The sequence below is a fragment of the Xiphophorus couchianus genome, chromosome 5, assembly GCF_001444195.1.
Source record: "Xiphophorus couchianus chromosome 5, X_couchianus-1.0, whole genome shotgun sequence".
Taxonomy (NCBI): domain Eukaryota; kingdom Metazoa; phylum Chordata; class Actinopteri; order Cyprinodontiformes; family Poeciliidae; genus Xiphophorus; species Xiphophorus couchianus.
In genome coordinates, this window is record NC_040232.1 from 9440106 (window position 1) to 9548126 (window position 108021).

Consider the following 108021-nt stretch of genomic DNA (forward strand, 5'->3'; position numbering starts at 1 on the left):
TCTTGCTAACTTCATATTGAGTTTGGAGCTAACAATTTATCTGGCTAGCTTAATATTTAGCTTGGAGTTAACTGCTTAGCTGGCAAACTTAATATATAATTTGGGCTAACTATTTGGCATGCTAACTTAATATTTAGTTTGGGGCTAACTATTTTGCTGGCTAACTTAATATTTAGTTTGGGGCTAACTATTTAGCATGCTAATTTAATATTTAGTTTGGAGCTAACTATTTTGCTGGCTAATTTAATATTTAGTTTGGAGCTAACTATTTAGCATGCTAATTTAATATTTAGTTTGGGGCTAACTATTTAGTATGCTAATTTAATATTTAGTTTGGGGCTAACTATTTAGCATGCTAATTTAATATTTAGTTTGGGGCTAACTATTTAGCATGCTAATTTAATATTTAGTTTGGGGCTAACTATTTAGCATGCTAATTTAATATTTAGTTTGGAGATAACTATTTAGCTTGCTAACTTAATATTTAGTTTGAAGCTAGATATGTAATTTGTAGTAGTACAAACTGAATCATTGGCTTGACAATTAAATATTTAGTTTGGAACTGTGACATTTATAAATGACTGAATAACATGGTGAAAATATAATCAAAAAATGAATCCCCATTTGTTTTCTCTTACGACAGCCCAAATTATTGCTGTTATTGTTTTGACTGTTTAACTTTACCAGTGGTAGTAACTGGAAAACAACATATTAACTGCTTTCAGATTTGATGTCTCTACTGTTTTGATATAAATAGGTATTTACTATTAATGTTTCACCAGTTGGTCGTAGAGGAAGTGCTCTGGGGAAACTCATTTCCATTTCCCATTTTCAAGCCATTTGAACACTGTGAGTAGGAAAGGAAAGAGAAACCATTTAGACTATCCAGTCTGTTGTTTCATGGGATTTTAACTGCATTATCTTTACTGTTGAAGTGGAGCAATTGTTGAGGTTATTAGTTCCAATTATGCTCTTTTTTTCCACGGCAATTTAAATGTCACAGTCTGCTGTGAAAATGTTATTTGAATTTCGTTTTATTTCTTCTGGAATAGTAAATCAAGAGAAACTGTAGAGTATATAAAGACAAAAATGTAGATTTAAAGCGGAGAGATGGAAATAATCAGAGTTCCTAGAGCAGGGGTGTCATTTTTGTTTAGGGCCAAGTCAAGATCTTGAATGCTCTTAAAGGGCCGGTTCCAGAATTTATTGATAAAACTTGTTTACAAACTCTTAAAACATCAATGAATTTTTAAATCAAATAATATTATTAAACATCTTCTCAGTCTCCCCAGGATTTCGTGATTCTTTTTATGATTTTTCTTTTTTTGCAATAAAAATTAAAGTGCCTGTGGTACTAATTTAGAAATATTTGCGATATTTGCACCTATTTATTAAGGTAAATGCAACTTTTAATTACTCGCTGCATAGATCATGGATTGTATCAAAAAATGTATTTGGATCAAATGAAGGTGTTTAGTACAAGTAAGAAAGTTTTTGACAATTTGAGAAAATTCTGCAATAAACTCCCAATTATGTATAATGCAAAAAAGTGCGGGGATTTGTCGATTTTTGCATGAATTTCCACGATAATCCTCAAGAAACTGGAGGGATTGATTAAAATAATTTGGCAGTAAACAGATAAAAACTGCATTGATTTAATTGATGACATAATATGTTAGCAAACTTACTGTTTAGTCTCGAGGGCCACATAAAAAGTTATGGCGGGCCAGATTTGGCCCACGGGCCTTGAGTTTGACACTTGTCCTCAAGAGTCTGGAAATATGTTAGCATCTTTAAAGTTTATTTGCTGAATCACTGTCCACATCATTCATTCATCCACCCACCCCTTCATCCATATTTATATTTTCAGACTTTTTGCATCCATTCTGTCGTCTATGTTCAGTCATACTTCTACCAATCGATCAGTCTATTCATCTATATATTTGTTAATTTGCTCATCTAGCCAACCTTTTCGCCAGATAGTTATTCACATTTCCATAAAGCATTGAAACAGTATTTATAATTGCAAACCTTTGTCAGTGGAACCAATTTATTCCCTTTGAGTATCAAAAGTTTTTATTTTAAGTTTGTTTGTTTTGTTACCAATTCCCAAAGAAAACATTTTGTAAATCCAATTAGAATTTGACTATATTGGAATCATTTTCACCTCAATAAACACCTTTTCTATAAATTCCCATTTTTGTGAATGGCCGACGCTTTGCGGCAGGTTTAAGACCATCTGTCCAGTCATAATTGTTTTTACCCTAATTCCCAGCAGAGACAATAGGAAGCTACAGGAGATAAACGACCCAACGAGGAAAAGAGGAGACTCATTAGCTCCTTATTAATGCCAGATGCTGACGGGGTCATGTGGGAGATGTGGGACATCACCAGAGCAGATGCAAACTAGAGATTTGATCAAATGTCCATCCTAAACAGATTTCCTTGCTGTGCGGAGCTGAACTGAGTGGAGCATGATTCACAGATGGCTACTGATACAGAGCAGGTTGAAGTTGACCAATATAAAGGAAGTTGGGGGAGGCAGCTTGAGCATTTTTCATGCATTTGGAAATCACTTTATAAAATAAACCAAACAGAAATATTAAGTTGCAGGCCTCTTTTTTTATGGAACTCTTAAGTGGACTCCTAAGGCCCCTAATGGAGACTTTAAATACAGGAAGTAAACCGTCTGACAATAATGTAAATATTAACATTGAAGAAAGCCTTTAGTTTGTACATTTGTGAATGTGTGTGATTGCTAAAGTTCTCACTTTTCACACTGTTGGTAATTCTGAAATGACAAGCGAGACAAAAAAAAAAGCACTCAGAAAACCTTCTTCAACACCACAGCACGTCTGCATGTCACTGAGCTGTAAACAAATGCAGGAGAGTGTCCACATGTGCCCACTGTATACATTTACAAAGAACACTCCAGCAAAGTTAAACAAGACATTTAATAGAGAAAGAGAAAGGGGTGACCGTCCCCTGAACATGAGTAGACTGCAGTTGGAGAATATAACAGTCAGCAGGTCCATGGTCCCGTTAGGAGCTGGAGCTTCAAACACTAACAGCCCACTTCCTGTTTCACTGCATCATGATGTTTTATTTAAAGGAGCCACTTTTAAAGATGCTTCTTTCAGGTTTTACCAGAAAAAAAGCTCAGCATTTAGGAACATTTTTATAGAGAAACATCCATTTCTATTCTAGTTGTTTTAGTTTAATACGACATTAGCTTAGCAACAGTAGCTGTGTACCATTTATAGTGATAGTCTGGATTTTATTGAAGTGATGTTATCTGTTATTACTAGAGATGGTTTACTGAACGCAGACGGACGTTTTATCGCAATAAGTTTGAGGAAAAGTGAGACACAAAAGGTTTATAGTTAGTTAAACCAACCAACCAATCTTATTTTAGCTGGTTTTCAGCTGCAGACTAAGTTGGTATTTTAGGTAATCAATTTGATCTGAAATTGATTGATTTTAGACAAAATCTATCTTTTTTTTTCTAATTTATCTAGTTAATATTAGAGAAAATTAATCTAATTTCATCCAAGATTAATTAGATACAATTTTATAAATTTTATCCAATTACTTGTAGATACAATTAATTGCATAAATTAATTTAGCAAATTAAGTCAGATAAATAAATTTTTTTATGAGAAAAAATCTCTTGAAAAGGTTTTTGAAAATCTTTTCCAGGTGAAAAAACTTAAAAAATCAGTGCAGCCAGGATATGACTACCAGACTTGTATGGTAAATATAAGCCCAAAAACAAATATATAGAGGTGGGGAAAAGTTAATAGCTCCCTTTGAACATTGCCAGTCTGACTTTCTGCTCTATGATTCACAACAATGAAGCTATTTTTTTAAAAATTGGTTATTTCAACATTTTTCCATTAAATTTTAAATGTAAAAATATTGTTTCAAAGAAACGCAAGTGATGTTTTTTGCCTAGCAATGCTTTAGCCATGCTTAGTATGTTTTCTCTTTGAATTTTTATGTAGTTTGTGTCATTGCCACCTGCTGGTGGATCATTAGTGAATTACAGCGTTTCTGATTGGAATCCTACAGGCTATACTGACAGTTTTTGTTTTGCAAAATCTGAGGAGAAACATATCTGTTTTAAAAAGACACCAACTCTTGTTGGACTGAATATACAGTAGATGCTATTAAGTTGGTGGGGAAAAACTTTTGTTGCATGCAGCAAAACTGTGTGCATGGGAAGCCTCTCTTTACAGCTGCTACATGTTTTACATTGTATATTAGATAAGATGGTAAATTCAGAGAGAAAACTCCAATTGTTGCCTAGATTAGTACAGAAAATGCGTGGATTTACCTTGATGTGTGCGTTAATAGAACATTGATTAAATCTACTCCACTTCATCCCTACCCTGTTGTGTTGCTACCAAAAAGAAAGAACAAGACTTAAAGTTTTGTAGGTTACATGTCATCAAAAAACAGGATTGAATTGCAACATATAAAATTATTCATCTCACAATGCCAAATGTTATCAGATACTCTTGCCATTTAATTATAGCCTTCTTTGAGAAGATAAGTCTTCCAGAAAATAAAATATTATTTGAAAAGACAAGATTTGTACATCTGTTTTCATGTTTAACTACATGTGTTCTCATCTAAAGCTTAACAGACCTTGAGATACAGCTAAGACTGACCACCACAGAAATAAGTTAAATCGGAAAGCTTTCAGAGTTGCGTGCCTAAACACGTGGCAGTTCGTTAACAAGAAAGCACTCATGCTACACACAGAGTCATGGTTTCTATGATCTGAAGCAACAGGAGTTACCTGTAGAAGAACTGGATGATAGGTACTAAAAAAACATCCTTTTTCCCCCCGCTAAAACGCATGTACCAAAACACCACTTGCATGAGCTAAGGTGATGTCTAGTTATATCGCTTGGTATCTTGCTGACCTCTGCAGCGTAGCAACAAAAGCTCAGCACCAAAACGCAACCAAAGTGTGGAAGAATGTTGCATGGATTACTGCGTTAATCTGATCCATATCTGTGAAACCAAATTCTCAATCTTTCACACATGCAGCTGTTTATTTCTCCAACAAAAACTTCTATCATCTTCCTGATTTCTCACACTGCTGAGCTGGAGACCTGGAGCCAGCCCACGTCAGTGTAGGCCACCGTCACATGCCAGTACAGCGCCCCCATCAGTTTGGTCCACACCAACTGCACCTCTGCTGTGAAGAAGTCTGGGAAGTCTTCAGACAGCACCTCTAGGATCACTCCGCTCAGGATCTGGGTGGGACAAAGACAATGAACAGGTTAGGATACATTTATGGGTTATACAAAACATGTTTATTACATTTTTTCATAAAATTATTCTTAGATAATGAGATTTTACTGCTCAGTCATTTCTATTTTCATCTCCTTACAGAATAAGCTGCTTGAGGGCGTCTTGTCACTTTAAATCCAAATGAGCTCAACGAGTACACGCCCACATGAAAATGGCTACAATCAGATGTGCACATATACAACCGTACATCTTTGAAAAGCAGAAGTGGAGCCTTCTGCACAACCAACAACAAGGCAGCAAGTGATTTCTGCATGGTAAGTCAAGAAAAAAGCACCTGTCTTTTCCAGCAGCCATTGTACATCACCTACAACGGTAAAACCAGCTGCCCGAATGTGCAGGTGCTCCCCTGGGGTTGCTAAGTAACAGCGCAGTGATGACAAATGTGACTAAACAAATGGGAGGATTTCGAAACAGCTCGTTTTCCAGACACCATAAAACATGAACTTGCTGCCAAAAAATGGCTGGATGTTTTTTTAACATCTGTCTAACTGCTTCTATTGTAGAAACCCAAGTGGAATTACAAAAATGTGCAAAATTTGAATTTTGCATAATAGATCCCCTTATCATAGCCATACTTGATGCCTTGAAATGAGCCTCTGTCTCTTTAAGAAGCTCCTGCCTTGACGCTATCCATTGATGTTGTGTACAGCCGTTCTTAGGAGCATTGTAGTTTGTATGACAAGTTAAGCGGACTATCAATTCCACCAAGTGTTTGCACCAACTGCTGCTGCCACTAGTCTGATGGAGCTGAGCGGCTCCTAGGACGAGCTTTGGGAAAACATTCGGTGTTTTGTATTAGCAAGCATTTAGACACCGCAGAATGGTTGCCATGGGAGATTCAAGGATTTCTCAAACATGGATGAAAGAATTAAAGCAACACTCCAGGTATGACGATGATGAGAGAATAACATTATAAGATGATACAAAGCTATAAAAAAAAAAGTCGATTTTGCATAATCCTTCTCCTTTAAAAGTGAGGCTAACATCACATTCCCAAACCTTGTTAGGTTAATCTTTGATTCTGCAGTGGGTGTGTGCTGCTGTGATGGATGTTCTCACTCTGTTCACACACACATTCTGCCAAATAGAGAATATAAGAGAAACAGAAACTGCATCTTCTTCTACAATAAAAGCGTCAGGCTTCTGATCTGATTGCATCCACATTTAGATTTTGGAGCAATAGAAATCTCATCACAATACCTGAAAGACTCAATCAATAATTTTCTGGGAGTGATTTTTGTATGGATAATAGCAGCTATTTATGAACAGTTTGTACCATTGTTGTGTTTCTGATCATTATTCCTGGTCTGCCTGGACTGGGTTTTTTAACCATCGTACAGCATAAAGAAGCATCACTAAGCTTTGTTGAGTTATGAGCCATCTCAGATTTTTTTGTCATTTATTTACTAATTGCAATAGACAACCTTGAACAAATTTTAAAAAGCAGTAGAAGTGAAAAAGATGCTCTAATCGCAGCTGCATTCCTGATTGAGCTATAAACCGTAGATCTACTAATAAAAGAATATTTCGAAACTTATTTTGTACTTTTCTCCAGAGTTCTGCGTCTAGCAGGTATGCGGTACATTATTGTAATATTACCCCAACCATTTTCTCATAATTGCCCAATCTCTGATCAACTGGAGGCTTTCACATAACTCCGAAGCACCTTTTAAACTCTTTAAAGAACATTTAATACTGGAACAAACTTCTGTGAAGCGACTGGCAGCCTCGCTTCAGCTGACCTCCAAGATCATTTACTGTGCTGCAGTAATGCGGAGGAAAAAACCAGCCTGAATTAGGTACTTTTTTTTTTTGTTTTACCATTTTACAGCTAGAAACATACAGAGAAAAATGCACTTTTTCTTTAAAACTTATCACCCAAGGTTTTCCTCATAACTGCATCTAGAAAACCAGCACTGGCCTATTAAAGGTGACCTATTACACTTCCTTGAACAGGTTAGTTTATGTTTGTGGGCTTTATAAAACATGGTCTTTACAATTTTTGCACAAAATCATTCTCGGATAATTAGATTTCAGCCTGGTCAGTTCTGCCTATTTTGCCACATTCCCCAACTCAACGTTTACACTTACAAAATGGTTGCAAACAGATGCGCAATTATACACCCTAACAGCTTCGAAAAGCAGAATTAGAGCCTCCTGTACAACCAACAAGAACTCACCAAGTGTAAGTCAACAACAAGAACAGTTGTCTTTTCTAGCAGCCATTGTACAGCGAATAAAATCAACTGACCAAACGTTCTGCAGCTCCACTTGGGTTGCTAGGTGATGAGCGAGGCTCAGCTGGGGTTGCTAGGTAACGACACAGTTTCTGTTGATTGTTACTTAACAATCAGAAGGTTTTTGAAAGGGGTAATTCAAACATAAACTTCTTGCCAAAACACTGCTGGGTATTTTTTTTTCTTGCTCTCTTTTTAGAAGCTGTAGAATCCAAGTGGAAGCATAAAAACATGTAAAAAGTAAATTTTGCGTAATAAAAATAAGTACAAATCTGTAATCTAAAACTGAATGGAGGACAAGTAGGAAGGAAAAGACATTTAGCCATAAGACAGTAATAAAAAGGAAATGTTTTCTTTTTTTATCTCTACCTTAAAATATATGGGTTCCACTTTGTGTTTGATGGCGTGGGCCTTTCCCACCAGGGCCAGCACCGAGGAAACCTTCTCTGGGTCGTTGAGGTTCTCCACCACAGTGTTGATCGCGTTCATCACCCTGCAGGCATGCTGCCGCAGTTGGCTGCTCTGCTCCATCTCCTCAGGGTCCTCCATGTCTTGGAACTGGCTGAAATACTGCTTTGCAGATGGGAAGTTGACAAAAAACCTGAGAAAAAATAATATTTCATCATGGATAATGGGGGGCGGGGAGAGAATCTAAATAAATAGATTTACCTTTCATGTAAGAGCAAAAGCCTGGTCACACTTTTCCATTCACTCTCATGGAAAAACACCCCAAAACAAAATATCTTATCAAGCACTTTAGTGCAGTTTCTAGTGCAGATATCTTAATAAACTTAAAATAAGACAGAACTAACTTTCAAGTAACTGTTCAGTAGTATTTCTTATAACCATGTTGTAAGTAAAAAAACAAACTAGTACTTTTTGTCAATATTCAGTAACTATTGACTTAAAACTAGAGACCCATCGATCCGATATTAATACCTGTATTGGTCCCGGTATTGATAAAAATTCTAGATCAGGTAACGATGACAATGTGCCTGATCCATAAGGGTAAATCTATTCAGTTTAACTCTGTTTTGTGCTTTATTATTTATATTACGTCATATTTATTATGCTTTCTGAACCATTTGAAAGAAGGTTTGTTGCAGTTTATTTTTTTACATATTTAATTAAGGTAGTCAACCTGTTAATTTCAGTTTTTTTATTATTCATTTTACATTGGCTGCTGTTCTCATAATTGCATCGACTGAACAAATTAAAGTTGTGTTGTTTTTACATGTTTGACTAAGCTTGTGAAGCTACTGGTGTATTTAAGATTGTAGAGCTATAAAATAAAAATTTAATTCAGTACATTTATGTCTGTTTTTGTTTAAAAAAAACAACAAAAAAGAAGCGTTTTAAGTCAATTCAGCTCTGCTTTTCTGTATTGGATTGGTATTGGCAGAGACTAAACCTCAGATATTGGCATCGCCCTATACCAAACCTCAGGTATTGGCATCGCCTGATACTAAACCTCAGATATTGGTATCGCCCGATACCAAACCTCAGATATTGGCATCGCCCGATACCAAACTTCAAATATTGGTATCACCCGATACTAAACCTCAGATATCGGTATCGCCCGATACTAAACCTCAGATATCGGTAACGGAAGTGAAAAAAGTGTACTCAAAACAAGCTCCTATGTTTTGCTGAAATGTTACTTGTAGGTTAGTTTGTCTTATTTCAGGTATTTGCATGAGAAACTAGACCAAAAGAAGATGGCCAAATCAAAGCCCAAAGGTGTGAACATCTACGAAGCTCACACGGTAATAATCTTTGAGACGTGAGTTGGTCTAATGATTCTGCATGGAGGGAATAGTGGGAATAATGATGGCCGTGCTGATGGCAGGGTCTGTTGAACATAATCATTTGAAGCAACTCTGGACTCCAAAAGGCAAAGAGTGATTTTCTTCCCCCTCAATGTTTTTAAAACTCTAATTCTGAAAGACACAAATGCTTGAATTATAAATTAAAAGAACAACCCATAAAAGTATTGACTGAAGGAGCAAATTGCAGGAAGCTAAAAACTTTAATTATAATTAAATGCTACACAGTCCATAGAAGATAATTGTGAAGTGTCTAGCTGCTCTCTTCACCATAAATCGAAATCAGCGTTTCTCTCCTCTTATCTCGGAGTGCAGTTCAGTAACTTACATGAGTTTTCTTTTTTCTCTGCGAGTGAGTGCGTAATTTGGCTCTGCCCCATCGGTTCAGCAGGAAGTTCCCAACAGAGGCATTTAAAGTGCAGAAGCGCTGATGAGACGGCGTAGTTAAGATTGATAAGACGCTCGCAGCGTAATTGGATGCAGGTGTGCAGAAAGTGGCGTCTAATTTTTGTGGAGTTCCAGTGTGAGAATGCACCGAACAGAATGGCACCACCTATCCAGGATGTATTAGGGAGAAAATAATAATAATAAAGCTTGAAAGATGTTTGAGTTTTCACCACTGCTCAGAGATGAAGAAAAGAGTTTGGGAGTAAATCAATTTAAAAGTTGAGGAATAATGGCTGTTTTGTATGAATGTTGTGTCCGTACTTAGATAATTAACACCATTGGACTAATGAACACCAAGAATCAAAATCTCTCATCAGGCATCCATTCTTCCATTCTTACACCCTTGTCCCTAGTGGGGTCGGGAGGTGCTTGTGCCGATCTCCAGCTACGTTCCGGGCGAGAGGCGGGGTACACCCTGGACAGGTCGCCAGTCTGTCGCAGGGCAACACAGAGACAGACAACCATGCACACACACTCACTCACACCTAGAAAGAATTTAGAGAGACCAATTTACCTAACAGTCCTGATTTTGGACTGTGGGAGGAAGCCGGAGTACCCAGAGAGAACCCAATCATGCACAGGGAGAACATGCAAACTCCATGCAGAAAGACCTCGGGCCGGGAATCGAACCCAGGACCTTCTTATAGCTGCAATAATAACAATAAGACCCTGCTTGTAGGGCTGTAACAATTAATTGGATTAATCGTGATGAATTGATCATTGAAATAATCAGCTTATTTAGTAAAGATTAATAGCTAACTGGAGTATACAGACTTAAAAATGGCAATTTGCTCAAAGAACACACTCAGAGCTTTAAAGAAGCCAGAACTATATAAACATTTTGCATTTAAGATAAAAAAAACAAAACTTTTTTTTACAATGTACACTGTAAAACATTTGAAGGTGATTTAACTTAATTTAACAATTTAAACCAAATAATTATTTCACAATATGCAAGAAAAAAACTGCAGAGCCACATTTCTCTATTGTTTTACTCACATTATCAAGTTAAAATAACAACTTATTTTACTTTAGAATAATTAAAATTCTTGTTTCAAAATGTATGAACAAAATTTCTGATCTGATGATGAATTTTATTAAACATCACAATGAATTCAGCTCAGAAACATTTAGTGTGAACAGGACATTATCCTCAAGCTTTAAAACACAAGAGTCAGATCAATGTAACGCTCTTCCATCTCAGGATACAGAAACAAGCCGCTAAGCATTCTGGGAAATAGTTCCCACTCCTGTCTTTTTCTTCTTTCAGTTTTTTTAAGTGCTAACCTAAAAACTCCAGTTTATTAAACTCTTGGAGGTTTGACAAAATGAATAAAAAGTTAACACAACTTACACAACGTAAGTTTATCTTTCACAAACTCACATTTAGGTTCAAAATCTAAAACTGGATGAATTTATCTGACTTAAAGAGTAGAAGATAGTCGACACAACTCAAATGTTTTATAGTGTAGTAGCAGAGAGTTTTAGCTTCACTTGGTTCAAATTCTGGTTCAAAAATAACCAAAAGATTTGCCTTGCATTGTTTTGATTTTAAGTCAAACAGAAAGGGCTGCGTTTTTCACATGTTGATGTTAGAAATATGTTTTAGCTGCAGATGCATCCTCTGCTCTGTTCACTAAAGGAATGCTACAGTGTTGCATTTTAGGCAATAAAATGTTTACTTGCTCTACGGTTCACTTAATATATTAAATGTCCTGTTTTCATTTTTCTTTTGTGCTCCAATAAAAAAAAAAACACCTGGAAAGATGTGAAAAAAGCCTTAAAATACATTCACCTTTTATAGCAGTTCCATAATTAACATGCATTTTTAAGTCCTACAAATTATGCCCAAATTATTAGAAAACTTGAATAAATTCAATAAAATAATCCCAACATCTATAAAGCTAATTGTTGGAGATGTGCAGCACAAAGTGGCCTCTTAAAGCTATTAGGCCTCCATAGAAACCATTAAATGTTATCTACATGCCAACTGGTTGTTTGGGAGCCTTACCAGAAAAAAGCCTTTTTTCTTCTGTTCTACCGTCAGAACAACCATAAACATGTTGAGTTTGGTAAACGTTGCCAGCAGTGAGATGAGGCTATGTTCACACTGCCGGTATAATGTTGCAATTTATTTAGCTGGAATCCAATTTTTTGGTTGGTTGTTTACATTGGAGCTTAAATGCGGCCACTACTGGACACCAACGGAAACAATCTATGGCCCTGAAGCGACCCACATGTTCAGAGGAAGATGTGAGGGCGATGTTTATCAATTCTGAATCTTCAAAGTAGCAGAATTATTAATGATTGAATCAACAATGTCTACCATGCCTGTTTGTCTGATGCAGTACATTTAGTCTCCCTGCTTCCTGCCACCTGTTACACCTCAGTGATGTAAATTTTAGATAAATGTGACATGACTGGGATCAGGCTGCTTAACAAAAATCTGCATTTGATCATTAAATCTTGCAGAGGTCACATATCAGGGTATCTGCAGGTTTAATAAAGTCAAATTTAGGACTTTTTAAGACCTTTTAAATGCCAGCTTGAATTAAATTGAAGACCAAAAAGCTGTAGATACACAGGGTTGTTGTGGGAACTTGCACCATTACAGTCCAGCATGGCAAAAACAGAAATCTGGCTTTGTGCTAATGTGAGAGATAAAAAAGGAACTAGATAGCAAGGGTATACTAGTAGCTAGTTATTGATAGCCTCAACTGCAATTATGCTACAGAATGCTATGAAAACATTTGCATGTGATTCAAACATTTGACTGACAGAAAAAAAGAATCTATTTAAGGCCAGCTAACATCCATTAACTACATTCAAGACATTTTAAGGCCTTAATTTTCAGTATAAATTTAAGACTTCTTTAAGGGTACGCAAACACCCCTGCCATATATGTGCATTTTTCCACTTTTGCCAGGCTCTAGTGCAAAAACAAATGATAAATTTGTCAGGTATCTTGGATAAAAATATAAAGCTTATGACCTAATCAATACAGAAATGGTTAACCAGACACATCGTCAACCTTCTTCCATTTCCAGTTCAGTCCCTGTAGACTTAAATGCATAGGAACAGGTGATATGATCTTAACATTAATCATAATAGTTTGTTTTGTTTTATTCTGAAGATAATAAATTAGGCATTAAAAATGTACCAGTCTTTTTGTCTGAAACTCTTAGAGCATCTTTCTCTAAAGAAAATGTGCATTCTTCAACCAATTTCAACAATTCATATATCAAAACCGTCAACTTCGTTTGGAGACTTCTGCTATCTTTTGGTGATTTCAGCTTTTATATATTTAAAAAAATAATTCAAACTTTTATGGATATTTCAGCCCCATAAAAAAACACATTGAAATTCAGAATTCAGCTAAATTCAGCTAAATTCAGCTAAGTCTTTGTGCTCTTTGACCGCTTGCCACTTCTGCCTGCTTCTGCCTATAAACTCCATTCAACTTTTAAACAAATCAGAAGATGTCAAGCTATCTTCAAATGGTTCAGCCTTTTGATATCTCTTACAGTTATTCTAAAATCACAATTTAAGTCTTATGCAAATGTTTGGCCGTTTTCAGGTTTACAATGTAATCCAATGGCGGACAGAGTGCGCACTCTAGTAACTGACACCTTTTCAAACTTCTTAAACAAAATGCTGCTGTTCTTACATACTTCACTCTACAGAAATAATTTATGCATCAAAACGTAGCCACAGGTGTCTACTTTCAGGAAATAGGAGCGTCATTGGCGTAGGTTTGACGACTTTCTTTGCAACACTCCGTGAACGCAAGCATGTCACTCCTTCCCCCATTGGGCACCATATTAAATATAGGGTGCATTCAGACCAACCCAGGATTTAGAGTCCTGAATCAGACTCTTAATCCGTTTGTCTAGAAAGTCAGATTTTTTGGGGAAGTCAGAATGCAAATTTGAATTCCAAAATGGACTTAAAAAGCGAAGTCCGAACTGCCTTAAAACCTCGGTCTCGGTCCGGTTGAAGTGGACTCTAAAACGGTCTGAATGCAACCTGACTAGAGACCGTTCCAAAAGCAGGAAGTTAGCAACAGTGCAGGACATTCTGGTCAACATATTACTCTGCTCTGTGGGTCAACGAAGATGTGTCGATTGTCATGGCAACAGGTCTGCGTGCCGATACAGAAAGCGAAAAGGAGAAGCAGAATATAAATCGTTTAAAGTTGTTTTACTGTTAATCAGCTTAAAACCCATTGCTGTGGCGCTCTGCAGCTGCTGTAATTTTTAAACCTTAAATAATGGCAAAAATGGGACTAATTGCCTCGGTTGTTTGAACATTTAATCATCAAATAGGATGACATATTTCATATGTCCCTTATATAAAATATATGAGTCATGGTTTGTTACATTTTGATAAACCAATCAAATTAACAGCAGCAATTATGTAATTATTCACCAATATAAAAGAACAATCTTAGTCCTCTCTTGCATCTTGATAGAAACCAAACTGTTTATAGATTTATATCAAAAGAGAATACTTACATCAGCAATTTTCTCAGCTTTAATTTAAGCCATGTTTATAGAAATCGGGTAAGAAATAAAGGCGCTGCAATCATTTTGTGACAGATTCCTGCTCATCCCGCATTGGAACAGCCTGGTTTAGTGGACAGACTCACAGCTCAGTAACGGCACCTGCAGGAGCGTCACTAGCGTTAGCGGCTAACAGGCGATGTCCAAACCAGTAATGTATATGAATGAAGAAATCCTACAACCCCTCAAATCTGACACCATTCCGTTTTTGATTACTTTCTGTGAAGAAGGAAATTGCGTTGGTTAAGAGATGTGTCAATTCCTTCAGTAGATCTTGGTGCAGCGCCACCACAGGCGACGGGGAGGAACAGGTTTTCAGTTAGTTTTAGTCGTTTGACACAGAGCAGTGTGAATGCAAACTACAGTTCTGAAAATGTAACAAATGTTGCAATTTTAGTCCCCAATCAAACTGAATCTACCGGACTATCCAGTCTGAATGCACTTATCGTCAGCGCTAGCTCTCTCTTTAGCATCTTGTGCAGCGTTCATTCAGCAGATTAGCATTGAATGAATAATGGGAGGTCTGAAGGCAAAAAGAAGGTCCTCAATTCAACCCACTAGTCCAGCCTTTCAAAGCAATCCCACTTCCTTATGTGGCCTTAGGAGAATATTACTCAGCCTCTTTTGTTCCACCATATCTGGACTGTGTTTAAGGTCCTGCTGGCTCTTATAAAATACTTTATGTGCATATATAGGGAATTCCATTTGTGAACCACCCTGGTAGATGGAGCAGAGACATAAACAAGGTTGGAATGGTTGGACGTAAAAAATTTTAATTGATTTGAGCTTTAAAATGTTCACTGTTTACAACAGCTCAGCAAGCAGGGTGAGTTAATGCAGAGGTGTCACGGGAATTTCCACGATCTTTCTTTCAACACTCAGTGGGAAGCCGAGCTGACAAAGTGCAAAGTCTTTTGCAACAATCACAACATCACAAGTTTATAAATGAAACAAATAATTAAATCAAGTTTGGTAAAATTAATAAAACAATTATAAAATTTGCAGAAAATACCGAAAAATAAAAACATGAATAAAAAACAAGACAAGCTGCAGCAAATTCTGACTGGTGTTTTCTACTAACTTTTACTGTCACCATTTTGTGGACAAGAGGATTATGGAGTGCTGTAATTTTCTGACAGATGACATAAATTGCTTGTGTGTGTGTGTGTGGGGGGGGGGGTAAAAAACATTTCAAAGATAGTAAATAGATTCACAAAGATAAAGATATTATACCTATAATTCCAGTATGTTTTAGTTAGTTTTATAAATGCACAATATGGTTCTAGTTAATTGTGGTTTTTCCCCATTAATTACTGTTTTTATTAATTTCAGAAAATGTTTTCTCAATTTCAGTTTTTGTTCTGCTCACACCCTCTCCCTTTCTCTCTACCATTAATGCTCAGGCTAGCTAGCATGTCCACCGCTGACTGCGGATAAATGGTTTTCCTATAATGATGAGTTCTTTCTCCACCAACAGCGCGTATATGAGGTTGATTGAAAGCACTAAGACGCTCCTCCTGGCTCTGTAAAAGACTGTTATAAAGAACATTTATAGACCCTAAACAAACAAGAACAAAAAACTTAAAATACAATAAAGTTTGTAGTTGTAACATGCTAAAAGATGGAAAAGTCAAATTCCTGTTGCAAGCCTCAGCACAACTCACAGTGATTCCTTTAGACACAACAAAGTAAAACAAACGCTATTCCGCTGTGTAGTTCTACTTTTGTGGTTGTTAAATGAGTATTTTATGATTAATGAGACTTTAAAGTAGCTATAAACCAGTGTATTATTTTATTCAGACTCTTTCCAGTCAGAATCCAAACACAGCAGCAGCATTTTCGCTTCATTTAGTTCTAGTGGAGCATTTCAATGCTCAGATATTAAACCATTTTCTCTGTTATACTATTACAGTGTGTGCTATTTTTTTCCCTTGTAAGTCACATCCTGGCCACATGAGATGAAACACTCCCAAAGCAAGAAGCGAGACAGCTAAAACACACCGCAGACTTCAGAGAAGACATCTTTTTTGAAGTGAGCGAGTTAGCGTTCATGTTTGCCAAAGCTGAACAAGAAGTTCTCCATATTTTAATTTATTTCTGTCACCAAGGAGCAGAGTGAGCTTGTGATGTGACAGCTGAAAGAGCAAAGCTGAAACGACCCAGGATCCCGGGTGCAGATGTGGTGAAGCAGGGCCCCTGTGGACCATTGCTGCACGACCAGCTCCAGTTTACCTGGACCTCTGATAAGATTTAAATCGGATCAGAATAGAACCACCTGTGTGGGAAGTTTGTTTATAAATGTATTGAGCGGAGGAAGTTTATTATAGCAAACTAAAGCTATAATAAAGCGGTGGCCATGCTAACCAGCCTGAGCATTAATGGTAGAGAGAAAGGGGGAGGGTGTGAGCAGAGCATACACAAGAGTGACTGGCAGCGCAGCCCTAAGGCCCTCCTGCAGGCTCTGATTGGTGTATTTCTGTAGATGACAGCAAGTCTATTGGTTTTTTCAGATTATCTGCCTCTGTCGTGACGTAGCGATACTTTCAGCAAATATGCAAACATTACTTTTTGTAAAAGTTACATACAGCAGCTTTAACAAAAGAAGAGCAACAAATCCTGTTTGTTTCATTTTTATAACTGTTCATGCTTAACTCATATAATAACAATAACTCATAGCTAATTTTTTAACAGGAACAAAAACAAGCTGGTCATTTCGGCTCAGTTTTTGGCCTCATTTGGCTGCTGCAGATTAAATTTTTTATCTTCTAAACAGTTTTTATGTTTCATCAAACACACTGAGGTCAAAGCATCAAGTGCGTTTAGATATTCCCAACTAAACCGAAGAGTTGATTACGCCTTTGCAGATGCTGCTGCCTCATTGTGTAATAATTTACACGTCTACATAAAACCAGTTTAATGCTTTGAATTTCTCAAGAGGCTATTAAAGCAAAACCTGCGGTCTGTGGCAGGTACAGCTTTTTATATTTGTGTGTGTCTCTTAAAGCGTGCATTCATTACTTAACCACTTGTTATTTATCTTAATGTTGCTCTTTCGTGTATCTTTTTACTGTTTCACAACCTTTTATAGCCATGAACCTGATATTGTTGAGTCATTAATGTTTCCTGCAGTTTTCTGAACAGATACAGTCTTGCATTTGTTTCATTTGCAGAGGAGAAGACAAAGGAGAAAAATATATACTGACTGACTTTTCTCCACAATCCTTAAAGCCATCTTCCACACAGTAGTCGCTTCACATAATAGAAGAAAATCTTAAGATATCGGACTATTGTTTCTACAGAAGAACAGATCCCATGAAATCTGATATATTATCAGTAAAAGTTCTGGTTGGTGGTTCTCGCTCTCAATAGTCTGTAGGTCAGGTTTAGCCACTGTGCAGCTAATAAAAACAAAAACACAGGCATGAAAGGATCATTGTGAAGCTCATTTTTGATCTTGAAAACATAAACACAACTGAAAATGTGGGCAGAAACTGCAGCAGTTTATCAAATGTTGCCTTTCTGGTCCATTTGGATGAGTCTGTAGAAAACCAGCAACACTAATATGTAAAAGAAATTAATAAAATATATAGTAATTTATCACAGAAGCCTTTATTCATCGTAAATAAAGGAGAACAGTGAGCCACTAGAAGCTTTAAAATTATTAATATAAAATTATATTTTAGTAGTTTGTGTGTGATTACTAAAGCAAATTTCATGATGTTTTAATTGTCTGTACATTGTAATTATTGCTTTATATACTGTACGTTGCTGATCTCCCTCAAAAAAGATTTTATTTCAAGGGATTTCCTAGTAAAATAATAGTTAGATAAATGAATAAAAAATAATCACACTGACAGCAAAATAATGGATTAAAACTTAGAAAAATAATCAAACATAAAATCACTCATAGATTAAGAAGGAAATATTGAAGATATATGTACATTTCAAAAGGAGAAAAATAAATAAAATCTATTAAAATACTCAAATTAAAACCATACATTATAAAAATATACAAATTATATCACTAGATATCTAAATACCCCCTTCATTTACCCTGATCTTACTATTTTGGTTTTGTTGACACAAGTTAAGCTGAAACTTAGAGGAGGTATTTAATAAATAAAGTTTCACTTCTGTTTTGTTTTTTATGATATTATCTTAAGATAAATTTTAAAATGGATATTTAACCAGTACAGAAAATTTTAAATTTGTTTTATGTGAGCTTTCTGTCAGGCTCTAGTAAATAGTTTTGAAGTAGCTGAAAGGTAAATTATAAATTAGTCTGGAAAGAATACATTTTAAGAAGTAAAGCCAGTAGTCGCCAATTATTTGCATGATTAGATACATGATTTAACTACAAAATTTGCTCTAATTGAGTCTCTGAGCTTGTTATTTGTTCTGTTTCTTATTAAAAATAATTATTACAGTATCAAAGCCAGTTTCAGGTTTTGTTTTGTGAAGTGTGGTTGGCTCATTTGATAAAACTAATTTAGTAATAATGGTGCCTATGCGCGGTTTTAATGAACAATAATGTCACTTTTTCACTAAAGCAGGAACAGCAGAAAAAAAAACTGATTAAATGGAGTAACAGAAGAGCCGGCAGATAAAGAGGCATGAAAGACGCCGCTGAAGTGCCAACGCCTGTTGCTGTCATTGACAGATAAGACCGCAACACACACACACACACACACACACACACACACACACACACACACACACACACACACACACAAAGGATGCTCTCTGCCCCGTCTTTTCACTCACTCATGGATTCTCATCAACTCAAACTGGAAATCAGTTTGCCTCAGTACCATCGGTCTCCTTGACAACGACTCGCTGTCCATTTTAACAGGTCCTTGAATATTGTGAAGCGGCAGTATTTTAGCTGTGGATATTTAAGCTGTTAACATTTTTACTTTTTTATATAAAAAGCCGACAGGAAGCACACTTTGTAAAGCAAAAGAGACACAAACAGTACTCTCTGCTACTGTTGACAACTTTTATTGCATTTATTTTAGTAAGTGAGGATATGTTTTTTTTTCTGTGTTAGATTTCTGTGTTCAGTTTTGTCTCCGTGTTTCCTGTCTACCCCTTGATTGTCCCTCGTTTCCCTTGATCACCCTCCTTGTGTATTTAATCCCACCTGTGTTCCCTGCTCCTTGTCGGATCCTTGTTGCATCTACCCTGTCTGAAGTCGTGTTTATTTTCAAGTCGTTTCAATTGCTACCGGTGTGACAGCTCCTTGCCTCTTCTCACCTGTGCTGCCTGAACTTTATATTTACTCTTAGATTCATTAAATCATCAAACTAAGCTGCTGCTTCACATTTCTGCTTCTGGGTCCATAAATCATAACAGAAGCAGTAAATACTGCTTAAATAATTAAAATGAGGATAATTTTACATTCTAATCAGTTAGTCATGCTTGTAAATATGTGAATTACATTTTGAACTGAACCCTCTTTATTTACCCTGATCTTACTATTACAAATAACTTACAAGCTCAGCTGAAACTTAGAGGAGGTATTTATTAAAGTTTAATTTTTGTTTTGTTTTTATTGATTTTATTATTTTGGTGGCAGACCATTAAAACTAAATATTTTTTTAAAGTTTAAAGTGTATTCTTTCACTGGAGAAAGTAACTTTTATATTTCTGAAGAAGATTCAAATAGAAACAAATTAGTTTCAACTAGAGGTGTGTAGAGTCCCCAAATACATGTACTCAAGTTTTTAAAAAAAAGCACCACTTCAATATAATCTTACTCAAGTAAAAATAAAAGTAGCCATCCAAGAAATCACTAAAGTAAGAACAAAACAGTATTTTGTAAAAAGGCAAAGTACTCAGTAACTTATGAAATCAGATTGAACATTTTAAAACGATCCCATCAGACAGATAAAATACTATTATGTGAAAGTTCTGCTGTTACAAGGACTAAAATTAAAAAAAGAATATATATATATATATAAGTTCTGTTATGCTGCTCTTGACAGTTGGTGGTTACCATAGTAACCGGTAACAGACAGCTCGTCCTTGTTTTCTGTTGCCGTCGGTAACTGTGTGGCACAGGCTGCTGGAAAGTTAACCCAGCATTTGATTTCTTAGAATAAATACAGAGAACCTGAACGTGTGTGTTGTGAAGTCGACCTATACTGCTCTGGAAAACATTAAGAGGCCACAAAATGATTATTTTATTTTATTTTTTTTACTTTTTATAGGTATATGTTTGACTAAAATGAACATTGTTCTTTTATTCTGCAAACTACTGACATGTCTCCAAAATGCCAAGCAAAGATTTAGTATTTATTAGCAGAAAATGAGAAATGGGCAAAATAACAAAAAAAAGATGCAGTGCTTTCAGACCTCAAATAATGCAAAGAAAACAAGTTGATATTACTTTAGAAACAACAATACTAATGTTTTAACTCAGGAAGAGTTCAGAAATCAATATTTGGTGGAATAACCAGGAGGCGTTGTTTATTTCCCTGAGTTTGTACCCTGGGAAATGGCACCCTGGGAATGAGCCATAGAGCTAATTTTTCCTCCTCAATACATATAAAGTTGAAATAATTTGTATTCATACACTCAAAATATCATCTGTTGGGCGTGCGTGGTTAACGCGACCCATATTTGGAGGCCTTGAGTCCTCGACGCGGCCATCGCGGGTTTGACTCCCGGACCCGACGATATTTGCCGCATGTCTTCCCCCCTCTCCTTCCCAGTTTCCTGTCAGCCTACTGTCGTATAAGGGACACTAGAGCCCACCAAAAAAAAGACCCCCTGGAGGGGTTAAAAAATAAAAAAATATATCATCAGTTTTGCTTGTGGAAGGATCAGCGTCTCAGAGTTTTAATCAGTACCAATCAAGTCCGTCCCAATCAGAATCAGTGCTTCTGTTCTTTGAGAAAAGCATAGAAAGACTAAAATCCAAAAATCACTGGTCTTTAATCCCTTTAATCTGTATGTTAACATATACTGAAGGTTTTTTATTATCATTTTGGGAAAACCTTTTCACATTCCCCTATCTCCTGGCTTAATGCGCACCAGGCTCAGTTATCTCAGGAACTGGACAGGATTTGGAAAAAGCAATGAAAAGACACATTGTTGCTGGGGAAAATGAAGGACGCTCAAGCTGCCATTGATAACATTTATCAGCCAGCATCACCTGCATTTGTGGGGTAGCAAGAGCCAATAAGGAGTTTAGAAGGGATTACAAGGATTAGTGGAAGCAAGAAATCTTATGGCTGTCATCAAGCCGCCTGCATTTGGTCCGTCTGTCCATCCGTCCACTGAAGCTGCACTGAAAAAATCTTACCAAGTATTTTTGGTCTATAGTTTCGACTGCAAATACACTTCAAATAAGACACAAATAACTTATAAGTAACTTTTCAGGAAGATATATCGGCTTGATTTGAGTCAATAATCTCCACAGTAAGATTACTTTAAAACAAGACATTTTTCCCAGATTATGTGCGAAATAATCTGCCATCGGAACTGGTATTTTTTCAGAAATATTAAGGAATTATTGATTTAAAACAAGCTAATATCTACAAACAACAATATCTACTGTATATGTTACTTCTAAACTGTAAAGCATTTGAGCCACATTTAGTTGTGTCTACTATCTTCTACTCTTTAACTCAAATAAATTTAGCCAGTTTAAGATTTTGAACCTAAATGTGAGTTTATGATGGATAAACTTACAGCAGTTATGTTAACTTTTTATTCATTTTGTCAAACCTCCAAGAGTTGAATAAACTAAAGTTGAATAAACTAAACTTAGGTTAGCACTTAAAAAACTGAAAGAAGAGTTCATATATTTATGAACTCTGTGGGTTTCACTTAATGCTATACCTTTGTTTTCGGTAATGAGAAAAAGCTTTCATTAACACATTCGTCCATTTTTGCATTCTGCATTTTTCTGCTCCAACAATACAGATGAAATCACGTATTTACATACACAGAATGAAAAGATACAATTCTTTTCTCACTGTCGGAAGTTAAATCAGACCAAACTTTTCTTGCTTTAGTTTATTCAGCTGATCAGTATGTAGGATAACTGTCTTTTAATCTGTAGGAGTTGAGTTCATCCTTTTGACTTTTCTTCTACAAGCTTTTGATAGGTTAATATCTGCCGGTAGCATAAGCTTGGAACCTCAAAACATTGTTCTGAGCCGTATGCAACGAAATTTCGTTCTGTATACACCCCGTGCATGCAAAATGATAATAAAGTCAGTCTAAGTCTAACTCTAAGCTGTATGTTTTTGAAAATCTCAACTTCTCAACATTATTTTGTTAGACCTAGAACATGTCCTAAACTCATGTTTTATTGCCTCAGATTAACCTTTTATCTCAAATTACAGCAGCCTTTTTCCATTGCTTCACTTTCAAGCTTTTATTTCTGGTTGTTGGTTCATTTTTCACCATTTTTTGGTTGAAATGCAATAGTTTCAATAGTTTATATTGCATTCTGGTTCAGCGATGAGACTTATATTTTTTTATTCTGCATCATCTGCAACACACCTTGCAGTTTGAGAAAACTTGACACTATTTGCCCACATATGTTTAACAAATCATCCAGATTTGCAGCTAAACAAACCCCAGGAGGTTTAAAGCTTTGCTCTATGGTGCATAGTGGTGGAATGATTGAAATTCATTTGATTTTCCTGCCTGGGCTTCCTGCAGGCGGCCAGTGGTTCTGTCCATCTGTGGTTCGGTCAGCCGTGGCTTTATGCATAATTAATTTAAGTATGTTATTATTCCTGGACCAATTATTTTTATTGCAGTGGTCAACTGGTTTACAGATCAAAATATTACTAAGTAATTTTGGTCTAGTTTCTAGTACAAATATCTTAGTACATTTGAAATAAGGCAAAACGAACTCACAAAATTTGTCTTATTTCTTGCTGAAAAGATATCTTGCTATAACCTTTCAGCCAGATATAGCAGTTTGTTTTAAGTCAATAATTCCTTAATATTGATGAAAAAGTAGCAGATTATCTTATAATGGAAAAAATGTCCAGTTATAAGAAAAGAAAATTTGCTAGAAAGTCTGGTTTCTAAACCAAATATCTTATTACACGTGAAATAAGACAAAGCTAACTTAGAAGTACATTTTCAGCAAGATATAAGAGCTGGTTTTAAGTTATTTCCTTAATATTTATTAAAAAATTATTAGTTCCAGTGCAAATTATTTAACTTTGAATGGAAAAAATGTCTTGTTTTAAGAAGAATAATTTGCCAGAAACTATAGTTTCTAGTGCAAATACCTTTCTTTTGTCTTATTTCAAATGTACTAACTTACAAATAATTTTTCAGCAAGAAGCATGTTTTAAGTTAATAATCCCTTAAAATTGAGGAAAAAGTACTAGTTCCATTGGAAGATTATTTTTCTGTTATAAGTGAAATAATCTGCCAGAAATATTAGGAATTATGGACTGAATAAAGCATTTAGATCTTGCTGAAAAGTTACTTGCAAGTTAGTTTTATCTTATTTCAAGTGTACTAAGATATTTGCACTAGAAACTACGTAGACCAAAATTCCTTTTTTTTGTTTTTACAGTGTATGGCAACAATCTTGGAGGTATTTGGAGAAGTGCGGACAGCAGGGTTGGAGCAGATGAATAGTTGGCTTTAACAAAATTCACTTTTTCTTTTCTGTGCTTGACACTTTACTTTTCATAGTTGATCATAGTGTTGAAAATTTTATCAGTTTTATCCATGACTTTCTATTTCTTAGATTTTAAATATGACTAAGCACAAAGGCACAATTGTCTAAAACCATTTTTCTAGATGGGAAAGACAAAAGAACATGGTACTCAAACAAAGAAGATAGCTGGTGATGGTACTAAGTCAGAAAAGACCATAACAGTTGGATTACAACCAGTGAGGAAGATGCTGAAGAATGTAGAAAAGAAAAATACCAAATCTCCCCTTTTAGAGAAACTTATTAATTCATCTGGATACAAAGTTTCCATAACAACCATTTATTTTAAGGCTTGAGAAAGTCTGCAGGTTCAGGGTCTTCTGTGTACCATTCAGTCACTCATCAGGGAACTTATTTTGAAAATATCTTACTTACATGTAAATTAATTTCTATTCTTGATGTGTCTATACTTGGCAGATATAAAGAACTGTGAGCCTGTACAAATGTTGCTTTTCAGTTTGGGCTAAAAGGCAAAGCAGGACTGGTTTTGTCAAATTGCTGTAGAGCCTACCTAGGTTAAGGTGGGCTCTACAGCTATACAAAATATGCTCATTACATTTTTTGCACAAGATCATTCTTCGATAATGAGATTTTAGTCTGCTTAGTACCGCCTATTTTGACCTCCTTTCAGGATGAGCTGTTTTAGGGCATCTTGTCACTTTAAATCCATGTAAGCTGCTACTGGCCACGCCCCCAACTCAACATTTAAACTTGATTGTGAAAATGGCTGCAAACAGATCTGGAAATATACAAACATACATCTTTGAAAACAGAAGTGGAGCCTCCTGCACAACCAGCAAGAATGCAGCAAGTGGTTTCTGGATGGTAAGTCAACAATAAATTGCTTGTCTTTTCCATCAGCCATTGTACAGCACAGCTGATCAACCTTGCTGCAACTCAGCTTCGATTGCTAGGTAACAGCACAGTGCCCTTCAAATGTAACTTAATAATCAGGAGGTTTGTGAAATAGCTCATTTTCCAGACACCAAAAAACAGAAAAAAAACTTATTGCCAAAAAAATGGCTGGTTGTTTTTTTTAAGCATTTGGACTGTTTTTAGAAGCAAATAGAAGTACAAAAACATAAATAAAAAAAAGTAATTTCCTCGATCAACAAAGTACATGCTAAAAATAATATTAGTCTCCTTTGAATATAAATGAATGGAGCAGAAAATTCAGAGGAGCTCCTCCTCCCCCATAGAAGAAGGCTGTGATTTTTTTTTACTTTGTGAAAACAGAACCTTAAAGAGGGTCATGCATCAATGTCAGTAAGCACTGCTGCTATTATTTAGAACAATTTGCAAGTTTTTTTAATAAAGATTTTTTTTTTATTTCTTTCCCAATTATTGAAAAGAAAACATCACAACTATCACAAAGTTTTTGTCCTTTATTTGCTATTTTCCTTTTTTTCATAGATAGCAGGATATCAACAAACCTTTCATTTAAAATTTTTATGTTTACAAATCTCTTTTAACATAAACCCAACTATGTTAAAATGTTGCCTTATTTTTTTTTATTCACAAAATTATTTTATACATTTTTAAACAAAAATAAAATAAAAATTTGCTACCCAAATGTAATTTCAACTGCGAATTTTGGCTAATGTAGCAAAAACTACTGACACCACTGACATAGATAAACAAAAACTGAAGAAAACACCAGGGCTGCACCAATAAATCAGCCTGGATTTCCTTCATTTTGGGTAACAAATACGTAGATAAAGACCAGGACTTTTGGAAAAGATGAGTGTAAAATGTAAGTGTTTGGAAACCAGAGCCGGGGACATTTAGCAGCATCATTATGGCAACACGTGTAAATCCCTCATGGATTGTCTGAGATATGGAGGGATTGTGTAAAATTTCCTTTTTTTAACTTTATATTGTGTTATGTTATTCTCTCTTTTAAAAAATACACCTAGAGTGTTGCTTTGATTCTTTTACACATGTTGAAAAAAATGTACAAATAAATTACACGATTACATAACAGATTCAGGCAGAAGAAACAACAAAATAACTGTACATCCAGACAATGCCACTATATATCCAGGAACGTCACTAAAATTGCCAAACAACAGAAGGCCTGTGCCCAACAAACCCCTGGCCACCGACAGGAAACTGGAATTTCATAACAAACATGTCAGATTCCCTTTAATGCACTGCGTTTCTCAAACTTTTTAAGACCAAGGATCATCTAACTAATTTTACAAACAGACCAAATAACTTGAAACTGACCCACAATAACACAACATGCCACGACAATACCACAAGTTCCAAAAGTGTGGATTTTAAGCTTTCCAGTAATGCCAAACACATGGAAATCAAAGAAGTTGTGTTGTGTGCATTAATAGCATTTTAAGGGTATTTGTAGTCTAGAAGCATACTAAAAGAAAAATAAACTTAAGCTGCTTTAGCAAAACTAAAAATTATCTTTTGCACTACTAAATATAGTTGGGGTTTTTTCCACCGGTATCTTTGGTTTTTCTTTTCAGTGACCCAGTTTTAAGCCACTTATCCATTATTATTTTTAACCACAATCCTTTAGTAAGCTAGTTGTGGCGTCGCACTTTGAGCTGACGTCACGGCAAACGGTCGTTTACATGCAGTACCTCACGGACCACTAGGGGGCGACAGCGGACCACAGTTTGAGACAGACTGTGAAGCGAGATTTGAATGAAACTATTCCTAAAGGTCAGCTTCTTCCAAAACGTTAGTGAGGTAAATGTAACAGACAGAGTATGTAGCGACTAGGGGCGCACTGATTGCAGTTTTCTGGTTGATCGCTGATTACCGATCTTTAAAAATCCTGACCTGCTGATTCTGATTTTGGTCATACCAATTTCTTTTGTCTGAAATGTCACTAAATGTAACAAGAAAGCCACTGAGTTGGTAACAGTGGAGTGACTATTGCTAACTGCAAACGTACAGATATAACCTGATGGGCCGGTCTGTCAGTCAGACCTCTCTAACAGGAAAGCAGAAGATAACGGTTGATTTTTAATCCTTTGCTGAGGAAGAGAAGCTCAGCTTCACATGTAAGTATCGGCCAACATTGATCTTCCAAAATTAAGAAAATTGGCACTGATAAATCAGCTCACCAATAAATCGCTGCAACCCTACTTAAGACAATTCTTTTTAGCAAAATCTTTGGCTCATTTTCTTAGATATTAGCTTTATTCTCTATTATTTATTAATTATCTTTTATTTGTTAATAAATGTAATTATTTTTATCCATTGCAATTCCTTGTTTTATTTTTGTTCTTTAATATTTAAAGATATAAATGGCAATATAAATAAAATCTGATATAAAAATGAAATAAATATGAAAGAAACATAACTAATAAAAGAAGATGCATTTCTTTATCGCTTAATTCATTATTTTGAACCCGGTTCCCTTCAACAGGTTTTCTTCCTGCTAAATCTTCATCATGTGCCAATAAAATTTATGGAAAATTTAATTTTCCATATTTAGTAGTGCAGAAGATAATTTTTTGTTTTTGCCAAAGCAACTCAAGTTTATTTCTATTTTTTTTTACTATGCTTATAAATTACAACAACAACAAAAAAAACATTAAAACAACACAATTTCTTTTTTGATTTCCAAGGAAATCAGTGCAGTCCTACTAACTACCCAACTCTGGATCTGACAATTAGTATTTTTTATTCCCATTAGAGGCTAAGTACAGTAAATAAGGCTCATCTGCAAATTATACTTCCATACCAAATCAGCACAAAGATTGAAGTAGTGAAGTAAAGTCGTAAATGGGAGTTTTCATCTTTGTTGTAATTAAAGCAAATGCAGGCTTTTCTTACCGGATGAGCACAGAAACCCCCACATCCTCACAGTTTTTGTAGACGTGCCCCCACGTGTCCTGGATGATCTCCCGCTCTGAGTCGGACAGCGGTTCCGTGCGCTCCGGACGGTCCTCGCAGTTGCCCCCCTGACCTCCCAGCAGCTGTGGAGGCGGCGGAGGCGGCGGAGGCGGCGGCGGAGACTCCCTCCGAGACATCCTCCGGCGGCGCAGCAGCCCGGAGTCTCCAAGCAGCGCCCGGGGGAGGTAGGGAGTCAGGGAGGGGGGGAGGGAGATGGAGAGCTGAGACCCCACGGTGGGAGCTGGGAGGAGAGTCGGGGTGAGAAGAAGGAGCGGAGGAGACGAAGAGGAGGAGGAAGAAGAATAGGGGAGCCAGAGAGAGCTCACAGCCAGAAAGAGGAAGGAGGAAAAGAAGCTCCTGGTCTCCCAGCTGCCACCCGAACAGCTCCAACTCTCTCTCCCTGGTCTCTCCAACTAACTTAATCCCTCCACCTCTCTTTCCTGTCTCCCTGCGTCCCACAGTGAGGGAGATGCTGGCTGATGCTGCTCTCCCGTCACTTCTCCTCTGCCTATGATCCCCCGCTCCTGCTGAAGGAGGCGGCTGGAGGGACCTGAAGGAATGAGAGCAGGGTCGGGAGGGAAACAGAGAGAGACGGAGGGGTGGAGAGAGCTGGAGAGAAAAAAAGAAGAAGAAGAAAGAGAGGGGGAGCGTTGAGGGTCCCTGGCAACACACTGTGTTAATCTGTGCACAAATTCATGCACACATGATGGAAACCTGTTGGAAAGAACCGGGTTTGAAATTAAAGAAACAAGAAAAAGATATAATTTTTCTATTATTAGTCATGTTTTTTTAAATATATTTCATAATAATAACAATAATAGGTTATATTTACATTGCCCTTTATACCTCTGGATCTCAAAGATAAAAAAAAGCAATTGCAATGGAAACAAATAATTGAATAAATGCATAAATAAGACATTAATACCAATATCCAAGAAAATTTAGCTAAAACAGAAATGCTTTAAGTAGGGATCCACTGATTTATCGGCCAAATGGTTTATTGGCAACGATAACCTTAATTTTAAGAGATCTGTGATCAGCCGATACTTTCATGTGAAGTCAATCGTCTCTCAGCAAAGGCCTAAAAATCAATTGCTCTCTTCTTTTGCTTTGCAGTGAAAGAGGTTTGACTGAGAGATCGGCCCATCGGCTCATGTCTGCACATTTGTATTCCACAATAATCACCACGCTGTTGCCAATTCAGCGACTTTCTTGCTATATTTAGCGACATTTCAGAAAAAAAAGAAAACGAAATCGGAATTGGCAGGTCAGACATTTTAAACATCGGTGATCGGCCAGAAAATCGCAATGTAATGTGATTATGTTTGCGCGCCCTCATTAAGATCCTAGCTGCAGAGTTTTGTTTTGCTAGGAATCCTAATGAGAAGAGAGTTTCAGTAGTCCAGTCTGGAAGAGACAAAGGCATGGACCAATTTTTCATTGTCTGAGAGGTAGAACATTTTATTTTGAAATGTTTCGTAAGTGATATATCACTTCCAATAGGAAGTCTTTCAAAGGTGGTTAATATGAGAACCAAAAGTGATAATAATAATCATAAGAAGAGCCATGTGCATCCAGCCACTAGTCAAAAACAGATGTGGGGTGATATGGATGAACATAGCGAGGATTTTCAAGAAAAAAAATCAAATTTTTGTTGCTAAAAAAAGAATAAAATCATTTTCTAGACCAACAAAACATAATAGATCATATTCTTATGGAATACATTACTAATTGTTGAATGATTTTATCACCTGAGCTGTCATTTTCTCCAGCTCCTCCAGAGTTACAATGGACCTTTTGGCCCTGTAGGTTCTGGTTAGCAGCCATTTCCTGGTAGGTTTAGAAAGAGTAGAAAATGGAAAAAACAGGATTAATAATAGTAATCATACACAGTATTAGTATACATGCTTTTACCTTTCACTCTTCAGGTGCAATTAAATATTTAAACAAAATGCAACATTGTCCGTCCTCTGTCTTCTCTGCAAAAACGTATGTTGGAGGAAAAATGGAGTTTTGAGTCTGTAGAGAGAAAAATAAAGTCACCAAAGCACATTGAAAAATCTAAACCTGGCCATTTTCTTGAAATGTCCATGAAAAAACAACTAGATTAATTTAGATCTGCACAGGAAAGAACAATCTGCATAGATCTGTGCAGCTAGAAGCTACTCTGTATCACATTGAAACACCATGACACATTTGTTCCAAAATTAAAGTTACTTTTCTTGCACTTCTTGTGAATCTGTAGATATGATAACTAAATATATAACTTAAACGTCCTTCACATTTATGATAGAAACAAGTATCACTTGTCAAAAGAGAGACTTTTTTACACCTTTATTATGGTCTTTTTTTTCTTTCTTTTGTTTTTTTTTTACAATTGTTTTGTATGTATTACTGTGTCTGATGCAGTTCTGCTGTAAAATGGCCACCTTCCATCTCCTCCTTGGTTCTGTGAGAATCCAGCAGATTTCTGAGCCGTTCCACAGACTGATTTGAGGCATTAGATGCTCTGAACCAGAACTCATCCAAAGACGCTGCCTTACAGGCTGTACATCTGATCAAAGAATCACTGCTAAAAAATTTATTTTTCTGGTCAAATTTTCACGTTCTGAGTTTTACAGCTTCTGTTACAGCGACTTAGAATCCTCACTCACACAAATTAAGGTTTTAATCGAAAATTAAAATACCTCTGACCTCTTTTGTGATCTTTTATGTGATTTTATTTTCTTGTAAGGTATTTGTTTGTGTGTGTTTTATGCTCAAGAGGAACCAGAAAGGACTAATGCAATCTGAAAAGTTTAAATATTAGAGATGGAAGTGACAAATGGACCAGAAGAGCTAATTACAGATAAAGATAAACCTAACTGAAAGAAACAATGTGCATAAACAAACTAAAATGGCAGTATATGAGCAAATAAACATCACAGAAGTGATCAAAACAGAAAAAACACAAATTAATTTAAGTGTCTACGGATCATAATAATCTCTATCATAATGGGTAAATCAAGGATTTAAAAACAAAAGTCTTATTTTTAAATGCAGGATTCATATGCAAACAAAATAAGGGACAAAACATCCCATTTAAAGATCTCTGTCATATTTTCAAACTATAAAAAATAACTATAACATTAAATATAATTAGTATTAGCAGTCGTATTTGACGACAAACAAAACTAAGGGTTGATGAATTTGTGACTAAAATGTGTTAACACATTGCAAGCCAACAGGTTATGTAATTAAAACAAAGATTTCTATAATTTACTAAAAGATTTCATGTCCTAAAAAAGTCAGCAATTTAAATGAGATGAATTTTATCACTGAAGTCAGGGAGGATAGTTCAGAATTAGGTTCAGTGGATTATAAATGATCTGAGATCAGATATTTAAATTAATCTGTGTTTCTTCCATCAGGTTCTCCACTCTGAACTTCTTCCTCTCAAGCTACTAATAAATAAAAGTTGCAAGTAAACCCCCCAAAAGATATATCCTAATATCATTGAAAAATGCAAAAGAAATACTTAAACTGCATAAAATGTATTTTCACAAACTTAATTTGGAAATTTAGTAAAACTAAAAACAGCACCACAATTTTGTGAATTTAAGATTTAATAAGCAAAATGCTACCCTTTGTAAACACTATGCAGTTTTATAACTTTACTTTTAAAAAAGGCAAACTTTTAATATTTTTGCACTTTTGCAGTATAATAATTCTGTTAAATTATTGGGCATTTTGTTTACTCTTTATTATAATTTTTGTTAAGCTAAAAATAATACAAATATTCATAAATTTCTCCACTGTGGGACAATAAAGAATATTTATATTCTATTCTAAATAGTAATAGATGGATGGAGGAATAAGTCCTGATGGTTTAAAAAAATAAAAACAGATAAAACTGATTTAAAAACCATAAAATTCCAACAATATTTTTTCAAAACCCAAAGCTTCATGACAGAAAATGCACTGATATCAAGTGGATTGTCCAAAAGCAACCAGAGACCAGTATAGATGTTGTGAAGTAAAAATAGTTTTGTTATTTCTCTTAACAATTTTATTTAATTATTTTACTCATTTAACCACATTAGTTTTGTTCAACCTGTTAGAGTATGAAGGCTAGAGAGTCTCTGCAGAACCAGTTAGATAGGTTTCCTGTTTACCTCTCCCTGCAGCAATTGCAGCAGGCTGATAGCGACAGCAAGGCACCAGAATTTGTTAACAGAAAAGAACAGATAGTTTAGATAGAAGTTCTGAGGCTTAAGAAGTTTCTCTATGGAATAATACCAGCTCAGAGTTTTAAGAAATTGATGCACCTGCTGGATATTCTGGTGTGACAATGTTCTTGTTATGCAAAATTGTTCCATTAGCAAACCTGATTTTTTGGAAACTCACATATTTGATCAAGAATATGTTTATCATCCAAGGAGTTAACTGACCCTCCAGTGTGATTATGTGGCTTGTATATTGTTCAACTGAAACTGGAGTGACCACATTGTGTAACATGAGTTCTTTATATTGTGAGGACTTGCAGCTCCAAATCAGAACTCAGAGCAGCTTGCTGCTTTGTTTGTTCTCCGTCTGCAGGCGAAATAAAGCTTTGCTCTTTGCCATTTGCCAGAGTCTCAGCCTGATCTGTTATTACACAAAATTTTTGTCTACAATGTCAAACATTTCTGTGTAAATTATACCTGGCACTGGAAAATGCCTGACAAAAAATAAAATAAAATAAAAAGGGAAACAAAGTACAAGTGAGGAGTGGAGGATGCTGCTGCTGCTGACAGGTCTATTATGCCACAAAAGCAACTGGAGAAGCCAACAATTGGGAGAGGGAGCTGTCACAGCGGTTTGCAAAATGGCAGATTTCTGCACAACACCAAAGGGTGTCACTCTGTCACTCCTCAAGACAACATGAAAAATAAAATCCACATCTGCCTCCAGTAATACCAGATTTACACATGTACAGTTGTTTAAAGTTCGAATGTGTTGTGTTTCATGACAGTTGACTGTTTCAATTGAAACGAAGGTTGGCACTTTTGCACACCAAGAACAAGTTGGAGGTGACTGTACTTGCACTGTGCAGTGCTACACCTGTTATTGAAATATAGGCAGCATAAATAATGCAGAAGGTTGTTTATGGGCCTCAAGATTTACATTACAACTCATCAGATTTTACTTTTCAATGCTGCTGTGCTTCTCTGATAGCGGTGCAACAAGTGCAATGAGGCAAATGAAGTAAATTTACAACAGAGAAAGGTCTCCAGGTTGTAATGCACAGCTGAAAGGAAATAGAAAATGCTAAAAGATATCACATGGATTCCAAAGTGTAAACACCCCTTTAAATATGTGACGTTTTTGTACCTTTAATGTGACAGATAGAGGTGTCCAAACTTTTTGTCACAGTGGCCAAAGTTGTGAAGTGCAAAAGTATATGTGGGCCAAGAAAAAAAAGTAAACAAAGTAGTCCATTTTTTCTAATATTTTGTTGGAAAGGGGTATTATTCATTGTAGATCCCAAACTTACTCTACGTTTGCTGTATTAAAAGAAAGGCATCTATTTTTCTAATTACTCTGGGCTCAATTGAACATATTTATTTAAAGTTATAAAGAAGAGGGTTCGAGTCATTTTCTTTCGAAACACTTGCTGTATGTAACCGAGTTTAATAAATTACGTTCTATTTAACGTAATTTAATGTTCTATTTATTACAAAAGCTTGGTTATAAAAAGACGTTTGTGTTGTACGTAACATCTTCCATCGTAAAAAAAATATGCCCGCATTAATTTTACCCTGATTACAAATAAAAAGTAAAGTGTTTAACAGGAACATTTCGTCAGTTGAGTTTACAGTAAAGAACAAGTAACAAACTTCGAATCACCATGACAACTAGTCTGGTAATATTTTATGAATGGTTCTCTTGCTCCCCCTTGTGGCCAACTGCATGTAGTGCCACTTAGTTGTGTTTAGGGTTTCATGTTTTGTAGTTCCACGTTGGATACTTTTTGTAATTTTTAAGGATGAGAAATTGTAAATTCGTCAATTTAGAACTTCTTAAAAGAAAGCAGAGAAAAACATTTTTTTCTCCTATTAGTCGTGTTTTTTCTGCTTTCATTTTAACATCTCAGTAATTCAGCCCACATTCAGAAACATACAAAGTATAGGGAGAATTAAGATCTTACAAACAAGCAGTTTGGACAAACACTGATAAAAGTGTTAGTTTTGCATCCCAAGAGGACTGTACTGTCAAACATGGTGGTGGCAGTATCTTGTCTCTGTTGCTGCCAGTGATACTGGTGCATTTCATGTGGTTATAAAACGTTTCCTGTCAAAGTGCCGCCTAGATGTTTGAAACATGGACTTCAATTGTGTGCCCAGGACAAAAATCCCAAATAAACATCAATGCTGGTTTTGAATTTTGAGAAACAAGACTCTGGGCCTGACATCATCTGCAGCTTTTACTGTCTCTAAATGACACAGCGGACTTAGCAAAAAAGACGTTTCAAAATAAGTTATGTGTGTCTGGTGTTTTTTTGGTTAAAATAAGTTTGTTATTTATTCACTAAAATTACTGAGCGGCAGAGTATCCAGACATTTTACTCAGAATGGCAATATAACATTATAGTGTGGTAAAACTACTCCTAATAGTATTCTCCCACCCAAAAAAATGTAAGTAGTTGCTATCCACCTCTGTTTTCGCGTGCGGTAACTATCAAACTTTTAGCATAGAATTCCACTATTTCTTCTTTAACCAATCATGACACAGCAACGGACTTTGACAGCCAATCAGGATATGGATTGGCGTTGTAGGCGTTTCGCTCGGCGGTGCGGCGCATCCATCCTCCCTGTCCGGGTAGAGTTCGGTTGAGAAGGTGCTGGATGGTGGTGGGGGGTGTACCACTGATGAGAGAGCGGCCGAAGGAAGGAAGGGGACGCTTTAGTACGCGCTGAAGGACTGTAACGTTAATTCACTGGAAACCGAGCAGAAACACCAGGGCAGAGGTCCATCCATCTCCCGTGTGCGGTAAGTTGCGGAGAGAAGCCCGGGCCAGACGTTGTTTTTTTTCCCCTTTTTTTTTTCTGGGATGTAGCGGCTAGCAACAGCCTCCGTTAACGTTAGCTAGCGGATTATTGTGCCATGACTTTTTAATGATGGAGGACCTTCAGCTTTGCTAATGTTAGCTGGCAACGCAAAGCCAACGGCTTGTTTCAAGCTTTAAAAAAAATATATATTTTTGCTTAAAGAAGAAGTTTATTGTTTAAGAGCCGGTGTGGTCGCGACGTGGTCATTGTCCTGCTTTTATCCCGAGCCAGACGTCTTTGAGCCACCCACACCCATGATGGGATTTGCAAGAGAAGGCTGAACAATTCATCCTTAACTCCTGTTTTTTCCTCGGCATTTTCTACTTTATTTTCATATCTGGCAATATTATTAATTATGGTGATACGCCCCCTCCAGCTGGATCCAGCAGTTGAATTTGACTGGAAATAAACTGAGTTCTCGCAGGCATCTTTTGGGATCTGAGGCAACTTTGAGCTAACGTTAGCGAGCTAATTTAGCCGCTGCAGCTGTTTGGCCTGTCCAGGGAGAAGATCAGGCCGGGGAGAGATGTTTTCATTCATAGCCAACCTTTTCTAGATGCTAAACATTTTTACTTTGGTGCAAAAATTAACAGTATATCTGTACAGTTACGTAGAAACATGTGAGATGACATTGACTGAGGGGGGGGATGCTGGCAGACAATAATCAAAAGCCAAACTGATCCACCATCGTGTGACCTGACCCAGATAAATATCTAACCCCTGCCTCATTTCAACATGGGATCAGGCTGCATGTTAAAAAATATATCTGACCATGCTTTTTGATATAGCTGAGAATTATATTACAAATGCAAACTAAGCCCTTTTATAAACACTCAAATTTAAACACTCACTACACATGTTAAATGTTTGTTAATCAGGAATGAGTTTTAAGTTTGATTTAACGATTTTATATATTAACATTGAAAGGAATTGTAAAGTTTTCTTACTTTGTAATAGTGTAAAAAGTAATCTTCATAGTTTGATTGTAATGTTACCATGGTTACATTGCGACTCCATGACTTCAGTTTGCCCATAAACGCGTCTCAGCAAATAATAATCAATTATTTCTGCTTGCTTTAAGCTTCGCCTCTTCTCCCAGATTCAATCACATCTGAATTAAAATGCTGTTATTGGTGCTGATATTCTGAACAGAACCTTATTAAGTTCTGCTTAAGGCCTCATATGACCTGCCAAGTTACGAAGCACACTTTATAGAAGTTTATTGCTGCAGTCAGTGCTGTACTTGTGTCCACTGTGGGTTATATAAGTAGCCAGTCATTGTTTCATCCAGTTATACTCGTCATTACTTATTAATTATTCTTTCATAGATGCAACAATCAGAGATTTTTGTGGCATTTTACATATTTTGTAAAGCTCTCGCCTGTACGTTTTGTTTTCTCTTTGAGAAATATAAATAATAACAGGATAATTTTTTATGCTCTGTGGACAAAATAACCTCTTCAACTTTTATAGAAAAAGAACATTCTCAGAAGTGGCTCAAATTAAAGATTATTTTACTAATCAATTGTTTTGATGAAAACATCGGCACATTCTACAGATTTTTAATTTAATGACGTCAGCCTTTTTTACACAATATTAGAAGTACACTAAAATATGCAAGTAATCAAATAATTTAATCCGATGAATCGTTTCAGCCGTACTTTTTGACACATATTTCCACGTGGATGTGCTTAAAAATTCAACCTGCATAAACCTGAGTATACAGTTGGACGGATGGATAAAAAAATTAATAGATTGATTAAGAATTGTTGGAAAGATCTACTGATGATGAATGAATACACATTTTTGAGGATGGGAAAGAAAATAGTCTGAAAATGTAAATATTTCTGTGAATCCATTTTTTCCCCCATATGTGTCCTGATCCATTGTTTCCCCCAGGAAACTTGCTCAGACCTTTGGTAAGTGCACTAGGACAGTCATCCATGTTTTTGTGTTAAAAAATGCTAAGTTGACAGGAAATTTGAAAATCTCCCTTGGTTATATTATTGGAAGACATTATTATCAATATCTACAAAGTCTTAAAATAGGCAAACATAAAGAAATATAATAAATATAATATTTTTTTACTACATCCTGATTAAAATGACTAATATTTTATGATCCTTGTCAATTTATTCACTGAAGTTCTTGACATGTAAAGATAGGCAGTGGTTACAGAGCTCTGGTGAATGAAAAATATATGTACCATATATATACATATATGTGTGTGTGTGTATATGTATAAAACACAAAGAGCAGATCATTCAGTCTGTTGCAGTGGTATGGTTTTAGGCTTATTGTTTATTTAGCTATTATTAACAAGTGATTGCTGTGGTAAGAGGAGAAAGCTAGAAATATATCGCTGCACTTGACTCTACTGTATGGCTAGCTCCATGGCTAGCTCGTTGTTACTGTCTCTTACTCTGCAGTTGTGGAGTCACAATGTCTGGGATCATGAGCGCCCCCTGCCATGACGCCATAGAACTGCCTGCCTCACCTTGAATCTGTTCTCTGCCGTTTCTGATCGCTCCTCAGCACACGAAACACGTTACACACACAGTTGGTCACAACAAACACTGTACATTATATGCATAAGCTAGATTATGGAAAATCAGTTCATAAATTAAATGTTTTTTCGCCATTTCATTGGCGATGTACAGACAGGAGGAACATGCTCCCATAGACTGGCAGCCAGTGCAGTTAGCGAGAAGTTGCGCAATCAGCTCACTGCTGCCTCACCTGCTGTGCTTTGGAGCATTTGAATGGGAAAATGCGAAAATTCAGCGATTTTGTAGAAAAAATAATCAAAATTGGTGAAGCTAAATAAAAAATAAATACTTTACAGTACAAACCACAGGATGAAAATAGCAATATAAATTATTTTATCACTATATTTTTCCACCGAAAGGCTTATAATACACAGGGGGAAACTACCTGAAATGTAATGAAATTCTAGACTTTCCTGGACTTTATTCTTCAAGAATCCAATCATCTGCAATTAAATGTGACCTCTTAAACCACAGGTGTCAACCTCCAGTCCTCAAGGGTCGGTGTCTTGCAACATTTAGATATGCCTCTGCTGCACCACACCTGAATAGAATAATTAAGTCATTAAGGCTCTGGAGAACTTATCTACACAAGGAGGAGATAATTAAGCCATTTCATTCCAGTGTTTTGTACCTGTGCACATCTACCTGCGCTTGAGGACTGGAGTTGACACCCCTGTCTTAAACTGACCTTTGGCAGATTTGATCCAAATCAAAGCTGCGTCGTCTTTAGTGTGAACGATAAATTGAAGAACTTTAATTTTCTCCTCCCTGCAGGTTGCCCCAGATTGCCGTGCTTCTGGTTTTCCAGCAGTAATGTCACAGAGGAGTGGGCAGGATGACCCGGAGCGGTACCTCTTCGTGGACCGTGCCGTCGTGTACAACCCTGCAGCTCAGGCAGACTGGACCGCCAAGAGGCTGGTGTGGATCCCGTCGGAGCGCCACGGCTTCGAGGCGGCGAGCATCCGTGAGGAGCGCGGGGATGAGGTGGTGGTGGAGCTCGCCGAAAACGGGAAAAAGGCGGTGGTCAACAAGGACGACATCCAGAAAATGAATCCGCCCAAGTTCACCAAGGTGGAGGATATGGCTGAACTCACATGCCTGAACGAGGCGTCGGTGCTTCACAACCTGAAAGACCGATACTACTCCGGCCTCATCTATGTAAGTACAAGGAGAATTAAGATCTAATGGACATATCAGGGTAAGATTTTATGGAATCAGTGCAATTTACCAAGCTTGGATAATAACTGCATGATTTGCTTCTGAGCTGGTATTGCTTCCAGCAGCACTACAGAATAAAGTGGATATAAATTATAAATGGATAGAATCGTATTTTAAAGTCCATCTAGCATGCTGTCAGCTTCCTGATATGGATTCTTTTAGGATGCTTCTCTTTTTAACGTTTACACAGAATGCTCTGGTAGACAGACACCGTGGTGCCTGCTCAGGACTCAGAGGGGATTCAGCTCCCATCTGACCCTGGGACAGCAGCAAAAAGAGCTAATCAAAGTTTATGAGTGATCAGGACATGTTAGCGTTAACATTGCTTTAAAGCTGCAGTATGTAACTTTAATAAAAAATATATTTTTACATATTTGTTGAAATATGTCACTTTGCTGTGACAGATAATCAGTGAAAAAATCCAACTCCTTTGTCTTCTCCCAGCGCTCACTATAATATCTAGAAACATCGGAGCTCATAGGAGAGTTTTAGTGCTGTCAATCATCCTCTCTGTTGCGCTGCTCATCCCTCCCTTTCAATCCTCTAACTCTCTGCTACGCTTCAGCTAGCAGATCCTGTTATGAGTGCTCAGGGTAGTTACCATGGCAAACAACTTACCTGTAACGGTAAGTTGTTTCTCCACAATTAGCCCTTTTAGAAGCGAGTACTTGGGGTTGATTGACAGCACTAAGGCCCTCCTCCTGGCTCTGATAGCTTGTTTTGGTCAGTAGCATTGCATTTCTCCAGTAATAGAGAGGAAGAAGATGGAGGAGATTCATCTTTTTACAGATATTATACTGTCACAACATGGTGATTGTTTTAACAAATATGTAAAAAACATTTTTATAAACATTACATACTGCAGCTTTTAGTAGTTTGAATAGGGAGTAAATACATTCACTCGGTGACGAGTTTAAGAAATGTGCTGTAATTTTATACCTCTCAACAACTCTGTTTGTTATTATTGGAGGTTAATTGATTCATCTTAAAGGGTTTCATCTCTGTTTTCTTTTTGTGTTTTTTTAAATCTCTTTTTCCAGCTGATTTCATAGGTGCTCTGTTCAGAATAACTGGCCTTTAAAGCAATTTATGTAATCTGTAAAAATGATAAATTCCCTCTAGATTATTCCATCAGTGTTAAAAAACACTGGTCAAAGATAGAAAATATTCTTTTTAACATTCTCTCTTGTATTAACACTCTTTTCAGAGGAATGTGGACTTAGAACATAACTTGAGGAACTATTATTATTTATTATTACTATTATTGCACTCCAAATATGAATATTGCAATATGAATATTGCACACATTGATATTGCTATGACGATATAATTTTGATATATCGTGCAGCCGTGATGGATATGATCACTTTTTCTGGTTTTATTTTTATTTTATTTTAATCTGGTTAATCATTTCTAGAGCTGCATGATTTCAACATTGTATGTAATTTGGACGCTACTGCTAAAAATTGAGATGATGTTGATTATGATATATTTTCCAGACTTTGTCCAGCTGGTCAAATACATTATTTCCTGGATTAAGCAGAATATGATAGACAGAGGATATTACTTTGCTATTGTGAGGATTTAAAGTCAGAAATTGCTGTGATAATTTGTATAATAGTTCATTTATTTAACCACGAACGTTGCCTCAAGCATTGTACAAACATTTCCAACTTATATACAGAATTCCATAGTCCAGTCCAGTCACACTGACAGATTAAAAGTCAGTTGCTTTCATCCCACCTGGACTCAGAAGTTAATCTCAATTTATTATGCAAACTGGGAAAATGTTTTCCATCTCAAAGTCCAGCTGATTGCATGGAGCCTCTGATTTTGCAGCCATTTCTCCTCCTGAACAATCATCTGTTGATGCTTAACAAGCTCTCTTAGCTCTGGTCCATTTCTACATAAACATCAGACTATAACAGCTTAGCATTTGATGTGAAACACTAGAGTCTAAAAGGCTGTCATATCCCACATAATCTGCTGATTTCCCCTGTGATTATGACCCACTAAATGCATTCCTGGAATAAAATGCACATGACGCAGGTTGTACTCTAAATGCTTTTTGCTGTACTTGTTGAAAGACTTTATATTTTAAAGAGATTATTGTTTTGTTTGCAGCCTAAAGGCTCTTCTGGCATGTCATTTCATAATCTAATGAAAAGAAATACAAGTTGAACATTTATATCCTTAAAAAATGCATTAACATAACATTACATTTCAATAGTAGTGCAACTCTCCTTCTTATTCCTCCTTCTTTTGACAACAACAGAGATCAATAGTTATATAAATATAGACTGTGCTGTTTTTGCAATTTGGGTAATGGATTCTGCTGAGCATCTCCATGATCTGCTGGTCAGGTTCTTGAAACTCTTGGTGTTTAGTTTGATAATACTGACGGTTTAGTAATCCTTTAAAACTACTCTACAAACGAACAGTGAAACAACAGTCACATTTAAATAAAAGCAATACATTTAAATATACAGAATGAACACTAATGCACCTGACTTGTTATTAGCCAAACACACATTAGCCAGTTGATCTGTTGTTTTTCTCCCTGTTTTTTGAGGTCATCTGTGCTTTTGGTGCGATTCTTCAGCCTGTCTTCAGCCTGTAATGTGTCCTTTCAGTCTGTGCTGAAACATACAGAAAAGTAGTTGTTTTTTTAAACGTAGAAATGGTTTGGGTGCGTATTGTCATTCTCCAAACGCAACACTTTACGTCACATGTCGTGACTGGAGGTTTTCGTGTGATCTCTTCACTGTGAATGTCCCTGTGGGGGGAGATATGAGCCCTGCCTACAACGATCACATCACAGCGGCTAAAACAAGACTGATACTTTTCCTTCTGACTTTAGTCCTTGATTGTGTTCATGTTTAAAATTATTTTAACACTCCAGAGGAAAATCACCATTTTCTGTATTTCTACAATTCATCAGGAGATGATTATGTTCATGTTGCACTGAGTAACACAAAATAAAATAAGTAGATTTTCACATTTCTAGGTGCAGAGAAGCCAAACTTTACTTTAAACACAGCCTGCTCATGAAGATGTTTGTTTTCAGAGCACAGTTGTAAAATGCAGCAGCCCCGACTCGAGCCACATGTCTGAGCGCAGGGAGGCCCGTGCTGAGTCACATGGGAACCCAACAGCCATAACAGAGCTTTTTGTGTTTACTGATAAGCAACATCTGTCTGCTCAAGTAACTGAATTTTCCTCCGGTCCTGGTGTTAAAAAAAAAAAAAAAAAAAGCTTGATTAACAAGTTGATTTATTTCAGTTTCTGAGTGTTTTTTAATTGATCTGTATCGTCACAAGCAGGCGTTTCTTCTGCTGGAAGACATTTTTTACGACTTTATTCAACTTCAGTTGAATTCTGTCCTTTCAGTGTTGAGCTCAAGAAGAAGAAAGTTTTAATTAGAGGCTGCAGACGTGTTGGTCAGCTGATTATGGATTTCTGCATGTCTTATTTTGTGATCCCTTAAATTGGACAATTGCATAACTCTGACTACTTCGTATTTCACTCCGGAGCCAAACGGTCGTGTTAACACAGTAGGAAAAAATGACTAAACGAATAGAAAAACTACGAGTACTGCTTTGGTTGATATTAAGAAAAGTCATACGGTTTGTTTAATTTGCTGCCAGGCGCCGGTTATTATAAATTCAATCTGTGAACAATCAGACATGCTCAGTTTGCAGGGAGCAGAAATGGCAGCTCCAATCTGTCTGTTAAATATTAATGTCAGTATGATCTGTCAGCTGTTTTACCCACAGAAATCATCAGTCAATTACTGAGTCAAGAAATATTTTTGCTTTGTTAAAGAAAAACAGTAATTTAACAAACTTTTCTAAATTACTGACAATTTTTCTCTTCCTTACTGAGTTATTTTAAAAAATTATTAATTTTATTTAACATTTAATCAGATTAATTGATTGTTGAAATAATACTAAACTAACTTGGTAATTGAATAATTATTAACTGAAGTATGCAGACTCAGCAAAAATACTATTTACTAAAAGAAAGGAGCAATAATTATACCAAAAGAAAAAACATATTTTGCATTTAAGATAAAAACCTTTTTTGTTTGTAAAATATTTGAGCTTTACCTGGTTCAATTTCTTTAAAAAAAAAAGAACAAAATCTTCAGTTAAGCACTTTTTGGTTAATTGTAAAAAAAAAAAAAAAAGTTTACAGATTAGCCCTACATTTTATTGATTTTAAGTCGAGTTTTTAGTATCATCCTTCTGGTTGCAGATGCATCCTTTGCTATAAATCAACCAATCACTGAATCAATCAAGTTTATTTGTTTAGGACATTTCAGGAAGATGCTTCACGTCATTAACACACCATATTATGGTCAACAGTTGTGAAAACCAATAACATACTTTACATTTTGTTAAATACCATTGATAAAATAATCAACACACATCAAATATGTTGGTCAATCTTCCATTTGTTATGGTTTGAAAGCAGCTTGGTTTTAAACGGTCAGTGTTTTCCATTTCAAGCAACTATAATTACCCTCTTTAATGATATTCTTCCAGCTACTTGTTCAAACACCTACTTTTATGTTCCAGAACAGATCCCGTAAGAATCGATTAATGGTAAACATGAGCAAATTATGGTCCTTGCCATGTGCTGCAAGACAATTGTGAGGTCAAAGTAGCACCTGTGTCGTTCATACCTGTTGTTAAGAGGCGCTACAGTTACTGCAGCCATGTAGCTTTGGAGAAAATGACAGCTTAAGAGCAGGGATGGCAGGAGAAGTAATTGTGGAGGAAGTGCAGTATTACAGTGCAGACGTAACAACCCTGTTTCAGCGTAGCAGCTTTAACTTGAGGTGTTTTGCAACACTTGTAGTTGCTTTACATTCTTAGGGTTTGTTCAGTCATACAGACTATCACCTGCTGCTCTTAATGCTGTACAAAATGCTCCCCAAAAGGTTAGCAACCCCCAGTGATGCCAACTCCAAACTCTACTGTTTTAGCACACGCTACCATTTCTGAGGTTGAGAAAATCAACATTAAGTCCTAACAAAAGGCGGCTGCTTCAAGCTAATAAAGCTAAAGGAGACTTATTGAGTCATGGATGTAAGGGTGGGGAATATGGACTTAGGATTTTATTACAATATTTTATAGTACAATTGTGACAACAATTAAAAATTATTATAAAAAAACTATCAATTCCTTTCTCTTAAGTGACTGCATGAATGAATTCATATATAAATGTTGTTCTTGAAAAACATCCCTGTTTAAAATAAGCTTCTTCAGGACCACATACATAAAAAGTTATTTCCATTGCTGAACCGCAAATAGAGACTTCATTTAATCATATTTTCTTATTTACTGATATTTATTGATGCGCTTGTGGGTAAAAAAAACATCAGAGAAAATGGTAAAAAATAACATTTTAGTCGTTTCTCTTAACATTAACTGCAATTTATTGTGACAAATTTATCACAATAAATGATAAACTATAAAATAATTGCCCATCCCTACATGAATTTCAATAGTTTTCCACAAACTAAGTATTCTTTTAGTCTGGGTTTGTGGTAAATAAGTACTGCAGTGTTTTTGTTCTGCTTGCTTCAGGTTAAACATCATAGTAAATCTCTCATGGAGGCTTTTTTTGGTTTGCTGATCTGTTTGTTTTTTTCTTCAGGATTACAGTTTTTAATTTCAGTGGAATATTTGATGTGTGTGTATTTGCAGTTAAATTTTCCTTTCTGTGCCCTTGCAGACCCTAATAATAAGTTAGATTAATGCAATAACATAGCAAAAACAATTGTTGTTTTTCTCTGATTTTCTTTCTTCCTCTCGTAAAGTTAATCTTTCCGTTCTTGTAACTACAGTATTAGTTACACATTGGAAAATCTGATTTTAAGTAATTAGAAACACTCAATAATAAATTATTATAGCCAAAGCTGTTTTCCAAGCCTTAAACAGGAATCAAAACAGAAGATTATGTTTTCTATCGAAAGGAAGTCTTCATGGAAGAAAGTAAATAACAGGATTTGTCTTTGTTTATATATTGGTAGGCACTGCAAAGCCTGCTAAGCTGTAGCTGCTAATCTTTACCTGCTTTGTTTACCGTTCCCTAAAGTAAACTGTAGATGCACTGGCTCAACAGTGGAAGGCATTGTGTTTATTTAAGTCACATTAAGGCTGCCTCATTTTAGAAACTGAAAGGCACGTTTAAATAAAGTTTCATTTCATCTCTAGTTTTTTTTTCTATAGTCTTCTATGTGTTTTTCATATTATTCTTTTGGATTCACTGTCAATGTCCCAGGTTTTTGACACCTGTCCCAGTCATTTGAAAACATTTGTGGCCAATTTCCTTATAGTTAGCCTTTTTGTATAAAAGTAAAAATATAAAAGTGCTCAGAAGGATCATGTTTTCTTTTTTTCGATACCTTTGATTGAATGTCTTGCTGGTTTCTGCTGAATTTCACTCTGGGTCAAACCAAAATGGTAAAAATAAAAAATGCCAAATGAGTGGAATGACCAGCAGTGAAAGCATCAAACCGTCTTCTTCAGCTTTTTCTGAAAAACTTTACTAATACTAAAAATAATTAGCAGAGTCTTCTTCCCTTTGTAACAACTTCCCCACTGAAGAGTGTTGTGGTTAGTGCAACATGGTAGCTTGATTTGAATCCAGATCAGTAGCTTCTGTTTAAATCTTCTGCAAGTAACATTTGTTTGTTTGGTTTTTTTTACTCATATAAACATCCACTTTTCTCAGCAGCCAGACTTGCATAAACTCCTTTTTCAAAAACACTTTATCCTGCATATATATATACAGTATATATACACACAGTGGTAAGATGTTTGTCATTTTAATTAAATTATGTTTGGAGTAAGAATCTCAAGATTTAGAGGAATTCAATACTGGATATTTTTGTATGTCTAGCAATGGGTAAAAAAAGTGTTAAATGAATCAGATGATTATTTCCTGTTAAGGTCATTTAAAACCCTGTTGGTCTTCTTACACCAGAATAAAATGCTCTAAATCATTGCTTGTTTCCCCACTGACTGAGAGCCCATTTATAAAGCTCAAATTCAGATTTTCAACCAGACTTTTCTTTTTTTTTTTTTAGAGAATTACGAGGCAGTGCTGATATTGTTAAACCTACTAGTAGAGGAGATGTGCCTAGGCCTGTCGCAATAATGACAAATTGAAAAGTGATTTATCCTTTTTCTTTTTTCTCTTGCTCTTTTCTACCAAAACCCGGATGACAGAAGTCTTCAGTCTGGTGTTCTAGTCTCAACTATCCCTCTTTTTGTTTTACAAAGACTGCAGAATTAATTTTATATGTTGTTTTGTTTATTCATTTTTGATATTTAAAATGTCTTCAAGTTCCAGTGTTAAATGTTCATTAGAATTTAAAGTTTATCAATATCTGAGAATCAGTTCTTGCATTATTATGCCAATATTACCTTTATATTTCTTGAAAATGGTTTCAAAACAACAAGATTATTGTTTATCGCAATAACTTCTCATCTTATTGTCCAGTAAAATTTGTTATGACAGACGTAGATGAACCCCTCTTGCAATCTTCAACCAGGCAGAGTGCTTTTATGGCTGCCAACTGGTGTCTTGTTGTTGGCGGTGTAAACCGCCAGCTAATCCTCCCAAATACCCCCTGGGGTACGAAGTTAAGGGCAGCCAGCTGAGTCATCCCCCTCCCCTCTTCCTGTGGTTCCCGCTGGTTCAGTAGATCACAGATCGGTCTGCCTGGCGTTGCGCCCACTATGAGGTCGTTTCTGGAGGGGTTAGAATGAAACGGACCAAAATCAAACTGATGTCACCAGTCAGTCATACTCAGCAGAGTGGAAGTATCTGCAGTATTGGTGGGTATGATGCTACAGGGGGTTGAAGTTTACTTGGCAGATACTGTGGGAGGTTTCAGAGTAACAAATCTGTATCACCAGACAGCTGTACAGAGTCTAAGCATCCGTGCCCATGGAGGAGGGGGTTGATGGCCATCTGGCAACATTCCCCTATCCTTTATAAATATGAGGTTTAACAGCACAAGAAGATTGTTATTGATGTGGTTATCTTTTAATTTAAACAGTTTGAACTCAAAAAACACTTTATTTTAGTTTTAATTGTCAGTGTTGCATCAGATTGTTATGTTTTAGCCCTTTAAGGCACATGTGTCAAACTCAAGGGCCGTGGGCCAAATCCGGCCTGCCATAGCTTTTTATGTGCGGCCCTCTAGGTTGTAGACTAAACACTAAGTGTACTTAAATATTATGTTTTCAATCAAATTAATGCAGTTTTTATCTGCTTATTGCCAAATTATATTAATCAGTTTTTCCAGTTTCTTGAGAATTATCGGGGAAATTCATGCAAAATCAACAAATCCTCTCACTTTTTTTGTGCTAATACATACTGTAATTGGGAGTTTATTACAGATTTTTCTACAAAATTGTCAAAAGCTTTCTCATTTGTACTAAGCAGCTCCCTCAGCCTTAATTGATGTCAGATTATAGTCAGTGATCTACATAGCGAATAAAAAAAGTCACATTTACCATCATAAATAAGCTCAAATACTGCAAATATTTTCAAATTAGACTGAAATGATGTTTAATAATATTATTTAACTTAAAAAATTCATTGATAATTTAACAGTCTGAACAGATTTTATTAATACATTCTGGCACAACCGTCCCTTTAAGAGCATTCATGATCTTGATTTGGCCCAAAACAAAAGTGAGTTTGACACCCTGCCTGAAGGCCTAAGTTTCAAATCTCTGCCTGGATATTTTTGCTTTAAATGCCCTGTGAGTAAATATATTTGCCCATTTCCCCATAACAACTGGAACTTTCAATATCTAGCAGTTATTTACGATTTACTGTCTATTAAAAGAGTGTTTCATCAGATTATACTGAAGTAAAACATGCTCCCCACAAAGACAGGAGTGAAATTACCGTAATAACCCGATTATTGGCTGGAAAGTGCAACTTCTCCCCTTTCAGAAACAGTTAGAATTTTTCAGATAGCGCAAAAATATTGCAGAGTCACAGTACTGGAAAGTTGGCTTGTAAAATTGTGTCATTAGTGACACCCTTGGGCCTATAAGGGCTAACCTAATCAATATTCTGGATTTATTACTCAAGATAATACAGGGTATATTCAGTGTTGACATCACGTCATATGACAGATGAAAATTGTTAAATCTTTTTCCTGTGTCATGATTCAATGGAGTCCAAAACGTTTTTCCAAATGGGTTTGTACGCCTTGGGGCCTTTCAGGGTGTCTGACTGCCATGGACAAGATTAGTCAGGGAATGTGTTTATGTGGCCAGACCAAGCCAAGCACACAAATCAGAAACGCATAAAAACGATCATGAGGAGAAAAATGAGTTTGAGGGGCACAGACAGAAAATCAGGTCTTGTTAGAATAGCTTTTATTTGCAATTGTTGAGTTTTAAAACGAAAGACCAGAGAGAAAAAGATATGTGGACATTTTATGGTTTTTAGCTTTCCACGATTATCCATCTAAATTAATCTGTGAGCATCTGCAGCATAGTGGGTTGCACTGTGAACCCCATGAACTGTCTCAAATTAATGTTTAAACAGCAACAGCAATCTCAGGGATTAACCCTTGTCTGTCTGCTCACAAACTTTAATTAATTAAAGTCACAATCTCCTGTATTCTGTTTCCATTGTCAAAGGTAAAACTTGCTTTAATTTAAAGCAGGAAATCAGGATTTTCTTAAATGAGGAGCGTTGTTATTGCATAGTTGTGTACAAACAGCAATATATTGCTGCGTGAATATTTCACACATTTAACACAACAGTAATACACATATGCTATAATATCTAAGTAATGCAGATATTTCCATCTTAGAACACCAATAAACAACAAGAAAATAGGATTTAGTTGTTTCACCAGTTTTATGGGACTCAGAAGACCCTGTTCTTTTTCAGAACTAGATTTATGATGTGTGGCACTAGTAGCAATGATGGTATTTGCCTTCATTAAGTGGTACTAAGAAGAAATTTTGCTATCAACAAGCATCATCAGTGTTCACAGTTCATTTGCCCCATGTCCAAGTCTTTAAGGAGAACGTCTTAGTCACGTTCCAAGTCATTTAGGGTTGAATCAACGTCAGATCTTAAGTCTTTAATAGGCTTTTTTCAAGGAAAGAACTCTGTTTCTTGAACTGGTTTGGTTCGGGTGCCTATGAACTTTGGTGCGTTTTTGAGAGCCAGTGCCCATTTCTACCTACCATGCATTGTCAACAGTAGATGTTACAAAGACAAAGACAGCGTAGGAGCAAGATCTGTGTGTTACTTCTTGTTTATCTTCCTTTAATTTAACAATCCACAGACCTTTCAGCATAATATAGTTTTCACTCTTACTGCACATAAAACAACAGAGAAGTAGATAACTTCCTATGAGGTAATTCTTGAGATGCCTTGTCCCTGCTTTCCATCACTCGTTACTCCAAAATAAAATCAGCTTCTGACATTCCTCAACAGACTTCATTTAACATTCTTAACTGCTATGCTTGTTTGTCTTTGTTTGGTTGTCAAGATTTTTTCTTCAGCCATTGACCGGTCCATTCGTCTCAGTTCGTGCAGAAAAAATAACTAGCTCAGTTCATGCTGTGGAACCTTTTCTTTTCTATTAAAACATTCGTCAATGGTTTGAAAACACGTTCAGGATCCAGTACAGACTCATAATTGTGTTGGTGGAAAAGAACTTCATGTCCACTCAAAATTCAAATTTCTTCCAACTCACGTCACACATTGCTGTTCCCATCTCTTGCAAAGCCAAACTCTCAGTAAAGTAAAACCAATAAGCACCAATAAACAAAACAGACAATCCCTTCAACTATATTGACCAAAGGCATGGTGGTGCCAACTTCAAAACAGTAGACTGAGAATGAATGCTGATGACCATTGACCTCCGCATTGGGAGATCAATGGTCGTCTAACCTGTCCCCCAGTTCCAACACCAATAGAAAACCAGTGGGATTTCCTTCAAGATATTTCAGTGACGAGGCTGCTACTTCTACTACTACAAAACAAAAAGCTTAATTAGTAATTATTTGACTGAACAAACCAGTTCCACAGAGTGCTGGAAGGTCCTCATTGTATCTATGAATGCTTGTGTGTCTCAGATCTGCAAAATATCAGGAGACGCATCTTTGTTTTAATTAAATTTTTTTTCCTGGCTGTAACTTGATCTTTACAGGGCTAAACCTTAGTTTCTTTTCTGTACTTCTAAGACAGTGGCATTTCAGACCATTTGGGAAACACCAATGTATAACTTGTTTCATTAAAAAAAACCTACTACATTAGCTTGAATAAATGTCAGATGGATTGTAAATGGAGCTACTTTTGGAACTGTAATATTTTACTCTATTGAGTTTAATTACTTTTATACATCTCGATTTGGATGTTACTATGTATAAAAAAATCACTTAAATCTGTAATTGTCCACCGTTTTCCACAATCCCTGCTGTCTCCTCTTCGATTCACATGAGTAAACATTAAAACTAAGAGATACTATCTGTGACGTTAAACCCACTCTGCAGCCAGTTAATCTATTATCTTATCTTTTTTTAGACATACTCTGGCCTCTTCTGCGTGGTCATTAATCCCTACAAAAACCTGCCCATCTACTCGGAGAACATCATAGAGATGTACCGCGGCAAAAAGCGCCACGAAATGCCTCCTCACATATATGCCATCTCAGAGTCTGCATACAGATGCATGCTGCAAGGTAAGTCTGAGTTTATCGCTCTCTGTCCACCAGACTCACAGGAATTACCATCGTAATGCACATTAAATGTCATTGATTGTCAGTGATTTTTAAAGATTTTGTTTCTATAATCTGTTTTTCTTAGCAGAATTAAAGGTAATAATCCATAAACAGGTTTTCTGTATAACATTCGGCTTATCTGAATTATCTTGATTTTTTTTGTTAACTAACTTTGAAGCCGTAGTGCAGTTTTCATTATCTAGGTCAGGGTTGTCCAATGTGTGGCCTGGGGGCCATTTGTGGCCCGTCAAGTGATTTTGTGTGGCCCCCAATTACAATTAAAAAATGATACAAATTTAGCCAACAGATGCAGATTGAGAGTTTTAAAATGATCACCAACATAATTTTCTTACAAATTATTTAACTAAACTCCAAGAAAAGGTAAAACCGCATTTATCCGGAGACTTTTCCTCAAAAGCCAAAGTTGCTGCACACCAACCAGCTCTTTTTTAAAAAATTAAACTTGGCTAAATATAGCAAGTGTTTTGAAAGAAAGTGACCCAAATTCTATTATTGTTACTGAAAATACTGTAGTTATTCAATTAAATTTTCAGTTATAAAAAAGAAACTGAAAACCTTTTAAATTAATCACAAAATTTCTGAAGTTTTTTTTGTTTTTGTTTTTTTAACTAAATGCCTTTATTTTAATACAGCAAACGTGAAAAATCTACAACGGCGTATTAGGGTTGTTATAGAGAAAAAAAATAGCACGTTGCTGCCAACATTTTTAGATTAATTAAAAAAAGATTTTCTACAAAAAACCTGAAAAATTCAGAGTTTTAGAAATTCAGAAAATTTCAGAATTTTGTCTAGTAAATTTTTTAAATGAGTCACTAAATTTCTGAAGTATTTCAAAGAACTTAAATGTCTTTGTTTTAATACAGCAAATGTACAAAATGTACAATGCCGTATTAGGGTCATTGTAAAGAAAAACAAAAGAGTAAATTTCCACCAAAAACAATCAAATTTTGAGAATAATCTTAGAATTTTTCAAGATTTTTGTGGAAAATTTCTGAGTTTTTGAAATTCAGAAAATGTCAAAAAAAAATTCTACAAATTTTTTATTTTTTAACCCCTCCAGGGGGTCTTTTTTTTGTGGGCTCTAGTGTCCCTTATATGACAGTAGGCTGACAGGAAACGGGGAAGGAGAGGGGGGAAGACATGCGGCAAATGTCGTCGGGTCCGGGATTCGAACCCGCGACGGCCGCGTCGAGGACTCAAGGCCTCCAAATACGGGTCGCGCTAACCACTACGCCACCACGGCACGCCCTCACTTTTTTTTTTTTTAAATGAATTTCAAAATTTCTGAAGTTTTTGGTGAAAATGTACTCCATCTCATATTTTTTTATTTTTTTTTGATAATGGTCCTGATACACTGTCATAAAAATCCCTTTCAAGTTTTGGATGTACAATAAATATCGGGCCACAAAATTTGCTAAATTTTATGTTGGGGTTTTTTTTTTTTTGGTTCGCAACTCGTTTTGGCCCATGTGACAAAAAGTTTGGACATCCCTGATCTAAGTTGATATTTTGTTTGTCATGTTACCAACAGTTGAGCTAAATGTTTTGTAATATTGTTTTAGATTTCCATGGAGATAAATATGAATATGTGGTTAAAATGATGAAGTCCTCATTTTAATTGTTGGTGAGGGAAAGTCCAGAGTGAGGGCAATCCAGGCTGAAGGATGTTTTCTAAGATCTGTGGCTGGCAGCTGGCAGGTTTCCAGGCTCTATAAGCAGCGACTGACTAGGATCAGACCAGCAGGAACAGAGAGGGTGACCCCATTGTGCTTGACAATAGATTCATTGTATGATTGTGAGGGCTGAACAGTGGGGGTGGAGACATACTGGACAGTCCTGTCAGTCCTTTAAGGATTTGCTTTCCGCTTGTTGGTGTGCAGAGAAAGATTTTGATCGCATGTTTGCAAGCTGTAGATAGCAGAGTATAATAATCAGCTATAACTGGGCACCACAGATCAGAGATTTTAAGAAAAGATTTAAGTACTACTAAAATTAACAACTTTGAGAAGTGTTTTTTTTATTCGTTTAATCCAGCTGGTTTTATTTGAGAGAATCCTCTATAAACTACAAGATATGTTTACTTGTGAATGACAACGTATTTTTATTTCGGTGCAAACAGTCATATATTACCCATAATTGGATCAGAAGTGTTGCTTTAATTCATTTGTTTTATTTATTTTTTAAATATTTAGGGTATTTTTGATATGTCCTTCATTTTTTATATATTTAATGTTATAGATATTATTATTATTGTTATTTATATTTTTTATGTTATATTTGTTTTATAAATTAAAATTATGACATCTGAGGATTTTTTTTTTACTTTCTTTCATGCAATTTATTTAATTTAATTATTTTATTTATTTTTTTAAAGATTTCAAATATTTTTTAAGTTAAATTATTTCTTTACTTTAAATCCTAATAACATTTTTAGATAAAAATATTATTTATGGTTATTTGAAACAATAACAAAATGATTTTAAGTAGAGATTTTAAACTTGGCTTGACTTTGGCTTCTTCTACACAATTAGCGAGATAACACAGTTAGCATTATGAAATCTAAACAGCAGTCTCTGTGTATCTTTCAAAGCTTTGAGATTTCCAACATTTGCCAACCTTTCCACATCTTCCCTCACCAGCACTATCAAATATTGGGTTTGAATTTTATGTCGTGTTAAAAGCGACTTTCTTTTTGTACCTGAAAAATGTTGAAATGACCAAAGCTGCAAAAGTTAGAAATTATAAAGCAGCTTTCACACTAATTCTGAGAATACCTGACTTTGAATCCTCTTGGCATCCTAACTGCAGCATGTTGCTCCCACAACCTGGTTGCACCTCAGTGTGGGGTGTTCACAGATTCAAACATTGAGTTTCTTCCTAATGGATCAGAGACGGTGAAGCAGAAAAATCATCTAAGTCCGGTTTCTATTTTGCATTTGCTGTTGGCATCTGAACTTTTGTGAAACCGTTCATATAATCCAGCTGGTTTTATTTGAGAGAATCCTCAACTACAACTCCAAGAAACGTTTATTTGTGAGTGATGCAACATATTTTTGTTTCCGTACATTGAATACAGTCTTCTAACTGCACTAAGCGAACATCTCCAACCTCCCAGACTTGACCAGATTCTCCACTATCTTTCTGATTGTAGCTGAATTAACAGATATGATGTAAAAGGAGGTTTTTATGTTGGAGATTAATGGAGGCCAGCTGCTTTCAGCTGTGCCCTGAGCATTTCAGCAGCCTGGTTAATAAAATGAAATATCCAGCTGCATAGTTAAGCTTTGGAGCATTATTGCCCTTTATCCAAACTGGCAATTAAGTTATTGGAAAGTTTCTGAGTTTGAGATAGTCAGACAAAATCACTGCTGATCAACTTATTTCACCCCGTTGCATAATTCTTGTATCTAAACTCTGAATAATTCATCACATACCTGTGTTATTTATAAGCTTCTTTTGAAAGCTGTCCAGAGTCGGTTTGTTGCTGAACTTTAAGTTTATGAAGTGTGGGACTGAAGCAGATTGCCAAAATCAGTAACAGAAGGGTGACTAACGCTTGCAGAGATCCGATAATTACTGCAGCATTAGAGAGAAGCCTTTTCGCTGCTCAAATAGAAAGTTAAATAAGGTGTTGCCGAACAAAGACGGGGTGAGCAAGGAGACCTCTAGACATCTGTTATGGATTACACTTCCTGATACGCTCCATAACTGTTCTCAGTGTGCCAACAGTTTTCTTCACTGACGTATGGAAAGCTGACAGTATCATTTGTAGAATTGGAAGCAAATACGTTTTGTTGCTTTGCATCAACATTGGGACCACAGGAGTTTTTAATTCTACGGGTGGGCCGGGTTCAGCAGTGCTTCATTGTCCCAGGTGGAGTTATGAGACAAGCTTTCTTTCTCTCAGTGAATAGAGATAGAGCTCTTTCTTGACTCGTTCCCCTGATGTTCATTTGGGGCATGAGGTCAAGTCCAGTTGGATTCATCTTGTTTCAGTAAGATTTTCTCCAAAGCAGACATCTTTATCCCATAAAGATCTGGACAAAGCAACACAGCCTAAAATTACACAATGCGTTTCATGTGTTTGCAGTTTCTCAGTTTTCCCAGCACTCCTACAAATCTGTGAACAAACAAGCTGAAAAGTTGAAATAGTGCAGGTCACAACCTCACCAAACAACTGGCAATAATTACGTCTGTAAAGTTTGTAGCCTTTTAAATCAAACCGTAATAAAGCCCTCTTTCAAGCTCAGGCAACTTACAACAGGGGTGCACAGAAATACCAGCCTCAGTTATGGTAGTCTGCACAGGCCGTCCATCTTTTAGCAGTCAGCCTTGTGTGGTACTTAGATGTGAGTGGGAATAGAGCAAAAAGCCGCTCTATGACTTGGATCATATCGTTCCACCAACTCAGCTTTCTAAAGGTGAAATTTTGGGTGAAATGTTCCTAAACGTACATTTCACCAAATGTAAATGCGTTCTAGAGCCGTTCAAATATAATTTATTGTTGCAGTTAACATTATCAAGTTTCTATAAGTAAGGATGGCAAAATACACAGATACATATATATATACATATGGAGGACCGGTCTTGCCATAATTATGAATAAATACAAAAATAAATAAATGTCTCACTGAATTAATTAAAGAGTGAAAAAGCAGCAAATAAAATGGCATGCAATTAAGTGCAACAAAATAATAGGAGGAGCTTTATTTAATAATTTATCAATTAAGTAGGTAAAAATGTATATATTTGTTGTGTTCTTTTTTTATTTACATCAATAGCGATTCAACCAGTTTGAATGTTTAAAGTGACAATGAAGCATCTCAAGTCTATTCTAATATGATTTTTTTTTTTTATTTGAATGCTTGAGTTAGGACTGTATATACTGATTTGTATATAATCTCCTTTCCGGTTGGCATTTTTATTAATCAGCTTTTTTGGTCAAGTTGCTCCTCTCCTAGCGCTGTAACGATTCCTCGAGTGATTCGAGTACCACGATTATTAAAATTCCTCAAGGAAAATTTATCTGCCTTGAAGCTTTGTTAAATTATGTTTTATTATTTAGCACACCGTGTTCCAGCCGGGTGACTATTTATGTTGCGCAGCGCTCTCACTTCTGCCTCTGAGTTGTTGACGAATGGTAATTGTTAGCAGCATAACATCCAATTTTCAAGTTCGGTTCAGTTAATTGATAATGATAATAAGCATCTTTAAATTGCCTGGTGCAATGCCTGGAATACGGCAGCCTTTCTCCTCCCAGATCTGCTGCAAACAACTGGAAAGAATTTAAGATTTTTGTATAATTTTTGTCCAGGTTAAATTAGAAAGTGAAATATTATGGTTAATTTTCTAAACTACAGTAAAGTAATTGCAGGGATGCACAAATATGAAAATAAAAAATTGAGCTTATGTTGATATCCAATAGTAATACTTCTGTTATGGTACAATCATTCTGATACAATCAGATGTTTACATACATTCATCATGGATGTCATAAGGTTCTTTAGTCTTCACTGTATTTTAATGGTTTTAGTCACCTAACTTTGACTTGACATGAGCAGCTCTGTTTTTCCTGACGTTACAGTGTTTTCTGTTATAGTTTTACTGGAAACCAGTGGTCAAAAGCAGGAAGCCTGTATTATTCCTAATGGGCCGTCCAGCTGTGTCCTCTGTCCCTTCACTGTCCAACAGTTGACTCCATAGGAACACAGTCAGCACTTTTAGGGACGTTGTCTCTGGCAGAACAGTGCAGCCTTGGACACAACAAAACGATTTAACATATTTACAGCACTGGTTAAACAGACTTTTCAGCTTATCTCCCACAAGGCCAAAATGACCTCGGAGCAGCTCAGTTAATGGGATTTTTATTTATTTTGTATTTTGCATTAAGCATTTTATTATGTTTAAAGTAGAGATGCGCCAATCCTATTTTAATATCTATATCAGTACCAATAATGAATAAAATTCTAGATTGGGTATGAGTGACGATGTATTTATTATGCATCATATTTAAAAGTCATAATTGCACTTTCTGAACATTTTGAGAGGTTTGTTGGAGTTTTTCTTTATGTGTTTGACTGAGGTGATCAACCTATTGTTTTAATCAGTTACTTTATTATTTATTTAGGGCGGTTTGGATGGTGGGGGAGACGAACGAATGTAAGATTGGGGGAGGAGGGGAGGAAATAAACCAGGGGACAGACGAACACAAGTCCGGGGACTGGTAGACCAGGGACGAAAGTAAGAACGGGGTGGAGCAATACGGGATATTTACGCCACCTTCGTTTGTCACACTCTGAAACTCATCTACCAGCCATGTACCGCCAAGATGATTTCCGCCACCCGTTTGTTGAGACCAGGACGTTATGAAATTTATTGTGTAATAATAATTATTGTATTGTATTATTGTTCATCCGTAAAGCTACACTTACTCTGTAAGCATCAACTACTCAGCCACTCGCCGTGTTCAGTCTATCTGCTTACCTGTATAAATTCTCCTGCAGCGCTCTTCTCGCCTTTCGCTCTCGCTTGACAAAAATCAACAGTTTATTTTCCACTTTTATAACAAATGTTCTTGCTGAGAGTAAAAAAGCACCATAAATGAGTTGAAGTGAAGAAACTTGTTGACTTTCCTAAGCCGTTGACTTCCTGCTCAGCCGACCATGTGACTGGACAGCAGGCGCCTGTCCCTGTGGGAGCGCTGATATGAAGACAAAGTACTGTTTTGCTATGATTTAATCGGCATTAATTTTCCCTACAGGCCCCGCAGCAACTGTCTCTTTCAGAGTTCACTGCATACTCTGAACTGGAACAGCATGGAAGTGACATGAATATTACTTGTGGAGACAAGAACTGTGATGTGTTGGTGTGTGTATAGTGGGGCTGAATGTTAACCTGTGCTGTCATCATCCTTCACTAACGGCTACAAAATGACAACCAGATTGAGTTTTTTGAACTTTTTTTCCTGTTGTTTTACTGTGGAGGCTGTTGTATGTTCATACATTGTTTTATTTCTGTCTCATTAATAATGTTGTTTGTTCTTGCCAAGAGATGGATGGAAAACAAAACTATATTTTAATGCCTACTTAAGTAAAATAGCTCAAATTATTGTGCAGTTTAACAATAATTTATGCGTGAATTATAAATTTGTCATGTAAAATGGAGTTAAATTAGTTTTCTTTTTTTGTTGCACAGATCGAGAGGACCAGTCCATTCTTTGCACGTGAGTAAACATTGAACATAATTTTCCTATTATATTTTTTTTGCCTCAAACGAATTATACAGACAGGTATAAAAATTCATTTGTTAACTGTTGTTCAAGTCCCCAAGGTTTATTTGTTAGATCTCTGTAAATTTAACCTCTTACTTTGAGTTGATATTATTTTAAGGTGCATTCACAGTTTTAACCGAACTCCGGTTCGGATGCTTAGAAAGTTTGGTGTATTTGGGGAGATTCGAGAGTGCAATCAAACTGTGACGCGGACCAAAAAAGCGAACTCTGGGCTGCCTGAAACGCTAGGTCTCGGTTTGGTTGAAATGAACTCTGGTGCGGTTCAAATGCATATGTGAATGCCAGACATCTACGGAAGTAGACTAAAGTGCAGGGCATTCTGGGTAAAAACAACCAAAACAAATGTGTGTGTCTAGCTTTTATGGAAGAAATGGCTTTTGATAAAAGACAAATCCTACAACCGCTAAATTTTAGGAGTGCACCGATCGCAGTTTTCTGGCCGATCGCCAATTACCGATCTTTAAAAAGCCTGACCTGACGATTCAGATTTTGGCTGATACCAATTTTTTTGGTCTGAAATGTTGCAGTGGTTTATTTTTAAACCTTTAGAAAGGTAGATAAAATCGTCTTCACATGTAAATCAGTGTACCGGTACTAAATTTAGAAAAAAAAAAAACTTGTTTTGCTATTAAAAGTTTTTGTTCGAGGATATATAGGTATTTAAATTAGTGTATTTTGCAAAACTGCAATGGAAACACCTTTTTAGCATCACACTAGTCATGTGATCAACAGCAGGATATTACTACTGACTGAAAGCGACAAAGACGACATGAAATGGTAGGACGATCAGGGCGCAGTGTGTTTTTTGTGAACAAACTCTTGAACAAACTTATTTACTGAATTTCTTATTTAATAGAAACACCACAATTGCAAAAATTTTATCTAAGCGGTACATCGACAAAGTTTTGCACACATTTGTAATGGAAGCTAGTATCATGTACATCATGCACACTGCAGAGTTGAATTTAAAACAAAGATTGCACAGATGAAGACTTCCCCACCGACATGTGGAAACTGCTATAAAACACCAACTATTATCCCCACAAACCAAGAGCAGTACTTGTTTGTAAGGCATAAACAAAAGCTTTTAGAAATTTTACAGCCTGCAGTCAAAAATCCAAAGAGGTGATCTCCCTATAATTACAATCTCTTCACACTGCAGCTCTCATTCTCCCACTTTGGCCACATCACTCTTGACAAGTGGAAGCCAAACAATATCTAGCACATAGTTGGCGTATGCAAATGTGCACTGTCTGTAAAACCTCGGTTATGCGTTAAATCTAAGCCGTCGTGTCAAAGATTCTGGATTTGATGATCTTGGGAACATTTTTCAGCCTTTTTCCTAAGCTAGTGTAACTCTGTGGCAAAGCAGTGAGAAGCATGCCAGAATCCTCAGCTGCAAACCTGGAAAATGTTGGAAATATATTGCAGAGAAAGACAGAGATGGTAGCTGAGATCACGTCTCTGCTTCTCTACCTTAAGGGAGGACAAAGTAATTAACCATGAAGTCAGAAAGTGTGTGAATAAAACCTGCAGTGATTTACAGATCTTATGTGTTATCATCGCCTAGTGGCCACATCTGTTGATGTGGAGAGTTCAGAGTCGTGGAGATGCCGGTTTTTCTATCAGCTGTCTTCCTGTGCCTTGCAGAGGCGAGTCGGGAGCTGGTAAGACAGAAAACACAAAGAAGGTCATCCAGTACCTCGCACATGTTGCTTCCTCCCACAAAGGAAGAAGAGACCACAACATTCCTGTGAGTATTCACTCAAAGCTACTAAACATCACTCACTAAACCGCAATAATACTGCAGAAAAATTAGACATAATTGTCAGTTTTACAACAGAAGAACATTGTTGCAAGTGAAAATTACTCTCTGTAAATAATGTTGCCAAAATAGGATGTGAGTCACGTAATCCAGCTATAAAGGAGACACTCAACTACTTTGTGTGCTGAATATTTGTACTTCATTTAACAATTTATATTTTTTTAAATTGCAACAGCCAGAATCCCCCAAACCAGTGAAACTACAGGCAAGTTCCCCTTTTTTTTCCTTTCACACCCTGTTCATTTGCATGCATCTCTAGCATTGTCCTTTCAAATAAAACTAATTCTCTCAACTTGATGATTTTAAATGCTTGTAATAAAATCTGAAACGTTTATTAGAATTTATTCTGTCTTTCTTTGTCAGGCGCAAAATGCAGTTGTAAGTAAAAGTTAAAAGTCTTTTAATCATTCACATGTTGTGTTTTGCTCACCTCAAATAAGCCGATGTGCATGTCATAGTTTGGCCACTTGTAAAGCCTTAGCTGTCATCTTGTGCTTTGTGGTTACAGTTAGTTAAACCTGTATTTAAGTATTTCTTTTTAACCATTTAACACACCAAGCTAGCTTAAAGCATGATCTAGTTGAAGTTGTTACATTCTGTATAGTTGAGTAAAAAAAAAACTTGAAAATAAATGGTGTCTTTTATTGCAGCAGCATAATCTCACCCTGAAAAACTTGAATTTAAGTGGATTTAAAAGTAGATTTTGAGGTTGGTGAAGCATTTCTGTGTTGCTTTGCTCACTTTTTTAAAGATAGACAAAAAAAACAATTTTTAAAATGTTATTTATAAGAATTCAGAGTCATATGTGTTTCAATATCAGAGTGTTTTAAAAAGAAACAGGCCCTCCACTTCAACATTTCCATCCTTTGTTTTACACCAAAAAAACCTCAACATATATTTTTAAATTTATTTATTTAGAATATGCAAATAATACCTGGCTTCCCACTTGCCAGGTATAGCAAGTGAGATGTGTGCATGATGGCACACATCTCACAATCATAGCACAGAAAAGTGTTTGGTTTTTTTTTCTTTTCTGGTTATTACTTTGAAATAACTCAACGTTTTGTGGATTTTGTTTAGCAATTGTTATAGATGTTTGGTGAGTTCAAGACGCCAGTCTGTGCTGCAGTTCTCTAACGAGGATTTATGGGATTTTTACCTACATTTATTTAAACCTGTTTATTTATATACTGTAGTACATGTCAACAAGCCAATTTAAAATGACAAAAACATCAAACAAGCAAGAAACGGTGCATTGGCAGTGGCAAAATAAAAATAAGTAAAGAAAAGTGGTAACACACCCAGTGTTTCGGCTGTTTTGCAGTTTTCTGGAAGTATATTCCAGATTAACGGAGCATAAAACCTGAATGCTGCTGCTTAGTGTTTGTTTCTGACTCTGGAAATGCAAAGTAAACTTGTGAAAATGCTGTAATTAATGCAAATAAAGATAAACTGCATGTATGACAAGGTTTCCCCCAGAAAACTTGCTAAGCCCGGTGGCTGGGCACTAGAGCAGGCATTCTTCCAGCAGCTCGACGTGTTTTTGAGTTAAAAAATGTCTAAAGTTGACAGAAAGTTTTAAAATGTCACTTGACAATTGTGTTATTGAAAGATTAGTACCTGAACACCAACTATAAAGTCTTAAAAATTCAGACATTTTAAAAATGCTTAAATAAATAAGCAGTGCTTATTTAGACTGGTGGGGGCACAAGTAAAGCCTGGTGGCCTGCCAGGCTTATAAAACACTGGGGGAGACCCTGGATGAGATTCTCATGATGATGTTGTCAGATTAATTCTTCAATCCAGGAAATGTTCTTCAGGTGTTGTTATACTTACAAATTGAAAACATTACAACTTACATTTAGAGGGACTGTTATGGGGACCAATTATCTGTGATAGTTTCCTTGACCTAGGATTTGTTTCCTTACTGACTGAATGTAGTAAATTATTTTTTTCTAATATTTTCAGAGTGAGATTAAGCTGCTGTTATAATCAGGAACTTGCTTGAACGGTTTTACTCTTTCTGCAGTACAGTAATTGTCTTTAACAACTAGCATCGCAGTACATGTGCGTAGTACCATGTACTTGGTTCTTAGTACATGATACCAGCGTCTAACCAGCCGGCCTGTGGGTGTCAGGAATCAGAATAACACACCGCTTAGTTTTCTAACTAAACCTGCTGCTAATTCCATTCCTAGACGGCTGTAGGTTGTTCATAGATGTTAAGCTGTCATTTCAGAAATGTTCTGCTGTAACTACAAGTTCACTTGTACCTACAACATGAATACATTTGACTATTTTCATATATTTTGTTGTTTTTAACAACTGAATGTCCTCATACCCTACAGAGTGGATCCCTGTTTTATGTGAGTAATATTTAGTTTCTCAGCTCTCTTAGAAAATATGAAAGGAGTGCTCTCCTCACTTTGCTGCTGCCTGCTTGATACACCAACTTTTTATTAAATGTAAGAAATGTTTTAGACTGTACAACTGGATGCTTTCTACCCACCCTACCTCCATGCATCTGCTCTGTTTAGAGGGAAATTCTATGTTGCATGCATTGCTTAAATCCTATAAGTACTTCTTCCAGTTATTTTAAATCTTATTTTTCCAATGTTTGGGTAACTTCTGTTGCAGAAACAAACAAATACTTGAAGCAAAAAGATTTGTTTGGGATTTTTCTACTAGATTTTTGACCCATTTATTCTCTATTGATGTTTTCGTCAACAGAGTAAACCTTCCTAATCTTGTTGAGAATCACTGGATCCCAGCTGTCCATCTTAATGCAAACAGACCAACGACAAAACAACCATTGATACACTTAAATCAGTTAAAAAAAAAACACACAAAAAAAACCCTCAAATACATGCAGGCAAATACATACACAGACCAGAACCAGCAACTCTCTTGCTGTGAAGTAATAGTACTTATAGTGGCACCAGGGCAATGCGACAGCTTGGTTAATCTTTCATTTAGGGCAGGCTCAGATCCAGTCAACAATCAGACCAGGAACAATATCTGGTTTCCAAAAAGAAGATACAATTTTAACAGTAGTTTGAGGAAAATTATGAATGAAATGTTTATGTTTTTACAAACAGTGTAAAGAAATTACTTTCTAATCAGTGTCAAATAAATCTGTCCAGCAGTGGTGGGCATCGCTAATTTAAGAAATTAGTTCCACTAATGCTAAAGCGCTACACCAACATGGTATGTAGCAGAAGCTAACGCTAAAGCGCTACACCAACATGGTATGTAGCAGAAGCTAACGCTAAAGCGCTAACTTCATTTGAAATTATATCTACAACTACAGCCCTCGAGACCCTAAACAAAGAGTTTATGTTTATATTTTGTTCTCTGTCTGTTTTATTTTGATCCTGTATGTTTGCTTGCTGCGTAAACAGTCAACAGTCTTTAGCTCTAATTTCCGTTAACGCTTTATAATTTATCCAGAAAAACAAAGTCGGGGGAAGCTAAATGCGCTAAATGTTTTTAAAGTTAGGAAAAGCTCTAGATGAAAATTTAGCTCTGCTATTAGCGTAGTAGCGGAAGTGCTCCTACCACTGCAGAAAATACAGTTTTTTTATTTTCACATATCGAGTAAAGGTTTCATATAGAATATATGGTTAGTGTAGAATTAGCCAGTTGAGTTTAAAATAGTGAAAATATTCAAAAGGTGAATTAGAGAAAGTCAAATGCTGTTCAGACTCCCTTCAGCTTAGTGTCAATGGGAAGCGCTGCAACAGATTTCTGTTTTAGTGTCATTAGCGGCTAACAATTACCCAGTTGCCTTCTATTGTTCCAAAACCAAAGATTTTCTATAATGGCCGTCGGTGTTCGGTTCTTATACACACTTCTGACTTGATTGTTTGAAAAAATATATAATTTTTTTTTTCAAAAATATAAACGGAACAATTTCTAAAAATATCTTACAACCTAGTTAAAAATTAAAGTTAACTTAATCCGATGTTTCAAATTCAAAAAGTGGTAAAAAAAACAACTAATTTACAAAAACCTCCCGTCATCACACCGGACATTCGCCAAACAAAAGACCTCCACCAAACACCTGGTTTAACCCTAACCCCGGGAGGGGCTAAAAGTTACTAAAGTCATCTAAACAATTTCAAATATAAAAATTCATTACAGATTTTGATTTTGAATTAACTTAAGTATATTCCAAAGAAAACCTAAACTGATAGAAATTACAATTTACAAAATCTAACACAAATGGCCACAACAATTACCATCAGCAATTTAAAACTAATGGAGGCTGATTGAAGTGTTGCTGGACATCTCAACATAATGTTGTTATTGGGTTTGTTGGTCAGCAAAGAGGAGAACTTGGGACCTACTTACATTCTTCCTTCAAAATAAGAGTCTCATGCATACAATATCAGCATAGTCGGCTAATATTGAATAATTTCCAGGTCAGATTTTAAGAGTATAATCTTACTTTCCCAGATTTAATCACATGGAAACTGTAGTTACTCATGTTGAAAACAAATATTGTGTAGTTTTAATTATGTGGTACCACAAGATTTTGTTATCACGTTCTACAACTTAAAAAATTTCACTTTATAAACAAAAACAATAATTTTGTAAAAGTTTTTAGGTATGATTGTTAATGTACACAGCTAAATCCTGTAGACTTTTAGAGCACACTGATTTTAAGCGAAGGGATTTGGCGGTTCTCACATCACCACCTCTTAATCGCTCAACTGGGCAACTCAAGCAGAACCTTTTTGGACTTCTCCAACATCCAAGAATCTGCCACAAATGAGTTTCCCACATGGCCAGGTTCCTGCCCAGTGCTCCTATTTTCTTTGCTTCTGAAAAAAAAGAAGAAAACTTGGCATATTTGTTGGGCCTCTGAAGCAGATGTTGAGCACTGCGAATGCAAACACAACTCGGCTCTTCCTCAGAAGATTTGCTGGGACAGTTGTGACTGATCCTCTTTGAGTCGCCTAAATCTGTCCCCAAGTCTTTCCCCACAGCTTGCCAAGCAGCCCACTTTTTAAAAGGAGACCCACTTGTAGCAGTTTAAGGAGAAAAATGCTTAAATTGAAGGAAATGAAGAGACTTCTTAACAGATGGGACCTTTTTGTGGTGGTCTCTGTTCCTGTCATATTGACTTTTTACTATTTGTTAAAATTGATGCTGAATTTTGACCTAATGCATAATGGAAGTGGCAGCCTGTTTAAATGTGACCTTTGTTTGGTCCAAACAGATGAATAAAGATTGTCAGGTAAGGTTTTTCACCATTTTTTTTTTTCACCAGGCTGAACCCCAGACCTGTGTTTGTGTAAAAACAAACTCCTCTGGTTTGAATTATCTGTCCCCTGTGGGCCGTACAGCTGCTCCAGTGGAGGGCTGCTACATTCCAGCTGCTCACAATTTCACCCAAAAGCAGTTCTTCACACTCATTGGTCAAATGCAGCATTAAATGTCTCGCATCCCAAGTGAGATGCTGATTCCTCAGTTCCCCTCATGGAAAACGGCTTACTCAACCCTTCAGTGCATGGAGATATTTCTGTCTGAGTGGGAGACAGTTTCTTTTGCCACAAACTGTTTTTCTCTCGGCCATTTTGGGTTCTCTGGCCATGACAAAGTCCGCAGCGAGGTTTAGATGGAAGCGTAGAGGAAACACCTGTCAAAACATCACCGTAAATCTGTTATTTATTTTTTTTCAGCTTTTCTTATGTGGGCAACATCAATAAAAACACTGAACTGTTTCTGCTCCTCTCTGTTTAATGTGGGCATTATCTGCTTTTATCGCAGCAGAAGTTTTAAATTCAATTTTAATGTTTAGAGATTTTTCTTTAACTACATTCTGCTGCAAAACAGGGAGTTTAGGTTAATTTCACCTGTAGATAATGCCAACCTAGAAGGAATGCAAGTAAAAAGTTAGAATTTTTAAAAACAATCTACATTTTTTTTTAGGGGTGCAGCGATTTATCGGTCGGGTGATTTATCTCTGCTGATTTCCTTAACTTTGGGAGATCGGTTATCATCTGATTTTTACACGTGACGCCGATGTTATCTATGCTGGAGAAGTTCTAAAAATCAGCTACTGTCCTGCTTGATTGACAGTCCGGCCCACCCGGTCATCTCTGTACGTTTGCAGTTAACAATAATCACCAGGCTTTTGCCAATTCAGCAACTTTCTTGCTGTATTGACCAACATTTCAGGCAAAAATAATCCAAAATCGGTTATCGGCAGGTTAGGCTTTTTAAAAGATCGATAATCGGTGATTGGCCAGAAAACTGCAATTGATGCATGCCTATTTTTTTTTAACTAAATGGGCTCGCAACAAAATGTGAAAAAGCGTTTTGTTTCCATGACTGAATGTTTAGGTATAGATATATTTAATATTCATTCAAATGGCCCACTGGTGCTTAATGTTAAGATAAAACCACCCATTAAAAGACATAAAGTTTGTCTGCATTTGATTAGAAACTCTTAAAATGTAAAAAAAAAAAAAATTTAACGCCTTTTCACTTTGATGTAATTTGGTCCTACTCAAAGAAAATTGATTGATTTAACTGATAAAATAATATTTAAGCACACAACTGTTAGCTAACAGTTAATTTGTGTGTCCCTCAAGACATGAGAGGGCCACATAAATAGTTCTGATGGTCCGGATCTGACCCGCAGGCCTTCTGTTTGACACTTTTGTTTTATACTGTTAGTGTTGTGGAAATTTGCCTATGCAGACACAGACTGAAAACGGATCAGCTTCTATTAAATGTGACTAAAGAACCAGATGCTGCTTTGGAGCCTTTGGCTCGGACAGAGCTGTAAAAAGTTAAAACCAGCATAAATATGTCCTGCAAGTGAAGATTGTAAAAGTTACCTCTGAAGATTCTTTTTCACCTAATCATCTTTTTTAAGTCGCAAATCAATGCTTCCATCTATTATTGTCTGTGGTCGGATTACAGGGGAATCCCATATCATAAACCATAGCGGCAAAATACATTTTTTATTTTAATCATCATCAATTTTTTTTTTGCCTTTGCAATTTCCAGATTTTTTCCCCCCACTGTTTTTGGTTTTTGATGAGACAAAAAGTTCTTCATATTTTCACTTTTTGACACACTACATTTAAATACCAGACAAAAAAAAAAAAAACATTTAAAATTTGTTTTGACTCCAGACAATTTAGTTTACGTTTGTCATTTTATATTACTAAATTAGAAAATTTAATACATTTTTCTATCCATACATGATCTTCGGGTCAAATACAGCGGCCCAGGGAATCTAAAGGCTTTTAAAAAAGTTTTTAATTTTATTTAAAAAAAAAAAAAACTTTTTATATAAAATTTATATTAAAAATTCTTCCACTTTTTTTTGGAAAAATTGTAGGAGATTTTTGTCATTGCTTGCAAAACCTGAACATAAGCAAAGGTTAATAGAAACATTTATTTGATCCTCCGTTGGCTTTTTCTAACAGTTTTTCTCCAGAGGTTTAATTGTGATGCTCGCTTTGCCATTTTCCCTCAGCTTTGTTCTTTTCGCCTCCATTTCTATAGATCTTGTGAAATCTGCTGCATGATTGTTTTCCACCTGTCTGTGAACCTCAGTTTGTCATCGCTTTCTGCTCACCTCACACACCCCTTGGTGACTGAACGCTGTCTGTGTGTGTTTGTGTGTGTTTGTCAGGGTGAACTGGAACGCCAGCTTCTTCAGGCCAACCCCATCCTGGAGTCTTTTGGCAACGCAAAGACTGTGAAAAACGACAACTCGTCACGTTTTGTGAGTTGAGCCAGGCAGAAACCATCAAGTCTAATATAACTGTCATAAGATCTTCTGCATTAAAATAAGTCCAGTTTGAAGAGTTTTATATTCATGCAAACAGTGCATGTCAGTAAGATGGCCTACTTCATCATATTTAAAGTATCTATCAAGTGAAATATTATAATACACCGAGACAGAGAGGTGGGAATGAATTGGAAGTGCATTATGACTAAATGGGATAAAATTATGACTTTCTTCCTAAAAGAAAGTGGCATCACGTCAGATGTTGATACCAGCAGCAGTGTTGTTAATTACAATCTAAGCTTTGGACATAGAACCTGGCAGAAGTGTTTTTGTGTCCGGTGAACTTCACGTGAAGTTTTGACTGTTTGTTAGGCTACGTTCACACTTAATTGGTCGTTAATGCTAATAAAATGCGACCGCTTCTCTGTGAACGGTTTAGCGTGGATCGTGGCTCATTTGTCTCTTCTAGCCCTGATTTTGAAGTACAATTTTGTTTACAAAGACTTTATATGTTGTTTCTGTTGTTTTTATTTATTTAAAATGTCTTCCAGTTACATTTTAAATATTCATTAGAATTTATTTATCGTTGAAAATGTGTGCTTGTATTATGCCATTACCACAATATTAACTGAAATGGACTCAAAACAACAATATAATTTATCCCAAAAACTTCTGGGACAATTTATCGCTCAGCAAAATCTGTTGTTGTGACATGAGTAGCATTGACTGAAACTTCTGCAGAGAAGTCTGTTTGGATGCGTAGTCGGTACTAGGAGCTGTGGGATTGTGATGTGATCCACTTTGGCGACGCAGACTTCTTTTCAAAATTTCATAATTATAATTTTCAGCCACTGTTTATGTCTGGATTTAGAGGGCCTGCCTTCTTCTGTTGCAGAAATGTCACGCATGTCTCAATGACATAAAAAGTCAAATGAAACGCCACATCCCCGTTCGGACTGCAGACGCTTTCAAACCCATTGGATACGCATCTGATTTAGTTCCACACATGGAAGCGGCACAAATCTGATTTTTTTCTTGCCGAAAATATCAGAATTGGGCTGTTCAGGCTGCCGTAGAAAAGTTGAATATGGGTTGCATGTGGACAAAAAAAAAAAGCAGGTCGCATTTTCCTGCTGTGTGAACGTAGCTTCAGGTGCTATGGGAACTGCCTGATAACGCTTCCAGTTCCACCACATATTTCCCCTAAAGGCATCTGTAGATGGATCTACAGATGCATCACTGACAATCAGATCAAGTTGCTGTTTTTGCAAAATATTTCCAAAATAAAACAATTACTTTGTTAGTATGTGGAGTAATACATCTTATACTATTTATCATGCTTCCACTGCGTTATCGCTACTGGGGGATTATGTTTGTGATTTTGTGTCCATTGCACAGGAAACATTTTTTATAGTGTAGGTGCCAGGGATTGATTGATTTGTTTTTGTTTTAACATGAATCTTGTGTTGATCTCTGCAGGGGAAATTCATTCGCATCAACTTTGATGTTGCCGGGTACATCGTGGGTGCCAACATCGAAACTTGTATCCTGTGTTCTGGAAATAAGCATCTATCAATTCATCTAACAATCTTTGTTTTGGTTTCTCTGAGGAATTCATACTTTTATACCTTTCTAAGCTTTGGCTCTGACCTCATTATAAGTCAGTCACAGAACGTTTTGGTTGTTTCGTACTGGAATTAAAAGGATTTACTGTTCCTAACTGTTCTGCGTCAGACTTGCTGGAGAAATCCAGAGCGATTCGTCAAGCCAAAGATGAACGCACCTTCCACATTTTTTACCAGCTGCTGGCAGGAGCTGGAGAGCATCTCAGATGTGAGTAAGAAGAGAGTGGAAAGATTAGTAAGAAGTGAAAATACGTCTTATTGTTATAACTCAAAGACCTTGACTCCTGGAATGCCTGGACTTTAATATAATTTACAAAAATTAAGTCCCAGAATACACAGACGCTATTACATCACAGTTTTTATTTCTTTTATTGAATTAAATATATGTTCTCAATTCTGTTAAATAAAGGGGCAGACATATTTATTTCAACTCCTTATTTATCTTAATTATAGAAATGTAGAAATGTTTTCTTTCTGGGACAGACTAATAAGTTTTTTTTTAATTGGATTTGACAAAATGTAATGTTTATTACTTATTTCATAGTTGTTTACAGTATTGTTTTTATCATATAAAGCACTTTGAGCTCCCTTGTTGCTTAAATGTGATATACAAATAAACTTGAGTCTTAAAGAAAAGAGGAAAAATATTCTAAAACCAAAACCAGTTAGGTTTTTTCTACCAATAAATATGTAAGTAACATAGTAGATATTGTAGCTTTATTTCCAACACTTAGAATAGGAAACAAAGGACAAAAAACTAAAATAATTTAACTAAAAAATAACACAGCTTAGTCAATAGCTTTATATGTAATGTCGAAATACATTTAGATATGCTGTATAATGGGGAATACAACCGTAACATAAACGTATATATCCAACAATACATTGTTTAATAATTAATATTTATGTCACATAAGTTTAGCTGTTATTCCTTGTTTTGAAGGAGAAAAACAGGAGAATTTGTAGACTTGTCAGTTTAAATTTCGGTCCTTGTCAGTGTTTTCTGTGGTTTGCTTTGTTATATTATTTTCTCACAAATATTCAATAGGGTACTCATTTTTAAACTTAGACGTTTGCAGTGTGATTATAAGCCTATTTAATAAACATCTTTACATTTGTACTCAGTTGGTGAAAACTAGTGAAGTCTGAAATCGAATGGGGATTAGGTTTTGAACGTTTACTTTCTCTCCACAGCCGATCTGCTTTTGGAAGGGTTCAATAACTACAGATTCCTGTCGAATGGCAACATCCCGATTCCAGGCCAACAGGACAAAGACAACTTCCATGAAACCATGGAGGCCATGCACATCATGAGCTTCGCACATGAAGAGATTCTGGGTAAGGCAAGAGTTCACTCTGACCTAACTTTGTCTTTTTTTTTATGTTCTGCTTCCTGTTCAGCGCTAAAGATAAATGATAGAACAAGAGGTGCATTTCTTCATGGAAATGTCATCAAATGATTCAAAACCGGTTGGCCAGCATCTCTGCATGCGAAGATGAAGACCGTTTATAAGACAGAAAGGGAGGAGGAATTAAACACCAATTAAAATAAAAAACTTTTTTTCAGGTGGATTTTTTGTAAGTTAAAAATAAAGTATTTTCTGCAGAGCTTTATATCCCTGTTAAATTAAAAGGTAAATACCTATGATTTTATTGGTGTCTAGGATCAGTTAAAAGACTTGAAATGTCGTCAAAATTCCTGATGTTTTGTCTGGATTTGTATATTTGCAGCGATGTTGAGGGTGGTGTCTTCAGTGCTGCAGTTTGGTAACATCATCTTCAAGAAGGAGAGAAACACTGACCAAGCCTCCATGCCTGATAATACTGGTAACTATTCTAGAAAGTCTATCTGCTTTATATCTATTTGGTAAAGCACAAACACCCCTCTCTCATTTCAATTCTATTTATTTATGCAGCATCAATTTAAAACAAATGTAAACTTGACAAACAGGTTCCACTACTTCAATCCAGTCCAAAATTGCATACATAACGCAAATTTGGTTGATAATAAAATATCAGCTGAGATCATCTTTATCAGGAGCCAAACTCCTAAGCCAGCATGTGACAACAGCGAAGAGGAATTATTTCCTTTCAACCAGAAGTAAAATCCGGTTAAATTAAGCTCACTATGAGCGATCATGAACTCCTTCACTGTTTTCCACCCTTGAACTGTCAGGATTTATAAATGGCTGGAAAAGTCAGATAAAAAAAAAAAAAAACACACAACTTAAATTAAGTATTTTCCAAAACGTAGTGTGTTCAAAAAGTAAGGGGATAAAAACAAACATTTGCCTTTCTAGAGTTTATTCCCTTTCACATTTTCTAGAAGCAAGCAAGGAACCAACCAACTAGTCAATGAACAACCCAATAACCAATCAACCAACCAAACAGCTGATGAACAACCAACAAGCAGCACAACCAACTAACCAAACAGCCCACCATCCAGCCAACCAACCAACTAACCGATTTGCCAACCAATCAGCCAATCAACCAACCAACCTGCCAACCAACTGACCAACCAGCCAATACCCACCATGTACCTTCTGGTTTTATAAGTTCCCTACTCAAACCCTGATTACTGTAGATATATCTGCTATGAATTTATAGTGAACTTTGTAATTATATAAATTTATACAATTGGTTAAAAAATTCTGAGAATCCCCAAAAATCTGAGTTTGATGTGAAAAATGTGTAGAAATCATAAACTGTGCACCTCCTCAGTGTTCTGTTAAGCCCTAAAACAGAAATGACTTGCTTTGTACAGTCTTTCAGTTTCTCCAAGTGTGGTGTCAGACAAAAGGTACTAGAACAGAGTGAAACAAAAAGATAAAAGTCTGTTTCTAATCATGCAGCACAACCAGAAATCTCTAAATGCAGAAACAGAAGGCAGAACCAAAACAGCTGTGTTTTATTTTCAGTAGTGAAACATATTTGGTTTAAATCAGGTTCTGTTTTTGTATATCAGGTCCAGCCAAGTAAAATAATTTTATCAGTCATATTCCATATTTGAGAAAGATTATTATTAATCAGGTAATGTCAAACTATATTGTCGATTATTTCTTTTTGACAAGAAAATCTGAGTTCTGCATTATGACAAAATATTAGTTGTTATTTCTGTTTCTGCTCTCTTTGCCAAACTCATCTGAGCTACTTTTTGTAGATATTTCAGTCTTGTGACCCTTTTCATATTATTTAGTTAGAAACTGCTTTATTTTCATGTTTATTTTTTTTTTTAAATCTTTGTTTTCTAGCTGCTCAGAAACTGTGTCATCTGCTTGGTATGAATGTGATGGAGTTTACCAGAGCCATCCTGACGCCTAGAATCAAAGTGGGAAGAGACTACGTCCAGAAAGCCCAGACCAAGGAGCAGGTCACCAAAGTCTTGGCTGGCTCTCATTGAATTTATTCTCTCCTCCTTCGTCTTCATGCTGTTGTGTTTTTTTCCTCCCTTCAGGCTGACTTTGCTGTGGAGGCGCTCGCTAAAGCAACATATGAGCGCCTGTTCCGCTGGCTGGTTCATCGTATTAATAAAGCTCTGGACAGAACCAAGCGGCAGGGCGCCTCCTTCATTGGTATTCTGGACATTGCTGGGTTTGAAATTTTCCAGGTTTGAATTTTTCTTTGTTACATTTTTTAAAAGTGATATTGTTCCTACTTTTGAGGGACTTGCGAAAGTATTTATAGCCCTTGAACCTTTCCATATTTTGTCACATTACAACCACAAACATAAATGTATTTCATTGGATTTTAATGTGAAAAACCAACACAAAGTGGTGTATTAAGCATGAAGTAGAAAGGAAATTATACATGATTGGGCCTGTCACTATAACAAACATTGCTGGATGATAAATTGTATTGTGATAATCAATAATCTTGTTGTTTTGAGACCATTTTGAATTAATTTAATGGCATAATAATGCAAGAACACATTCTCAATGATCAATAAACTTTAAATTCTAATGAACATTTAACTCTGGAACTGGAAGACATTTTACATATCCAAGATAAATAAACAAATACAATCAAAAAACCCAAATAAAATTAATTATGAAGTCTCTGTAAACAAAATTGTCCTCCAAAAAGGGCTAGTCGAGACAAAAGCACCAGACTGAAGACTTTTATCATCCAGTTTTTGGTAGAAAGAGTGAAAAGATAAAATCAACATATGATCCAAATGGAAACTATGATTCATAACATTTTTTACAAATAGAAAAACTGGAAAGTGTAATGTTCAATAATATTCAATACCCTTTTCTCTTGAGTGCAACCGGTTGCCTTCAGAAGTTGCCTGTTGATTGATAATGACTAAACAGAGTCTGCCTGTGTGTAATCTAATCTCAGTGCAAATCTAGCTGCTCTGTGGCGCCTCAGAGGTCGGTTAAGAGAATGTTGGGGAGCAAGCGACATCATAAAGTCCAAGAAAGCATCAGAGATGAAGTTGTGGAGAAGCAGGTTTAGACTTAGAACATCTCAGTCTTCAATCCATCATCTGCAAATGAAAAGAGTATGGCACAACTGTAAATCTACTAACACATCTAAACTTAAGAAAACACTGATCAGAGATGAAGACAAGATCCACAGCTCAGGTGGAATTCAGCAGTATGAGTACTTTTGAAAGCCTCTGTACATGCTCACATAGGGGTTTTTTGAGTTTTCTTTAGTTGATAGTCTTTCTCTTGCTTGTATTTGCAGCTGAATTCCTTCGAGCAGCTCTGCATCAACTACACCAACGAGAAGCTGCAGCAGCTCTTCAACCACACCATGTTCATCCTGGAGCAGGAGGAGTACCAGAGGGAGGGCATCGAGTGGAGCTTCATCGACTTTGGCTTGGACCTGCAGCCCTGCATCGACCTCATCGAGAGACCGGTTAGTGACAATAAAGCCTTTTAGAAAGAAGTGACGTAGGCCATTATTTTAGGAAGGTTGTGATATGAAAGACACAGCGGGTGAAGAATAAATCGCTGTGTTTGTGTAGGTGAGACTGCACTACTGTGCTCTACTGTGGGAAAGAAATGTTTTCGTTTTTCCTCCAGGCGAACCCTCCAGGAGTGTTAGCTCTGTTGGATGAGGAGTGCTGGTTCCCCAAGGCCACAGACAAGACCTTTGTAGACAAACTGATCCAGGAGCAGGGAACTCACACCAAGTTTCAGAGACCCAGGCAGCTCAAAGACAAGGCTGACTTCTGCATCATCCACTATGCGGGAAGGGTAGGCATTGTTACTATTTGGGTTTCTAAACGCCACACTTAGTAGACAATTGATTTTATCTTTTGGAAGCAGATTTGTTAGAAAATTAAGCTTCTATTAAGGCACAATTAAGCCTGCCAATTCTTTATCTTTGAATAGCTGTTTGAAACAATGATGCATCATCTTCTCTTGTGGGATTCCCAGTGAATACTAAGGCCTGTTTGGCAGTAAAAATCTTGATTGGCCAAACAAACAGGCCTGCTGAGGTTCACATCTGTTCATATTTATGTGGCTTTTGGATTTACAACAGAATGTTTCAGAACAAAGCCAAATGTTCACTGATGATGTGAAAGTTATCAATGAAGCTGAACCAAAACAAAAGGCCTCAGCAAAGTGAGATTGAAGCAGCAGCTGCAATTCCACTGAACATAAAATTGAGAAAATTGGTACCAGAAAAAAAATTTTGCTAAATAAAAACACATCCATTTCAGGAAAAAGTTTGAGCTAGTTTTTCAATCATATTGAAATTGGTATATACAATAATCAGCTTATTGATTTTCATCTGTTTCCAAAATGTAATTTTTTGGTATTTTTGTTTAGTTTGTGTGATCTTACTTTAAGATACAGTTAACCTAATCTCTATGAAACCATGTCCTTGAAAGATATTTTGGGCATTTTATAGTATCCTTACTCTACTGCATGTACTGTATATCATAAATAATTGCATAATAACTTTATTTCTCTGCATTTTACTAAACTAAAGCCTGTTTCTTGTTCAGGTTGACTACAAGGCAGACGAGTGGCTGATGAAGAACATGGACCCTCTTAACGACAACGTGGCCACGCTTCTTCATCAGTCAACAGACAAATTTGTGGCTGAACTGTGGAAAGACGGTAATTTTCTTCCTTTAAACCTCAACGTAAACTAGAAACAATCCATTTAAAAACCACGTTTAGTTAGATTCAATTGTTTGTAGCTTTCTGCTTACTTACAGAGCTGTGAAAAGGGGTTTCATCCCCTTACATCTGTTTCTGTTGTTGCTTTTTGTAACGTTTTAGATGTTTGAGCTCAAGTTTTAATATAACCTGAAGGGAAAAATATTTTTTTAAATGATAATTTAATTTAGTAAGAGTACAAAAAGCTTGAGCAGGGATTTCCATAGCATCCATTTTAAGTCAAAACTTTGACTAGGCCACTCCACAACCTTTATACTGCCTTTTGGAGCCAGTCAAAGTCAAACTTGAGCTTAAGGCATTAAAACTCTCCCATGAATGTCATTTTTGCACCTTATTATTTATTCTGGGGGTAATTTTGGTAAAAAGGAATAAGGATCTTCACTGTTTTATGTTTTCTACATCTGTGGATAATATTTCTACAACTTGGTTTGCTGGCGTCACACAAGTTTTGAAATGGTGTTGTCTTCCTGTCCAGACAGACAGACGTCAAAAACTTTATCAATTTAATTTCTTTAGATGGGAGGATCTTTCCCAAATAAAACTATCAAAGTGCTTCTTGAAGACAAAATGTCAAATCTTTACATAATAAAATTTAATTAAAAAGACAAAATAAGCAAATGCAGATAATGACCAGTAATATTTGAAGAGTTTCTAAGGAAAAATATGCAAAACTCTGTGGAGTGATTCTCTAAAATATTAAACTTGTTCCCTTAGATTAAGACTAACTTTTGATTTGAGGATCTGAAGCTTGAAATTTAACGTTTCAGTCTATTAGGAAGGAGCTTGACTCTGCAGGCTGCTGAAAATTAAAGTCAGCAGTTTAACATGCACTCTATTATGAAGTTATAAAGCATTGAAAAGACATTAACACAGGAGCGATGTGAGCTCTGCTGCTGGTTCCAGTTCAAAGTCTGGCTGCAGACTTCTGGACCAGCTGCAGACGTGTGACAAAAGTCTAGACATGAGGAAATAAGATCATAAATGATCATCTCATTCCTGTTTTGACACTTAACTTTTTCAGTTTGGAAGTCCATTTCAAATGATCGAAACTGTTTTTTTGTTTGGCCTTTAAGAGGCATTGATTTGTCGTCTTCACGTCCATCAGGCAACAGATTTCTCTCCAGGTTTTTGATCACTCGTTCTCAGTGTCAGCTCAGCTGAAAGGAGGTTTATTTCCTTTAGTCATAGAAGTAATTCAGACGGTTTAAAGGTGCCAAACTGCGTCATATTCATAAAACTGATGAAAGATGCTCTGAGATGTATTAATAATCTTTCCTATGTTAATTTTTATGAGATGGTTTATCCTTATTTATGTTATTAGACAGGTTCTGTTTAAATGTTTTGATCTTACATTTCATGGTACAGATCAGGTTGGTGGTTAATTGTTGCTAATTCCTAAATTAAAAAAGGTGGGTTGGGGGTAATTACGTTTTTACTTACTAGGGTCAAACTGGCTTATTAAGTTGTTTTTCCCTAAACCTGGTTCACACAGCAAGATTTTTATGCCAATTTTCCCTTCCAACAGTTTTAAGGATGCTCTGATTATCATGATGGCTCTTAAAGGTGACCTATTACGCTTCCTGGAACAGGTTAGGATAGGATTTTCCAGCAGCCATTGTACAGCGAATACAGTGGTGAAGCCAGCTGACCAAACGTACTGGACCTCCATTTGGGTTGCTAGGTAACTGTGTTCGGTGTGGCTGGGGTTGCTAGGTACCAGTACAGTTCCCTTTGAATGTGACTTAACAATTGGAAGGTTTTGGAAAACGGCTCAATTTCCAGACACAAAAAATCATTAACTGATTGCTCAAAAACAGCTGTCTGTGTTTTTCTTTTTAATGCTTGTTTTTTAGAAGCAGTAGAGACCCACATGGAAGTAAAAAAAAAAAAAAATTAGCAAAATGTGAATTTTTCATAATAGTTCTCCTTTAAGAAAATATAAGGAGATATATCTGTCGTGATCTTGTCCACTCGGACAGACATGAGGACCGCTCCAATCTAAGATCAGGGATATTCAGCACGTTGGGTCGTCTTGGCCCGATATGGTGTCTCCTGAGGACAAACAAGAAACGCAGCCTGTTGAAATGTGACGTGTAACCAATCAGAAAGCACTGTGATGAAAACATGGAGGGTAATCATAACAGAAGACAAAACAACAGACATGATGCGACAAGAAGTCCAGTTTACGTCAGACATCTTTTTGTTTTTTCTAGTCCACAAACAATCTCCATTTCTTCTTCCTCGGCAGCCAAGTTTGTTTACTCTGAACTCGCGTTGATTCCTGTCTGATGTGTGAATGTTGACGAGTAAAATATTTCCATGTGGCTGAAAGGATCAAACCTGTTAAATATAGAATTTTTTATCATCATGAGGGATTTCTGTCAGGTTTTGTAATTTAACCGAAACTTTAAAATCTCGCTCTCCCCCAGAAAACTTGCTGAGCCCGGTGGTTGGGTACTAGGGCAGTCATTCACCCAGCGGCCCGTCATGTTTTTGAGTTAGAAAATGTTTAAAGTTGACAGGAAATTTGAAAATATCACTTGATAATTGTGTGTTATATGTATATATACAGTATGTTTGTGTGTGTGTATATATTATATATATATATTTAGGTTTTGTTGGCTCTAGTGGCCCTTATTTGAAAGTAGTTCAACAGGAAAGAGGGTAATGAGAGAGGGGAAGACATGCGGCAAATGTCGCCAGGCCGGGAGTCGAACCTGCGACCACCGCCACGAGGACTAAGGCCTCAATATGTGGGTTGTGCTTTACCCCTGCACCACCACAACACCCCAATTGTGTGTTATTGAAAGATTAGAAGATTAATACCTGAACACCAAAGTCTTAAAAATGCAAACATTTTAAAAAAAACTTAAATAAATAAGCAATGCTCAGCCTGGTGGGGGCACAAGTAAAGCCTGGTGGCCCGCCAGGCTTATAATACACTGGGGGAAACCCTGCTGTGTGAACCAGGCATTAGTAAATAAAACTGCTATTTGTTTTTATTTGTTATTTGAGTTAAGGTGTTTAAGATATTAAACATCTTAAGTTGTAAGACGGAAAATCTTTTCCTCAGATCTGCAGCTTCCAGACATATTATTACCAGAAGCTTCTTCTGATGTTGACTCATTGCACTTTTCTGACTTCTGAAAAACCACCTCACACTCAACACCTCCTCCTCCTTTTCTTCTCTTTGTTGTAGAGATTCAGACCATTCAAAGGGCCTCATTCTATGACAATGTCACATGTCTGGATGAGCCAGAAGGTGAATGATTGGGTGGCACCACAGCAGAACTGGGCCAAAATATGAATTACTACATCATAAACTAAAGGGTGGATATAATCGCTTGTTAAACCAGATGATTTGAAGCATGTTGGTGTATTTTTGCCCAGATCTGCCTGTAGCTGGTGCTGTGAATCATATCATATCTGAAGTGGCTCCCATTTGCTTCCGAGCAGCATGGCTCCTCTGACCCGGCCAAAAGCAGCAGCACCTAGTTGGGAACTAGAATATGTGCTTCCCTTAGTTCAATTAGTGTGTTTTAATTGTATTTTTGTGGGTTTAAGCTAATGTAGTCCTGGTGTTTTGTAATGAGAGAGACATTCCGTAACAACCAAAGAATATTCAGTGAAATGATTTCTCGCTGCAGCTGCAGAAATGAAAACCAGATGCTGGTTTCGGTGTTTCACTTTAGCTCTGAGATCATAATTAAATCTCCAGCCTGCAGCCATGGATCATGTTTGCTCAGGTGCAAAACTTCCACCAGACTGCGATTTTTAATTTGAAGGAACCTGCTAAGGCATAAATATGTGACATCATTTATATTCAGCAAGCACTAAAATCAATACTTACAGAGGGAATGCATCCAGTTTAACTGTGTTTGTTGATTAGTTTATTTTATTTTTCCCTTTTTATGCAAACAAATAACAAAAAGACCAGAAAATATGCGGAATTAAATTAAATACATGATTAAATTTAGTTCTTATGTATGCTAAAGCAGTTTAATCTACAGCAGCTATTGACATTTCAAAAGTCAATTTATCTCATTTTACTTTAAATTCGACTTCCTTCAGTTTTAGAATAAAGGTAATTATTCCCATCAAAAATATAATATGGAAGGTGTAACATCTTCATATTTCTTAATCAATTTTTTTTTTTTTTTTTACACAAATCAGATGGTTTAAACTTGTTTTGATTTGATCCAGGTTGAAAGTTTTTCAGTGTCATATGACGAATTAATTAATCATTTTCTTTGTACAGCGCCTTGCAAAAGCTTTCATACCCTTGGAACATTTTCACATTTTAAGTTTCACAAACTTAATTTAATATTTTCCTGGAGTTTTATGAAATGGGAAAATACAGCTTTCAAATTTCTTTACAAATAAAAATCTGAAAAGTGTGGCATGTTACTGGTGTGTAATGTAAGAATAACATGCAACCTGCAATCAGTTTCAGCTGCGAGTCTGTAGAAGTTATCAAAATAGCTCAATCTGAGCAGCTAATTTCAAGTATTGTCAGTGGAATTTAGTCTTGGAATTTGACTAGGCCATTTTAACATAAATATAATTTAAACCCTTTCATTAATTATGGCTGATTTCTCTTTTGAGTCTTGGATATTTGTTTAGTTTATTTGTAGAGAAACTTCTTCCACATTCCCTCTACATGACTTCTAAACACATTTTTTTAGATTTTCATTTGTTGTTGATTCTCCTTTTTTCCACTTCATAATTATTCCCTTCTTTTTGTTGGTCAGTTGCACAAATTTCTAATGAAACTTTAAAGTTTGTGGTCATAATGTGACAAAATGTGACAATGTTCCATTGACTGTAATTAGACTTTTGGGAAACACTGATATTACGTATCCTGCTTTTGGAAAGAAAAAGAAAAAAGCTACAGCCAAATGCAAGCACTCGTCAGTCATCCTGAAAAAAATCAAAATGTTGAGAATCTCAGATGTTAGCGGGAATGTGATACCAGGATCTTAGCGCTTTCCTCTGAACCCGGAGGAGACCCAGTAGATGCAGCCAAACGCTTTTCACCTCCATGTCCAGAAGCTCTAGCTCTAGTCCTAGATTACTGTTTTTATTTATCTTTCCGCTCCTGGTCATTTGGAGACCTCATGTCAGTAGCTGCGTTTCCATTACAAATATGCGCAAAACTGTTTATGTATTTACTGTGATATAAATACATAAACAAGCCTTTATGTAACATTTCAAATAAAACTAATTATGTTTTCTAATACAAAATAAACAATAAGGAGGTAAACAGTGACACGTTTAAAATGTTGGGTAATTATGCTCAAATTTGCATAAAACATTAGCTCTTATGTTGCAGAAATTTAAGAATCTAATCTCTGAAATCTGTTTCTTTAAATGCAAAACCAATCTATACGTAGCAATTGTTGACTCACTAGTGATGTTAGCATCCACACTTTAACGGTTGCAGTTAACATATTTACAACATGTGTTGTTAAATATGTTAAATATGTTTAACAACATATTTAACAATGTTGTTAACATTGTTAAATAATGTTTAACAATGTTTAACATTATTAACATATAAACATATTTAAATATGTTGTTAAATATGTTTCACAACATATTTAACAAGAACAGCGCTCCTCTCACAACGGAATGGAAAAACTACAATACTCGCCCCGCCTCCCATTACCTCACATCCAACAGATGCGCAGTAAGCTACTTATAACTTAATAATAATATTTCTCAAGTAAAAGAAAGAATGCCCTCCCACACCTGCCTCCTCCCACTTCCTGTCCTCTTCTTCATCTTTTCCACCAGTAACAACATCCGGTTGTTGATCACATGATCATGAAAGCGCAAAAACCTACGCTTTTTCAAAATTGCCACGTTTCTAATGGGCAGATTTATTTTTGTAATTCAAATTTGCGTAAGTTTAATATTAATGGAAACGCATCTACTGTGATGCTGCCTCCTGTAAGCCTCTGCTGTCCTAACAGACCGTCTACGTCTCACTCTGTGTCCCCACCAGTGGACCGAATCGTGGGTCTGGACCAGGTGGCTGGGATGAACGAAACGGCGTTTGGCGCCACCTATAAAACCAAAAAGGGAATGTTTCGTACGGTGGGGCAGCTGTACAAAGAGTCGCTCACCAAACTCATGGCCACCCTGAGGAACACCAACCCAAACTTTGTTCGCTGCATCATCCCCAACCACGAGAAAAGAGTAAACTTTCACCTGCAGATCATAACTTATATTTGTCTGTATACTCTCGTCTTTTTTTGTGTCTGGGATGCTAAATATGTTTGGGTCCGCAGGCCGGTAAGTTGGAACCTCACCTGGTTCTGGATCAGCTGAAGTGTAATGGAGTCTTGGAGGGAATTCGGATCTGCAGACAGGGCTTCCCCAACCGGATCGTCTTCCAGGAGTTCAGACAGAGGTGAAGAACTGCAGAGTTTTTTCAACTATTTCTGTTCCCCACTTAGAATATATTGGTGTGAACAAATATTTACACCAACTTGGTGTAAATATTTGTTCACACCAATATATTTGTGTCTTTTGTTTTTATTTGCAGATATGAAATTCTCACCCCCAACGCCATTCCAAAGGGATTCATGGATGGGAAACAGGCCTGTGAGAGAATGGTAACGTCATTTTTTAGTTTGTTTTGTAGTTTTCTCACTAAGGCAACCACTTAGTTAGCTCAAAATGGTTTAAAAATTAAATCTCAGATTTATTTATTTTTTCTTAATATACCAAATTTGATTTCTGGCTTTTTTCATAGCTCTTTTACTTTTTTTAATAGTAAACACTGGCTTTTTATTTCAATCATTCTGTTTTTGAGTTGACATAAGTTCAGAGTTTAAATAAATAGAAGTTGTAAAACTTGCTTTCGAAGCTAACATCAAACTGATTGGTGAAAAGAAATCCAGATTTTCCAAAAATTAAATCTCAAAGAACAGAAAATCGGATTAATCGTTAAAGCCGATTTATCACTCAGCCCTACTCTCTGCTTTATTTTTTGTTTTTCTCAGATTCAGGCCCTAGAGCTGGACCCAAACCTGTTCCGCATCGGTCAGAGTAAGATCTTCTTCAGAACCGGAGTTCTGGCTCATCTGGAGGAGGAGCGAGACCTGAAGATCACCGACATCATCATCTACTTCCAGTCCGTGTGCCGCGGATATTTAGCTCGCAAGTAAGAGCTGGATCTTTACTTAAAAACCGGGAAATTTTCATTTTCAAGAAATTATATTTGAGATTTCTCTTGCAGATATTTCCTGCACACTTTAATATCTATTATGATTACATTTTTATTATTTTATAAAGCATTCAGAAACCTAACATTACAAAAACTTATCGAGTATTTTTGGTCTAGTTTGTACCACACATATCATATTTCACATGAAATGAAACAAAACTGTTACAAGTAACTTTTAAGTAAGATATAAAAGATTATCTTAAATAAATAATTCATAAACATTTTTTAAAAGTTCTAGTTATAAGTGACGTAATCTGCCAGTGGAACAATTTTATTTTTAAATGTCTCGTTCCACTGGCAGATTATTTCAGTTAAAACATTTTTTTAGAGATTTTTTTACTTTCTTTATATATTATGTTTAAGTATTTAATTTGAGCAGGAAGGTCATTTACCTTAGCACGATTTGTTTGTCGTTTCAGTGTAATGAATATTTAATATTCCTAACTGCTCAGTTACTTGTTAATCTGTGTAATTGAAATATATATATATATATATATATATATATATATATATATATATATATATATACAGTACAAACCAAACGCTTGGACACACCTTCTCATTGAATTCAATGAGAAGGTGTGTCCAAACTTTTGGTCTGTACTATACATATATATATATATATATATATATCTGTTATATCTTCTGTTTTATATATTACATTAGTGTTTCATTCTCAGACCACTCTGTGTGCAGGGTGAAACATTTCAAAACTCTTGTTATATTTTAGGTTACCTTATGTACTGTAGAACACATTATTAATAACATTAATAAGTAACTTTATATAATGGTGAACTGAAACTGTATTTTTTTAGTCCATTTGTATTGTTTTAGCTCCAAAGTGCTTAAAAAGTCTGAAATCTTAGCTTGAAAATGCCTGAAAAGTTCTTGAATTTTACTGAGGGGATAAATGTACGAACCCTGAACCTTTTTCTTTTCTTTTCTCTCTTTTTCTTTTTCTTAGAGCTTTTGCTAAGAAGCAGCAGCAGCTCAGCGCTCTGAAGGTCCTCCAGAGGAACTGCGCTGCTTACCTGAAGCTGCGGCATTGGCAGTGGTGGAGGCTCTTCACCAAGGTGAGGCCTCAAACTGCAACAGCGCAGAGTTAAACTGAAGGAGTCGAACGAGGGAGACATGGGTTTGGTTCCGGTTCTGTTCCAGGTGAAGCCGCTGCTTCAGGTCACCAGGCAGGAGGAGGAGCTGCAAGCCAGAGACGAGGAGCTGGTGAAGGTGAAGGAGAGACAGCTGAAGGTGGAGAACGAGCTGGTGGAGATGGAGAGGAAACACCAGCAGGTAAGAGCATCTGCTCACTGCAGGTCGAGTAAAGAGTCCGTAAATAATTAATTCAAAAACCCTTTTTAATAGCCACGTGTCCCCAACAGCAAATATATTTATTGTTTTTAATCTGTTATTTAGTCTATAATTTCAACCATCAGATCGATGCAAAGTTCTGTTTTACCCATTCAGCTTTCGAACGTTTTAGGAATTTCTACAGAAATGTGGACTATAGGCGCTGACATTAGCATCTGCGCCGCTGCTACATGTTTAGCATTGAGATGCTATCTTAGGTTTGAATAGCTTCGCTGATAGACTACCTCTTTTTGAATAATTTCCACACAATAGTCTTTCTCAGCATCTCATCAGGTTGTTTTTTGAAGCAGAAATTAAGCCTCAAAGGGCCAAGAAAAGCGGCTTTGTTGTCCATCAATGTTGTTTGTGTATGTCGCTTTATAGTCAGATTCACGGGCGAAGCAGAAAAGCATGAATAGAAGGATTCTTGCTGGAACGTTTGTATTTAAAATTAGATTAAATTAAATGAGTTAAATGTTTTTTGCTAAATTAAAGTTAAAATCGATTAACCGCAATTAATTTGTAAATTTTATTTAAAACTCGCTTTCCAGAGATATGAATCACAAAGTGCTGTACAGTAAAAATCAACTTTAAAACTATACAAAGCATAAAACAAACTTATAAAACTCAGTGAAATCATGACATAAAAGCCTGGGAAAATCAAAAAGTTTTTAGTAGCTGTTTAACAACCTACACAGAGTCAGCAAAACGGATCTGCAAGGCCAAACTGTTCCACAGTTCTTAATTAGTCAAAATTGAACCGTCTCAGCCCTACTTCTTACTGAATATAAATATTTACACTTGAAATAAACCTCATTTTAATTTGAGTTAGAAAAAGTAACAATCCTGAAACTAAGAAACAATCACATTTCCCAAACTGTTGATTCTTCTTCTTTTAGCTCCTTGAGGAGAAGAATATTCTTGCGGAGCAGCTTCATGCAGAGACTGAACTGTTTGCTGAGGCCGAAGAGATGAGAGTTCGCCTCCTCTCTCGGAAGCAAGAGCTGGAGGAAATCCTGCATGACCTGGAGTCCCGGGTGGAAGAGGAGGAGGAGAGGAACCAGAGCCTGCAGAACGAGAAGAAGAAGATGCAGTCTCACATCCAGGTCTGTGCTGCCCTTATTTTTATTTTCTAATATTCATAAACTGCTGTGTTGTCTTTTCAAAAAGTCAAAACTTTTGTTTTTCCCTTCACAGGACCTGGAGGAGCAGCTGGACGAAGAGGAAGCTGCGAGGCAGAAGCTGCAGCTGGACAAAGTGACGGCTGAGGCAAAGATCAAGAAGATGGAGGAGGACATTCTGCTGCTGGAAGACCAAAACTCAAAGTTTCTCAAGGTGAGGAGCGTTTCCTGTTCGAACAGGAAAGACTTGATTCAGGAACAGGAAAGACTTGATTCATCATCAAAGTTTTCAGCACTTATATGTTTGGATACCTTCTTGGTCAACAGGAGAAAAAACTGGTAGAGGACAGGATCGCTGAGATGACGTCCCAGCTGGCAGAGGAAGAGGAGAAGGCCAAGAATCTGGGCAAAGTGAAGAACAAGCAGGATATGATGATGGTTGATCTTGAGGGTGAGTTTCTAATTACCAAACAATAACAAGAAGGTTCTGAGTCGTTTCTTCTTCCTGAGAAAGCTCAAGTCTTTTCATATCTGTCAGAAGAAGCTGCAGATTTTATAAGAGTTAGAACAAAGTTAAACTCTTCAAAGTTAAAATCTAAATTTTTTTGTTGCCCTATATCTGCCATCTTTTATGAAGCAAATACAGCTCTGGAAAAAATTATGACCATTGAAAACCTCCTGGTTATTCCACCAAATATTGATTTCTGAAATCTTCCTGAGGTAAAACATTAGTTTTGTTGTTTCTAAATGAATATGAACTTGTTTTCTTTGCATTATTTGAGGCCTGAAAGCACTGCATCTTTTTTTGTTATTTTGACCATTTCTCATTTTCTGCAAATAATACAAAACTTTTGCTTGGAATTTCAGAGACATGTTGTCAGTAGTTCGTAGAATAAAAGAACAATGTTTATTTTACTCAAACATAAACCTATAAAGAGTAAAATCAAAGAAACTGATAATTTTAAGTGGTTTCTTAATGTTTTCCAGAGCTGTATAGGGCATATGAGTAATATATATGAGTAAAAATAAAATCTCTGATTTTTCATACCAGATCTGATTTCCAAATGTAAACTATTTTTTTCTCATTTTCTTTTCTTAAAAGAAATTACAAACATTTTCAAAAAGTGGCTTTTATTTCAATCATCCCTTAACATGAGTTATACTATGGAGTATTAGGACTAGGCTACCAGAAGTTTTGCTTAATTGCAAAAATATAATAATATTAGGAAAATAAAGACACAATTTTACCAGAAGAAAGTCTTAAAATTATGAGAAAAAGTCTTTTAATGGATAATATTTTCTTTCATGTTGAAGTTCTCATAAAATTATCATTTCATACTCAGAATGTTATAACTTTATTCTCGCATTAGTAAAACTATACTCCTGTATTTATTAATACTCATTAAAATAATAATAATTATAATAATAATCTTAGCCTGACTATTACATTACACTGTGGATTTGACCTGAATTTAAAGTCCAGAAAAATAGAAGCTGTAAAAATAGGCTCTTCAAACAAGATGGCCGCCCTGGGCGTGCTGACATCACTCTGAATTATGAAAACCAAAGGAGTGCACTGATGGGAAAAAAAATCCAGATTTTCCTAAAATTCTATTTTCAAAACCCCAAAAACTCAATCAATAAAATCCTTGTTTGAGTTTCACACCCATGGCCTACATAGATTAAATGCACATATTTAAGCCTGTGTTTCTGCTAATTGAGGTAATTTTCTGCCTACAGCTGATAAAAACACAACATCTCAGATTAGATTGATGCATGTGATTGTCCTCAGAGCGCTTAAAGAAGGAGGAGAAAACGCGACAGGAGCTGGAAAAGGCCAAACGTAAACTGGATGCTGAGACCACCGACCTGCAGGATCAGATCGCAGAGCTTCAGGCGCAGATCGAGGAGCTGAAGATGCAGCTCACCAAGAAGGAGGAGGAGCTGCAGGCTCTGTTAGCCAGGTCAGTCAACAAGAAAACGAGACAAAACTGCAGCGGCTGCTCCACTTCTACTGAAAAATAGTTTAGTTAGTATCCTGAATATATAAAAACAGTGTTTATGTTCATAGTGGAGCCTCTTGTAAGTCTCAGAATTCACATTCAGAAAAGTAAAATGACATTTTTCTGTTTTACTTAATATCTCTGAAACCCCTAAATTATATCATAGCAGCTAAACTGCATCGATGATGGACATAATGGCTTCAGTTTGCACATTAGAGTTGTAATTTGTGGTCACATTCTGCACAGCTGGGAACTTTTAGTTTCGCTATAAAATTTTACAGGCTGACATTGGTTCTGTCTGAGGATGTTTCCACGCCAGGATAGTTTGGGAGACTTGATTCAGTTGGGCAGGGAGTCCTGAAAGATGTCACGTCTTCATTTGGTTTCCCTCAAGTTGGACCAAACCGCCTGATGGCGTCACGCAGTTACAGCAGCTGTTTGGTCTGGGGCACAACCAGGATAAACGGCGAGCCGTTCAACATGTTGCTCAGTAAACATGAGAAAAAGACAGCAGAGAGCAGAAGATCATGCTAGCAAAAATATAAACATTTATATTATTAATGGTAATACTTCAAATTTATATAGGTTTATTTATATGTTCCTAAATAATACATTACTTCTTCTTAGTTGTGGCCACTGCTATCTAAAAAGCTAGTTGTGGTAACCTTAAAGTTAAACTAAATATTAGTTGCACTAATGTAGCTAATATTAATGCTAAAGTGCTCTACCAAAATGGTGTTTAGCGAAACCAATGCTAAATGCTATACCAACATTGTATTTAGTGGAAGCTGCTAATGCTAAACACAATACCACCATGATGTTTAGTGGAAGCTATTGCTAAAGCTAAAGTGATATGCCAGCATTGTATTTAGTGAAAGCTAATGCTAAAGCTAAAGTGATATGCCAGCATTGTATTTAGTGAAAGCTAATGCTAAAGCTAAAGTGATATGCCAGCATTGTATTTAGTGAAAGCTAATGCTTAAACGCTATATCGATGTGGTATTTTGTGGATGCTAATGCTAAAGCACTATTCTAGGATGGTATTTAGCAGAAGTTAGTAGTTCAGCCAAAAATCACACAGGATATAAGTTGATTTTAAATAGTTCACTTGCATTTTGTGTAGATAACATACATAATCTGCTGCACTGCATCATGGGTGGAGAACATGAGGAGAGGAAACTGCTGCATGAACAGTATACTGCAAAATAAGAGTACAAATATAAACAGATGACTACTTGAAAAAATCTTAACACTTGATAACCAAAGCTTCATCCCAGATGTCAAACCTTATTCATCTAGAAGTTTTCAAAACAGAAAAGTAAATTATCTCTTTAGAATTTATCGGAAGCTAATGGAGCTAAACACTTCCAAAGTTAGTTAAAGCACTAAATTGACAATTATTGCTGCTATTAGCGCATTAGCTTGCTAGACACACTGCTTGCTTTACCACTGTAAGCACTTGCAATTGATCTAAAACCTCAGTTTTTTTAGTTTGTTTGTATCAGTCACAGTTTAGTTTGGATAAGCTGTCACATTCGCCCGCACAGAGGTGTTGGTTGTAATCAGTGGAGAAAAATTGTCTAAAATTAGCAGCTACACAGATTCAAGATCAAATGAAGATATTTTCCCACCTCAAACATTATTTAAAAAAGACAACTGAGGCTCTCCCTCGCCAACAAAAGGCACTCCTTTGACCTGAAGCCGCATTGCACAGCGTTAATCTCGGCGTTGCTCATTTCAGCCTCACACACAGTCTGTCTTCAGAGAACAGCCCTAAATACCGTATCCATAGCAACAGCACTGTAGAGATACAACAGAGTCCTTACCCGAAATAGACATTTGAACAACAAAACACACAAGTGAGTCTGTAAGTGGTTAACACTCTCCCTCTGGGTTTCTCCGCAGTAATTTCCTCCAGTCAGAGACGCTGAGAGCTTTTTCATTTGATTACAGATAACAAAGATTGATTGATGCTCATGTTTTAGTTTTTATTTTCCTTCACCTGAAGGAATTAAGCGGTGGCTGACTAATTTATTAAAAATTGTAGCTGGGGAAAAAATTATTCTTTTGTTTTATGTTCTTATCTCCAGAAAAAAATCACATTTGCTGTCATTTCATTTTAACCGACCGACGACCCAGACATGAGGTCTGACCGTCTGACCGTCTAATTTTACACACAGGAATCCTGGGGTTTAGTCACAGCCTTCATTAAAGCTCCATGGGCCTCATCTTGAACTCTTCAGCAAACAATCGGGCCGGTCTTCGCCAGGAAAGTGGGGCGCCAAGTTTATATGAAAGTTATTAGTGGCTTTAATCAAACCATTCATGTGATCACATAAGTGGATCTTTATAGCATTCAGAGAGGAGATATTTATAAGTGAGGAATCTCACAGGGAGGCTCAGAGCGCCGCACAGTCTCAGTTCGGTTCTCTGCACTGCCATCATGTGGCAACTTGAGGATAAAAAGAGGGATAAAGGTACAACATTTTAATAAGTATTTATCCTCCTTAATTTACTCCCCATTCCAACAAACTTCAGAGTATTTGGACTCTACCTTATAGAGCAACACCACATAAACATGAAGTGGCAGGCAGTGATGTCAGTAACGCGTTACAAAGTAAAGCGTTACTGACGTCGGACCACTTTTTTCAGTAACGAGTAATCTAACGCGTTGCTATTTCAAATCCAGTAGTCAGACTACAGTTACTTATCGAAATCACTTTGCGTTACTATTTTCTTTTGTTATTTAATCGTATTTCCTCTGCGCGTCTTGTCGAGTGACCGACGTCTCTATGCTACATAAATGTAAACAATGGAGGGAGACGCGCATTTGTTGGTGGAAAAACTGGAACTATTTTGAGTTTCTGTTGCCAAGTCCAATTATTATAAGCGGCTTTTGGGTTTTGTTTTTGTTTTTTAAGTCGCTTGCAAATTTAATGAGTGGCGGGTTGCGCCTTTTTGGGCTCGTTTTTGAACGTGAAGTTGCTCATTTGGGCTTAGAAATAAACAGAGACTCATAATAAATCAAAAATAGGTCCGTCATTAAGGTAGTCTTAGTCAGGCTCTCCCTGTCCATCATTTCCTGGATGATCCGTCCCGCTGTGTCTTTGTTAATGTCAAGTTAATATATTACCTCTGAATGACGTCGAGCTTTGCGTTGCGCTCCAGAAAACTGCAAACATCGAGACTAATTTGAACAGCGCAATAAACGTGAAAACAGCCACGAATAAACGTGTCCATATTTGCCAATAATTATAATGGCAACTTAACACCATTATAATTATTAATATTAATATAAGTGTCACAAATCTGTGCAGCCATCTGAGTTGTGGAGCTGCAGGAGGAGCGCTGCGCTTTGACACCAAACGCAGGGCCGTAACGCAGAACCTGGAGGCTGGGGGGACACATGGGGGCTTTAAAATCCTTCTTAGAGTTTTCCAGACAACAGTGGAAAACAAATTAATCACGTTTTTTATTTGTACTGTTGTAACTATTAAACAATCTCCTCTTCAGTTCAACCTTATAAGTGGAGACACATTGTTGATGTTACCATTATAAAATAGCTTATAATTAAGTTTTGGCAAAGCTCAATGTAATTTTCACAGCGTTGTTAGCAGCTGCTGAAAGTAACTAAAAATGTTACTTTTAATGTAACTTAGTTACTTTCCAAATCAAGTAGTCAGTAATCTAACTAAGTTACTTTTTCAAGGAGTAATCAGTAATTCGATTAAAGTTACTTTTTCAAAGTAACTATGCCATCACTGGTGGCAGGAAAACAATACTTTTGGCAGATTTAAGTTTGTAGTAATTGTCTAATTTTACCAACATGTTTCTTCTGACTGGACGTGTTTTTGAGATGCCATCTTGAATCTGCTATCGAAAGATTATCCCTAAGTTCCTAAATCATCAAAATGGCTGTGGAGACATGCAGAAATCTGGTCATGAATTATAATAATGGTTTAGTGGTTATAAAACCCATAAAGACGGAGAATTATAATTTCAACAAGCCAGATCAAGACGTATTGAATTACATTTTGATGAAGAATTTGTATGGAAAATTTGGGACAGAACTGGATCAGCCCATTCCTGCTTCTTGAATCGTTAGTTTGTTTTACAGATTTTTTTATCAGAAAATAATTTTTTTCATGCTTTTTATCCTTTGTTTCTTCTGTTGGAGTCTTAATTGGAAAAGAAGAAAAAAAGGAGGGAAAACCTCTCTGTTTTTCTTTATTTTTCTTTTCTCTTTAATTTTTTCTTGTATTTTTTTCTTTTCTCTTCCTACTGTTTTCATTCTGTTTCTTTTCTTCTCCTTTATTCTCTTCTTCTCTTGAACACAAATATTTTAAAACCTAAATCCAACAGGGATATAAATAATTTTGCTCTAACTACATAGAGTTAAAGTTCCTTAAAAATCAAAAAATCTTAGGCAGACATTTAAATTCAGTCTCTCTGGGTCAATTCTACTTACAACCACTTTTCTCTTCAACTGGAGCTGCAAGTCTTTACCAGCTGCAGCTCCAGTTGCAGCTGGTAAAGCTGCAACTGGACAAAAATGTCCAAAAAAGATTGGACATTTTTGTCCAATCTTTGTAAAATAATTCAGGTTTAGTCTGATTGGATCAAGAATAGAAATTAAATCTAGAGTTCTCATCTCTTCCATATATTTGCCGTTTCCTCAACAGAAGGATGCATTATGGATTTTTTTCAAAAATATTAATTATCTTCTTATATCTTTTTTCTATAATAAACAGAGATGGGTAGAGTATCCAAAAATTATATTAAATTAAGAATAAAAAAGTATTTGGTGAAAAGTTAACTCAAGTACTGATTGACTGATCGAATTATCAGTCATTTAATATTTAGACGAACCAAAATATAAAGTTAAATGGAAATTTTGGTATTTTAAGGACTAAAATGATCATTATTTGTATAAGCAACAAAAAAAAGATAAAATCAGTCAAAATAATTTTTAAAATTAGCTTCTTTCAATAAAAAACCTATGAAACTTTAACAAAAACTACAGGAGTGTGTCTGGTAATTCGGTGGGTAGAAAATCCAGAGAGTAGAAATGCTTGATAATAATATTACTAAAGTAAAAATACAAGTACATTTTTCAAAAAAGTTTCTCAAGTAAATGTAACTAGTTACTACCCATCTCTATGATAAATCCTCTCTTCGCTTTGCGTTTTGAATCTTCTTCCTTTAGCAACGTCTCTAAGTATTTCAGAGGATGTTAGAGGCCTGGTGCCACTGCTTGAAAATAATCAGATTTTTTAGTTTCTCACCAGTAAAGCCGAACCTCTGTTCACAGCCATCTCTACAGTCTAACATATATTGAACACGTATCAGTGAAATCCTGCATTAAAAGCTTGTGTGTCTGCGTTTCTCCAACCAGGAGTGACGAGGAAGCGGCTCAGAAGAACAACGCCTTAAAGCAGGTCCGTGAGCTGCAGGCGCAGCTGGCCGAGCTCCAGGAGGATCTGGAGTCGGAGAGGATCTGTCGGAGCAAAGCGGAGAAACTAAAGCGGGATCTGAGCGAGGAGCTGGAGGCTCTGAAGACGGAGCTGGAGGACACGCTGGACACCACCGCCGCCCAGCAGGAGCTCAGGTGCATGAGCAGGACAAACCTCTGGGCCAGAACCCACAAGTCAGAAGGACATCAGAGCCAAAATAAATCTTTTTCTACCTACTCAGCAATAAATTAAGCATGCAACATTTTGGTTAAACACAAAGTAGTGAGATTTGTTATAGATAAAAAAAACTTTTGCAGGATTGAAATGTTAAACGAAATTTTGCAGGAAATTTTTGTAATTTCTGAGCAATACAATGAGGAGTTTAGGTCACTCAATCTATGAAAACGCTTACTTTAGCCAAATTTAGTAGATTAATTAAAAACAGATTAAGATGGAGTAAAGTTAAATTTAATAATTTATTTAATTAATTAAATTATTTATCTATAATTAAGTACATTTCTCATTTATTTAATTATTTTTCAAAATAATAAAGTTTACTAACTTAATTATTTTTTATTTAGTTTATTTTTTCATTTAAATTCCCTTTAGACTAAATAAATTGAATTTTAATTTTGGCTAAACTTTGGACACTCCTTACTTCAACAGGAATACATACGAGAAAATAACTGCAGATGTTTTGTTGCCTCATTTGAAGCTAACATTCATTCCCAACCCTCCATCTTACGTAGAATTGCACAAAACTCACTCCGTTTTCTGAAGATGTGCTTCATAATTGGGTTTGATATCCAGGTCAAAGCGAGAGCAGGAAGTGGCAGAGCTGAAGAAAGCCATAGAAGAAGAATCCAAAAACCACGAGGCTCAGATCCAGGACATGAGACAGAGGCACGGCCAGGTTCTGGAGGAACTGTCCGATCAGCTGGAACAGGCCCGCAGGGTGAGTCTGCTGCTGCAGGCGGCACCGAGCGGAGCGGGACGAAATACCCAGAAATTATACTCCAGTTATAGCAGTTCTACTGCAACATATGTTTACTCAAGTAAGCAGCCAAGAAATTACTCAGGAGTAGAAAAGTATTTGGTAAAATGTTTACTCAACTACTGATCAAATAATCAGTCATTTAATATTGAAAAATTACATCAGATGGATCAAAATATAAAGTTAACAGGAAATTTTGGTATTTTAAGGACAAAAATGACAGTAATTTATTTTTCAACAAAAAATAACTAAATCAGGCAAAAGTAAATTTTTCCAAATCAGTTTCTTTTAATAAAAAAACTGCAGGTGTGTCTCTGTGTCCGGTGAATTTATGGTTAAAATATGTCTTGTTTTTCATTCAGTGGGTAGAAAATACAGAAATTTTACTCAAGTAAGAGTGGAAATACTTCATAATACAATTACTCAAGTAAAAGTAAAAAGTACAGCACAGTAAAAATACTCCTAAAAGTAAATTTTTCAAAAGAGTTACTTATGTAGAAGACAAAAAAGAAAAAGTTTTATTTATATAGCACTTTATCAGCAACAAAGCAGTTCAAAGTTCAAGTAAATGTAATTGAGTAAATGTAACCAGTAACTACCCAACTCTGCTGATGGGGGACACGGCGGCGTCTGACCGATTTTATTCTGCGCAGTTCAAAGCCAACCTGGAGAAGAACAAGCAGGGCTTGGAGAGCGACAACAAAGAGCTGGCCTGCGAAGTGAAGAGCCTGCAGCAGACCAAGACGGAGTCGGAGTACAAGAGGAAGAAGGTGGAGGGCCAGCTGCAGGAGTTCGTGGCTCGAGCCACCGAGATGGAGCGGGCCAAAGGAGAGCTGAGCGAGCGCTCCCTCAGGCTGCAGGTAGAAACACGCTGCTGCCGCTCTCTGGCTCCCACGCTGAAGCCCGGCTTACGTCACGTCTGCTTGTCTGACAGACGGAGCTGGACAACGTGTCCGCCTTACTGGAGGAGGCCGAGAAGAAGGGCGTCAAGCTGGCGAAGGAAGTGGACAACCTGAACAGCAAACTGCAGGACTCTGAGGTTCGATCAGTTTGGACAAAATGACTCCAGCATAATTTTGTTTGAAATTCAAAAAGCTACAAATGGCTGTGAAAAGTGAGAATTCATCTATGAAATTGACTGAAGATGAATGTTTAAACTAAAAATTGGAGCATACACTGCAAAAACACAAAATGTTACCAAGTATTTTTTGTCTAGTTTGTAGTGTAAATATCTTAGTTCACTTGAAATAAGACAAAACTAACTTACAAGTAACTTTTTAGCAAGATATAGGAGCTTATTAAAGACCAATAATTTCTTTATATTCATGATAAAGTACTAATTCCACTGGCAGATTATTTCATTATGGGAAAATAATCTGCCAATGGTAACATTTACTATTTTTTTATAGTGTTAAGAAATAATTGATTTAAAACAAGCTCTTAACAAGCACTACTTGTAAGTTAGTGTTGTCTCATTTCTGGTATATAAATACATTTGCACTAGAAACAAAACCAAAACTAACAAAAATGTTGCTTTTTGCAGTGAATACACATTTTTATTTTCTTATTGCAAGTGTCTTTTTCAGCCTGCTAGTTTACTTCTTATATACAATTTTAAATAGTTTCAGATGTCTGTGTGATTTTTGTCCAGGTTGATTTAAGAAGTGAGCTTTTGTTGCTACAGGTAAATATTCTAAGCTACAAAAAAGTAATTGATATTGATATCCGATTTTGTCAAATCTTTTATTTAATTTCTTGATTAATCATCAGAATAATCAGTAGATTACAGGATTACTAAAATAATAGTTGCAAGTTGCGTCTCCGGACCCACAGGTTGCAGAATTTCCCGCCACTCAGGCTAAGATGCTAAAAAAAACCAAACATTTTTTTAAATATGGATAAATTTATTACAACATGCAGGCTTTGAATATGCTAAAACACAGATTGTAAACTATGTGCTTTTTTGTTTTTTTTTTATTGCATCAATTTATACAAATATCTACGTCCTGTAAGACTTTTTGCATGGGTCTTATGTTGGTTTTTATTTTATTTTCAAACCTTAAGAATAGAAATAAAGACGTTGTCTTTTTCAGGAGTTGCTCCAGGAGGAAACTCGTCAGAAACTGAATCTGAGCGGCCAAATCCGCCAACTGGAGGCAGAAAAGAGCAACTTGCTGGAGCAGCAGGAGGAGGAGGAGGAAGCGCGCCGCGGCCTGGAGAAGCAGCTGCAGACGGTTCAGGCTCAGGTAGGACGAAGCCACAGCTGCTCCTCTCAGGTGTCCAAACTCAGAGGCAGGCTGGAGCTGGGAACATCTGTCGCTGATGTGAGACACCTGCAGCAATTCAGACACAGATTGCAGAGAAAATGTGAGTCATATTTGGATGAGTGTCGGCAATCATTAGTCAAATAGAACTGGAGCTGTCAGCTGTAAAGCAACACTTGGTGAAGGCGTCTCAAAGAAACACGACTGTTTTCGGTCCTCAAACTTCAGGTCACAAACGAGAAAACCTGAAGAAAAGGGAAAAAGTTCAGAGCAATTTACCAGAAAACTGTTAAAAAGTCATCATCTGCTCTGCTTGTCTCTTACTTAGTTTTTGTTTGTTTTGTTTTTATTTTCTAGACTACGCAAGCAGAATAGTGAACACCACATTTACTTTTGGGAAACCAGTTTCCTTATTTTTTCTTACTTTTTATTAGTTATAGAAGTAGTTTTTAATTTTTCATACTTTGGTTCATTTTAAGTTGCAGAATTCATAAATCGTGAAAACTCAATAGAAGATGACATTTTCAAAATATTTATTATTGTTGGAAAAACCAACCGACTGCTGTTTTCTACCAGCCTTTCGCCAGTTTGCGCCGCCAGGAGGATTACAGTGAGCCGTAATTTTCCGACAGCTGATGTAATCGGCATCTGTGGATAAAAGTAAATCAGTTCGAAAGGCTAATAAACAAATTCATAAACATGATAAAGAAGGATATCTAAAATATGAGGATGTTTTAGTTAGCTGTATAAATGTACAATATAGTCACAGTTAGTTGTAGTTTTTCCCCATTAAAACCGTTTTCATTTATTTCAATTAATGAAAATGTTTTCTCGGTTTCAGTTTTTCTTATTTTTAGTCCTGATCATTTAGAAGCGTCACTATCAGGACCTTAATTTTAATCTTAGTATCAGGACATCTTTAGTTGTGTGTTTATTCATGTTAAATGTTTTCTCTGCAGCTGTTTGAGACGAAGAAGAAGCTGGACGAGGATGTGGGCGTGATCGAGGGTCTGGAGGAGGCGAAGAGGAAACTCCAGAAGGACGTGGAGCTCACCAACCAGCGGCTGGAGGAGAAAACCATGGCGCTGGACAAGATGGAGAAGACCAAGAACCGGCTGCAGCAGGAGCTGGACGACCAGATGGTGGACCTGGACCACCAGAGGCAGATTGTCTCCAACCTGGAGAAGAAGCAGAAGAAGTTTGACCAGGTAGACCCGAAGCCAAGAGATGGACGTTATTCATATCTTGGGTCTGAGTTTAAAGGTTTATTTTGTGATGTCGCTGTTAGATGCTGGCTGAGGAGAAGACGATCTCGGCTCGGTACGCCGAGGAGCGCGACCGGGCCGAGGCGGAGGCCCGGGAGAAGGAGACCAAGGCTCTGTCTCTGGCCAAAGCTCTGGAGGAGGCGCTGGAGGCCAAGGAGGAGCTGGAGCGGTTCAACAAGCAGCTCCGCACTGAGATGGAGGATCTGATGAGCTCCAAGGACGACGTGGGAAAAAACGTGAGCAGCTTTCACCTGATTACATGTTAGATCGCTTTATTTACCGTCAGGGTGCAGGTCAGAGGTTACGTAAAATAAAATCTTTAAAATAAACTTTATATTTAATCTAAAGGCTGGGCGGTAGAGCTTAGAAATAACATCTCAGATTGTTTCTCATACCAGGTCTTTTTTTCTAAAAAGGAAATTACAATTGACAGAAAATTTGTGCTGTCAACAATAAAAATTTCTAATCTGATTAATCCCAGGGTTGCTGCTGTTTTCAGTGATTACTTTTGTAAGAAACAGGAAAAGAGTCCCATAGAGAAACAACAGGAAAGGACATTATTCAAATGTCAGCACAATGATGTCCTAAAAGTACTGAAGCTTGTGAGTTGATGGCACTTTTAAAAAAATGAATGGTGTTAAAACAATGTGAAATAATGTAGAATAAACATGTTAATTTTGACAGCTTTACAGAAAATATTTTCAATTTTATTTCCTTCTGTGAGTTGTACAACAGAGTATTAGAAATAGAAAAATAAAAAAAACTGTCTCAAATCTTAATTACTAAATTTAGTCATAATATTAGCAGAAGAATGTCTTAAAGGTACAATAAAAAGTTGTTTTAATGAGAAAAAAGCTTCTACAGAGTTATCAGCTCAGTCTGTCTTGTTTCAAAGTCCTGCTTTGATACTGATGTGTAAAAAAAATAATTTCTTTATCTGTAAAAAACCAATACCAAAGTTTAACTTCACAAGATGCTCAACATTTCATTTAAATCTTTTAATTTTCATTTTAGAAAATTATTTCATTCTCCTAATATTAAAACTTTATTTTATATTTTATATATTTTTTATTTCGACTTTATTGTTGCATGACTGTACAGTTGTAATATTATGACTTTATTCTTGCAATGGCTAAAAATAAAAACAATGTTAGCCTCAGAGGTCGCTCTAAACCTTTTTGTTCTCCGTCATTTTGACCGACAGCATTAAAAGAATCGGTCTTGTCCTATTTTTACCTGTCAAATTACAACCATATTAACATCGGCTATTAAGCTGCATTTTTGTGCGGTTTAGTTGATATTCACCTAGTTGAACCATGAATCCAGATCTCATCGCACATAAAGCAGATGAACGCAACTACGTTAACTTTTTCTCCGTGACAAACAACCGCTGACTGAGGCCCCAATAACTTAAAATAAATTCAATAAAATGACTCTACTTAAATTACCAGCACTTCACCCGCTGGGGTCTGAATGCACAGCCTGACAAATTCCTCCTGGTCGCATCTGCAGAGAAATCTGCACTAGTTCATCGGTCAGTTGGATCTGTCTGATCCAAACCGATCAGTTGAACTTTTTTTTACCCTGTGCGCGGTCCGGGCCTGCGCTTTTACGAGGATTTTTTTGCATGGTTTCGCCTCCCCGAAACGGACAGATGTTACGTCTGCCACGCTTCTGAGCGCCGCTCTCCTTCTGGGTGTAGGGTAACGTCTTCCAGCTCCATTTGTTAAAACCTCAGGATGAGTTAAGTTTAATTCTTCGCAATGGCGAAGCCGCATCCGCAATTGTTGTGAAGCGTACTGTGCATGTTATGGTCTAATTAATTTCTGCACCTTTATTTATTTCCTCAAGATAAACTCCCTGCTCCTCTGTTTGGACTGTAAATGGATTAACACAACATTAATTTAGTTTTCTATGTTCTGTATGTACTGGAGACTGGAATTAAACGCGCCATTTCGTCAGACAAGATGGCCGCCTTCGGTGTTCTGACATCATTCTGAACTATGAAAACACAAAGAGCGTGTTAGTGGGAAGAAATCCAGATTTTCCAAAAATTACATCTTCAGAAAGCAAACATCAACAATATTAATCAATAAAATCAATTTATTCTCCAGCCCTACTAAGTTGTTATTTTCCTAATGACAGAATTATGTTTTTCCAATCCAAAAAAAATAATCTCAATGAGTCTTTTTTTTATTATTTCTTTATGCTGATTTTCTTGCCACTGCACTCAGGTGCATGAACTGGAGAAGTCCAAGCGAACCCTGGAGCAGCAAGTAGCGGAGATGAGGACGCAGCTGGAGGAGCTGGAGGACGAGCTGCAGGCCACGGAGGACGCCAAGCTGCGACTGGAGGTCAACATGCAGGCCATGAAGGCCCAGTTCGACCGAGACCTGCAGGCGAAGGACGAGCAGGGAGAGGAGATGAAGAGAGCGCTGGTCAAACAGGTCGGAAACACAGAAAAACAAAACCTTACCAAGTGTTTCTGGTCTGGATTCTGGTCCAAATATCTTAGTATGCTTGAAATAAGATAAAACAAGTAACTTCTCAGAAAGAAATATGAGCTTTTTTAAGCCAATAAGTCCTTAATATTTGTTAATATTGATTATTTCACCTATAACATGGAAAGAAATGTCTTGTTATAAGTTACATGTGTCAAACTCAAGGCACGGGGGCCAAATCTGACCCGCCGTAGGTCTTTATGTGGCCCTCAAGACTTTAGAGGAGACAAAGGTGGGCAAGCAATCAAAACATTGTACTCAAGTAAGAGCAGCACTACTTCAACATATTTTTACTCCAGTTAAAGTAAACTGGAGTTTACTTTAAGTAAATTCTTAAAGTAAACTCCAGTAATTTCTTCCATACTAAAGCGATGGAAGAAATTACTCTAAGAATTAAGAAGTATTTGGTAAAAAGTCGACTCAAGTACTGATCAAATGATCAACCATGAAATATTTACAAATTACATCATCAGATGGACCAAAATATAAAGTTAAGTGGAAATTTTTGGTTTTTCAAGGACGGAAATGACAATAATTTATATAAGGAGCAACAAATAACAAAATCAGGCAAAATATTTTTTCTCCAAATAATTTCAATATAAAACTTATGAAGCTAATAAAAACTGTGGATCTGTGTCTGGTGAATCTTTGGTTAAAACATGTTTGTTTTTCATTGGGTAGACAATCCAGAAATTTTACTTAAGTAAGAGTAGAGATACTTTATAATAAAATTACTCTAGTAAAAATAAAAAGTACAGTCTTGTAAAAAATACTCCTAAAAGTACTATTTTTTTTAAGTTACTAAAGTAAATGTAACTGAGTAAATGTAACTGGTTACTACCCAACTCTGAGATGAACACATAAATGGACCTCCAAGACAACAATTGTCTTTAAATATTGTTTTTATGAATCAAATCAAATCAGTTGTCATCTGTTTACTAGAAAATGACGCAATTGTGAAAAGATTTTCAATATTATCTAATTTTAAGAAGTGCTTAACAAACGCAGATTTAGCTTTTTATTAATATCTTAATGTGTTTTATTAATACAGTCTGCCACAACCGGCCCTTTCACAACATTCATGATCTTGAAGTGAAATAATCTGCCAGTGGAACTAGAGCTCAGTTGCTAGGTGACGGGCTGGGGTTGCTGGGTAACACCGTAGTGACTTAATCTGCCAACTTTTACCTTTTCATTAATATTAAGGAATTATTGACTTAAAATAAGCTGATATATCTCGCTGAAAAATTAGCTTTCATTTTATTTCAAGTGTACTAAGATGTTTGTGCTAAAAACTAGACCATAAATTCTTGGTAAGAGTTTGTCTTTTTGCAATGCGGTTTCCTTGGTTTAATATAATCAGTAAACCGGGGTTTGAATTTAGAGATGGGTTGCGTGGTTTTGTCCTCCAGGTGCGCGAGATGGAGGCCGAGCTGGAGGACGAGAGGAAGCAGAGATCTCTGGCTGTCGCTGCCAGGAAGAAGCTGGAGGTGGACCTGAACGAGCTGGAGGGTCAGATCGAAGCTGCCAACAAAGGCCGGGATGAAGCAATCAAACAGCTCAAAAAGCTGCAGGTACGAAAAGCACACCTGCTTCCCATTAAACGCAACCGTCTGATATGGAATTTGAAGTCCATATTAATCAATAAAACTGTTGGACTTAAAGTACATTTTAAGTCCTGACACTCTACTGTGGTAGCGATGAACATTTAAACCTTGTGTAAATAAGGCTGCTGCTGAAGTAATGGAGGTTTAAGCAAACTGTTGGACCTGCAGGCTCAGATGAAAGACTACCAGAGAGAGCTGGAGGAGTCCCGAGCCGCCAGAGACGAGATCTTCACCCTGTCGAAGGAGAACGAGAAGAAATTCAAGAACTTGGAAGCTGAAATCTTGCAGCTGCACGAGGTTAGGGATGTTCCTCTGTTTTGTGAGTTTCTGGTGTTTGGCGAGACCCGAGCGCCTCTCTGTGTGTTTGTGCAGGACTACGCAGCATCGGAGCGAGCCCGGCGCCACGCGGAACAGGAGCGGGACGAGCTCACCGATGAGATCTCCAACAGCGCCGCTGGGAAGTCAGTACTTCAGCCACCCTGCGGTTTAATCTGCACACATATGGAAAGAATAGACACAGATATTATCATCATCAGGGTTGGGCAAGTTACTTAGTAAGTAGTAATCAGTTACTGATTAGTTCCCCCAAAAGGTAATCCAGTTACTTTACTAGATATTTATATTCAAAAGTAATTACCATATTTTCTGGACTATAAAGCGCACCTCACTATAAGCCGCATCTACAACGTGGTTTTTAAAAACTGGAAACGTACATATGTAAGCCGCTGATATCTCCGCCGCTCTCGGTTTTTCAATCGAGAACAATAATTTATTAATAATAAATCTGCTATTAAGGTCGCAGCTCTGCGTCTCCAACGCTGAACCATGGATTCGTTCACGCCGAGCAGCAGCCATCGATCTGTACTGCCAGATCGATAGCCCTCGACTTAAAAGCTGCATCATGTGAACTTCTTCTTGTGGTTTCCATGATGAGTTTGAAGAAATTTCTCTGTCGTGTCTGCTGCTAGCATGTCCTTGTTCTAAATGAAAATAAGCATTTCTTCTTTGATTTCCAATTTTGACTTCTAATGGTTCACTTCCTGCTAATTCAAACCTCCCCATGGAGGTTGAAGAAAAATTCACAGAAGAGCCGCACCGGGCTATGAGCCGCATGGTTCAAAGCGTGGGAAAAAAGTGGCGGCTTATAGTCCGAAAAATACGGTAGATTCTAAACTACTAAAGCTAAAAAGACAATGAACAACCTGAATATGCTTTAAAGCAAATTAATATCAGCCTAGCTCTATTTTTTTCTGCATTTTCCATGATATAAAATGTAATCAATGAAACTGTATTTTTTCTTATTCCATCATATAAAATGCAATTATTTTGTTCGGACCACAGTTTAAGACAAGTTTAGAAAATTATGTGATTGTCATGAGACATTCATAAACAAAATGACTTACAAATCTGTAATAGTAACTGTAATCTAATTACTTTATCTGGAATTGTAATCCTTTACATTACTCATTACTTGAAGAAAGTAACTTTGTTACTCTGAGTTTTTCTAAAACTACTTTATATATCAATCATGATTTAAAATAATCAGGATTTTGAAGTACTGAGCAACTTCTAACGTGTTGCAGTCATCACTGATCATCATTGGTTGTCGGTGTAATCAGACGAACTGTGTCGGTGTGTGTGTGTGTGCGTGTGTGTGTGTGTGTGTGTCAGGTCGTCACTGCTGGAGGAGAAGAGGCGGCTGGAGGCTCGCATCTCCCAGCTGGAGGAGGAGATAGAGGAGGAGCAGGGCAACATGGAGCTCCTCAACGACCGCTTCAGAAAGAGCAGCACGCAGGTGAAGCATTGCATTCACTGCCACATATCTGATATTTCAGTCGTGAAAGTTTATTTGTGAAATTTGAGGCGACCGAACACAAAGCACTGCTGAGAAATCCTGAAAGGTGAAGCGTCTCCTGCTCTGCCCTGGTTTCCGGCCTGCAGGTGGACACGCTGAACGCTGAGCTGACTGCAGAGCGCAGCGCTGCGCAGAAGAGCGAGAACGCTCGGCAGCAGATGGAGCGACAGAACAAGGTCCAGCTTTTATTAATCTGTGTTTAAAACTATTCAGACATGATAAAAATCTGCAAATACACCCAATGAAATTATAAATGTATCAAATTTTTACCAAAACTAAACACAAGACATCAAGACAGTGAGATGCAGACAGGTGCAGCAGAAATATTGATAAGAGGAAAGACGTCACCAGTAGATGAAAGAAACAGTTAAACTAGATACAATTGAAACCATAAATTTACATACATGAATAAAATCTCTTAAAGGGGCAGTACTATGTAGAATTACTCGGCTTTTTGAGCTTTACATCATGTTATAATGTTATTCCCTCATGAAAAACAAACCTGGAGTGTTGCTTTGATTTTTTTTCATGCATGTTTGAGAAATCTTTTGGTCTCCATGGCAACCATTCAGCTGTGCAAAACGCCTGAGTGGACCTAGCACCGCCTCTTAGCTGCAGCTGCAGCTCCTCTCCCACTCAGTTCCTCCAGACTAGTGGCAGCAGCAATTAGCAAACACCTGGTGGAACTGCGAGTCGGCAGAGCTACTTCTCAGAGCTACGCTCCTTAGAAACGGCATCATGGAGGAGGATTGTTGTGATGAAGGCAGAGTGTCAGAAAGAGCAAGAGCTCCTTAAAGAGACAGAGGTCTAATTTCAAAGCGTTAAATTGCAAAGTCAAATTCCTGTTACGTCTTGTTTGATATATATAGAGTCGTTTTATACAAACTGAAGGTAACATAGTTACTTTGTTGTGCTATAAAATGATACCATGTGCCTGGAAAATGCATTACCCCTTAAAGTGGTCCAGTCAAATTCTGCAGCTTTGACAAAGACAAATAATTAGTTTTTTGTCCTCCACATTGATTATTTCCATGCTGCTCATCTAAAGTTATGGTATTTTTTTTGTTCCTTTTTCATCTGCACTGAAAAATGTTTACAAAATCCTTCCTTCCTAAAGGCAAATGTCTGTTACTAAATGCAGGAGCTTAAAGGTAAACTAGCAGAACTAGAAGGAGCTGTGAAGTCGAAGTTTAAGGCGTCCATCACTGCGCTGGAGGCCAAGATCCTGCAGCTGGAGGAGCAGCTGGAGCAGGAAGCCAAGTAAGGTCGCGCCCCTAGAGGTCACAGCTCGAAGCCGCCAAGGTCGTCTGTCTCACTGCTGCCTGTCTCAAACATCCAGGGAGAGAGCAGCGGCCAATAAGATCGTCAGGCGTACCGAGAAGAAGCTGAAGGAGGTGATGATGCAGGTGGAGGATGAGCGTCGCCATGCCGACCAATTCAAGGAACAGGTAAGAAGAAGTGAAGTAAAGTTGGTCTGTTAGTTCGCTCTCCTCACGTCGCCGTCGCCCGCTCAGATGGAGAAGGCCAACTCCCGCATGAAGCAGCTGAAGCGTCAGCTGGAGGAGGCCGAAGAGGAGGCGACCAGAGCCAACGCGTCCCGCAGGAAGCTGCAGAGGGAGCTGGACGACGCCACCGAGGCCAGCGAGGGCCTCACCAGAGAGGTCAACTCCTTAAAGAACCGTTTGAGGTACGACGACGCTTAAAACCTCTGAGACTGACGACCATCTATCCGTTTCTACTCAGCACCACTAATCGTTACACGGAAAGCAGTGGTTCTAATCAGCCGACCAGACAAGACTGGTTGAAGTCGGCTGCTGATTGGTGCATTTGCCATGTGGGCGGGCACAGAGACCAGACATCCAGATTTCTCTGTCAAAGAAGAAACCTTAAAGTTTCTCGATGACAACGAGGAACAAAAAAGCCTGGAGCCTAGCCACGAATTATCTAGGAATTAGAGATTAAGTTAATAGTAAACCAGACTTCATTTTACATTTTAGAAATTTACATTTTAACAAATGTTTCAGAGAATTTCCCAATTTAAGAACTTGGCCTAGTTTGGCAACCATGCAACACTAGAGGGTGCTAGTGTTGATTTTTTTTTTTTATTATAAAAAGAAAAAAGACAGTAGATCAGATCGAAAACTTGAAAATAGATTCAGGATGATTCCTTAAATGACTATCTATAATATCAGTTGCTGATGTGTTAAAGCTAAAACGAAGGGCTTGGACCTCTTTCATAACTGCTTGTTACTGCAGTTTTTATTATTTCAGAATCAATTCTGGATGTTTGGAGAAACACGAGTTCAATTTGCGCTGTGTGTTTGTTTCTGAGCAGGCGAGGCGGCCCAGTCAGCAGCTTCTCCTCCAACCGCTCCGGCCGACGCAACCTCAACCTGGACGGCGCCTCCGGCGACATGTCGGACGACGACGCCGACAGCCGATCCAACGACTTCAACGACACGCAGACCTCCAACGCCGACTAAACGACACTTTTGATCCTGCTGCCTCTGCTCCCACAGTGGCCACCGGAGCGGTTCTGTTTTTGTTTGTTGTTGTTTTAATCTAACGCTGCAGGAAAAATCCAACGCCCTCTTTGAGAAAACGGACACTTCTGCCTTACTCTGTCCTCCGCTGGTTTGGCTCGATCATATTGTCATTTCCTCCCACCAAATTATCCGCTCAACTTAACGAGAACATACGCATAAAGGTACAAAGAGCTTCTTTTTTTTTTTTTTTTTTTTACATGTTCAACTGAGTAAGTATGTAAAACCAGAACTGAATGGAAAAACATTTTCATTTCTGGTGCCGGACTCATCCTCTCCAACAGGGAACTTTCTGGGACACGCGATAGGAAAACCTGGAATCTGAACTGACATGTTACTGTGAAAATTAGTTAGTGTTTTATTTACCTGCTTCATCTCAACATTAATGAAGGAACGTGCAGTTTGGTGTCAAAGTTCGGCTTGAAGCTGGAAAAAGTTGCTGGAAAAATGCGCAGAACTGCACAGAACATCTGAAACCTGGAAAGAAATGCTTCGCTAAATGGTTTTCCGCTGATAAACCGCTGGTACACCTCAGTGTTTGTGCTCAGCTTCACTTTGTTTTATTATTAAACTCAAATCAAACATGGTCTTATGTTACTGCTGTTCTACAGGAAGTCAGAAAAATCACCAGTTGGACTTTTCCTCTAACTTTTCTTTTTTTTTTTCGGCCCAATTTGGATAGAAATTCTGACTTATAGTCTCATTAGAGTCCGGCTTTTTATATAAATTAAATTCATAACACTGAAATTTTATCCTAATTACGATTTAGTTTTATTTTTTTCTTGTAATTCAGCTAAAAATGTGACCCAAACAAAACAATCGGCACTAGAGCGAGTCGAGCTCTTTCAGCCAATCAGATTGCGCTCATTTGATCACATGACCAACAGTTAGCTAGCCTCTGGCACTTCGACTCGGCCACATTTGCGGTTTGTCCTGCAAATCTTTATTAATGGTTCAAAAACGAGCACAAGACACACATCAGTGACAAAAAGTTAATTTTGACATGATCAACAGCAGAAATAGTCACAACGTGGTGAGGAGAATAAAGCAGAAAATATTACAAATGCAAGAGGAATTTCACAAATTAAAGAAAAGGAAAGTTTTGAAAAAGATAAAGTTGTTAGAGCCGTTAACTTTTGCTTTAAATTAACCAGGTAACATCCTCACCTCATGGTTTGGTTGTCCTGCAGAAACTTTGAGATCGTTTCACCAGTAGGTGGCGCTGTACAGTCCGAATGAATTTAGACTAACGGCTCTCCGCAATCTGCTAGTAATATGCCAGATTTCAGTCGTTACAAGACAAACCTCTTTGTTTTTTAACCTAAAATAAGGGTGTTCAAAGTGAGGGCTGAGGGCCATTTACGGCCGCTGGATTTATTTTGTGCGGCCCCCACGACTGATGTTCAGGAATAAATTAGGGCAAAAACTATTACTTTTAAATTGAAATATAGTTGCAAAAGTATTAGCTGCAACATAAAATGATCATCTTTTCAAGCTTTGTGGTTTACCTCTGTTGTCATGGTAACTAGGACCACATCAACACATTGACTTACATCCTTGATCCTGTTTTGCTAAGTGCTGAGTGTAGAACAAAAAATGAAGTTTTCTTCAATCGAGCCCAAAATAATAAGCAAACTGGGGGAAAAACATGTGAAGTTTCCATTCCTCCACAGAAATCTGATTATTTTATTAGTTTAATTCATGATTAGTTTATTGAGGAGGTACAAAAACAAAATCTCACCACCTTTGGTGAATTTAGTTTTTTTTTTTTTTTTTTATTAATTTGTTGTTTGGCGTACATGACAAAAAGTTTGGACACCCCTGCTCTTGGTGCTGATTTGAGAGGCGCCCTGAGAACAGCAGTGAGCCATGAACTCAACATCAACTTGAGTAAATCTCTCTGACTCGAATGTACGAATGTGCCATTATTGTGAGATAAATAAATCCCGACTCTTCAGACCTCATCGAGCGCTTCGTAGGCGTTGAGTTGTTAGTCCTTGATACTCAGACTTTTGTTTCAGCTCAGCTTTAAATGCAGCAGCTGGACGGCTCCACACCGCTCTGCTCCGGCTCCGGCTCCGGCTCCGGCTCCGGCTCCTCTAATTGAACAACACTGTAAAACACAACATCTTACCAAGTAGTTTATTTTGTAATGAAATATGTTAGTACACTTGAAATAAGATAAAACAAGTGACTTAAGGAAGATATGGGAGCTTTTATTAAGTCATTAATTCCTTAATATTGATGGAGAAAAAAAAAGTTGATTTCAGCCAAAAAACAAGGAAATTTCTGAGCTCCAATAGTCAACAATAAAAAAATGTATGCTTTGATTCTTTTTTATTTATTTTTTTTACATTTTTGAGTTTCAAAATTCAAAAATGTCCAACTTTTAAAATTCAGAAAATTTACAAAAAGTCAAAAATTTACAACTTCTGAAACTGAAATTTTCTAGAAAACAAATTATGAAAATTTATGTGTTTTTTTTCTGGCAAATGTTTCTCTTTTCAAGCTCAGAAATGTCGGGGGGGGGTTCTAGAAAAATGTTGCAATCTAAAAATGTCGGACCTTTTTCCCCTCTCTAGTAGGATCT

The 108021-nt window shown here is 36.7% G+C and overlaps 2 protein-coding genes across 4 annotated transcripts; one reads left to right on the forward strand and one right to left on the reverse strand.

Moving 5' to 3' along the window:
• Positions 1-1320: 1320 nt before the first annotated feature.
• cygb2 (cytoglobin 2) lies at positions 1321-28529 on the reverse strand. The gene is made up of 3 exons (XM_028019193.1): positions 27905-28529; positions 7932-8163; positions 1321-5267 (listed from the first exon to the last, which is right to left on the reverse strand). Exons 1-3 carry the CDS (start codon positions 28099-28101, stop codon positions 5103-5105), a joined length of 594 nt encoding a protein of 197 aa, XP_027874994.1. The 5' UTR covers positions 28102-28529; the 3' UTR covers positions 1321-5102.
• Positions 28530-34804: 6275 nt separating this feature from the next.
• LOC114144540 (myosin-10-like) lies at positions 34805-107680 on the forward strand. 3 transcript variants are annotated; one of them, XM_028017474.1, is made up of 45 exons: positions 34805-34975; positions 38358-38741; positions 50388-50544; positions 57799-57826; positions 59546-59648; positions 59896-59925; positions 60084-60098; positions 62069-62086; positions 67378-67470; positions 68956-69019; positions 69211-69309; positions 70296-70439; positions 70833-70928; positions 72353-72471; positions 72556-72708; positions 73794-73967; positions 74135-74308; positions 75067-75181; positions 81252-81445; positions 81538-81659; positions 81795-81864; positions 82255-82415; positions 83443-83551; positions 83637-83768; positions 84725-84931; positions 85023-85160; positions 85274-85397; positions 86739-86910; positions 92345-92557; positions 93213-93357; positions 94050-94256; positions 94331-94435; positions 95490-95642; positions 96620-96868; positions 96949-97161; positions 99160-99372; positions 100839-101000; positions 101202-101330; positions 101406-101494; positions 102705-102828; positions 102975-103064; positions 104030-104148; positions 104228-104336; positions 104403-104575; positions 105224-105371. In XM_028017474.1, exons 2-45 carry the CDS (start codon positions 38397-38399, stop codon positions 105369-105371), a joined length of 5997 nt encoding a protein of 1998 aa, XP_027873275.1. In that variant the 5' UTR covers positions 34805-34975; positions 38358-38396. The 3 variants fall into 3 exon arrangements, with proteins under 3 accessions (XP_027873275.1, XP_027873278.1, XP_027873276.1); XM_028017477.1 differs by lacking the exon at positions 62069-62086; XM_028017475.1 differs by lacking the exon at positions 34805-34975 and having other exon boundaries at positions 38397-38741; positions 105224-107680.
• Positions 107681-108021: the final 341 nt, after the last annotated feature.

What these genes read in the sequence shown, in the direction of transcription:
- cygb2 (XM_028019193.1), bottom strand. Translation starts at nt 28,101, where the DNA reads ATGTCTCGGAGGGAGTCTCCGCCGCCGCCTCCGCCGCCTCCGCCGCCT. An exon ending in GGGGTTTCTGTGCTCATCCG is followed by an intron (nt 8,164 to 27,904) that starts GTAAGAAAAGCC and finishes ATTTTTTCTCAG; the next exon opens with GTTTTTTGTCAACTTCCCAT. An exon ending in TGGAACCCATATATTTTAAG is followed by an intron (nt 5,268 to 7,931) that starts GTAGAGATAAAA and finishes TGTCCCACCCAG; the next exon opens with ATCCTGAGCGGAGTGATCCT.
- LOC114144540 (XM_028017474.1), top strand. Translation starts at nt 38,397, where the DNA reads ATGTCACAGAGGAGTGGGCAGGATGACCCGGAGCGGTACCTCTTCGTG. An exon ending in GGGTGCCAACATCGAAACTT is followed by an intron (nt 69,020 to 69,210) that starts GTATCCTGTGTT and finishes GTTCTGCGTCAG; the next exon opens with ACTTGCTGGAGAAATCCAGA. An exon ending in AGCAGAAGAAGTTTGACCAG is followed by an intron (nt 96,869 to 96,948) that starts GTAGACCCGAAG and finishes TGTCGCTGTTAG; the next exon opens with ATGCTGGCTGAGGAGAAGAC.